Below are 144,179 nucleotides of genomic sequence, written 5' to 3' on the forward strand. Positions count from 1 at the left end.
AGGCATCCGCTTTATATCCATGGACCATTTTTGTGGATAGCTGCTTTGATGCAAATACAAATTTTGTATCTGTGCAGGGCTCTGATGGTAAGAGCTGGGCGGGCAGCTGTGAGGAACTGCAGCGTGGACCCTCCACCTGCCCAGGGCATGTGGCCTGAGAGGCAGGGACACGGGCCAGGGGCTGCTCAGGCCCCCCCGGCCCAGAGCAGGTGGAGGGTCCGCTGTGGCTCCTCACAGCTGCCTGCTAGGCTCTTATAATGGCCAGGCTGCAGCTCCAAGTCCCCTCCCTGCCCCCCAAGCCAGAGCCGGGTCAGGGATAGCCATGCTAGCAGCTGTGGGGAGCTGTGGGGGACCCTCCATTTTTGTATCCGCGCAGGGCTCTACATATATTAATATATGTCTGCCCAATGCCTCTCAGAATGGAAACACTGACTGAGGCCTAACAGTGCAACCACAAGATACATATGTAATAATATGTGTGCCATGTATGGCTTAACAAGGGTCGTTTGTTTTTTCAAAAATCCAGTACAAAACAGAGAATGGTCAAGAGGGTGACTGGAGGAGTACTGTAATTTTTCCTAGCACATTGACCTGCTGATGAGTTACCCACAGAACAATTGTGGCCTCATAGAAGTAATAGGCAGCTGAGGTAGTTGAATTTTTAAAATGGTGAGTTTCAGTTTCAATCACACTAACATAACTCTGTTAACACTGATGCAATCCCTTTGGATTTTCAGTGCTGTAACTGAGTTTAGAAGCAGAAGACTCAATGGTCTTAATTTTAAGCTGCTGTGTCCAATATTTTAAAAAAAAGTGAGGGAAGAAGAAGAAATACAACACAATATTTTGATTTACCAGCAGAATTGCGGTTAAATAAAATGTTTTTCATGTGATATCAGCAGGGCTTGAAAACCTCTATAATTGCACGTAAATATGGCACTTCAATAAATCTGAGTCTAACTAGCCAGATGATCTCCTCTGTCAGCGACATTCATTTGTTATTGTTTTCGAATATATACCTCTTCTTTTATTTTCCCCTCCCCTATGTATTCTCTGTGCCTTTATTTTGGATCACATATTCTCTTGCTTCCTGCTACTGCAGATAAAAAGTAAAAGCTAGAAAAACACCTTCCCTTTGACAAGATATCCTTTCTTAGCTGCATTTTGTTTCCCTTTATTAGCTCAAATCTCTGCAAGTACTTACAGGGAAGTTTTTTAACTTTACCAAATTAAAGATAAAAATCATGTTATTAGGTTTGCTACCAGAACAATGTTACATGTAGAAGATTGAATGCTATAGCACCTGTTTAGTTTGGCCAGGCTAAATCAGCCTCTAAGCCTAATAAAGGGCTAATTTAAAAAAACACTAGGCTGAAAGTTGTTTTGCAAAGTTATGCCTCCTACATTTTTAAGGCTGACATATTTTATGAGACTTGAGTATATGAAGCAATAAAAACCTCCACAAGTTACAGTACTAAATATCTAATTTTGCACTTGCAATCTTTAGAATATGTGTCTCCAAGATTTCAAGAGTTTCGTTCTTTTATTAAGCCTCTGCCATCATTTAAAAGGAATAGACCTGGACAGAACCATTTAAGCTAAGTCTCAGGAGAAAATACACTGAGATCAATACACATTAATTTAACGCCAGCCAAATATTAGTTACGATTTTCTTTCCATCCTCATTAATATATATATTTCAGAAGTATTTCAAATGTGCATTTTTGATTACTTTCCCTTTGAATTTCAGGTTTATTAACTCAATGTGAAATCTACTTTTCCAGAATAAAACTAGGGAGTAACTGGTTAATTCAGGTGAAATGAAGGAGAGGGAGAGATGTGAAATCAAACCCACAACTCAAAGAGAGGGCACACAGCTGCAGTACAGTTTCTTGCCTTACCCCACCATTCCATTCGATGCAGAAGCACTTGCAGCAGACCATGCAGCTTTTCCGGTGGCCTGACCTCCCCAAATCAAGGCCATGCACTCATATTATGAAGAGCTCTGCAATGATACACGGGTGATGGAAAGCACCACAGTTTGCCTCCACCTCCTCCTCATAGCCACATTTCTAAATAGGACCAGAATGGGGTTTGAGAGATACATTGAGCCTTGTATTGGGATGAATTTCAACCATACAGGTTCTCTATAGTGAAAAAGAAAAGAAAAGCATAAATAAATTTACAGTAGGAAAAATTGGCATGCACAACACATTACAACAATTAAGATTAAATGATCTCAAATTCTGGATCCAATTCTCATCTGTGTAAATCTCTAAAATCAAGAGGATTTACTATGGAGTTCTAGCAGTGTAACTGAGATAAGAATTGACCTCCGTACATTGTTATAAATCTGAACCATAGTCATCAGATTCTTCAAGGAAAAAAGAGAAGAAAGAAGTTTAGGAGAAAAAGGAAAGCTCATGCTCTTTGCTTGTCAAGCTATTGCAAATAAGGCTTTTGTATGTTTCTAACCTCAAATAATTACAGGCACTGACATTTAAAACAGACATAGAAGCTACTTTAAAATAAACATTACTTTAAAAGAAACCAATAAATTGAACATAATGAGGTAGCCTCTAATGTATTTTGTCTTTACTTTAGGTAACATTGCACTTGATTTTGAACTATGCTGTTTTAGGGGTCGTCAGTTTCACTAGAATTCCAGCAGTGATCCTGGAAGCAAGCAATGCTATCTGCCAGCTTTGCTCTCAGGTTCCGTATGGATTAGCAAGGACCAAGCTGAGCTGGTGTCACTTTTGCTTCTGCTTTGCTTACGCTGTGCAAGACTTGGATTCTCTTTAGTCATTTTATTTTCCTTATACATTGTGCATCTCATTCCATGTGGAGGAAAACGTCACTGCTGCAGGTGGATGGGCGTGATATCTAACATAGAAAGGTAAATGAAATATAATTTAAAATTTGGTCTCAATCACATTAATGTAACTCCATTAATGCTGATGCAATCCCTTTGGATTTTCAGTGCTGTAACTGAGTTTAGAAACAGACTCAATGCTCTTAATTGAGCTGATGTGCCTAATATTTTAAAAAGCGAGGCAAGAAGAAGAGATACTATACAGTTTTCATTTATGCTTGTCACTCCCAATGAATACAAGGGCAGACCCCCAGAGAACTAACAACAGCTCTGTCTCCTGCACTCATGGCAATAGCTGCATTGTATAAGAAAATAGCTCATAGAGGAAATGGCAAGAGGATTGCCATTATCCTCCTGCAGAGATTCCACTGTAGGAAAGCATCTTTAAAGTTTGTCTGAGCCCCAGCTGTGTGGATGAAGAGCACCTCCTGGCATCAAGCTCTCACAGGCTGTATTTTTTGGGGGTTATGGCAGCTCATGGTGCTGCTTCATTTCGGGCCTGCCATTCCCAGGGCATTACCTGACTTGTATGTTTAAATCGGAGTAAAAATAGAATGATCAGACACATAGATGAACATTATATGTTGGGGAAGAATCAATGCAATTGTTGTAAAGATAAATTATACCTCAGCAATCTTAGAATTCTACGAGTGAGGTCAACAAGCATGTGGACAAGGGGGACCCAGTGGATAACACAATTCCAGTGTTGGAATTTTAGAAGGTGGACCAGTGCAGGTCAACATATTCATAAGTGATCTGGAAAAAGGGGTAAACAATGAGGAGGCAAAGTTTGCAGAGGAAATAAGATTACTCAAGATAGTTAAGTACAAAGCTGCCTATGAAAATTTACAAAGGGATCTCACAAAACTGGGTGACTGCACAACAAAATGGCAGATGAAATTCAATGTTGATATGTCTAAAGCAATATACACTGGAAAACATACATACAAAATGATGGGGTCTAGATTAGCTGTTACCACTCAAGCAAGATCTTGGAATCTTTGTGGATAGTTCTCTGAAAACATCTGCTGAATGTGCAGTGGCAGTCAAAAATGGTAACAATGATAAGAACCATTAGGAAAGGGATAGATAATAAGACAGTGAGTATCATAATGCCACTATATAAATCCATGGTACTCCCACACCTTGAATACCTCACACAGTTCTGGTTGCCTTATCTCAAAAAAGATACACCTCTACCCTGATATAATGAGACTCAATATAACACAAATTCTGATATAATACAGTAAAGCAGTGCTCCGCGGGTTGGGACATAGGCCGGGCGGGGGGAGGGGGCTGCGCCCTCCGGCAGATCAAAGCAAGTTCAATATAACGCGGTTTCACCTATAACACGGTAAGATTTTTTGGCTCCCGAGGACAGCATTATATTGAGGTAGAGGTGTACTAGCATTGGAAAAAGTACAGAGAAGGGCAACAAAAATGATTAGGGGTGTGGAACAGCTTCCATAATAGGAGAGATTAAAAGGACTGGGACTGTTCATCTTGGAACAGACTGGGGGGAGAGGGGGAAAGAGGACAAGATCTACAAACCTATATTTAACACTGAGAAGGAGGAGGAGAGAGTCCCTGGTTTACAAGCAGGCAGCCTGAGCATACCCCCATGCAGCTACCAGTCATGGAGGCAGGCACCACAGCTGTAACCAATAGAGGAAACAAGGCCTGCTATAAAGGGGACAATACAGAGAAGGAAAAGGAGGCAGAAAGGCCTGGGATAGGGAAAGGCTGACAGCCCTATACCAGGTTGCTTCCAAGAAAACAATCAGGAGACTGCAAGCCCTAAAATTGAAGGGCTAATAGATATAATTGGAGATGAGAGTCCAGGAATTGACCCGACTGGGAATAAACGAAGGATGGTCAGTCAGGAGAAGCAGAGACCCCTAAAAAAACCCACACCAAAAGACAGTGAGAGGGGGATATGATACAGGCCTATAAAATCATGAATGGTGTGGAGAAAAAGTGTTATTTATTCCTTCACATAACACAATGCGGTAAAAGGGGTTACTCAGTGAAATTAATAGACAGCAGGTTTAAAACAAACTTATTTCTTCACACATTGCCCAGTCAACCTGTGGAACTTATTGTCAAGGGATGTTGTGATGGTCAAAAGTATAACTGGGTGAAAAAAAGAATCATATCAGTTCGTAGAGGATATGTTCATCAATGGCTATTAGGCAAGATGGTCAGAGATGCAACTCTACGTTCTAGGTGTCCCTAAACCTCTGATTGCCAGAAGCTGAGACTGGATGGCAGGGGATGGATCACTCAATTGCCCAATTTGTTCATTCTGAAACACATGGAACTGGCCACTATCAGAAAACAGATACTGGGCTAGATGACCCAGGTACATAAGAAAGACCAGACTGGGAGTGAATCTTACCCCCAGTGTATAATATATCGACAAATGTTTCCTCCTTCTGGATTGGGTTAGCACTGTAAATGAATTGAGGAAATTGAAGCAAACTGTAATAGTGTACATTCCAAGGCACTAGGTAAATAAGGAATGCACTCAAGCATGGTCAATAACAGCTTTTGTTTAATTTTGTTCTCCCCTTTATGATGGTAGAAAAGTAAAATATATGAGCAGCTTCAGCACAATCTTATATTACTGATCTTCTGGACACAGTCTCATATCTATTGACAGGCAGAATCTGGAAAATACCTCTAGCTTCTATTAAATGATTTTAAGTGTGTCCCAAATGGTCACTACCCACTACATACTGTAGATTGTAAAACAGCCTTCAGCTGCTGAAATTTGCAGTTACTCGGGCATCAGTCCTATACTGTTGGTATATTCTGTGCAAAAGACAGAAAATCTTTGAATTCTGGCTCAGTTCTTGGATTACTGCATAATATTTAGACAGCAAATTTAAATGTTTAGTACATTTCCTATAAGAAATACCCCTCTTTAGTTACTTAATTCATTACACTGATCAAACCATTATTTTATTTCTGTAGAAATATCACAGAGACACTGATGAAAAGTATTTGGTTAATAATAAAACAGAAGACAAAAGTCATGGGAATGATAACATGGTTGAAAAGTTCTGTGGAAAATGTAATGCTATTTAAAAGGAAGACAAATGTTTGATGTATATTAAAAAAAAACCTCTCGATTTCTGTCAATATTAATATCTAATTGATGAAATAAATGCTTCTGGTATTTCTCTTTGAAATGAATGGACACAAAAATGTTCAAAAGGAATCCTTTATAGACATCATATGTGGCCACATCAGAAAGCTTAAGAAGTTAAACTAAATCAGTAAGAGCATTAATACTGGCTTGACACAGAGACGTTGATTTGTAGAGATTAAAATGTTGGCAAAGGTACCAAACTAAAATGCCATTTTCCAAAACACTGACCAATCCCATCAAAAACACGTGATTGTTTAATAAAAATAGGATACAATTATATCTTGGGACACCCTTTGTAATTAACAACAATGTTTTAACACTTATAAAGATCATTTTACACAAATATCATGATGCCTGTTAAAAATATGTATGAAATAAGTCTCACCATACTACCTCTAGGAATTCTACTCTATATAGGTTTTTATACCACACTCATCACTGTAGTGCCTTCCAGTAGTGCAGTAGCTAACTTTACAGATAGAGAAAGTGAGGCACATAGAGGTTAAGTGACAACTGATTTGGGGTATCTAAACATTAGACCTTAAGTGAACTTGATTTTCATTAGTATTGAGCACCCATCCTCCAAAAATCAAGCCCTTTTAAGATATCTCCTATTGGACACCCAAAAATCACTAGTCATTTTTGAAAAAAAGTTAGGCTAAATGACTAGCTCTGTATCACACAATTAGTAGCAGAGCCAGTCAAAGAAGAATGGACTCCAAGGGCCCAGACTCTCATTCCCCGTTACTGTCAAGCAGGCCTCCCCAAACAGATGCTCCACAAAGCCATGCCATCAAGTTCTTTGAAGCATTGTAGCGCTCTTTGAGGCTAGGAAACAAAGGGTGCTTTGGAGAGTCACACTCAAAGCACATTTTAAGTCTCTCCAGTGATGGGCATATTCAGTAAAATAATCCCCTCAGAGAAGCAAAATTACAGGTAAGTAATTATGCCTGACTAACCTAAGTGACAAGGTACTGACTGATTAGTTGATGCTCACAAAATTGATTAGTTAGCTGATATCAAGACAACAAGCTGAAGATATAAAGTGTTACATGATAAGTTTAGACTGTTATTTTAATTGCACATTTACAATTATCCTCATGCTGTAATGACTGGGGCGTGGGCAGTCAGACCTATGGGTTAAAGTCAGGTGCCAAGCTAAGGGTTAGGGCTGGAGACAGTGTCAGGGTAAGGCATAGAAGATGGGACCTACAATAAGGCAGGAAAGTAGGAACCAAGAACAGGCAAGGGGTCTAGGATAAGGAGAACAGCAATGAGGCATCACGTAAGCGGGAAGGATTTACCATAGCAGTCAGCCAGAGATTCCTCTCATTGCTCAGACAACTTACTGTACCTCTTCCCAGTTTTAATAACCGGGGAGTGCTATTTTGAGGTGCTGGATGTTTCCCCCAATCAGGAGCTTTGGGACAGGACCCTTTGAAGGCTAGCACTTCACTGGTTCTCTTTTCAGGTTGCTCTGGTGAGCTGCTGGGTGGTGATCTTGGCCTTTGCCCTAGCACTGCTTGGGGACCCCCAAGGCCCCCAATCCCTCACATCTTCTTGACCAACATTTGTCCAGATCACCATTGATGTAATGTTTCTTGAACAGATAGTCACTATAGGATACAACACTTCTTCTTGAGTTCAATCTTTTAGCCTCATTATCTTTGCTCCAAATGTTTTAATTTAATTTCTCTCATGCAAAATCCTGCATGGCATGTTTACTATTGCTTTCAGGGCCACTGGCTGATTAAAGCAGGCCATGGTGCACTTAATAGAACACTCAGGGCAATTACGCTAGAAAGTCCTGCTACTTTGTCTAGCATCTTTACAACATTATAAAGAATTCAGGATGTAATTGCTTCTCTTGAATGGAATCTTTTTTACAAATAGATAAAAGAGGGTCCATTAAATAAAATTATTCAAATTTCATGGAAAAAACACTCAACTCCCCTTCCCATCCAGAGGTTTTATTTTGCCAGAGTGACAGCTGGAGAGATCAACAGGCAAGAATAAAAGCAAAGAAAAGGCAATGAGAGCTGGCTACCTCCACGGAGCATGAAATGACTTTGCGGATGTGAATTTCTCAAAACCCTTTCCTGATTGATGAGAATCTCTGTTCTCTTACACATGCCACTTGTATTTCTCAGCTCCCCAGCCACTCTGCTTCCCCCTTTGTAATTCTCCTGGTTGTTCAAATCACATCTTTCTGCTATTCCACTACCACTGTTTCAGCTCTTTCATTGACACCAGGCCTTATCTTCAATTCTCCTTTACCATTCTGAGCCTTTTGGCTTTCTTATCCTCTCAATCTCTTTTATACTTTTGGCTTTCATAGCTATTTTTGGTTGCACTATCAGCTTACCAGAATTTGTTCCCTTGGCTTTCAGTGTGTTTCCTAATATAGAAGCAGAAAAATAAGGAATTTGTGGTAAGACATTACAGTGACTCCAAGTGGGAGAGAAATTATGAAAAGGTGGTTTTCAGTCTCCTCACAGTACCGGTCATGTTTCCTGTAACAGTGATATAAACTAAGGCATAGATCCACAAATGGATTTAGCTCCCTGAGCACCAGTTTTAGCCACCCAAGTCCTGGTTTTAGGCACCTCTGTGATAGACAAAATCCCTGCTTCACTGCTACCCAACTTTGCAGATGCTTACATTCACTTGGGACCTAAAGTTTCACTGTAAGAGTTCCCAAGATAACTAAGTTTCTGCCGCTGTGCTGCTGCCTCACTCTAGATATCTGGATGCCTATCTTCCGCCTAAAATACAGCACAGTCCATGAACCAGAAAAGGATGAATGGTGGAAAGCCTAACTCTTCTGGGAGGCCTGATCCAGTAGACATGCACAGAGCATGGATTGAGCCCCATTCAAAATCTGAGGGGATCGGAAGGAGGTGATGCCACCAGGGGGGAGGGATAGCTCAGTGGTTTGAGCATTGGCCCGCTAAACCCAGGGTTGTGAGCCCAGTCCTTGAAGGGGCCACTTAAGGAACTGGGGCAAAATCAGTACTTGGTCCTGCTAGTGAAGGCAGAGGGCTAGACTCAATAACCTTTCAAGGTCCTTTCCAGTTCTAGGAGATAGGATATCTTTATTTATTTATCCCTTTTAGCCCAGTGGTGAGAACACTCATCCAGGATGTGGGAGAACCACCTCTCTCAATCTCTCCTGCTGAAGCCATTCCCCTTTGAATTAATACTTAAACAGTGATTGGGCCAGAGAGAGAGAGAAAGTCTCTGCAGTCTGGTGATTAAGGCATCCACTGGGAAATAGGACACCCAGGGTCCAGTCCCTCTTCTCCTATGTCTCCTTAATTATTTATCAAAAAAGTGGAACAACTTCAGCAGGAGAGATTGAGAGCAAATCATTTCCATGGATACCTTTAAGATTACACTTAGAAATATTTTTCTCATGATACAAGGCTGAGAAGCTCTACTATTATAATTATTTTCAGTACCTTGAAGATCTGATACAGAAACTAAATAGAGAAGGCAGTACTCTGACAGTCGTGGTCTTTTAATTAAAGGTAAGTAAGCTGAAGTGTTAAAGAATTATGCTAAATTTGTAGTCTACATGTTTTTAATTTATCTGAAGATTGACTGGGAGGATTTGTGAAATCCTATCTCAGCAGTTTAAAGTTCTATTAGTGATTTCAGTCCTCCCCTTCAAATACTTTGTATCCTAACAGATTCCAAATAAAAACTTTTGGTAAAATCCATTTCACATACCATAACTGAATATTTTTTTCATAAGGTAATCATGAAAGAACATGAAGCCAGATCTGGGGGGATAAATTGTAGTATATTGCTCAAAAATCAAAATGTATTCATCCGCAGACACATTCAAATCTACACAGACTCAGAGAGAGAAGCTATTGTTTCTAACAACCAAATTCCTTAAGGCCTTCACACTTGAGAGGCTAGTGGTTTTAACAGTCATGTACACAAGGGTAGAACACGTTCTTCTCTTCATGTTAATTTTTCAGTTTTCCACAGAAAGTGAAAAAAATTATTAAGCAAAGCACATTTTAATCTCTTTTCAATATAGTTAATTTTAACATGTCTATATCCTTTTTATACAGATTGAGGGAAACTGCATACATTTCTCCACTTTTGCTGGCAAACACTGCTCTTCCACTAGACATAAATGTTTGCAAGTGTCCCATTTAAAGTGATTTTTGTGTCATTTTTTTATCGCACATACAAATCAGTGTTCTGCATACCACAATTGTAAGAAATGCACAATTTTTAAAAAGAGTAAAAATTACAATTACATGATGTGTTGTTTAAATGTATTACTTGCAGCAACAAATATTACTATTGAAAATGTTAAGATGCAGGTCCTAATCCTGCAAGGAGCTACAAAGGGGTGGACATCCAGTGACTCCAGTGCAGGCTTGCACGGTTCCAGAGGTCAGGACAATAGGATCAGGTGATAATCTACATAAACTTCTAACAAAAAGAAGCTTTGATTTCTTTTAAAGATAGTCACAGAAAATAACTGGCCTGATTTCCATAGACGGGGGGAAATGACTATTAAAAGCTCCCCTAGGACATGTCACTCAAATCAAAACATACAAATGTATAGCTTTAGAGGTTTACATCCAACCCTCTGTATTATTTTAATAATGTTTACTGTAATTATATTTAAAAGCTTCCTATTCTTCAGTTACTTCCATCTTGTGTTTAATAGCAAATCCAAACATTAGTTGATTTCAACTATTACTTTTTTGCTCATTTTGTATTGTCTTAATGCCTGAAATGTTAAACTTAAGCATTTTAATGCTTCTATCTACCGAAGTATATTTCCTAACTCTTCCTACTTTCATCTGCTTTCATCACTCATAAGACACTTCCAAACTTGTATCCTATTTACTGTATCTGGTTCAGCTCCTAGGCCTAAATTTGTGATTGCCTCTTTCCAGTGTCTTGTTTGTTGATTAACTAAGAAGACAGCATTGCAAGACTGTATCTCTTGAAACCTGTCATATTTCTTGATCATTTCTCCGTTCTTATTCCAGACAATGTCAAGATAAAATTCAACAGTGATCAAGTTTCTGCTCTTTCATTAGAACTCCCTTATCAGTACAAACATTTCCTGCTCTACCTCCTTACACTGCCCTAGAGGTTTATAATAGCTTTATGTTATTTTTTAAACCACGTCTATCTTTGATCTTGATCCAAGCTGGTTCTTTTGTAGTTAGCCAGTGGTGTTTTTTTAAAACTTCAAACAGAATATCCTCTTGCATCTAAAGTATGGAGTTGTTCCGAAATTAGGAGAGAGGGGCAGAGGAAAGTTGCTTTACTTTACAAAGTAAAACGGGGAAAAAACGTTGCCACATATGCATATTCTGACCAGGTTAAAGCAAAAAACTATGCACAAAACTGAGTGTAACTTAGCAATTTTAGTTTGCTCAGGAGTTTGATTTGCCTTAAGTATGTTCATACGGCTGGTGTGCCATGTGACACTGAACAAAAACAAACATACAAAAGCAGTCCCTGAAACCCAGTTCACTGAGAACTCAACCCAGGCTCACCTAGAAGGTACAGTGAAAGTTTTCCATAGCTGTGCTTGTTGACTTGAATCCCACGCAAGAGTCTGAATTGACTTCTTACAGAGAAATGGATTATGTGTGGGCAAAACTTCATTATCTGTGTGGAAGAGGTGTGGGGGGAAAGATTTATAAACACAGTTCAACATGTTCCTCCCCAAATTCAGCAATTATTTCAACACCATAAGACTACCATTCTTTTAGTATTCCAAAAATCAGTAATATATTTTTAGAGTAATGATGAACATTTAAAAATTAATTGGTTCCTCCTTAATTCAGAAGACAGCTAAATATTTCATCACCTATCATTCCCACAGCTGAACTATTTAATTGTTCTGTAGTCAAAACAGGTATGATTTTTATATTTGTTTCATTATTGTTCGCAAACTACCATAACCTTGGCAATACAGACTGTCTTTAGAGTAAGAGTTCACAATTTAGAAGTGTTTGCTGTGGGGAACATAGAGTCAAGAATATAAATGAGACTATTATTATTAAAGATGGTCACGAACTGGAATTTCTGTTCTGCAGGAAATTCTGACATTTTGGGAGCTTTTTGCTCCAAATCAGAACACCATAAGATCGCAAAATTTCCTGTGCCACGAATGCCAAAAAATTCTATTTGGGACCATCCAAAAGTTTTATTTTGATAGCAACATTTTGATCCACTTAGTTTAGCTTTTCTATTATATATTACATATAATATATACTGCCATAACATTACATGTAATTATACATAGTATAATCAATCTAAAAGAAACAAATTGAAACATTATTAAAATGAAATGTTTTGACATTTTCCTGCAAAAGGCTTTTGTCACTATCAACAAATTCCTGCAAAACTTACGGATTTTGATAAAACTATTTTTCAATGGAAAATTAATCAATTGAAAAGTTTTTAACCAGCTGCAGTGATTATGCCTGTCTTATGTTTCTCAGCGAGCCTTGTGTGAAACAAACAGAAGGGTTCAAAGGCAGATAGGGAAGTTATTTTACTTTCAGTGAAAGCTGGGCACCTAACTGCCCTCTATGCCTTTGCAAAATCTCTACAATGTTTCTAAAAACCTGAGCTGAGTGCCTATATGGTTAAGAAAAGCACTGTTTCATGACAAATCTGATTCCAGTGTACTTCACTAAGCACCACATGTGGAAGGATACCACTTTGGGAACTAAATGAGCCAAAAGACCGAAATAAAAATAGAAAGACAAACGAGGGGGAAAACCAGTACAAACTCAAAGTTACTATTATTTGTATTGTCTCCGACTCCTGAGGAAGCTGATTTCCAAGTTCAAATAAAGCACTGGACATCTTAGGCCAAATGTATCCTTTGTATCAAAGTCAGTAAAGTTGGATTTGCTAATGTCTCTCTGGGATCTTCATCCCAAATGGACACAACACAGTATTATACATGAGCTGTAACACTCAACTTTTTGGAACTCTATCAAAATGAAATGTCTCAAAATTAGAATTGTGCAAATTTATTGTAACAAAATCCCAAAGTAAGTAATATTTACCTTGTATGGACTTAAAGTTAAACACATCAAATACTTAAGCATTTTGATAAACCATAGCCTAGATAGGATTAATTTATCAGTAGAGGTGGTCAAAACTCAGATTTTCCATTCTGTGGGGAATTCTAACATTTCAAAATGTGTTTTAATTCCAATTCGGAATGAAAAATATTGAAATTTCCTACAAAATAAAACTGAAAGAAATGTTCCAGCACAATCAAAATATTCCATTTGGGAGCAAAAGTTGTCAAATCACAGACTGCTGCATTAGGGAGTGAGGGAAAAGGTGTCTAGCCACAGCTCCCCCCAGCACTCCAGAGACCCAGAACTAGGCAGAAGATACCCCACTGCTCTGGGGGAGGGGGGGGAAACACTAGTACCCAGGTGATATCTCCTTTCCCCACCATGTGGCCTTTAGGGAAAAAGTCAGCCAGAGATCTCTTCCATTGTTCGTGCTGCATCTACAGTGGGATTAGGTCAACTGAACTATGTCATAAAAGGACCTAATTTTTTTCACAGCACTGAGCTAAGTAGCTAAATTGACCTGAGTTTAATGTGTAGACCCGGCCTCAGAGACATTTCTACCGTTTCTGCCCTGTGCTGATTGTCTGGTTGGTCCAATCCTTTCCCTCCTCTCCCATCACAGTCTCTTCATCTCAGACTTAGGCCAGGTCTACACTACCCCCCTAATTCGAACTAAGGTACGCAACTTCAGCTACGTGAATAACGTAGCTGAAGTTCGAAGTACCTTAGTTCGAATTAGTTCGAACTTACCTTGGTCCACACGCGGCAGGCAGGCTCCCCCGTCGACTCCGCGGTACTCCTCTCGGCGAGCTGGAGTACCGCAGTCGACGGCGAGCACTTCCGGGTTCGACTTATCGCGTCCAGACTAGACGCGATAAGTCGAACCCAGAAGTTCGATTTCCAGCTGTCGAACTAGCGGGTAAGTGTAGCCAAGGCCTTATTCTACACCCTCTTACCCTTTTTCCCCCTGCTCTGTCCCTCTCACACCTTCCCTTTTCTTTCCATTTAGCTTATCCCTTCCTAAATTAATCCATCCCAAAGCCAAAAAATTGTGGCATTCCCCTAATGTTTGTTGCAATCACACTGTTCACTCTGGTTGTGTTACATACCTTCTCATGCCCTGTGTCTGCCTGGACTATTTACATTTTAAACTCTTTGGGGCAGGGACCATCTGCTACTCTGTTTGTACAGTGCCTAGCACAATGGGGCCCCATTCTTGGTTGGCCTTTGGGCACCATCCCAATGAACGTTGTTCATATTGATAGTTTTGTTCTCATTTAGACTTGTGTTACTTTATATTGGAATAGAAAATGAAATAAATTTCAAAGTGAAAGTAATTTCAAATCAATATGTGTGCAAAGCTCCAATAGATTCCTGTATTAAGGATAAAAGGAAATAAAATTCACTTTGGCTTTAACATTCTGTTTCCCAGGAACTCCACCTCCTATTCTCTGTTTTCCCATTCACTCCCTTGTTAAGGGTAATGTACAGAGAAATATATTTCCAAACTGGTAAAAAAAAAAAGTTGTGCTAAAAACATTAGTTGGGAGGCTGCATCTCAAATATAATACATCATATGCTGATTTATTTTGCTTTGTAATTACTGTAAACACATTGCTTTGCCCTTTACAAAAAGCTAAATTAACTACATCCACATTAAAGCAGACAGTTTCCCTGCCTGAGTTTTGATTTTTATTTCATCAGGGGGAAAAAAAGCTTCCTCTTATCTTCAAAGGTTATTAATTGAGAATTCTGTAACCTATGGTTTGAAGACCTTATTGTAATTTAGATATACAATTAGATATACAATACCTAAGACAAAGAAATAACTTGCAAGATGAGGTTTTTCTTCTGGAGCCCTAGGTGATTGGAATAGGTTTCTTCCTGAGCTTAAGTGATTAAATAGCACAATATCCTTCAAGCACAGCTTATAAGGCTATTTATAGGACAGTTGTAATTTTGAGTAATATCGCCATTTAAGCTATATATCTTGTTTATATGAGATTTATATAGTACTCTGCCTTTTATGGTAAGCTAAATGGTGTTTTTATAATTTGTTTTCTGTATTAAGCATTTTTATTACTGTATTTTGGAGATGAGCAGCTTCCAAATGTGAAAGAGTGGGTCAAATTCTCCTCTCAAGAATATATCGCTGGAGGAACAGATTTACACCAGCGTAATCAAGCATTTGACTCTATACCTACTACATTGTACCTACCCTCCTCTGGGACTCTATTGAAAATGAAATGTTTCACATTGTGAGGCTATCCTGTTAAATACACTTTCACTCAGCTGTCACTGTAACATACTAGAGCTATCTCCATCTCTTGTCATAATGTACAATAATGATTATGGTAGTTTAGATCTGAATGGGCCACTGGATTCCTGTTATTATGACCCACTTGTCATCCTGATCTTAAATCAAGCCCTTCTGGTTTTATTTTTTGTTTGTTTGTGGTTTACAGAGTAAGACTAGGAGAACCTGGGTTGTGGGTTTGTTTGTTTCATTTTGTCCAATACCGAGAGACAAAATATGGATGGCCCTACTTGATGGGAGCCAGGTGGGAGAAAAGGCATAAGAAAGCTAACTCTCCCCCTTGTGCCTGATCTGATTGACAGCCATGACCCATATACAACTGGAAGGAAGCATTAATGCCACCAGCAGTGCTAAACACCCCAACGGGTGTGTGATCTGGCCCCAGAGCCTTTCCACAATGGCTGGCCAACTGCAGTAGAATAAGGAGGAGGAATGTGTGAGTAAATGCTCTTCTATGGCTGTAACTAACATAAAAACAGGAACAGGAAAATTTATTCAACTTAATTTTGAACACACATTAGCACTGCACATGTAGCATTTTGACTGTCACTACTGGCATCATTAGTTTTCAGAAAATGGTGTACATAAATAAATACATAGGCAAGGAAAAGGAGCACAGAGGAGAAAATAGGACAAAAATGGAGTACAGTTTGGGCATAAATACAAAGATACCACAAAATATATTGAGTAACAGAGAGGAGAAGAAAGAAATGTGAATGAACTAGAGAAGCACTGGGTCAGATTAAGACGCAGGTATAAGCCTCTGTAGCTCCACTGACCTCAGAGCTATATTGTTTTATGCCAACTGAGGAAATGGCCCATTGTTTGCATACAGAGCACCCAGTAGGTTAGGCCAAGCTTTTTGTTGAAGAGATTATTCAGAATAAGAGACATACATCCCAACTCACTTTGCTCAGGATTTCCCCGTGCTAGGTAACCATCTTTTATGAAAAAAATGGAACCACTCTTACAAAACACAGTTTAAATTACAGAAAAAATGTTTGCAAACTAAGACTAATTTGTAAGTCATCAGAACAAGCTTATCCATTTCACTATTTTAAAGCTTTGGGCATGATGGGTAAACACTTCAAAAGCCAGCTTCTAAGTGTCTTAAAATTTTTACTCAGTATTCAAAATTAAAATTCACATAATATCAACACAGGACATATTGTCAGACCTTTCCTCAGTTTTTCTCTGGAAAGTGATGTATTGACATTAGATTTAAACTATGGATTTAACTATTTTTTATAATGAAACAGACATTTCAGACACAGTCTGCAACACTGACATCACTTAGCACCCAGAACCCAATCTGAGGCACACATGAATCAATGGGGTAAAAACCACCACCCAAATACTTGAGGCTTCGATATTCATTTAGTGCCACCCCACTCAGCACATGAAAAAGTATGTTGGAACTTGGGCCCATGAAAGTCATTAGAAAGACTCACATTGACTTCAGTGGTCTTTGGATGAGACCTGGAAAGAGTACACTTCTAGAACTAGGAGTGCCAACCCTTGGACCATTTTCTTACTCTAAGTCACTTGTTCCTTTTTTCTCTTCCTGCAATCCTGTTGTATTACGGCAATGTTCGGTTTGACAAATTATCTTATTCATAAGTTTGCATCATGTTTGTTTTCCTTCTTGAGGACATAGTGGCACTAGCCAAATAATATTTTCATAATCACTAGAAATCTACATAATTTCCTGTTGTAAAATGAGTCCTTCAGATCATAGTCTAGTCAGCTCAAGGCAACTCATTGTTCAACTTTGATAATTAGCTTTTGTTTAGTGATTTTGTTGTGTTCGTTTTGAGGGTATAAAAGAGCAAAGACTTGATGTGATGAGCGGGGATGACCCCTGTAGAATAATGTCCTTACTTAACCACAGCCCTAGAGTCAGGATGTTAATTGGATACAGCGAATAAAGTATACAGATTAATGGAAACAGTTTCCTGTGGTAAATGAAATATTTATGTAGTAATTAAGCTTAGTTTAAGAAAATAAACACAAACAGTTACAGTAAAACTATGTGTCTACAAGAGACTAAACTCATTTAGAAATATCTAGAGGCCAGTTTGTGTAAAATAATGCATTACTGTCTCACCAATTATTTGTGCCACCAAGAGAACATATGCCTGGAAAAGTCTCTGCAGCCCTTAAGGGTTTATTTTAGACTGCATACTTGCAAGATAGCCAGCAGACTTTCAGCAGACTTTTAGTAGATTATTTTAAAAATGTAACTTTAGAGAGATTTAAGAATCAGCAGTTGGAAAGGTAAAGATAGCTCTATGCTATACTGTACCTCCCTTTTCATTAAAAATAGTTAAGAAACAATGACAGTGGGAAAGAGGTGGAGGGAGGGAGGAGGGTAGTTAATTTGTGGTTATTCAGAAATGTAATAATCCTGAAAAAAAAAAATCAGACGTAGGTGTCTAAAGTTCAGCATGTAAATCCATACTTAAAAGTGGTCTAGTTTTTTCAGCGATACTGAGTACTCACAGCTCCTATTGACTTCAGTAGGAATTCCAGGTGTCCAGCACTTTAGAAAATGACACCACTTATTTAGTTCTGTTTAGGTGCCTAAATGTGGCTTTTGGTCCTTAATTTTAGACAGTTGTGTTTGAATATGTTGGCCCCTGATTTTTAGTGTAAAATTTTTCCTGCTGTTGCCTTAAGACTTTTGTATCATCCTAGAAATACACCTAATGGTGTCTTTGCCAGATTGATCCTGGCCATCCAAATTTCATGATTAGTACAGGATAGTCTATTTGACCTCAAGTCTTATCAACACAGTATCTATCAACCTCCATCTGAGAGGTCATACATCAGGACTCGGACGTTTGCAGCCAGGTTAGTGGCCAGGCATAATTCAAGAGTCCAGGGGCCAGAAGCCAATTACCAGGAGTTAGGTCAGGGTGGAATGCCAGGAGATCAGAGTTGAGAGACAAACTAGATAGCAGGGATTAAGAGTCAGTTATCAAGAATCAGCCCAAGTCAGGATACCAGTAGGTCAGGTTCAAGTAACAGAACCAGAAGGTAGGAACCAGGGAGGCAGTTTACCAAGAGCCAGGCCAAGTCAGGATACCAGGAGGTTGGGATCAGGTGATGGAAATGAGGACAGGAACCAGGAGGAGGTTATCAAGAATGAAGATAACAATAGATCAGATGACAGAAACAGGTAAACACCACACCAGCAGTCCACAGCAGGGTGAAGACCAATTGCACATATAACTTCCTGTTTCTTCCTCTGGCTTAAACAGGGGCTACGGCTCAATCAGGAGCCTTGGAGCACTCCCAATCAGAGCAAAGTGGCAGGGCTTGTGCTAGTTGGACTTCCTAGACCCCAGTGCCAGTTGTTGTCTGTGAGCTGCTGTGTGGAGGATTGAAAAGTGGTGACCCCCAAGATGGCCCCTGCCTCAGATCTGGGTTCAAGATGCAGGAGGCCTTACAACAGGAAAGTTGTGTAAATTGTTATCTAGAAACTTACATTATTGTTGTTTAGGCATTTGAATTTAAAATGTGGTTCCATTTGGGAATGTCTCAAGTATGATTTTTTGGTAGACAATCAACCTGACTGCTAGATGGATATGCTATACTGTCAGCCTGCTTCTCTGTCACAAACTCTTGATATCATCCTTTGCTGATTCTGTAAACTGTGAAAATATGTTGTAAAAATAACTAGAATTTATTTGTTTACAAATAGCAGGTGACACTGGAATATCCTTAAGATTTGTGTTTGATACTGAATGCCTGTGCTTAAATAATTATAATTATTTTATGCTATGACATAAGTTTTACTGGCACTTTAGTGATATAAAAACACAAGGGAAAAAAGTTTCATGTACCTGGTGTTGTCCACTGTTTATAGAGAAGTATTTTACATGTCTTGATCTTCAGCTTCAGACTCACTACTCAGTTTACCTTTCTCCTGGGGAGGCTTCCATCTGAATCCTCAAGTCATCTTATACTTTACTCAAAACAGAATTACTAAATGATGAGGCTTGCTTGAATCTGCCTTGCTCTTTGGTGGAGCTGAGTCAGGACAGACTATAATGCAGATGATAAAAACAAAGCCCAAAGATGTTGACTTCTCTATGCATTTTAATGTACTGCTGACAGTGGGAAACCAGACTAGATGGACAAGTGGTCTGAACCAACAGAGAAATAAGATAGCTCTAGGTAAGTTTCAGGTTGAGAAATAACACTAGGGAACTTTCAGGAAGTGACTGAAGTAACTTCATTTATTATCACTCACAGTCCCAGTTTCTAAAACCTCAGTCTATTTAAAATACTTATTTTGTATGGTGTTACCTACTTTAGGCTACCTAGGGAGCAGAATAGCATTGATGCTTAAGATCAAATTTGTGAGGTCATGTTTTTGTAGTCTTGTCCTGAGATAATCATATCAGAACATACTTTGAGAAGGAATTTGGCAACTTACACAGGGTCCTTTGTAAGACTTGAGCCAAGGTGTCCAATCTGAAAAGCTTTCCGTTCCTTTCACTATTACATTCAAAATCATGGGCAGCTGTTAAAGCCTCCTACAGACATCTTGCAGCCTAGATATATCTTGATCCCATCTCTATTGAGTTTCATTACTTCCCTGCCCACAATCTCATGATAGTAGATGTTATATTCCAAGATGCTCTGATATCATTCAGAGGATCTTTCATCATTTGACCATTTATTTCACCCAATATTTCCCTTGATAGGTTTCCAATATTGCCAACTGGTGTCATTTCAACATGAGTTTCCGTAACTGTGTGAAGGAATCCATTGAAAAGTCAATTTATTGCATTGCTTTCTGATCCTCTGAACCTTCTTATTAATTGCATTGTTGATAGCATTCTGGTTACTTCCAAAGAGACTGGGGATTGTTGCTTGCGAGTCAACAGACATCACAACATCCACTTCTATTTCTGCTTTGTTTACTTGTTGCAGTGCAGTGAAAATAGCTTTCAATTCAGCCATAGAGTTCGAACTGATATATCATGAACCAATCCTGTTTCTTGTACTTGCTCCATTAGGCCACAGGATGAAGACACCAAATCCACCATTCTTGAAGGATTTATCTGATGAATCATCCATTTATATATGAATCTGTTTGTCTTGTTACTGATACTGTTGGATAGTCTTTTCTGCAATTTTCCTTAGGGTGGCCAAATCCGTGTGTTCTTTCAAGCAAAGTTTCAAATGGGAGAGAAATTTACTAAAACAAATAGGTTCATGTGTAGGAATTACTAGGGAAACAAAACTTCTTCACTCACTCTGCCTTCCTAACATCATCAAGTACTTCCATTTCTTTCATAGCCTGTACATACCCTGCAAAACAAGACGATTGTTTCAGTCTTGATTTCTTTTCACAATTTCTGAATAGACCTGAGCAGTGATGCTCAGGGAAAAAAGACAATTCTCATACCAAATGAGCTGTTCTTCTCTATGATTCTCAAGATGTTGAATGTCAGATTCTTGTTCACAACTTGCTGTTGGAGTAGATCTTACAGCTCCAATTATTGTGTGAACTACAGATGACTGCACAAGATTACCGAGAGCAATATGTGACTAGACAGGTAAGGCATATTCAAGTACTGGATGAACTACTGAGCAGTATGTTGCTTTCAGTGTCCTACCACAGGAATCCCAATAATTACTGGCAACACATCACAGAATATTCAATCTCTGCTTTGGCTGTCATCTTTCTGACATGTGGTCCAAACCTTACTCCAAGTACACTGGGTTCTTCTCAACAGCAATACCATCATCATCCAGTGTAAGTATTGGACTTCAAATGAGCCTTCTATGATTTGTAGTAAAGAAGGCAGGCTATTTTTTCTAGTTTCAGCTGGAATTTATATTCCTTTGCCGATCTAGTTACAACAGCCAAGTTCTCATTCAATTCATTCTCCAGTACATCTGTTTCATGAACCAGGATACAAAGTACAATATTGTCTGCATAGGTGTATACAGATGATTTCAAGTGTCCTGAGATTCCAAAGGAAAAGATTACTTAAAACTGAGCCCTGGAGAGCTCCCACACTGAGCAGCCTTGTCTTTGAAAAAGTATCATTTAGTTTTACTGCTATTTTTATGAACTGTAGGAAATCCTTTATCCGAAAGTACATTTTACCACGGATTCCCATCTCACTGAGTTTCACTAAGTGCTTATTATGCCAAACGCTATCAAATGCTGCACTAAGATCCAAAAAGAATCCTGTTGATGATTGACATGAGGGCATCTGAGGCAGGAATAAAGAGAAAGATGGAATAGTGGAACCTTAAGGTAAGTGGTGTTTCAAAATGATATCCACACTGATAGCATTTGATTGGTTCGTGCTGTACTCTGCCTTTTGAATACCCTGTGTCCTCAGTCACAAGTAAATGGTTTTCATAAAAACTGTGCAAATGCAAACTTTATAATTTGATTCAGTAAAAAAGCTTATCTGAAATCCTGGAAACATTTATCTTGATGTCTAAATTAAACATATTAAATTGGCTTACACCACTTTGGCTTAGTGATTTATATGAACCAAGCTCCAGTAATGAGTATTAGAAGGACCATTTTTAACCCTCTCTTACAGCATAATTTATAATTGATTAACCTTATGTGCTATAATGGAGTGAGAGAAATAGGAGGTTATGCAAAGCAGATATCCATTAAATTGCTCAAAATGTTATCAAACTACAATCACAGAGGAAGAATATCTCAAATGCTTTGGCTGCTTTGCACAGAAATGGGGGAGTGGGAAAGAACCACACGGCAAAATCCCTAAATGCCAATATAAAAAATAGTGCAGTGTTATATGTTCTTTAAGGTACAATATTTTCCTCCTGATTAAAGGATAGTATTGGACACCTATGGATTGCTGAATTTGTAGGTTACAGTATAAATGGAGTTTTATCAATTCTGAAATAAAAAAAGAAAATCTTAACAGAGAAAAACTGATAAGAATATAAGCAGAAAAATCTAGTTACCTTGGATATGATTTCAGATGCCAAGGCAACCTCATGGCTAATTTCAAAATGTTCCACAAGAAGATCCTTGATCTCCTTTTTCTGCTTGACCTTTGAAATACAATAGCTACCCTTTTCTCCCCTTTCCCCATCTCCTACCAATCTTCATATTTTTGAGAGGGCTAATGGAACAGACAATACGTTCCCTGAGGACTGGAGATGAAGACTCAAAGCTCCTTGCATTTCATGTGAGTTGAATTCTGGAAGTGGATTATGGATCCGTTTGGTAGGGAAATGTAGGGGGGAAATATGAAGCCTGTTCGTATAGTACATTAAAAAGTTCTTTTACTGTACTTCACACTGCTAATCCTCTCAGTCATTGTTGCTTTTATGCATAATTCCCACACCCAGTGGTGCTGGAACTAGGGGTGCTTTGGTTGCTACTGTACCCCCTGGCTTAAAGTGGCAATAACAAACACCAAATGCATGGTTTCCATCGTCAGCACCCCCACTATAAAACTGCACCATGATTATACATTGAAATGCTAATCTGAGTTTGAGAAATTGAAACAAACTTAAAAAAAAACCACAGCTATCGTGGTAATCATAATTTTCCTACCAGAGTATAAGTAATTGACAGCATCTTAATTTTAAATGATGCACTCCTATATTTTAGATAAATGGGAGAAGCATATGCTCAGCTAACAACTGTGGTCCAAATTCTGAAGTCAATGGGAGTTAAATCTATGAAACTCAGTTCAGAATTTGACCCTGTATATTACTGTCTCTTCAAGAAATAAATCTTTAGAATAGTCTCTTTCATCTTTGTTTATTCCAGAAAACAGGAATTAAAACAGTTATAAATTCAATGATAAACTTGTATCTGCACATGCTTGTACCTTTCCAAAATATTCACCTTTCAGACTGAATTTTGGTATACTTTATATAGATATATAAAGTAAAAATTAACAACAGCAAGAGTAAAATACTGGTAAGCTGACAAAATACTGTCTAACAATAGGGGCATACAATTTGTTTCTGCAAAATCTTTCACTAAAAGCACAATATGGGAATTCTCTAGATAAATGTTCTAAAGTACTGGTCAATTACTTGTCCTTTTTTAAAAAGTTCTATGAAGTAAATATATAGTGACCAGAAAGGAGAAAATGATTTTACAAAGCATTAAGGTGAAAATTCAGTATTGCAGACAGAGAAGCCCTCATCCTTCATTCAGGAATGACTGAGTTGAAAGTCTACCATCAACTGACATTTCTTTTTTAAATATATTGTTGGGGCGGTGCCAAATTATTATTATGAATTACTGTGATTGATATGAATGAATGTGGTGAACATGAGTTTGGTGTGGCTTGGCACATCTGAATTGGCTAGAGGATTCTGAGAGCAGCGTTCTCTTAGCATCAGACCATTTGTATGGAAACTTACCAAGAGTGCTGAAATTGCACTTGAATGGTAATCAAAGGCTCTATCTGTGTGTGTGTGTGTGTGTGTGTATGTGTGTTTTAACCTGAAACTTTGGTCATGTCAGCCGATGGCCAGCTCACAAAAGTAAATATGCAGAAAACACGTGACTAGTGAGCTTGGTAATGAATGACCTGGGTCAAAATGACCCTTTAGGATGGTACCACACTAAGAGACAGGGCCGGCGCAACCCATTAGGTGACCTAGGCGGTCGCCTAGGGCACTAACATTTGGGGGGCAGTGACCGCGCGGCCGGATCTTCAGCTGCCCCGGTCATCGGCAGTATTTCAGGGGCGGGACCTTCCGCCGCCTCTGTCGGGGGCGGCATTTCAGGGGCGGGACCTTCCGCCGCCTAGGGCGGGAAAAAAGCTGGCAGCACTCCTGCTAAGAGATTAAGTGAATGATTGATGAGAGAGTAAATATCAAATGGCCTTTGGTCTGTCTCTTTCTGCAGCCTCTTCCAAAATATTGATCAGAAAAACAAGTAATGAAATGCCCACAGGGCATATTTCTGGAACATGTGATTCAAAAGTACTATGAATATCATACTTGCAGTGTTAGTTAGTTCCCCCATTAATATCTGCAGAAGTCCAGAGGGTCTCAGAGTAGCCAACACCCTGCTACAAGAGATTTTTGTAGGACTTTTGAACCACAGGGCCTTGAGTTAGCCAAAACCCTGCTTCAGGGGACATTTGACAGACCAAGTACTTGCGAAGAGAAAAGAAGAAAAGAAGTCTCCATCTATGCCTGGTAGCTATACCTGCTTTGTTTGCCAATCAGGATACTGTGTAGGGCCAACATACTTACTGAGGGTTTATGCTTGGGGAACTGAGGCTTATTAGGAAGATGTATTATATAACCTTTTGCTGCTTATGTGATTCTCTCTCAGATAAACTGCTTTGCATTGAGCACATTGTACTGTATCTGAATTTTCACTGGTACTGTAACAATCTGCCCAGCTGTAGGCCATTCAAGATCCGTTTCAACCAGGGCCGGCTCTAGGCACCAGCGAAGGAAGCAGGTGCCTGGGGCGGCCAATAGAAACGGGCGGCACTCCATCCGTTATTGGGGCGGCATGTCCAGGTCTGCGGCAGCAATTCGGCAACAGGTCTTTCAGTCCCTCTCTTCCTATTTGGCGGCACCTCAATCGGGTTTTTTTTTCTCTTTTTTTTCCCCCCCAGGCCCTAGTAGGCACCTCCCACAGGACTGAAGCCCCAGTACCCCCCTCTCCGGTGGGCAGAAGATCCTAGTCCCACCACCCTGCAGTAGGGCAGAAGCCCCGAGCTTCCCCACACCCCAGGTCTGGTAGTAAGAGAAATGGGGGGGGGGGGTATGGAGGGCGCCACAAGCTGCACTTTAACTGTAGAAGAGCCACATGCAGCTCGCGAGCTGCAGTTTGGCACCCTCTGCCTTAAACTCATTTAGGTCTCCTGCACTTGGTCTGTGAGTTCTGTCCTGCACCTCAGAAGTACAGCACAGAATCTCATTAACTTTAAAATCGGAAGTTTCTTGTGATGAATTTGAATTGCCCATATACAATGATGAAGATTCTTTATCCTGCTACTTTCCGTTTTTATTGCAAGCTTAGACATAACTCTCTTTATCTCTACTGGAAGTAAATGTAATAGCCCAACTGAGACAACAGAATTGTTGAAATCAGTGGTCCATATTTAAATGAAATTGTAAATGGTGTAAGGATATGCAACGGTGGGCAAATTTCTCTAACATACACACACGCGCACGTGCGTACGCACACACACTCTAAAGATAATGCAGTAGTTAAATCTAAACCTGCTGAGTTCTCAAGCAACCCCAGATCTCTCGTTTTAATATTATCTTCCAATATTCCAATTTTATGAAGTATAAAAGCATTACCCTTAATCAGAGAGAGGTTAAAAATGTGCAGTGGAGGATTGTTAATCTGTAACTTTCTCTACTAAACTAACAAAGGATTTTTTTTCAGAATGCATCTTCTCCAACTCAGAAATGTTGGGGCTAAACAAATTTAATTTAATTTCTAAGTGAGACTGGAGTGCTTGTACAGCTGTCAGACAATATTTATGATTATTTTCGATTGCAATCTTTGATGGAGTTTCTTGTGAAGGTACTTTTTCCCCTTCAGCTCTCACCACTTCTAAAACTGTTACTGTTGATTGAGATTGTGCTGGAGATAAGAGAATCACAGCTAGTTCTCCAGCCATTACATATTTCAGAAACATTTTGATTGATAAATATTTGGAGTGAATTTTAAATAGATTGACTCAAAGTAATTATCTTTGGAGGATGAGCAAAATATCTTTAAGACAGAACATCAATTTCCAAGTAGGAATTTTAAATTGCTGAGAGGATTAACAGTCGTCTTTTCTACCCTATTAGTATTTGGAGTCTGATTCTGTCACTGAGTCACACACAAAAGGAGTTCTACACCTGGACAGATGGCAGGATCTGGTTATTAATAAACAGCAGAGATGGATGAAAACATTCGCATTGCTGGAAACATATAGATGTAGATAGATACACACACACACACACACACCCTTCATTTCTGCAAAAAGTGAGACAAGCGGCACTTTGGGTTTCAGCTATTCTCTGCAAAAAGGGGTCATCTCAGGCAAAACCCATACAGATTTTTGATCCTCCAAATGGTAGCTTTCACACTGTTTCAGAATGTGAGCAAATGTAGGAATTGTTCTTTCATTTAATGGTAAATGAAAATATTTGCACACTTACTATTACTAATTATTTATATTGCAGTGGCACTCAAGACATACTCGTTGCTTTCCAAACACAGAGAAAAGCACAGTCCCTTCCTTGAAAGTCATACATCTAAAACAAAACTCACAGAAAGAAAACTCTGCTTGCTGAAGGAATAGGCAGAATTTTTATCATTTATCTGTATTTTCAAGCTCTTTAGATCTTGGAAGTATCATTTTTCACGTAAGAGTATTATGAAAGTAAAAAAGAAAAATGAAAGTTAGAATTGTCAGACACAGCTTTAGTTGTCATTATCTACTATAGGGAGTGACAACTTTGTAATACATATGGGCTCTCACTAAACTAATAACCTTCTTCCATTCTCATGATCACTTCTCTTTCTTGTTTTGAGGTGAGGACACATGAATGTTTTGTATAATACGATTTGGCAAACTTACATTTTCTTCAAAGTAATAGTATTGCCTGTGACAGCCAAACATAGAATAGGTAGTTTCCTCCAGAATGTCTTTCTGATTCATCTCTGTCTTTCCTGACCTTCAGTATTGTTGTTTTTCCAATCCTGGGCCAAAGCTCATGCTATCAGTGGTGGTGGAGTATTTGTTCTGTGGTTTCTTCTGATATAGAAAGCTATGACTAGCATTAGGAAATCATCGTGTTGGCCATCAAAATCAAGCACAGATAGAATGACCAATAAGGATCTTTCTACATATCAGTTGGGAGAACCATATCAAACCCAGCAAATCTCTCTCAACCCCAATGAAAAAGAAAGTTATTTAAGTGGTCTTAGGTCATAGGCTTCCTGCCTCCACACACACACACCCCTGCCCGTCCCAGCCAAACATACATAACTTCCCTGAAGTTCTGGTTTGAGAGAATGAGAGAACTCCACAACATATATATGTTCTCAATTTCTTTTATACTTCCAGTTGAATCTCTCTTTCCAATTTTAGGATGACTAATGCTCTGACCTGGGCCTGTCTAACTGGTGGCACACGAACACTTGATTACTTGGGCTGGGTATTCACACTCTACCATACCACAATAATACTGGTACAAAAAATGCTTTGTGAAGCGTCATATGAAATATTCATTGTAAAATGAATGTTGTGATGCTAGCAGGCCAGGTGCCAGCTCATGCCAAGGCCCCTAGGCCTCACAGAACATAGACAAATGCTTAGCTAGAAACTACTCTGGTTCTCCTGTGTGTTAGTATTGTTAAAATAGATATTAGATTTATAAGAATGTGTGTAGCCTTTCTGAACTACTTGTAGGATGCTTCATGTATTGATCTTACTCATGTTATAAGGTGGTATTAAAGGCTTGCATTGTAGTCCTCTGTAATTGTGTAAATCAAACAGGAAAGGAACATTAATTAATGTAGAAATACTGGCTTCCTACAGAAGGTGTTGGGTCCTGCCACTAAGAAGGCCCATTGAAAGCAAATAAGCCACTGTGAAATGTCAAAGAACAAAGACTTTGTTGGTTGCTCTCTCCCCCCGCAACACCCAAGAAAAGGAGATCTGCAGGTGGACTCATCCCATCAGCTTGAACTAAGGGTGGAAGGGAATAAAAATCCCTGACAAGAAAGAACTATATCTCTATCCTGCTTGAACTCTGAGGGGCAAAGATTTCAAAGCATAAGCAAGAGTTCCCCATTGCTTGGCCTAGGCTAGCCCTAAAGGACATATAGAACTTGTACATTATAGCTGTTTCTATTACCTTTTGGAACCTAAGACTAACTCATTTGTGTGTATGTTTACCTGCTTTAACCTTGTAATTAATTCTTTAATTTTTTTCCTAGTATGTCCCTGGGCCCGCGCCACTTCCAGCAGCTCCCAATGGCCTGGAGCAGCGAACTGCAGCCAGTGGGAGCCGCGATCGGCAGGACCTGTGGACGCGGCAGGTAAACAAAGCCAGGGGCTTTTCCTACACAAGTGGCGTCCCACATTCGGGAAACACTGTATTATAAGATTGGCTATAAGTGTTGTCGTTTGTGAGAGATCTAGGGTGTAACTGACCTCGGCTAAATGACTGGTCCTTTGAGACTGGGAATAACCTGAATATTATTGTGATTTTTGGTGTAAGGGACCATCTATCACAAAAGCAAGCTTGCTTGGTTGGCAAGATAGAGTGGAGTACTGTACTCAAGGGGACTGTCAGTGATTCCTTATGAAGGCAGTTATAGTGCTTGAGGAGTTCACACTTGATACTTCATTGATGAAATCCAAGTATACAACTCAACCAATTTGGGGTTTGTGCACAGCTTCTTAATGGGTCGTCCTGAAGCTGGTACTCATACTCCTGAGCCACTCTAGATCGTTTCACATGTGTGTTAACTTTATATATGAAGTTATAAATTCTCTCTGTATGATGTTACCAGAACGTGTTTAAGAGCAGAGAGTCTAGCCTAGGTAAAGGTGATAAACCCAGGTAAAGGTGTTTTAGAGAAAGGAATGTGCGTTTACCTCAGTTTACATATTACCTGCCAATAAAGCCAGTGAGCTAAACTGTCAGGTGTTATCATGCTCCTGAACTCTAGAGACTGAGACTCTGCACCTCAGAGAGACACCAAAGGCAGAATCACCAGTACACCTTCCTGACTTGTAAGACAAAACACTCAGGGGTGCTTATATAGTATTGTTGGAAACATAACTGATGTTGGCAAGGTATTTTGGTGTAAATCCTAACAATGTCAGCTGCATTTCTTGAGTTAAACTATGTTAAAATATGTGACAGCACATCAAATCCACAGAATATGAATAGAAATAATTTATCAGCAATTACAATACCATAATGAATGTTGTAACTAAAAACATTACCACTAGTTTAATCCATATACTGGTTACATCCTAGATTTTGCCTCTATCAGCAGCATTTCTAGTCAACTCTGCTGTGATATGTTTATGTTGGGTGGCTAGCGGTGAGGGGGACTGAGAAGTAATTGTTCACAGTTAAGGTACTTCATATTAAAAACATTGTAGTGGTAACTCACATTGCAGTTTGAATCTGAATAAGACAATTACTTAGACTATAGCGAATAAGTGTTAATTAGTGGGATGACTCCAAAATACAGAGACAAAGTCATGAGAAAAAGCTAAAAACCTGGGACAGTATACCAAAAATAGGACCTTTACTATTAGAGATACATTATAAGAGGATTCTTTCACAACACATGGGGAGTCAACAGAGGTACAACATATTAGACAGATAGGTTTGTGTCTATCAGCAGCAAAGTGAACTACGTGAATCATGGCAAAATATGGTTTACAGCCTATGTAGATAACATGGTTCAACTCCTTCTTTCATTAAAGTACTTGTCAATCTTCCACAACTTTCTTTCAATTTATTCCTCCTCAGTGGAGCTATTCACATATTTCTTTTAGCCTTTTAGTGAGTGCTAGGATTTCTTGATGTGCTGTGGTAATGCAAAATTATCTCAGCATTAAAGGGAAAACGTTCAGACCTTCTTTGGGTGACCAGGGCAAAATTATTAGAAAGGTTTCTTGTGCACAGTGGTGATATAAACACCTAGTGCTCTTGGTAATGGTTTTGTTTATGCTTGGTCTCTCAATGAGATATTAAGAATTAATATTATAATCACAAGCATGCTGCATAATGTACCAAGATGTATACATATCTTACAAATAGCTTACAATTTATTTACATGACAGAAAAATTGTAACTCCTCAGCACCCAGTGCAAATGGAGTTTCTATATCATAAAGGTCTCCATTTCATTCTAAATGCCTTAGGTATATTCAGTAAGCAATTTATAAGGAAATGGCCAATCCTTAAAAAGACAAATGCATTTTCAGTAGTTGATGACATGGCATAACCTTCAAATAAACCATTAAATATACCATAAATAAACCCCTCTAGCTGTAGGAAAAGCAAGAGCTAGAAAGAGAACACATACACCATCCATATACAAATGGAATTAAAGTGGAAGTTTAAGGATGGGAATTAGACATGTGAATTAGAAAAGAATGGAAAGCCAGAAGTGTATGGCCAAGAGGTGGGAGTTAAAAACCAAACAAATAAAATTAGCTTATTTCTCAGTGAGGTTTAAAGAGAACAACAAGTCATTCAATTAGAACCCAGATGGAGGCAGGGACACCTGTGAAATTTGAAAGCACACAATAGTTTACTCTATGTGCATTGTGTGTGTGTGTCTGTGTGTGTGTGTGTGTGTGTGAGGGACAAATATTTATTACCTAGAGTGAAGAATGTCGTGTATTTTGTCATGCAGCCAAGTAGTGTACAGCACTGTACAGCAAACTCAAGATTGGCAGCTACAGCTTCTGAAAGCCAGGATTTGCGAAAATTGTGAATGGAAAAGATGCAGAGTGATTGCTATATAGAGCAAATATGTAGATGATAGAGCAGAACCTACTTAATATGGCTCCCTCATCCTTCCAATGACGGAAGCCAGTGTTGTGGTAAAGAGAAATCAAAGAATTTCTCCCAGAAGGAACTCATCTATCTATATAGGCAGATTGAAATTACCATTCCTCATAGATTTAGGAAGCCCCTTTGGGAGAATGGACCCATCTGGCAAAAGCAAACAGGTTGCAATAGAAAAGGGAATAGAAATGGGGGTAAAATACTGACCCCATTGGGAATGCTGCCACTGATTTCAATGGGGCTATGATTTCATATGGGGAGTATCTGATGCTTCTGATAGCCACACAGGATGCAGAGCTTTCTGGTCTTAAAAGCCATACTGGAGTTACACCTGCATAAAACTGGTCTGTTTTTTTAAAGAAAAAATGCAAATATAATTGCTCGCTCTTAAGGGCTTTCATGTGCACATGTAACTTCCAACATTAGAAGGATGCACATCAGGGAAAGAATAAAAACATTAACATTAAATTCTTATGTTTATCTTTTGTGTTTTCCTTACACAGTTCCCTGGCCTGTACCTCCCTGTCAGCTCTTTCCATCCCCCCAGCCCCCAACCCACACAAATAGCCCAACCACTAATTCTGTTGAGGGAAAATAATCTGCTGTGCATATACTTCATCACTGAACAATCAAACGCTCTAAACCATGCTTTCAAAGTTGGCTAATGTTAGTTATTTGCTGTTGCTAATGAACAATTTTCTATAAGACAAAAAAGTTTCAGCTGTTCCTTTTGTGAATAATGAAGTAATTCAAGCTGGGCAAGAGACTAATCAGGAAATGTCAGGTTTCAGTGAGGTGGCATTTGCAATAAACAAACAGCATTAAACATGCCACTTTTATAATAATGGGAATAAGCCATAACAAAGGGATGATTTCTTAGTTATATATACACATAATTGTCATTAATAATAAGAATTACCTATCTTCATCAAGGGAAAGAGACTGTAGTAATCCCTTATTAGGGTATATTTACCTGATGTAAAGCACCATGAAAAGTTATGATGCTTTAGTAATAGCTAGCCTTTGGGTATAGTCCTTCCCCACAACAAATATGAGCCACACCAGTGCTGAGGCCTCTCTCCCCTATCTCTCTAATTCTGTACCTACTTTGTTTCCACTAGCATCTGATACCTTTTGTAAGCGCTAACTACACTTAAAAAATTGAGGGAAAAGAAACAAACTTAAACTTCCCTCTCTCAAAATTCAGGATTCAGACTAACACGGCTACCCCTCTGATACTTCCCTCTCTCAGTTTAATTAAAAGTGCTTATGTACACTATTGTTTATTCCTTAAAGTTATTTAGGAACATACAGTGCTGTGTAATCAGATGCTGTTTTAAATTGGAGACAATATGAATTTTAGATTGGTAACATCAAAGAGAGTAACGTAAATACTAAAATAACCTTTATCTGCTTCTCTCCTGCAGTTTGCGAAACAGATGTATTTTTAATGCAGATGTGTTAGGTACTGTCATCCCTCTAATGTCCTCGACAAAGACAATCCTGTGAGGGTGAATTGTTGGCCTCTCCTGTTTTCCCTGCAGTTAAAAAAGAACTATGTAAGTTGTAACTATTACATTTCTGAATTATGTCTACCTGAAACCAGCAGGTTGGTGTCTGAGACAGCATTAGCTTTTAATTTAAAAAGTTGTTTTTGGTTACAAAATGCATGCATTTAGAAACCTACTGTTGTATACCTAACTGGGCTAATGGGGGAATTGAATATTTATGAAGCTCTATAGAACTATTTCTTCAGAAGAACATTTTGCTTGTAGAAGGGGAATTGGTTTATTGATTAATAAAGGCATTCCCTTGCATTAATAGCAACATTCTGTAACCTGACACGGAATGAAGTTGCCTTTGGAGCACATTATGGCAGAAGTTAATAGGACAGTCTCAATAAACTCAAAATGGACTATCAATTAATCTTTTCTTCAGGCAATGGACCACAGTACTCCTTGGTACAAGCTCTTACTATGCATATGTACAGCAACCAGCAGAATGGGGCCCTGCTGTCTGTGGAAGGCTATAGGGGCCATCGTACAACAAATAATTACTAACTATGCTTCATTCTGACTAGAAACATCCACCACAAAACTCCCACTAGTAAGAAAAAAGGTCCTGCCAATCAAAACCTCTACAATAACATAGAATGATTTAGTGATGACTGTAGTACTAGTTACTAAGAAATATTAATTGCTGAAAGCAATCTAGGGGCTCCAACCAGGTTGGCTTCTAGATGCTACTGCAATAGAAATATTAATTTTTAATGAAGTCCTAAGGAGAAGATTTTCAAGAGGCACAAAAAGCCAGTTAATTGCCAAACTTTCACTGAAAGTCAAGGAAAGTAGGGTGCCTAACTTCCATTTTTGTTTTTCGGATCTCTCCCTTAGAACTTTTTTTGTTTGTTTGTTGCTTTTTACATTTAACATTTATATTGCACTGATGCCTAGAAGCAAAGCACATCAGGATCCCATTGTTCCATGCACCATGTAACCATACAGTCACCAACAGTCCTTGCCCTAAAGCTCATTGATGGAGCTCAAAGCTATAAAAAAAGCTCCCTAATCTCTTAGTTCTCAGACCCCTCTTGTACCTGCTAGAAAATGCAGTCCCTACTAGAGTGGTATAAAAATCTTTGCTCACTGCTGGTAAATCATATTCTCATAAACTGAGCAAAGCCTTAGGGTCAAATTTGCAAGTCTCAGTGCAAAGAGTTATATGCAGTTAATGCAACTGAAATATGGTTGAAACACTGACAATTTAAAACTTTTATCAAAACAATTGTATATCTTCTGGATATTATAAACACATTGAGGTATGCACATCTATCTCAGTAGATAGCATTGGGATCCTTAATTTTTCTCAATCTCTATCCAGATCTGATTTGTACAACTTTCTTTCTTATTCCTAGTGAGGAATACATTTAGAGGGGTGGCTCAAATCACCTTGACCCTAATGAAGTGTTTTACAGGTACATTTAAAGTTTAACTGCTATGTGCACTTCAAGGTATTGCCTTAAATACATCTTTATACAGAAAGGTACATAATGTGTGGAAAGCTCTGCATGCTAGCAAGGTTTGCTTTGTTACTGGGTTAACAAACTGAACCTTACTGTTTGGCTCTCATGGGCTGGGAATGAAATAACCCCTTCTGGTTGCACTGGAGGTTCAATGAAAAAATGGGTATCTCAAAGGGGAATCATCCTTCCTGCCCTAACTGCTGTCACTTCCAGAGGCCACTCATTACCCCCTAAATATGCCCCAACCTCAACAATCCCACAAAAACCTCTGAGATCCAAAGCAGCTGGTGTCGGGGCTTTTTCGAAAGGATATTGCTGTTTAGAGATGAGCAAGAGGAAGATTCACACCCACATTAGTTAAATATCTGTGGCCATGGCTCAAGGTTCAGAAATACATCAAAATGCAAACTCGAATCTCATTTCAAATGTCTTGAAGTTTGATACAAATATGCTGAATAGTGCTTGGGAAGGAGGCTGAGTATATATCCAATGGCAACATTATAGGTCTAAACTATCATACCCTTTGTAGTGCCCTCTTCAATTAGGGTAGGATTGGAAACCTTTTGTCATGCTACTGGAGCTCTATCATGCATGTCAGAATGACAACACAATACAGTTAAATGCAAACTATGGTTCAACAACCCTGTCATTCCTACAGATCACTCAGCCTAGTTCTTACAAATATTTTCAAAAATTTGAGATATTCTCAGATGTTTGGGATATATTGTACGTATACGTAGTGAGAAGATGAATGTGATAACGAGTGTCATTCTTGGAATTACGTGCCTTTTGTAGTAACAATTCATTGTTTGTTTGATTTACTCTAGGCATATGCCTTTAAGTATTAGTTTATATAAACACTGTTCCTTTCTAAGCGTAGTGCGCAAGGGATGCAGGCTCAGTGCTTTATTGAGCAACGGTATGCTTTCAGCCACTCCTGTGACAATTGATTTGTGACAAGGGGCTTCAACCCAATGTTCTCTCTGCCACAGTTATGTGAATAATGTATTTGCCAATTAAAATTAATTCAAATAAATCCTGTCATCCCAGGGAAAGGGCATAGCAAATCCAGGCAAAAAGGAATGGTAGACAGAGACTTCTTACAATCACACAAAGAAATCATCATAGAAGAGTAAATTATGCAACAAAAGGGAAATTATGGAGAAAATTCTCAAATTACAGAATACTAGAGGCCTTGGTCATAGCTAATTGGCCTATCACAAAGCTTAATTTCAGTTTCAGTTTAAATATAAAAAGAAGACATCATTAAAAATTGGTGGCCAGTGTTTCCTGTATATAAAGGACAAAGATACTTGGGCACTGGTTGTATGGCACAGAGAGAAGGAAACTCTCATTGATTAGACGGAGGACAAGATGGTTAAGCAGCACTGTCCCCTTCACCACATAGCTACCAATGGCCCCTCACTCTACATCAACAATACATACTTAAAGCTGTGCATTGGAGGGACACAGTTATCAGGCAGGTATAGCTGCTTTATGCAGCATGCTGCCATCAAAACATGTCCTAACTTACATGGTGAATTACTGCATACGTTTCTACTCCAGGGCCTCAACCTCTCTTGTCAGGGAACAGTGTGGAAAACTGTGATGCAGGAGTCAATGGGAGCATGGCAGAACAGCCAATTATGTGGCAAGATCTATGGGAAGAATGATTGAGATATGTAAGTAGAGGCAGCCCACTACACACAAATGACTAAAGTTCTGCAGTGCCAGGATCATCTGTTCTCATGGATCCTTTACTGCTCTACATTTAGTAGACATAGTCCTTGCCCCCAACATTACTGCTTTAAATCCAAGGCCACCTGCCAAAGATATGCAGTTCACTTTTTATGAAACTGAACCATGCAAAATATTTTTTGTGGATATTTTTAAAAATCTTCGGGGATTTTCCATGGAAAGAGAGACGACAAACCAATGTTTTTCAAATGGCTCTTCATTCACCTTCTGTGTGTGCTTGATCATGTGGGCCATTTTGTTTGCATTCTATTCTACTATTTGTGCAGTAGAACTTCATTTCTTGTGTCTATGTTTTATTGTTTTAAACTCTGATGGTACTAATTTGACAAATGTGATCTCTCACTGTTGACAAAGGTTTTAACATTTCTCTTCCTAAAGATTCTCAGATCACTTGGGATTTTTCTTATTCAGATTGAATTTGTTAATTACCTCAATCCGAAGAGAATTTATTAATCAACATCACCACATTGTGTGTGTGTGTGTGTGTGTGTGTGTGTGTGTGTACTATTTATTTCATTTGAACTCTTTCATCATCAACATCATGTCTTCTGGTAAATAGTTGATGCAGCCTTTCCTGTAATGCAGCTTTTCATACAATGAAGTTTAATCATAATAAAGGTAATTATAGTCATTTAGATTTATCTGCTATTCCTCTTAAATTAGGTTTTACAAAATTTCATTTGAGGAGCATTCTGGAGAAAGAAGCATTGAATCAAATTAAGTTATTGACAGGAATCAGTGATTAAATGGCAGGTCCTGTAGTGGTGAAACTTGAACACAATATGAACCAAAAAATGTAATTAGAAATCAACATTTATGGTTCAAGGTTTCTAGCATTTCAGCTAAACAGAAAACTATAAACTTGTAGTATTCTCAGCCTCCAGTGGCTGCAGTTCTGGGAAGAGCATATTCAACTATTTAATGGAGTTTCTCATTCAGCTTTAGTGGGCTGATGATTTTTACCTTTGTTCAAGTCAGGTTTCAGACTAGAACCAGTTGACTTTTTGATAATGCATCAGAATTATGCACTTTGATGCATTTCTTAGATGGGACAGTTGTTTTGACCCAATTACTGGAACTGGCACTTCCAAGTCCCATTGAATCAGGGATTTCAGGACTAGAACATCCCTCCTGAAAGTACCAGCTGCAGAGGCAGAGATTTAGGAAGTAATCATAGTAAAAAAACAAACCCACTACAGGCACACACCAGGGAAACATGCATACAGATGGGAAAAGGAGATGGTATCTTCTTACCCCCGAGTTCAGAAGTAGTCATGTTTTCACATTTTGTGTTCCTGAAGTATGTCTGATTTTAAAAGAAGAATTCTGTAAAGCTAGCTGAAGTATGCAAGGATAAGAAAAAATGGAAGATATGGGAATGGAATAAAAAGGTAGAAAAGGATTAAGTAAACAAAGTCTTGGATGCCACTGATGATCAATATCAGTGTCACCAATGGAAATTCTTTAAGAGAAAAAACAATAGAATTAGTTGGATATCAGGCAAAAGAAATCATAACTGATAAGTGGTTTATATTTGGTGGATAATGTTGGATGACAGGATGAGGAATGTATTAGGCTTTTATTTTTCCCCTTAGTGGCATAACACACTTAAACTCTGATGCTATTCTTTCTATAGAGGGTTATTTTTATTGAGCAAGGTATTAAAATTATGTACATCTTTTTGTTAAAAGCAACCCCAAAACTAAAACAAAACACAGAATTTGCATCAGAAAATGGTGTTCCTTCCATAATTCCCCCATGCCATGTGAGAGGTTACTAACTCAAAAATAGCTTGAGAAACGTAGTAATCGTGATTTTTTGAAGAAAAAAGCAAAGAGAAAGTCAAAAACTTTAAGGGAAAAATGGCCTGGAAATAACACCCCAAGGGTATGAGAGTATTCAGGATATATATATATCCATTTATATATATAAAACACCCAAAAGGACGCCTTAGAAAAGAGCATACCATTACTTCTCATGCTATCTTTTCATTGGGATTATTACCTGAGCAACAGCAACCACAGCTACATCCTCTCATGGTTATAAACCATCTCTGGTGTAAGTCCTTGGTGATTGTACCATGGATAGATCCAGCTTCATGATTGTGTCTTCCCCTGAACTACAGGGGAAGCTCCATGTCCCAAGAGAAAGGCAGCTGTCATGAATCTTAAAGCTGGTGCCCCCAGGGCTGCTGAGACATTGAAAGCCAATAGCATGGGAGCAGCTGAGCAGCTAAGCAGCTAACTTCACAGTTTATTTCCTTTTCCTATCACTGCTTATGCCCTGAGAAGGAAGAGCAGCAACTTGAATCCAGAAAGAAAAAACAAACAAAACAAATCATATTTGAGACCTGTACTTTGATCCAGCACTCAGGATTGGGGTAGGGTACTGCCTTCAGGAATGGGATAGGTGTCAGCATTGGGCAAATCATTCAGAAGATGCCAACTTTTCTGAGATAAAAAGTCTAACAACTGCCTCCAAATGCACAAATGCCTACTCTTCAGTAATAGAGAGTGCATTGACCCCTTTCTGTGCTTTTCCTAGTAAACTTTGCCTCTTATATAGGGTAGTGTTTTAAACGCTTTTCATGTGCTGGAGGGGGAAAAAACCTGCTGTTGCCTCCAACTAATTGGATTACAAGGTTCACCTTCCCCCTACACCCACAAGTTCTAAAGCACCTAAATTAAAATGTGGTTTTGAGAGAGGCATTGTTGCTCACAGCCATCTTCCTCAATGCACTATTGAAAGCTGTCAAGTATCAGAGGGGTAGCCGTGTTAGTCTGAATCTGTAAAAAGCAACAGAGGGTCCTGTGGCACCTTTGAGACTAACAGAAGTACTGGGAGCATAAGCTTTCGTGGGTAAGAACCTCACTTCTTTAGATGCANACAAAGAAATTATTATAATAGGCTTATGAGAAAAGTTTAATTGCAATATTTCTGAAAATATTTGTATTTATTCTATAGTTTTTATCACTTCCATGATAATTTTACACACTTTCCATGACATTTTGGGGTGTAGTTTCAAGTTAAAAAGAGGGAAAAGGAGGATACTGGTTGTCTCTAAGGCTCTTAAAGCTTCAGCTTTCAATAAAAAGCAACAGAGGGTCCTGTGGCACCTTTGAGACTAACAGAAGTACTGGGAGCATAAGCTTTCGTGGGTAAGAACCTCACTTCTTTAGATGCAAGAATGCATCTGAAGAAGTGAGGTTCTTACCCACGAAAGCTTATGCTCCCAGTACTTCTGTTAGTCTCAAAGGTGCCACAGGACCCTCTGTTGCTTTTTATTGAAAGCTGAAGCTTTAAGAGCCTTAGAGACAACCAGTATCCTCCTTTTCCCTCTTTTTAACTTGAAACTACACCCCAAAATGTCATGGAAAGTGTGTAAAATTATCATGGAAGTGATAAAAACTATAGAATAAATACAAATATTTTCAGAAATATTGCAATTAAACTTTTCTCATAAGCCTATTATAATAATTTCTTTGTAAACTTGTCACAGCAGGAAAATCAGAAGGCCTCCAAACTAACCTGCACTCCCTGGGTCAACTTAGGTTAACCAAGTTACATATGAGTATTTTAGTGGTATTCTTTTTAAATACGTGATGTCTCTGGTGATGAATCACACCAGCTGACAACAGTTTATTAAAATAGCACCTAAAGCCCTGAATGAGACTGGAGCACAATTATGCTGGCCATTATATACCTCCATAGTTACAGACAGTCCTTGCCCTGAAGACTTTATAATTAAGGCTCATGTTTGTCACGGAGGTCATGTATTCTGTGACTTTCTGTGACCTCTGTGACTTCTGCAGCAGTCCATGCGGCTGGCCCAGGAGCCGCCTAAGCAGCTTGGGCAGCCCCTGGGCCAGTTGCACCAGTTGCTGCTGGGGCAGTCTTGCCCTCCCCCACCTCCAGCAGCAGGAGTCTGGGTGGGGTGGGTGCTCAGGGCTGGGGGTGCAGAGCGGTGCTTACTTGGGGGGGCTCCCTGGAAGGGAGACAGGAACTCCCCTCCCTCAGCTCCTAGCTCCACATGCTGCTTCAGCCCACAGGCACCGCCCCTGCAGCTCCCATTGGCCACAGTTCCCAGCCAATGGGAGCTGCAGAACCAGGGCTTGGGGCAGAGCGGAGACAGCAACTGGAGCTAGGAGCTGGAGATTGCTGCTTCTGACGAACCTGCCCCACCAACCCCCCGCCCCCTGTGAGCAGCAGCAACGCCCCCCCAGAGCCACATCCCACAAGCACCAGTGCTGCACCCCCCGCCCCCGAACACTGCAGGGCTGCTCCCCCCAAGATTTAGTTAGGGGTATATAGTCAAAGTCATGAACAGTTCATAGGCCATGAATTTTTATTTACTGTCCGTGACCTGTCCGTGACTTTTACTAAAAATACCCATGACTAAAACGTAGCCTTACTTATAATCTAAATATAAAAGACAAAAGGGAAGGAGACAGGAGTATTGTTATCCTCGTTTTAAAAAATAGGATGAAGTGACTTGGCCAAGGTCATACTGGAAGCTTGTCATAGAGTTTCAGGCCAGAAGGAACCACTAGATCATCTAGTCTGACCATCTGTCTATCACAGGTCATCAACCCCACCCAGGAACCTGCAAACCAAACCCAACAACCAAAATGAATCCAAAATATTACAGCCCACAGGCCACTAGACTATGTGCCATAGGAGAATAGGAGGGACTGAGATGCACTAGTGCCTGAGGCCTCTGCAATGGTAGGGAAATGATCAAGTGAAATACCTAGATAATCCTGGGAAGTGACCTGCACCCACATGCTGCAGAGGATAGCAACCCCACCCCAAGTTCACTGCCATTCTAACTTGGGGAAAAGTCCTTTCCGACCGCATATATGGGCATCAGTTAAACCCTGAGCATGTGAGCAAGAACTAGCCAGCCAAGCACTTGAGAGAGAAAATGCTTGATGCCAACTCAGTGCTCTGACCCTCCCCATCTCCAGCCATGGCCATTCCTGACACATCAGAGGAAGGAGATTAAACACACAACAACCCATAATATAATGGATGGTGTGTATGTGTGTTTGTGTGGGGGGGAAATCTCTTCCTGGTCCTTTGTGATAGAGCCAGAAGTAGAATCCAAATCTCTCAAATCTCAGTCCAACGTTTAACTACAAGATTATCCTTCCTTCCCATCTCAAGCTTGTTGTAGTTGTTGTTTGTGGTGGTGGCTGAAGAGGACGTTAATGACAGTTTTATGTCTTGTGTTTGCGGCTAATAAGACCAAATTGCGAGTGGCAGTCCTTTCCTCATGAAGTGCATAGGTAGCTCAGTTGTGCCTGCTGCTGTTTACAATTTAGCCTCTGTGCCTCAAAAGCCATATGGCAATTAATCTTGAACCAGGTAATCCCATCACTGACTACTGACTGCCAGCATGATCTATCTGTCAGTGATGACTCCCAGTTCTCAATGTCAATGTTGCACTGTTTCAACTGCTTCAGTGTGTCCTTGAAGCTTTTATTCTGGCCTTTTCACATGTGGTTGCCCACTTTCAGTTCACCAGGCAGCAACTGCTTTGGCATTTTGGTGTCATCCATACTCAACACATGACCAGCCCATTGTAACTCTGATGCAATAAGCATGGCTTCAATACCTGTGCAGTGACTACATTCCAGAACTTCATGATTGGTAACTTTATCCTATCATTTGATGCAGGGGTATGGCACACAGATGTCATCAATGAATCTTATCTAGGATCTTAATGTAATGCCTGTAGCAGGTCCAGGCCTTACACCAATACAACAAGTGGGATAGCACAACCGCTTTATAATCTTAACTTGGTTTGACACTTAATACCATATTGATGCCAGACTCTGCCCGATAGTCTGCCAACTGATGAACTGTCTCTGTTGATATGACTTGTCTGCTCCTTGTGTATAGTAATGTCATTAGACAATATACTACCAAGATAGCAGAAGTCTGTAACAGCACTCAGCTGTGTGTTGCTGATGGTGACTATTAGTTTTGTGTAGGATTTCCCTGGCACAGGTTTATACAGGACCTCTTTTTGAGCTTGATTGTCAGGTGATAGGAAATGGGTCAGGCAGAACACTATCTATGCAGACTCTTCTGAGCATTCCATTATAAAATAGCCTCAGAATGTTGGTGAATATTTCTGAACAACCAAACTTAAGTAATAATTGCCAAGGCCTGGGTTTACTGATGGTGTCAAAAGCTTGTAGCCAGGTCAATAAAGACTGTAAAGTTCCTGTTTTCTGCATTTCTCCTGCGTCTGCTGGGCTACAAATACCATGCCATTCCTTGCGTTGGCCTAAAACTGCATTGCAACTCTGGTAGCACATGATTAACCATATTGTGTAGCAGATGTTCAAAAGGGAATTCTAGTCAGAACCTTTCCAATGTTAGAGAGTAACAAGATCCCATAATAATTACTATGGTTGACTTTTCACCATTCCTCTTGTATATGGTGACAGTGGTGGTGTCTGAAGTCTTGCAGTACATCTTCAGTACTCCATATATTAAGAAATAGTCCAGGCTGTCCCGTCAGCAGGCTCTCCCTCTGTACTTGAGTATTTCTGCAGGAATGCCTTTAGATCTGGGAGCTCTGCAGTGATTCCTGACATTGATAACTTCATCAAGGGATGGGTCTGTGTCCATGTTGTCATTACACGTTGGCTGATTCACTATTCTTATTAGTGCCTTGTCTATGCTGTTGGATGATGAATTCAAAGGAACACTGAAATGCTGTGGCCACCTCTGAAGGATTTCTCATTTGATAGTGTTAGGCCTCCCACTCTCTTCAAAAGGCATTGTAGTGGTATGTGTAGGAACATATATATCTTTCCAAGCAGCATAGAAGTCTTTGGTCTCATGACTTGATTTTGTCTGATTTAGCATACCAGCATTGATCCTGCATGTGTCTAAGCTGTCTCCACAGGGACAAGAATTTGATGATTTAAAGGTAAATTCTGGGAAGCATATCTTCACCCAGTGATTACTGTAGAGCTTTGCAGGGAAAACTGTGTCACTTTCACCCCTGAACAGATCTAAAGACATTGGGAAATTCAGACTCTCCACCAACACCCAATATGGTTAGTTTTCTTTTTTCTATTTTTACTGATCAGAAATGAACAAATTTGTTTTACACATTCAAAAATATAAGTCGTTAATATTTTTCTACTTATGGAGAAAGGTGCATGTTAAAAATATAGTGTTTGCTGGGAGAATAATATGCATGGTTATGCATTGATTTGTGTTTGGACTAAATTAGACCTCTGGAAAAGGAATGCTGTTTTCCTGCTTTGGTTTCCGTCTAATAAATACTTAATATATAGCTTGAAGGTTCATGGGCAGGAGCCTATCCAGTGCTTGGACTCCTGAAAATCATATTAAATAATAACTAACTAAACCAGAGGCCCTGAAGGAGAGTGAAAATATATGCAACTCTATCCACTGAAAGCTCTGCTCTTTAATAGGATGCAGGTCTCTTTTCACTACTGCTGGAATAAATGTGTAATGTTTCAGTGGTAGGAAAGAGATATTACACAGACAAACAGAGATGTGCCTTTGAGAAGCTTTGTTGTAGGAAGACAAAAGTCTGACAAAGCTCCAGTTTATTACAAGAAAACTAAATAAGGTTTAAATTGTTACACGTGAAAAGAAAAAAGATTTCTGAATTACACATATTTTCCACAGACATGGGTACAATTCCTTGTTTATCAATAGCCCAAGGCCACAACATATTGAATGACCAATTAAAATTTCATGATACAGCTTTATAACAGTAGAATCACTGTAGGAATCTATTGTTTTCCACTACAGGAAACATTGCTTCTGAAAAGTTAAATTGCCAGATTTAATTTTCAGGTTGAATTAGGCATAATGAGCTCCATGGAGACTTCATTCTTTAGCTCCAGACTGAGTTACAAACACAAGACTTATCAAAATAAATTAGAATGAGCAAAAAACCCCAAAACATTATTTTAAAAAATTCTGATGTTACTTAGAACATAAGAACATAAGAAAGGTCGTACCAGGTCAGATCAAAGGTCCATCTAGCCCAGTATCCTGTGTACCAACAGTGGCCAATGCCAGTTGCCCCAGAGGGAGTGGACCAACAGGCAATGATCAAGTGATCTCTCTCCTGCCATCCATCTCCATCCTCTGACAAACAGAGGCTAGGGACACCATTCCTTACCCATCCTGGCTAATAGCCATTAATGGACTTAACCACCATGAATTTATCCAGTTCTCTTTTAAACTCTGTTATAGTCCTAGCCTTCACAACCTTCTCAGGATAGGAGTTCCACAAGTTGACTGTGCGCTGCGTGAAGAAGAACTTCCTTGTATTTGTTTTAAACCTGCTGCCTATTAATTTCATTTGATGACCCCTAGTTCTTGTATTATGGGAATAAGTAAATAACTTTTCCTTATCCACTTTCTCCACATCACTCATGATTTTATATACCTCTATCATATCCCCCCCTTAGTCTCCTCTTTTCCAAGCTGAAGAGTCCTAGCCTCTTTAATCTCTTCTCATATGGGACCCGTTTCAAACCTCTAATCATTTTAGTTGCCCTTTTCTGAACCTTTTCTAGTGCCAGTATATCTTTTTTTTAAGATGAGGAGACCACATCTGTACGCAGTATTCGAGATGTGGGCGTACCATCGATTTATATAAGGGCAATAATATATTCTCAGTCTTATGCTCTATCCCCTTTTTAATGATCCCTAACATCCTGTTTGCTTTTTTGACGGCCTCTGCACACTGCGCGGACATCTTCAGAGAACTATCCACAATGACTCCAAAATCTTTTTCCTGCCTTGTTGCAGCTAAATTAGCCCCCATCATATTGTATGTATACTTGGGGTTATTTTTTCCAATGTGCATTACTTTACATTTATCCACATTAAATTTTATTTGCCATTTTGTTGCCCAATCACTTAGTTTTTTGAGATCTTTTGCATGGGGACTGATCCAAAAACCAAGTGAATTCAATGGGAGACTTCAGGCTGATTTTTTTTTATCTTGTTCTCTGTATTTCCAAAATAATAGTGGTTTATTTGCTTACAATACCTGTGATGGTATGAAGAAATGTAACTAAAAATACACAAATGTCCCTTAAAACTTTTTTTTTTTTTTAAAACAACAACAATAGCAAATGGGGCTTGATCTAAAATCCATTGAAGTGAATGGAAATGGAAAGATTGTCATCCACTGAAACAATGCTAAGAGAAAACTGCCTATCCATGCACTAGGCACAGAAAGAGCAACTGTAATACTCTCTTCATGCAATCTCTGCCTTGGAGGGAACATCACTAGAGGAGACATGCTACAAAACCAGAGGGTTCAGTCTTCGTATAATACTTACATTTAGTTCCAGTATGACGATAGCTGACTATAGAGATACATATACCCACACATCTGTGTTTATTTTACTTTATTGTGTATTTGTGTTCTTATCATAAACATTAAAGAATTGTGATTCTACAGGTAAGAAATGGTATGCTCATACAAATATGCCTTTAGAAGTACTGACACTGACTGAAGTGAAAATCCAGGGCCCAGTGACAGTGTAGGAAAATTCTTGTAAGGTTCAGTAGGTGAGTGGTGAAAAATGATTAGCTCAGATTCTTTTAGTAAAGTTTTAAGTCAGGCTGGATTTTGTGTGGTGATAGCTTGCTTTTCACACCAAAATTTCAGCTCTGTTTTTGTGTGAAACTCACCGGCTGGAAATTTATTGAGAGCTGATTATTTTCCTATTCCAGATTGAACTGAGCTACTTCTAAGGAGAGCCAGCAAAGTCAAGAAATCATGATTCTTTCTAGTGACGTACACAGTTGGGAGCTAGGAAGCCTAAGTCTGATCCCTAGCTCTGATCCAAACTTCCTGTGTGGCTCTGGACAACTCACTTAACATTTCCATGACTCCTCCTTTGAAAAGGGATTAATAAATACTTACTTCCGAGGGACGATGGAAATGAAAATTCAATGTCTAAAAGTCCTTTCAGATCCTCAGACCATGCAACCAGCATTATGGAACCAGGAGAGCTGGTTGAAATATTTTGCATGAACAGCTGTGTTTGTTCTTCTAATTATGGTGATGGGTCAATTTTTAGACTAGCTGATGAAAGATGTTGAGAAATCAAGCAGAAGTAAGAATTGCCCATGACTTTTCCTGTAGTTTGTCAGACTATGAAAGGACCTATGCCCTTGAGTGCTGGGTTTTTTTATCTGCATATCTCCTGGATTGTGAGGATGTTTTTGTAGGGGAATGGCAAGCACCACACAAAGCCATATTCCCACCATCTGCTTGGCACCGTGGATTTGCTTCACTTCTGCATTGCTAAAGTATATGACTACAGAGGTCACTTTTTCAATGAAGTTAAATATCCTTTGATTTACTCATAGGCGTCTCCCAAGGCTAGACAGTTTTAAGGGACTATGTGATTTTAAATGATATTTAAAAAAATAGTGAAACTGCTTTTAAAAAAAAAAAAACACAAGGATGCTAGATCCTAAGATGGAATAAATAAATGAAACACAATGAGCTAACACTGATTTACCCCAGCTAAGATTCAGGCAGAAGATACAAACAGTTTTGTTTTTAAAGGTTTGTTAATTATCCAAATATGGTCAATGTGTTTTTTCCACTGCTCATTGTTCTTTGTGTAAATGCGGTGTAGGTACATTATACCAGCAGGTAGTTTTTGTATGACATCTTTAGAGAAGCTTATGTCTCCTGAAGGCATTTTTATCAATTTCTAAATAGAAAATTGAAATAATTTTGTTACTGGTATGAAGAAACATACCATCTCAGGTAAGGCAAGGATAGTCTTAGACACAGAAAAATGATGGTGTATTTTCCTATAAAAATCAAAATCAATGCCTATAGCTAAAATAGGAAATTTAATCTCCTTGTCCCATTTCATTTTCATCTTACTTCCTTCTCACTACTTTTTTTTAAACAAGTCCTTTACTTTGACTTTTGTTTTTTGCCACTCAGTTTACTTTCACATTCTTCACCTCTGTCTGAGGTAGTTGGAAACAGCTACTAATTTCTATGTAGATTTGTGTCCTAGCTCAGGGGTACGAATATAGGTGGACAGTCTATCAATACAGATGAATGCTAATCTGAATCAGACCTTTCATATGTAATTATACAAGTCAATGAGGGTGTTTCCTTTACTTGAATAGGAGTTGACTTGAACCCTTGCAGCATGCATAGTTCTTCCAGTGGCAAGTGATGCATTTAGACTTCTCCATCAACCAGTGAGTAGATCTCATAACACAGCTGAATTGATTCAGAATTATTTATTTCCCTCCTTCCTGAAGGTAGACTGTGAGAAAGGCTAGAATGAAGGAGATAAACCCAAACAGAGAATGAACATTCTGTATGTGTAGATCAGTAGCGTGAGGGTGATGGGTTACTAAGGAAAAGCAAAAGAAGAGTTGAGAGAAAAGAACATTATGAAATTAATTATTCTTCCACAAATTATAGAAGCACATGTGTGTAAGACTGATGGATGAGAGTCATGTGTCTTTAACAAAGGATACAGTTAAATAGAATTGGAATGAGAGATAGGGTTTAATCAGAAAAAATGACTGGGTATTTAAAATATCAGAATATATATACTAAAAAGATAGATAAAATAAGGGGTCTGAACTGCTTTACTGATGCGGAATGAAATAACTTTGTTTCTTTCTGCAAAAGTTAATGTGATGGATATTTCTTTGACTATTTATTTGACTAAGTTTCAAAACAATGAAAGAAGGTTTTTAGTCACTGCCCTAAACTCTGGTAGCATAAGAAACTAGATCAGGAAACATCAGCAAATGGAAGCTATTAAAAGCCATTGCGAAGTGCAAAAGAGTATTGTAACTATTTGGATATTGACCAAGAAATTATATGTAAAAAAACCCCAACAGTTTCAAGACTATATTCTATAGAATTTGTCGAAGAGTCAGCATTCATATAGTCTATTCTACATCTAGCTCAGTGGAAATGATGCAGTTTGCTTCATGGGGGCCGAGGTGAGGGGTGTGGGAGAGAATCAGCAGGGTGCTGCAGGACACATTTCCATTGTCAACCTCTGTAACAGGAATTGGAAAAGAGAAGGGAGCAACTGGATATTTTGCCCACAAATGAAGATATGACTCGTGGATCATTCACCTATCTAATACCCTGCCTGGGGTACCAGTAGATTACAACCAATTCCACCACCTAGCAATACTGACTGTTTCCTTAGGCTTTGCTCAGGGTCTTGGAATCAGGCCTGTAAGGAGTAATTTATGTTGGGGGGAGCGCACAGGGTGTATGAATTTTAAATCACCATTTCACACCATGTGTACATACAAAGGGAAGCATGTACAAGCATATACATCAGTTTAGGAAAGCTGATTTGAGTTATAAAAATATATTTTGGAATATGGACAGAAATGATATGTTAAAATGCCTACATAAAAATAGAACATATTTAAATGTCAGAATTAAGATGTCAGTTGAAATTCATCCTAGTCAAATCTAAACAAATAAAAAAAGGCTAGAAAGAGCAATGTGATAAAATTAGGATGTGAAAAGGATCAACAAATAGTAAAAACTCTGAATGGGACAGCATTTTATAAGACAGGAGGAAAAAAGGTATCAAATGACAGATGGTAAATTAACGATAACATTTTTTTCCACCTGGAATAAAGGAAAGAATTATCCTCATAAGTAGTGATGGAAACTAAGAGCAGGAAATATGAAAGTGATAGATTTGTTTAAAAAAAATAAACTTTGAATCCATCTTTCTGGTAGAAAATGGCCGACAACTCCTCAGATCGGTGGTTACATTTTTAGGGGTAGCAAAGAAAGTTCTATTTTGCATACAGAAATTCAAACATTTTTAGGCACATGAAATCCAAGATTAACATAATATGCATCCCTCCAATTTTTAAGGAAAGCAATGACAGAAATGGGTAAAAGCTTTATTGATACACAGTGCCAGATCCTGGTCAGTAATATAGTTGCTAGACTAGTGCAACTGTGAATTTTCTGGTTTAAGAGGATCTCCAGCTAGTACAGTGCTGGCTTCATTGACTCTATACTACCCTTTCACTTCTCCCTTTGGCACAGGGTGCATGCTGGATATGTGGCCTATGCTCTCTTGCAATTCCCAGACTGGGTAAGAGCCTCAGTGACAAGATACAACACAGTGTAGGTCAGAGCAGTTAGAACGAATAATTTTGTTTATCATTAACCTATCTCTAGTCAGTGGCTAAATACCATGGTGATTTGTAACATATAATTTCCTAAATTGATTAAATAGTTGGGAATAATCCTACACCACATGGCTGGGGTGATTTTATGACTTTGATATTGGAAACCACATGATAGAGAACTCATAATATTGGATTAAACCTTCAGGAAGGCAGCGATTGCTGAAATGCTGTCTGATAGCCATTTTACCCCCAAATAGAAATTGCCTGAAAATACATTAAAGGACATATGAACAATTCTGTTGAGGTGTGCAGTGTGATGTCTATTTATTAATGCGTAACTTGCACAAGGGAATTTTGTAACTAGCTGTGAAATATAACTGCACATTGAAATGTTACGTTTTCTTTACACAGTCAGCATCTTTGCAGCTATTTATAGAGAACATAATTCTGATCATCTCATTTGCTTTTAACTCATTATGGTGTGTCCTAATGTTTCTTATCCAGGAGAACATCATTTAGATTCATGTATTTTTAATGAACCTATACCTTTTCTCCTTTCTGGGCTAGTGGGAGCTATACCTCCTTACAGCTCCACAGGGCTCCAAGTGTAGCTACTGCTTGCTGTGTTCATTAGGATTCAATAAAATGAAGTACTAAAATTTTATAGCTAGAAAGATTGGGTCACCTTGTTATAGTTAGAGTGGTAGAATATGTATGTTACATATGTGGCATGAAATGAAAATTCACATGGTACATTTACTTTCCGACAGAAATGAATACACTTAATTTAGGCACTGTTACACTGAATTTCAGCCCGATCAAGCAAATTAACAATCACCATTTCTTTACTACTTTTCTACTTGCTGCATAGCAGGAAAAAGATGAATTACCATATCATATCAAAAAGCGGTCCATCTAGTCCAGTATCCTGCCTTCGATAGTAGTACCATCTATTCCAGATGCTACAGGGAAATTTTAATAACCCCACAGTAGACAGTTGTGGAATATCCTGCTCATAACCACATTTCTGTTCTAACTACACCATAGCATCTGGCTAATCCCTCATGTTTATTCTTTCTACTGCAACTGTGGATATTCTCCTCAATATATAATGGGTAATTATTTTTCTTAAAACCTACTAACCCCACCAGATTAGTGTGTGCACTGTGCAAAAAAGTATCTCCTCTTCTCTGTTCATGTCTGCTATTAGTCACAACCTTTACAGTCTCTCCCCATGTGGAAATCTTTCCATGCCTCTAATCATTTCTGTTCTCGATTTCTGAATCCCTCTTATTACACAACCTGTATTTAAAACCTCCCACTTCATGCAATATGGGTCACCAAGTAGGTACAGTCAAAGTGCAGAAGTTACAATATTTTTATTTTACCCAATTTCTCTCCTTTCTTGTAGAAGACACCATCTTTTTGTTAAGCCTGATTTGGAATGGTCACCACCAAAAACAGTACCTCAAGTGCTGGGCAATTCTGGTAGCAGCGGTATTAGAAAGTATTAGTGTGACAATCACCTCTTGACTGACACAAAGGGGATTGAAATTGAGACCTTCAGAGCTAAAAGCATAGCTGCTACAGCCTGACCTAATGCTCTCTAGCTGAGATGTCACAGCCTCCTGTCCTCTGCAGATTAGGATAGAGTGGGATCTGCAACACACAGTCACCTGTGGTTTAAAGTAGCAGTCAGCCCGGACACTGCCCTGGATTCCTTCCTACTCTTCATTGGTTCAGTGCACAATGACAAACATTTCTCAGTAGAAAATGTTTTATTAATAAATACTGCACTGTGACTAGTGAGCCATCTCTGAGCAATGGTAAGAGTTTAGAGAAGCTGTGAATACATGCCATTTCCCACCCCCCTCAAAAAATAAAAGACACTTGGGGGAAAAAATTAACATTGACTTATTTTTTTCCCTCAATAAATTCTCAAGCGAAGTTTTTCTTACACCCCTTTTAAAGCATAGCAATTGGCGAAAGAATAAGTTATTTTATTCAAAAGTTACAGGGAACTACAGACAAGTTCATTGACAAATGGGCAGACTTCATAAAAATGTCAGACTAAATTGGTGGTTTGGGTTAGGCTCCAGAAAGAATACCTTGTTCTGGTACCCTCTCCCCTCCCTTTCCCTATGTCTATGTCTTCTGTATTTTAATAGCTTTTTATGTAATTGGTATTTCATTTTATGTATATAACGTAATGATTTATACCAGGGATCGGCAACCTTTGGCACGCGGTTCGCCAGGGAAAGCACCCTGGCGGGCTGGGCCAGTTTGTTTTCCTGCCGCGTCTGCAGGTTCAGCCGATCGCGCTCCCACTGGCCACGGATTGCCCTCCCAGGCCAATGGGGGCTGCGGGAAGCGGCACGGGCCAAGGGATGTGCTGGCCATGACTTCTTGCCGCCCCCATTGGCCTGGGACGGCGAACCCTGGGCAGTGGGAGCCGCGATCGGCCGAACCAGCGGACGAAGCAGGTAAACAAGCCGTCTCTGCCCACCAGGGTGCTTACCCTGGTGAGCCGCGTGCCAAAGGTTGCCGATCCCTGATTTATACTTTTATCTTCTGTATATTAATTTCCACTCTTGTGTTTGGGGGGAGCAGGGTGTTATTGTTTTTATTATTATTATTGTTATATAAATATCAATAAAAATTAGATAAAAACCTTTAGAAGGTGCTAAAAAATCAGGCTTAGAATGAAAAGGCCAAACCTTTGGCCCTACTCACGTCCCCTTAGCACTGCTCAAGAAGTTCAAAAGGGGATTTAAATAGACAGATCCAGCTTTATGCCACCTTCTCCTTCCTCAGGCACAGAAGAGGTGAGTTAGGAACACGCAGTTCTCCAGGCGATGTTTGGACAGCAGATTAATCCCTATGGAACCATCTTAGCCAGAATAACTAGGAGCAGCCCTTAGGCTTATGATCAGTGCATCTGAGGAGCGAGTCCAAAATCTACACTCTAATGATGGAGTTGCTACTGACACCTCCATACCAGTATTTCATGTTTATCTATACTGAAACAGCTTAGAAGCTTACTGGCTGTCTTGGGATTTGAACAATGGCTCCAAGCTACACTTATAAATCCTGTTATACCTGCAATGAAAAGCTGGAATGACAAACATTTGAAGTTCAAATCCACAAAGAAGGTATCTGGATTCTTCTGTTCATTTCTGGCTTCCTAAACAAGCCTGCACCTGTTGTGCTAAGCCTGGGTAAATGTGAACTGAAAATAAACTATTTTTTTTTTTTTAATCTGATGATCTAGTAAGAACTTGACCAAAAAAACCCCAATAACTCTGGTGTTGTTTAAACTCAAGAGTGATGATCTTCTGTATCAAAAGCAGCCATATCACACCTAAAAGTTACCCTACCCTGAGAGCAGTCCTGGCAAATCTTATATATTTTATCATCATGTTAGCTGTAATTTGGAGTTACCCAAGTGACTTATTTAATGAAAATTCTAGTGGGATCTGACAAGTCAGCAGCCAAATTATACTCTGACCTATCATTAAAAAAGTAACCTTGATGCCTTATTGAACATCTGGGGCAGAGATTGGAAAATTAAATTAGGTCTGGGTCCCTGGAAGAGGATAAAGATTCACATTCAAAACCCCATTGACACCATTCAAACTGAAATTCAGCCATCAGAAAAGTTACTATTTTACTGGATCCCAGTGAAAGTGTAAAGATGGGGATGAGGAAGGCTTCTAACTCACCAGCAGTCACACCAACATGCCCTACTGCACACGTTCTTGGCACACACTGCTAACATGGGACTTGGATAAGGAAGTTAGTCGCAAGGTTAATAGAAAAGTTATTCTGAAGGTGGATTTTATAAATGCTTTTATCCTGTGCAGGGCAAATGAACGTAAGCTATTACTTAACCAAGTGAAGCACAAAAGAAAGTTATTTACAAACTAGAGCTGTGGTCAAAGATCTTACGATGCTTTTTCCAAGTGTAGGGGTATGCATGATGGTCTAGTGTCATTTTTAATGTCAAAAATGGAAAGAGAATAGAAGGAGAAATAATATGTATCTTTCAGGGACGACTTTATGCACTTTTTCTTACAGTAAAATAGGCGTCAGTGAAATCCTTTTACTAGTGAGCCTAGCATTCAAAGCATTAATGAGGTATATACTGGGGAGAAGTAGGACATATCTAAGTTCTCCTTAGAGGCTCAGTTCTTAACATTGTCATATCAGTGTAAATCAACAGTAGCTCCATTAAGTCACTGGTGCACCTTCTTTTGAAAGACAGTATGATATCAGATTCATGCTCTCGCTCACAAGATCTCAGTGAAAGATAAACAATTTATTTTGGTGCATTTGAGTCAAGGAAATGTGGGGCGCTGCAGGATATGCCAAAGCACAGCACCAGTATCAGATTGGTAACTCTTCAACTAGAAAATAAACAAATGTTATTTTCTTTCCAAATATGCTATCTACTCCCAACCAGGCAGCGGGCACAGCTGCGAGCAGCGGCACAGGAGCCGGCAAACAGGGCTGCTAACAGGGGAGTTTGAGTGGGCGTTCCATTGGAGGAGAAGGTACCTGTATTTGCGTCTGTCTTTGTAGTGCTTGTATGTGTAGGTCATACTAGCAGTACGGTGTCCATACCAAATGGGATAATGAATGTGAGAGAGGCCAAACGGCATAAATTAAGATGTTTATACACCAATGCGAGAAGCCTAGGTAATAAAATGGAGGAATTGGAGCTCCTGGTCCGAGAAATGAAACCAGATATCGTAGGAATAACTGAAACATGGTGGAATGGTAGTCATGACTGGAGTACAGGTATGGAAGGGTATGTGCAGTTTAGGAAAGACCAGATCAAAGGTAAAGGTTGGGGAGTAGCATTGTATGTCAATAATAAGGTAAACTGTAAAGAAATAATAAGTGATGGAATGGATAAGACGGAGTCTGTCTGGGCAATACTCACATTGGGTAGAAGAACTACTAGAGCCTCCCCTGGGATAGTGCTTGGGGTGTGCTATAGACCACCGGGATCTAGCCTGGAAATGGACAGAGAACTCTTTAACGTTTTTAGGGAAGTAAATACTAATAGGAACTGTGTAATCATGGGAGACTTTAACTTCCCGGATATAGATTGGGGAACAAATGCTAGTAACAATAATAGGGCTCAGATTTTCCTAGACATGATAGCTGATGAATTTCTTCATCAAGTAGTTGCTGAACTGATGAGGGGGGATGCCATTTTAGATTTGAGATTTAGATTTAGATTTTGGTGAGTAGCGAGGACCTCGTTGAGGAAATGGTTGCAGGGGACAACTTTGGCTCGAGTGATCATGAGCTAATTCGGTTTAAACTAAATGGAAAGATTAACAGAATTAAATCGGAGACTAAGGTTTACGATTTCAAAAGGGCTAACTTTAATAAATTAAGGGGACTAGTTAGGGAAGTGGATTGGACTAACATATTTAGGGATCTAAAGGCAGAAAGCGCCTGGGATTATTTCAAATTGAAGTTGCAGGAGCTGTCGGAGGCCTGTATCCCAAGAAAGGGAAAACGGTTCATAGGCAGGAAATTTAGACTGAGCTGGATGAGCAAGCATCTCAGAGGGGTCATTAAGAAAAAACAGAAAGTGTACAGTGAGTGGAAGATGGGAGGGATCAGCAAAGAAACCTATCTTATTGAGGTCAGAGCATGTAGAGATGGAGTGAGAAAAGCCAAAAGCCGTGTAGAGTTGGACCTTGCAAGAGGAATTAAAACCAATAGTAAGAGCTTTTATAGCCATATAAATAGGAAGAAAACAAAGAAAGAAGAAGTGGGACCGCTTAAGACTGTAGATGGCGTGGAGATTAAGGATAATCTAGGCATGGCACAATATTTAAATGAATATTTTGTATCGATATTTAATGAGGCTAATGAAGGGCTGAGGAATAGTGGAAGCGAGACGGATGGGAATAAAGGAGTGGGGGTTGACATTACCGTATCTGAGGTAGAAGCCAAACTCGAACAGCTTAACGGGACTAAGTTGGGCGGACCGGATGATCTTCATCCGAGAATATTAAAGGAACTGGCGCGAGAAATTGCAAGCCCGTTAGCGATAATTTTTAATGAATCTGTAAACTCGGGGGTGGTACCATTTGACTGGAGAATAGCTAATGTGGTTCCTATTTCCAAGAAGGGGAAAAAAAGTGACCCAGGTAACTACAGGCCTGTTAGTTTAACATCTGTAATATGCAAGGTCTTGGAAAAAATTTTGAAGGAGAAAGTAGTTAAGGACCTTGAGGTCAATGCCAATTGGGACAAATTACAACACGGTTTTACGAAAGGTAGATCATGCCAAACCAACATGATCTCCTTCTTTGAGAAAGTAACAGATTTTTTAGATAAAGGAAATGCGGTGGATCTAATATACCTCGATTTCAGTAAAGTGTTTGATATGGTACTGCACAAGGAATTATTGGTTAAATTGGAAAAGATGGGGATCAATATGAAAATCCAGAGGTGGATAAAGAACTGGTTAAATGGGAGACTGCAGCGGGTCGTACTGAATGGTGAACTGTCAGGTTGGAGGGAGGTTACCAGTGGAGTTCCTCAAGGTTCGGTTTTGGGTCCGATTTTATTTAATCTATTCATTACTGACCTCGGAACCAAATGTAGGAGTGGGCTGATAAAGTTTGCGGATGACACAAAGTTGGGAGGTATTGCCAATTCAGAGAAGGATCGGGATATCTTGCAGGGAGATTTGGATGACCTTGTAAACTGGAGTAATAGTAATAGAATGAAATTTAATAGTAAGAAGTGTAAGGTTATGCATTTAGGGATGACTAACAAGAATTTTAGTTATAAGCTGGGGACGCATCAGTTGGAATTAACGGAAGAGGAGAAGGACCTCGGAATCCTGGTTGATCGCAGGATGACTATGAGTCGGCAATGTGACGTGGCCGTGAAAAAAGCTAATGCGGTCTTGGGATGCATTAGGCGAGGTATTTCTAGTAGGGATAAGGAGGTGCTGGTTCCGTTATACAAGGCACTGGTGAGACCTCATTTGGAGTACTGTGTGCAGTTCTGGTCTCCCATGTTTAAAAAGGATGAAATCAAACTGGAACGGGTACAAAGAAGGGCCACTAGGATGATCCGAGGAATGGAAAATCTGTCGTATGAAAGGAGACTCGAGGAGCTCAGTTTGTTTACCTTAACCAAAAGAAGGCTGGGGGGGGGGATATGATTGCTCTCTTTAAATATATCAGAGGGATAAATACCAGGGAGGGAGAGGAATTATTTCAGCTCAGTACTAATGTGGACATGAGAACAAATGGATATAAACTGGCCGTCGGGAAGTTTAGACTTGAAATTAGACGAAGGTTTCTAACCATCAGAGGGGTGAAGTTTTGGAACAGCCTTCCGAGGGAAACAATGGAGGCAAAAGACCTCTCTGGCTTTAAGATTAAGCTTGATAAGTTTATGGAGGGGATGGTTTGATGGGATAAAGTGATTTTAGTCAATAGGTCAATAACGTGCCATCGCTGGTAATTAGTAACAATGGTCAATGATGGGATATTAAAAGTTACTACAGAGAACTTTTTCCAGAGGGTCTGGCTAGAGAATCTTGCCCGCATGCTCGGGGTTCAGCTGATCGCCATATTTGGGGTCAGGAAGGAATTTTCCTCCAGGGTAGATTGGCAGAGGCCCTGGAGGTTTTTCGCCTTCCTCCGCAGCATGGGGCAGGGGTCGCTTGCTGGAAGATTCTCAGCGATTTGAGGTCTTTAAATCATGATTTGGGGACTTCAACAGCTGAGTCAAGGGAGAGAATTGTTCCAGGAGTGGGTGGGTCAGCTTTTATGGCCCGCATCATGCGGGAGGTCAGACTAGATGATCATAATGGTCCCTTCTGACTTTAGAGTCTATGAGTTATTACCCATGTCCTAATACGAGAGTTTGGGCTCAGAAGTGGATGTGACAGATGCACCATTGTAAAGCACCAGATACGAAAGGCGCACAAGTGTGAGGTCAGAATTCAATGGCTCCTGGATGAACTCTCTTTCAAAAATCACACAGGAGTGAGTGAAATTCAGGTAGCTCAGGGTGTGAGTGACTACAATGAAACACCGATGGCTGGCCCATGTCAGTTGACCTGGGCTTGTGGGGCTCAGGCTGCAGGGCTATACAACTGCAGTGTAGATGTCCAGGTTTGGACTGGAGCCCAGGCTCTGGGATTCCGTGAGAGGTTATGTCTACACTGCACACTAAGCCTGGGCTTTGACTCAGGTTTGAGCCTAAACCGCCTTCCATCTACATGCAAATTGGTCTGACTTGGGTCAGCAAGCACAGGACCTGGGCTTCTGATCCTGCTAGGGGGGTGGATCAGACCATGACTCCTTCTGAGATATGGGTCCAACCCCTGTGAATTTGCAGTATGGATGCAGGTCAAGCTGCAGACCTGTCAGAAGGGTTGAATAGTGTAGTTGCAAGAGTTAAGGTTCTGTTTGTAATGTAGCAATTACTAGGTCCATTCTGAGGGGGCAGAAGAGTACCTCTGTGAATGTTCAGCTGTATTTTAAAATCAGCTTTCTTAGACCACATTCACATCCATTCAGTATGTTTGATTTTCATGAACATTTTGTGACTAACTGACTTAGTGGCATACGTGTTTATGCAAAATGAATTTCAAAGTTAGCTGCACCAGTATTTGCAGAAAGAATTTTAAATCATCACATGCAAGTATTTGTGCTGGAAGGGTTTGTTGCCACGGGATTTATCTGATTAGTCACAAAAAGCCCCACAGTTCCAGTAGTGAATATCCACAGAATTGTTCATATGCAATCTAGATAGTGTAACATTATTTCAAACCATTTGATTTTTTTAAGCTATTAACATTTGAGGAAAAGAATCTGCTCAGAGAGAGAAGGTAGGTGAGGTAATACTTTTTATTTGATCAACTACTGGTGGTGGAAGGTGCAAGCTTTTTAGCTTCACAGAGTTCCTCTTCAGGTTTGGGGAAGGAAACCAGAGTGTCTGAGCTAAGTACAATTTGGGACAGACAGTTAAACATAAGTGGTTAACACATGTTGTGGGAAACCACTTAAAATGAAGTGGAAAATTGTTCTAGACACTAAAAACCATGGATTCAGAGATACTCGTATGGCTTATCACAACAATTTGTAAAACAAGGTACTGCCTGCTAACCTTTAATTGCTCACTTTATTTTAAGTGGTCTCCTACAACATGGGTAAGCCATTTGTGTTCAACAATGTAATACCCAATTGCCCACTTCATTAAAGTGGTCTTCCACAATATACATTAACACCTTATGCTTGACAATCTGTCCCAACTTGTTTTTAGCTCAGACACACTGGTTTCCTTCCCCAGACCTGAAGGAGAGCTTTGTGAAGCTCGAAAGCTTGTACCTTTCACCAACAGAAGTTGGTCCAATAAAAGATCTTACCTCACTTACCTTATCTGTCTCATATCCTGGGACCAACACTGCGAACACTCTGCTCATAGACAGTCCATGAATACCAACAAGGGAACTGAGCAAATAATCTGCAATGAATAATTTGACTAATTTAGCTCAACCTGCTTCAGCAATTAGAATATTTTGGGAGATATTGTGTATGAGGGGAGGATGAAATCTGTAAATTAACTGGACAGATATTTATTTATTTTTAGAGGAAAAGGAAAACAAAACAAAACCCCATGTTTTGAGGCCAGCTTTGAAAGTATTTTCCTTACCACATCACCCAACTTGATAAAAGCTCCATTTTTCTTCCAGCAGAGTGAATCAATGTGTTAGGTGCTTGGCACACATAGCTTCTTTCCAAATGTTGAGTGGCGCACCAGGCCACCGATCCATCAAAAATCCAAGCAGACAAGAGAACCAGGATCTAATTTTCACATCAAAGTGAATAAAGGGTCTTGTTCTGTGCTATATTTCAGTAAGGGCACCAGAGTTTCAAGGAGTCACCCAGTCTTCATTACACAACCCAACAGCCACAGGAGGGGACTGAGGAACACTTTGGTGCCCATAGTTAATGAGAACATTCAGCTAAGGAGGGATACAATATCCTAAAGAAAACCTTGCCGTAGATCTCTGGGATGCCGGGACTAACAGCCAATTGAAACAGAAGAGGGAGAATTTACTTCACCTGCAAAATCAGAGCACTGCTCTCCCAATTCAGAACAAAGCTCTTTGTTCCCACTTCCCTTTACTTTAACCCCAAGCAGATCTGTACTAAGGGTTGCCAGGTGTCTGTTTTTCGACTGGGAAAACCCAGTCGAAAAGGGATCCTGGCGGCTCCAGTCACCCGTGCAGTGGGGGCCTGGGACTAAGGCAGGCTCCCTGCCTGCCCTAGCTCCGTGCAGCTCCTGGAAGCAGCTGACAGGTCCTTGCAGCCCCTAGGCGCATGGGTGGCCAGGGAGGCTCTGCACGCTGCCCCCACCCCTAGTGCCGGCTCTACAGCTCCTATTGACCAGGAACCAGGGCCAATGGGAGCTGAGGAGGTGGCACCTGCAGGCGTGAGGGCAGCATGCAGAGCCTCCCTGGATACCCATGAGCCATGGGGCTGCAGAGACCTGGTGGCTACTTCCTGGGAGCCACAGTAAGCGCCGCTGGGACCCTGCACACCCTTCTGCACCCCAACCCCCTGCCCCACCTGGAACCCTCACCCCTGCCCGACACGCCAAACTCCTTGGCCCTGGGCCAGAGCTCCCTCCTTCACCCCAAACCCCTCATCCCTGGCCCCACCCCAGAGCCTGCACCCCCAGCTGGAGTCCTCACCCCCTCTACACCCCAACCCATTGCCCCAGCCCACAGCCATCTCCTGCACCCTGAACCCCTCATCCCCAGCCTCACCTGGAGCCCACACCCCTAGCCCAGAGCCCATTCCCTCCCCCTGCACCCCAACCTCCTGCCCAAGCCCCACCTCAGACCCCTCACTCCCCTCCCACACCTCAACCCTCTGCCCCACCCAGGTGAAAGTGAGTGAGAGTGCGAGAGAGTGAGCGGTGGAGGGAGGGGGGATGGAGCGAGTCGGGTGGGGCAGAGGTGTTTGTTTTTTTGCCATTAAAAGTTGGGAATTCTATCTGTATTCATCAATAGTACAGAATAGCTGCATATTGTATGCATGTCCCACACACAGTATTTCCTTTTATGTCAATCAGAGCTGAGCCTAAGTGCAGAGCAATTCGGATTTCAATGAACTCTGACAAGTTTGGATGTGGATATAAGTTTGCAAAAAAACCCACACAAATATCCATCTCAATGTGAAATCCACAATTCAATCCTCTGAAGACAGCCTGGACACGTGAATTCAGGCATATCTATTCCATTTAGGTTCTGATACCACACTCATCAGCACAGAACCTCCACTTGGAGAGTAAAGAAGTGGTTAAGAAAAAAAAATATTTGTCTGTGACACTGCATCTAAAATTAACGTCTGACCCCATGCTCTTCAGGGGCATAATTTGCTATGAGGAAAGGGTGGCAGCTGCTCCCTCACTCCTAGCTTTAGAAACAGTCATTAGGAAATCAATAACTGCCTACTTTTTCCTCATTCATTATGCTATTTGGGACAGAACACGTTCTATATACTGACTCAACTTCCACCCCCTTGCATTTTTCAAAAATGACACTCCTGCCAACATCAATGGAAATTCTGAGTGCAGCATATACAACAATCACCTAGTCCACATTGCAGAAGAGAATTTTATTCTAAACCTTTTTTAAAAAAATAATCATACAGACAGAAAAAACACAAGCTCAGTCCTGCAAACCATTATTCACTGAAGCAGTGATTACGCACGTGAGAGGTTACATTGTGGTCAAGCCTAAAGTCCTTTGATTCCTACATTGAAAATCTACAAATGAGCTAGGCTTTTATCTCTTGACCCAGCATTTCCGGAATACCTTCCACTTAAAGAAAACTGGATATATCATACCTACATCTATATGGAAAGGGAAGAAAAGAGATCCCATTCCTAAGCTCCCTCTGTATCAAGGAGGCACCTGAAAGTTTCTAAAGGAAACATGGACAGCTCATTAGAAAACTCCCTCAAGCAGTCTTGTGCTGCTTTGCTTCTCTAAAAGCCTGCAGTAATGCACAGCTAGTGCCTCAGAAAGCAACATGTTACTGGGATTACTAATGTAGGCAGAGACCTCACCTAGGGAGAACGATACCCTTTATTTCTTTTAAAATGCAATATTCAAGCCCTAAGGAAAATAGACCTGAAGAGAGGAGAGATGGCAACCTGTAGGAATTTGAAAGAAACTAAAAAGGTACTCTGGGAGCCAACAGAAACATAGAAGAATTTAAAGATTTCTCATTCAGACAAGTGAAGCTAGCTACATACTATTGTGTTTTCTTGTACTCTTAGTCACTGGCAGATAGTCTCTAAGGACTCCTTCACCTCCCTCAAGTAGCTCTTAAGGGACCTAATAAGTTTTCCTAACTTTACACTTCCCCACCTTTAAGGTCTTACATCACAGTTACTATATTTTCAGCCAAGGTCTGGAAGCTGCCAGTCAGAACTACAGAAAACTACTCTCCCCAGAGGGATGAATGTAAAGCAATGTGGGGCACTTCTTCACTGCAGGCCTAACACAGCAGCAAGGCTAGTTTAAGAGATAGTCTCCCATATGGCATAGCAAAGAACTACCATTGGGTCTCCCTGGCTCAATTTTTATGCCTAGGGTTGTTTTTTTTAAACACAGCTTTTTATTGAAAGTGTATCGATATGGCGTGGTTTATTAGCTCAAAATGCAGACTAGATACTTTCAGACCAAAATAAAATTACAAGTAAATATATTTGCCATGTATCGTTCATATATTCCCACATACATATTGCCACAAAGGGATCTCACAAAACTGGGTGACTGAACAACAAAATGGAAGATGAAATTCAAAGTTAATAAATCCAAAGTAATGCACATTGGAAAACAATCTCAGTTATGCATACAAAATGATGGTGGGGGTCCTAAGTTTGCTGTTACCACTCAAGTAAGAGACCTTGAAGTCATTATGAATAGTTCTCTGAAAACATCTGCTTAATGTGCAGCGGCAGTCAAAAAAGCTAACACAATGTTAGAAACCATTAGGAAAGAGATAGATAATAAGACAGTCCATATCATAATGCCATTATATAAATCCATGGTACATCCACACCTTGAACAGTGTGTGCAGTTCTGATTGCCACATCTCAAAAAAAAGACATTAGAAATTGAAAAGGTACAGAGAAGGGCAGCAAAATGATTAACGGTGTGGAACAGTTTCCATATGAGGAGAGATTAAAAAGACTGGGATTGTTCAGCTTGGAAAAAAGACAATCAAGGGGGGATATGATGGGGTTTATAAAATCATGGATGGATGTGGAGAAAGTGTTATTTATCCCTTCACATAACACAAGAATCAGGGGTTAAGCTATAATTGCTCTGTTCTGTCATTCCCTTTGAAGCAATTAGCACTGGCCACTGTCTGAAGCAGGACCGGCTCCAGGCACCAGGATAGGAAGCAGGTGCTTGGGGTGACCAATTCAAAGGGGCGGCATTCCATCCAGGTCTTTGCCGGCAATTCGGCGGCAAGTCCCTCATTCTCTCTCTGCCTCTTTGAGTTGCCGCCGAATTGCCGCCGAAGAGGAAAAGAGGGAGGACCCGCCGCTGAAGTGTCGCTGAAGAAGCGGCGCGATTGAGCTGCCACCGAAGTGCTGCCGCTTGTCTTTTTTTTTTTTTTTTTTGGTCGCTTGGGGCGGCAGAAAAGCTGGAGCCGGCCCTGGTCTGAAGACAGGATACTGGGCTGGATGGACCATTGGTATGACCCGTTATGGCCATTCTTATGTGTGTATGGACATACTTTTAATTTTGGTGTCTGCACAGCACAGTGTGTAGCCACTGTGATTATTGAAATCTGACTTCTTACATATAAAAAAATCCATAAGACCAGGTGTATTATTTATGAAAACTTTCACTAGTAATGAATGCTGAAGTAAAGATCAAACTGATGTCCATTATTAGCTAACTTTCAGCAGATAATAAACATGTTCCATTAAAAAAATAAATGGAGCCATACTTTTTAAAGATACATGCAACCATAGAGAAAATGGTTGGTGTTTGAAACTACACATTTTCTTTAGTTGCTAAGTGGTCCTTATCAAGCAGGGATCCCTGTGCTTGGATTAATTGTTTAAAGTTTTATAGATAACTGAAAAGTATTTTCTCAGCAGTCTCACTGGGAGTCTGCCTAGGATTTCTACCTAGGTTTATAAAACCCCACTCCAAAATAATAACACATTGCACAATGTTTTTTCATTCAGAAGGAGTAATCATTACATCCATTTTGGTGATGGAAAAATTGAAACAATTGTCTGAAACAGAAAAAAATCATACCTATTTTCTGACAAAGATGCAGCATAGCATAAAGAGGCTGAAGCATTTTTTTTAAACCATCTTGTCATGAAAATTTGCTTAGGTTTTCATAACATGCTCCTGAGGCTAGACCTTAGCACTTGGTTATAAATTTTTCTAGGGAAGAGGCACACAGACATTATAGTCTTATTTTTTTAGTGCCCACTAATTATATCTGCCTCAATTTGATATTTAAATGTCACATTATAGCAAGCAACAATTGGTGGACAGTTTTGGAAATTTAGGCTTAAGTTCCTTATCTAAGGCCACTCATTAAAATCAGTGGGAGAACTGGGAAGAGCAGTACCAGGTCTTTGACTCCTGGGTTTAGTTCCCGGCCCATGTAGCATTAAGGGAAAAAATTAAAAAAAGAGGATGGCATCTTAAACACAGAATTTTCCTGGCTTTTGTTGGATGGTGTCTACCTCTCAATACCATTAGAGCACACTTTCAATATGAAATATAAGTATGGCTGCCATTATTAAACGAAGGAAGACAAACAGTATTAACTGAGACAATAATAACCAGGATAAGAGAAATCACTACTGTATTCTTAGTACAAACTTTCCCAGATTACAAAACTGATGGACATTTCATAATTATCTTTCTTCCCTACGGTTTTATTGCTCTACACTTCTACCTGCACACTTCTGACAGACATCAAAATCCCTCTTTCCACTCCTTTGGGAGGCAATGTAAGTTTAGACAACTGCAAACAGTGATAAAATTAAACAACATCCTTCAGTGCCACAGTGTTCCATGAATAGAGTTCCAATTACCCAGCACCTTTCTTGTCAAAGCTCAGGGTGGAAATCCGGGGGGAGAAAAGAGAGAAAGTGATATCTGATGCCAAAGGGGAAGTAGTGGTTGTTGTCTAAAGCGGTGGCTGATATTTATTGACAGATCGGAGTTTGGAAGCTTTGCAACGATTAGGCCAATGCACGACCCCTTGAGCCCATGGTAACATCAATGGATGTTCAGCCAAGATTCCTGCCTTTAGCCTTGTCATCCTTTATCTTAGTAAACATCAAAATCTGAGCAGAAGAGAGAGAAAATGAGCTATTGATTTTCCAGTATTGTCTTAACCTGCAGTCTAATTGAAGGTCAGTGTATGTATTCCTGTCAAAGGCAGAGTTTTGCTATGCATTGTGAATGTCTGACAGAAACCACCCCAAGAGGGAGAGCGCAGATATTCCATAGGCACCACACAGAAGGATAATACTCTATCCAATACTCTCAAACATTCTCTAAGGAAAATCGAGGCCTGGAGAAGACAAACTGCAAAGTAATTGGAGTAGGTGTCAAAAGCCTGACAGAGAAAGGGAGAGAGAGAAGGCAGGGGAGACAGAAATGACTGTGTGTTTATCATTACAACACAACAGATTCAAAATAAATTGTCTATTTAGCGAAAGTGGATGATTGCATCCCTCCCTCTATGTTGTTCTTCCTCTCATCGAAGAATGAACAATTGCAAGTGCTCCTTTTTCTAACACAATAAAGGAGTAGCTTGTGTGTACAGTAATAGTTTGCTTTATTAGAGGTCAAATGTAGTATGGCAGTAAAACAGATGTTGTCAGATAATAAATAGGAAAGGAAAACCACATCCCTCCCTTATTTTTGTTGTTGTTCTTACTTTGTTTTCCTTCACTGTCCTCCTGTCACTGCCGAGGCACACCATGTTACCTCAGATCTTGAGCATGAGAAAGAAGTGTCAGCTGGCACTCAAAGTAAAGCTTGGGGATGGCTCCTTCCCCTTCTACCTCTTACACATACATCCTGATGCACACATGCACATACACCCCTTTTCTGAATCTTAAAATATAGCTGTCAACTCACCAACTAGTTTGGATCTCTTTCTCCTCCTCTCTTTATTTATTTATATAACTACCGCCCCCACGCTCCCATATCCACTCCTGCACAATGACTGAAGGCTTGAGGGGGAAATGGAAGAGGTTCAAGTTATATTTATTTGTCTCAATTCAAGTTATTTGGCATAATGCTTCAGTAATGCACTTCAGGCTGTAATAGATAACCCAAGGTATTTTAATGCAGACATACATCCTGGCAGTCATGCTGAAGAACACAGTTTGGGCAACTATTGGACTTTATCACAGTAACTGTTACTGTGGCTGAGAGGTGTTTAATTTGCTCAGTTCCCATCATGAGTCCATTTAGAGAGTACAATTAGATCACGGCATATTTTACTATGGACAGGATGAAAGGGGTGGGAGAAGGAGAATTAGGAGAAAGGGTCTTTACCGAGATTCTTATTTTACTTTGTAAAAAGCAACAGAGGGTCCTGTGGCACCTGTAAGACTTCAGAAGTATGACAGACTACTTCTGTTAGTCTTAAAGGTGCCACAGGACCCTCTGTTGCTTTTTACAGATTCAGACTAACACGGCTACCCCTCTGATACTTATTTTACTTCGATTACTTCACTGGCTGAGGTAAATTATCATCTCCATTTGATTATTTTTTGCTGGCTGGCGGAATGAATTTGTATATTAGTATTTAATACTGCTGGATAGTTACCATAGTGTAATTATTATTAGGGCGCTCAGACTTTCTGTATGGGCATTTTTTTTTAAAGTGGTTAAATCTAAAGAAATGAAATAATCCCATCTGTAACCACTGTGAAACAATTTAAATCAGTGGTCAGGAAATGTGTCCCAGAGAACAGTGACTACTTGAGGCACTCGGGGCTAGATTATTAAAAGATACTTTAAATACCTTTAAAAATCTGGTCCTCAGAATTAGTTTCTTTTATTTTCTCTGTTCCTTTTTTGTTTTTAAGTAAATGCCAGAATATAGAAGGACATTTTTCCTTAAGAAAGAACGCACTCATTTTATGTAATGTTTTTTATATTATTTTATTTTTTAAATGATTTGAGAGTCTTCATTTTAATCCCATCTACCTTTAATATAATTATTCTAATGCCTTTAACAGGCCCAAGTACACTGAACAGTTACAACAAGTCTTTTTAGGGTTTTTGTTGATTGTAGGATAAGCCCTATCTATCTGTCCTGGGTATTGATAAATGTCTGTCACTGGAGGCTATAAAGTGTCAAATCCCATACTGCAATTACATCATGATGATATTTTTATTTAGCACTTCTCTAGTGCTTCTAATCCTTTGTATACTTTGTTCATCTTAACTAATCCTCATAACACAACTGTGTTGTGTCACCTGTCTTATACACATGGGCAATCTGAGATGCAATCAGCTATTTACGTTAATCTTGCAGGGTTAGGCACTTTAAGTGGTTCTTAACCAAAGCCATAACAGTAAAGTCAAGCTACAGCTTGAATTAGAATCCAGGAGTTCCCTAACACATAATCTTGTGCCATATTATACATATGGGTACATGATGGTGCAGCATGGTATAAAAATTTTAGCACTATATGTTTAAGGTTGGCATCTAACTCCCAAGAGGTAAAGCCAGGAGTGAGCTCTACAGAACTTCCCAAATGACCACAGATAAGCCTTTGAATCACATCAGGCAGGCTGTGCATGCCTCATATTACAGAACAATGTATTTTAGGAACCTTTTGGAGCATTTTTAAAAATATGTTTTTAAATTAATTTTAAAAATATTCCCTGCACCTATTAAACCAAGTGTCTCATCACCCATGATTCAGTATAGGAGACATTTAAACCTCTAAAAATGAGGGATGGTCTTTGAGTCTCTGATGACCTGATTTTATAAAGTCTCTGGCCCTTGCAGAGTACAAGTAAGCTTTCCCATTGGAAAGCTGATAAATTAGCTCTTGCCAATTAAACAAACATAGGTCCCTATAGTGCTATCAGACCTTGAAGTAGCAATATATTTTCCTAAGAAGAAAAGTTAACTGAACCAAAGCTCAATCTCCACTACTCTAGACCTCAGGCAAGAGTGATTTGGGGGGAGAAATCCCGTATTTATGGATGCGAAGAAGAAATGTTTATCTGGAAGGCTGATTTAATTTTTGTGTTGTTCAGAGGGTTAGAATATGTCCTTGGAGATGGATTAATTTGCAGAGTGAAGGGGAGGTACATGATCAATTTATTGTGTGGTTCTGCAATTTACCATGATCATCACCTCTACAGGATAGTTAAATAAATATATATTGATCTATAGAGATTCTAAATACTTATGTATAAAATGTCTTTTGTACAATTTTTAGTATTAAAATAAGGATAGGTAAGAAAGTTTCACAGTCCTTTCTGAGAAACTGTGGGAGCATCTGGTTGGGCTCAAGAGAAAGAAGAATGAAAACTGAGTATGGCAAGGAGGGATAAGTTTCAGGTCATTCACATTTTTTGAAACATATCTAAAATGAGTCTCTAAACCTGTAGCTGTTCCACCCATCCGCAATGCATATTGAGGTTTCATTCTGCATTAACCACATTGATCTTCTATTCGTAGCTCTTTATATAATGTAGATGTTATGATTAAAAAAAGAACATGCTTTGAATGGGCTTTTCTGAATCAGTGCTGCCTTGTTATTAAACATGTTACACTGAAAAGCACAGGTTTTTTTGTATAATTAGTCATTGAATAGCTTAATTTCTAAGTGAGGTCTGCCAGGAATTTTAAGTTTTATATATTATGGATAAAACTCTGCTGTAAATTATACCACTGTAGATTTGACTCCAGTGGAATTACTCCAGATATATTTTGGTTTGACAAAACAGAATCTGTCTCTAAATGTTTTTGGTTTTTTTTTTCTAGACTTACTTTCTATTTTACCTATTATTCTCCAGTACTAAGTTAGTTGCTTTTTTGTAGCTTTTCTGCTCTTCATTGTCATGATAGGATAGTGACTAGCGAGCCTCAAGATGGATTCACTTTGGACTAAATGCTCCAAAATGTACATGCTGGCCCCGATATCTGCTCCCTCCCTGTGGTCCACAAGTGCATGAAGAGAGCTGCTAGCTATAGTGGACAGAATTCATTGTCTTAGTTTCACCTTAATCCATTTTCCACCCAGAACAGATATTATAGTAAGCTGTATGGTCTGAATATTTCAATCGCCATGAGGATTCTGAGCCTTGTGGCAAGGCCATCACAACCAGAATAATGTTGACACAATCATCTGATTTTGAAAGAACAGAGTAAATCCATCCTATGCACCTAACAGCTTCCATAGTGAAATGAAGCTGAGGTTCTATCTGGTGCTGTTAGTTGACAAGGAATCCTGCTGTCTTAAGGATTTCACATCCACCTCAGTACCCTATGGGCACTCTTTGATGCTGCTTTTATGGGGTCCCAATTGCTCTCTGGTCACCCTAGTAAGTTTGTGCTTGCTGCAAAGGGCAGTATAAATTTGTATTGCGGTTTAGGGACCTAGAAATTCCCCTTTCTGTCGCCTTCTCCATTAGCACAAATTTCTATACCATGGGGGGATTCTGTCTGCGTGAATTAAGTCACATACAAACTGCTAGCACTTGGTTATGAGGGTGGCTGTACACAGCCATGAAACTCTCTCTATATCAACTCTGTCATGGGTAGGATTAATCCTTAACAAGTATCTATGCTGAGTTATTAGAAATCCCACTCTTTTTGCTGCTGCCTAAAGAGTCTTCTCTTCTTTTCTACTTTATAAAGTGAATCCAGTGAGAAAGAGCCACACCTGCAAAGTGAAGGCCAGTTTAAAATGATCAAACACAACATTTCAGTGTGTAGAGATACCATGTCCTCTATTATGCACTATTACAATTTAATTTACACATTCTAAAGGAAGAGGATTAAAAGATAGAGAATGTACTGGGCAATTAAAAGGTAAAAATCAAGCACTTAAAGCATATTTATCATTTTACACAGCGTTTGTGTATTTACTAGCGATGCAGGAAGTAAGCTCTTCACTGAAGAGTTGGCCTTTGATAAATAAGCCCATTTATTCTCTCTAGAAAAAGTTCAAGAACCCATTACTTTTCACTTTAAGCCATAGCATGACAATCACACAGGAAAACTGAGAGTTGTTATGAACTGTATTTTTACTTACAGACCTACTGAAGAACTACAGACAACTTAGAAAAATATTCTATTTTGCACCAAAACTTGGAAAACCAATTCGTTCTCTAACATTCTACCTCTATGCTACATGTTCACAGGAGGTTTTTAGGTCCCCACCGCCCATTTTAATTACTAGGAAGTGGGGGTAGAGTTGATTTCTCAGGGGAAAAGAGACTTGAAAGTCAGCCAGCCAGGCATCTGAAAGTGAGCATGCAAACCTGACACAGAGGTGAATGTACACGTTCTATTCACAACAAGATGAAGAGTCTAGACTCTGGAGGCAGGCAACTATCAAAATACTAACACTGACAACCATCCAGAGAACAAACCTTCCATCTTTTTCTCTGAAATGAGAACAGAAAACACGGGAGACCTGAACTTGAAATTTCATAAGGCTTTTATACAAGATTTTCAGCATGTTTGGCTGGGACATGACATTAGCCATTAGCCATTCCATGACATTAGCCATTTTTGCAATATTTGGGTGAAATGAGGAAATACAGAGGAAGAAACAAATTATATTAAAGTTGACCAACCACGTCATTTTTTATCTCAAAAAAGATTCTGCTTCCAAATAATGAGAGAGATGGGCAAAGTTTTGGTTTATTATATGTACTTCAGTTCACTGGAACCTACTGCACAGATTGGTAATAACCGCTGCTATCACAGTTTTTAGAGTTTTACCTCCTATATGGTCATTTAGCTGTTCCTTAGGGAAATAAAAAAACAACAATAGAGTTTAATCAAAAAATAAAAACTAGATTAAACTGTTGGAGAGGATTGTGACCGAATTAAATCTACATTGGCCAATAGTCACTACTTCAGCTGATTATTGTTCACATTGGAAAAGGGACAGGATTCAGATGGCAAGAGAAGACACTTAATTAGCACCAATGAAAAGATTTCCAGAAGCAAATGCAAGATAAGGCCATTTTGTAAGAAGAGATAAAGAACACTGCATGAGGACAATTTGGGAAATTAACCACAGTAAAGAGACCAAGAAGATAACATGCACACTTCATATCCTCACCATTTCTTGTTGGGTTATTAGTTTGTAATTATATTCAAATCAAATCCACCATTTCTCAGGTCTCCTTGAAAAAACATCTAACAAACAGGAAGCTTTGAAATATAAATGCTAATAAAATTACTACTGATTGGTATTGGGGGCAATCTCAATTAAGTCATGATGGGAGATTTTCAAAAGCACTTAAGTGCTGAAATCAATTATGAAAATGGGAATTGGACCATGGGTAAAAATTTCAAAGGAAATTCTAAATGAAAGAGCGTCTCAGATTATGCTGTTTTATACACTACTGGCTTCAAGTACCACATCACAATTTTAGGAGCTATTTTTATCAGAGTAATATTTTACTGCTATTGCTTAACCTTACAGGGTACCAAGTGTCCTCAATTTCCCTGGCTAAAGTCAGTGGGAGTGTAGGGAACTCAGCTGATGCAGATGAACACCCTCAACTCCCATGGACTTTAGTGTCATGACTGGGGCATAGATGTTATGACCTAGTGGTCAAAGCAGGGGCGGAGTGAGGCCAAGTCAGATACTGGAAGGTAAGAGTCCAAGACAAGCCAGAGGGCAAACCAAGAGTTGAGTGTCAAGAGTCAGGTGGGGTCAGGTTATCAGGAGATCAGAAGCAGGAGATGAACTTGAGAGCAGAATCATGGATCAATGACTAGAGTCAGGCCAGGCCAGATCGGGACACCAGGAAGTCAAGCCAGGGGAGCTGGAGCAAGAAGTACACAGTGCAGAACAAGGTGGATCTCAGTTGCATGGACAACTTCCCATTCCTGTGCTCAGGGCTGGCTCCAGGGTTTTGGCCGCTCCAAGCAGCCAAAAATAAATAAATAAATAAAAGCCGTGATCGCAATCGCAATCTGCAGCGGCAATTCGGCGGACAGTCCTTCACTCTGAGTGGGAATGAGGGACCGTTCGCCAAATAGCTGGACCTGCCGCCCCTCTCTGGAGTGGCCGCCCCAAGCACCTGCTTGCCAAGCTGGTGCCTGGAGCCGACCCTGCCTGTGCTGGATTTAAATAGAGGCTGTGGACCAATCAGGGCCCCCAGGATTCTGCCAATCAGATCCCAGGACTGGGGTCCCTTAAGTTCAGCTTCTATTCTGACAACAGTCAGCAGGTCCCATGGTGACAGCTTGTGGACCAGGGTCTCTGACATTTAGTGACAGAAGGGGAGGGTGCTATTAAGATATCCTCAGCACCTTCCATGAACAGGATCTTTGACACTGCTGTGCACTTGATTAATATGCTGAAGAGTCAGAAAAGAAACTATGGTGGTAACAGCTACACATGTATAATAGTGTTGGATGAAGTATAGCTATTGACCCTCTGTGTCCAGTCTATTGTTCAACTGCAAATGGTTTGAGTGCAATGCAACATGCTATCCTCCATCAGGAGACCATATTGCATACAAATAAATTGTAAAGATCAAAAGTAAAATCTATAAAGTTTATGTTATATGCCTGCCTTATAATGGGAGTAGATTGTCTTGCCACTAAAGCTATATTATATATATTGAGTAGGCATCTTTCTCACAGTATATGAAATCCACAATAATTTCCTACCTGAGGTTTGGTTTATTAATAAAGAAAATAATATAATAAACAAGTTCAGCTCAAAATCTTCACTGCAGATTTTGCTGTTCATACAGTTTCTCCCAAAGGACTGCTAGTCCACCCCGGGATCATTTTTTTTTCCTAGAAAAAAATCTCTGCACTCATATATAGCTAGGGCACCTGATACCTGCCTCTTAAACATTTCCCATCAGCATCAATACCTAATAATAATCAGGCAAACAGTACCACTAGGTTACATATACATAAATTATACGTGTGTGTGTGTGTATATATGTACATTATTTTAAATTAATTTAGAGCTCTAAATAATAATAGTAAAACCTTGAATTATGCTTGCTGAACATCAGCAGTCAGTGCAAGTCACAAGGCCAGGAGTTTCCCGTTCTCACAGCCACCGGACTCCATCCTATCAAAGTCAATATATGTTTTTCCTCTGACTTATGTGGGAGTTGGATGAGACTCACAATGCCTTGAGCAATTACCATGCAATGTATGAAATATATATAATCTACAAAAAGAACAGGAGTACTTGTGGCACCTTAGAGACTAACAAATTTATTAGAGCATAAGCTTTCGTGGGCTACAGCCCACTTCTTCGGATGCATTATGCTCTAATAAATTTGTTAGTCTCTAAGGTGCCACAAGTACTCCTGTTCTTTTTGCGAATACAGACTAACATGGCTGCTACTCTGAAACATATAATCTACAGCTAGTTTCAAAGGGAAATGTAAAGTGATGACATATTATTGTAACTTAGAGACAGGGGTGCTGGAACAATTTGTATAAGGGGGGTTCTGAGAGTCATTGAACCAAACTGTAAACCATGTATATAATGGAATCCATTTCCAGCCAAAGGGTCCTGCAGCACCCCCCTGCACTCCTAGTTCCAGCACCTATGTTTAGGTATCATGAAGGTGAGAATTATCACGGCAAAAATCTATCTACAGGGTTTGGGGTAGGGGGAGGTGATGAGAAGACTTCAAAATATATCTGATATAAAAAAAGCACTCCTGACACCTGCAAAATACTGGTTTTCACTCGTCCTACTTGTGGTCAAAAATGATCTCTGAAATGTGCATCTTCTTAACTTGCTGGATGCATAACTGGGTCAACAGATGGGGCAGTCACTGAAAAAGTGAAATTCTCTGTGAATTTTCCTTTTCCACAAATAATGGTCCCAAACCTACAGCTCCTCCAAGCCTGGCACTATTACCAATGCCCTCAGAGAAAAGTCTTGAATGGTGTGGCTGAAGAACAGAAGCTGTATCTGTATATTATGCAAGTGGACCTTCAATCAGCTGTCTTGCTTCTGTAATCCTGAACTGGTTAGACAGCAGGATGGGACCAAGTTAGGAAAACTGTTATTGGACTATTTTTAGTTGTTAGGGCTTGTCTACATGGTGGGGTAATGCGCTGCATGGGGATGCGATTCCTAAGGGTCACTAATGTGTTACACATTAATGGTCTGTGTAGACCTTGCTGGTGCATACCTTAAATGTAGTACTGTTTCAAATAACACTGTGATAAGCACAACAGCGGTGTCTACATGGACCAATTAGAACATAACAACGGCCATACTGGGTCAAACCAATGGTTCACTAGTCCAGTATCCTGTCTTCTGACAGTGGCCAATGCCAGGTGCTTCACAGAGAATGAACAGAACAGGTAAAATTCAAGTGATTCATCCCCCATCATCCATTCCCTGTTTCTAGCAAACAGAGGCTAGGGACACTTTAAAGCATGGTTTTGCATCCCTTTGCATCCTGGCTAATAGCCGTTGAGGGACCATGACATTATCTAATTCTTTTTTGAACTCTGTTATAGTCTTGGCCTTCACAGCATCCTCTGGCAAAGAGTTCCATGACTTGACCATGCCTTGTGTGAAGAAATACAGAACATGTTAGTGTGCTTTAGAAATCATATCCCAGTAAAGTACATTACCTCTCCTTCTCTCCCGCCTCCCCATCATGTAGACCAGCCCTTATTTTGCAATAGCCAAAATATAAAAGTTTTGTGGTGGAAGTCACTAGATAGCATTGTTACATATAGATGCTTTTCTCAGTAAGAAAGTGGTCTCAAGAAAAGCTGTATAGTTTTTGTGATGCAGTTTCTTTCTGGGGAAGCTATTGCAAACACCAACAATTTGCTCCAGGCCTTAATCTCTCTAACCACAAATTCTTGAGGCACAGTTGCTTCCTGGGAACTAGTCATTGATGTATGGGTTGGTATTTCTATCACAGGGGGTTACGTTTGTGTTGTTTGCGACTACCTCCAGTCAGGGTCTGGTTTATATTGTGTAATCAACAAATTACAGCAAGAAAATACCCAGACTTCATGTGGGAATGACAGTATAATCAGAGTTTATATATTACTGCTGCCCATGCTACCCTAACATTTCTATGAGTGGCTTCACATAACATTAAACTACAACACCAATACACCAACTGTGTGACTAACAGCATCCATCTACTGCACACAATTTACTGAAATGTACCCCAGCGTCAAAAGCTCTCTTATCAAACTTTCATTGCCTTTGCACTAACCCTTAATTGTATCATAGTTGAGGGTATCAAAAATAGATAGATCCAATATTAATAGTATAGACAGTTGTCTCACATCCACCACTCAAACAAATTGCATTTCACACATGAATGCTATCTAAAGACCTGGAAAAAAAAAACCTGAAACATAAAAATAGAAAAAACTTCTTCTTCTTATCCCATCATCTGAGGTTGGGTTGTAGTGCAAGCATCTGCCAGCCTGGTCTGTCCAAAGAGGCACTAAAGTCCACCTGCTTACCATCTTCTTTGATGAAATCCATCCAAAGCTTCCTCGGCTTTCCTTGGTGTCTCTTTCCTACCACTCTCTCCTGCCATGCTATCATCACCAGATCCTTTTCATTCATCTTCTGTACGTGTCCGAACTAAAATGCTTCATACATTGTCAGCAATGTCATGAACTTTCACTTCCATCCTAATGCTTTCATTTTGAAATCTGTCTTTTATGAAGTTCTTTTTATTGCATGAAGACATCATCCTGAACACTTGTAGGCGTTGTCCCTGCCTCTATCCACCCCGATGTCGCTCCACCATTGTTCTATACCAGAGGTGGGCATACTACGTTCCGCAGGACCCTCCTGCCCAGCCTCTGAACTCCTGGCCCAGGAGGCTAAACCCCTGTCCCTCTTCTGCTGTTTCCCCTGGCCAGCAGCATCAGCTCACTACACCACCGGCACAATGCTTTGTGCAGTGGTCTGCGAGCTCCTGTGGCAGCGCAGCTGCAGAGCTGCGGCCTGACCTGGTGCTCTGTGCTGTGCGGTGGCAACTGCGGGGCTGGCTCCAGGCTGCAGCGTGGCTGTAGCACCGCCAGCCACCGGTGCTCCAGGCAGCGCGGTAAGGGGACAGGGAGGTTGGATAGAGGGCAGAGGAGTTCAGGGTGGTGGTCAGGGGCTGGAGGTGTGGATAGGGGTCGGGGCGGTCAGAGGGCAGGGAACAGGAGGGTTGAATGGGGGAAGGGGTTCCCGGGGGGGGGCAGTCAGGAATGAGAGGAGGGGTTGGTTGGGGTGGCAGGGGGCAGTCAGGGGCAGAGGCTCCGGGGGCAGTCAGGGGATAGGGAGAAGGGGTGGTTGGATGGGGTAGGGGTCCTGGGGGACAGTCAGGGGACAGGGAGCAGAGTGGATAGGGCAGAGGTCCCAGGGGGCCATCAGAAAATAGGGGGTTTGGATGGGGCAGGAGTCCCGGGGGAGAGGGGGGGGGGCACAGATAGGGGTGGGGGCTGGGCCATGACCCCCTCCCCTAACCGGCCCTCCATACAATTTCCAAAACCCAATGCGGCTCTCTGGGCTTTCAGTCTCAGAGGCATGTGCTTGTCACACACAACACGTCAGATGTTATTCCACACACTTTTCTAGGCCTCCCCAGTCTGGAATGTCTCTCACATTCAAGCTCACTCTCTTCTGTATCCCAGCTGCCAACATACTTGAACTGGTCAATGTAGTGTAGTCATGCTCCAAAAATAGAAACAGCATCACATTTAAGTATTCCCATTCAATACTGTATCTATACTACATACACAGGGTACCCAGATGTACTGTACATGGTCCCAAATATGCATAGGCATATTTGCATGACTCATGCCAAGAAAAAGGGACTAAAAAGTTCATTTAGTATCTCCATATTTAATGTTTTCTATCTAACAAAAATGGGAATAGTAATGGCTACCTCACAAAGTAGTGTGAGGTTTAATTAATTAAATGTCTTGAGAATGTCAAATGAAAGGCACTAAGTAAATGAATCATTATTTTCTTGTGATATCACCAGCCCCACATTCTCCCCCTCCCCCATCAAGATGATAATATAGGCTTAAAAAAATGAGAGAGTTTTCCAGTTGAAAACTTTGCTGTTCATTGTGAGAAAAAGCTCAGGAATGAAAAATGTTTTGCTTTTTGGGAAAACATGCTAGTTTCCATAATCTGTATTTATAAGGCATTTACCTATCACACTAACCTCTGGGAGTGTTTATAATTTAAAAACACACAGCACACTAATAACAAATTGCCAAGAGTTGGCAGTAAGCAGACAATCCCTAGGTTATTCACAACCATGACCGTAATTTAAAGGAATCCAAACTCCATCCTCGACCAGCCGTTTAAAGTGGTATTTTCAAAAGTGCCTAAGTGAGTTAGGAGCACCAACCCCATTGAATGTCAATGCGTCCCTGCCCATGATTCTCCACAACTAATTCAGAACAAGAGGGGAATAGTCTAAACTGCTGGAGGACATTATTGTGCGCTAGTCCAACTGCTCTGACAGCTCTCTGCCCTGGCTCCTTCCTTCCCCTAGAAGGTATGTCAACACTCTGCTGAAGGTGTAACTTCCATCTTGACTAGACATACCTCTGATCCAGCTAGCATACTAAAAATTAAAGTGTAGCCCTGGCAGTACAAGTGGCTGGATGAGCTAGCTGCTCCAAGTAAGAGCCTATCTGAAACCCTAGGTATGCATTTGGATGGCTGGCCCATCCCGCCACTTGCACCACCACAGCTACACTGCTATTTTGGGCACATTACTCTGATCAAGCTAATGTAAGTATATCTACCCAAGCCGGAAATTACAGCTCCACTTTAGACCTACCCTAACCAAGAGAGAGAAGCCCACATGCTTAGATACTGGGAGGTGTTTTACCTCCCGGAAGGGAAGGGTGGCATGGTCACTCCTGTGTTCCCTTCTTCAGAGTCTCTCTGCTCCTTAAGCAGTGGAAGTGTGAGAGGCCCACAGCAGATGAGGAAAGGCTCCTTCACATGTTGCTATCTCCATCAGCCAGCTGCTATTCCCTGTACTGCAGAACACTACCTGAGCACATGGTGCTAAAAGGAGAGGCAGCAGAATTCATTCTAGTGTGGAATGGAACACATGATGTGGTCCAGTAGAATGGTCCGTTGCTCATTGTGGCGCCTTAACTCATCCCAACCATAGGGAGGGAATCCAAGGAATGATGCTTCTCAAAGTAGACAGGATTTATGCCATTTCTATAGATTAAAAGTGCACTCAGAAGCAAACAGAGGGTGATGCATCGTATGGAGTGTAGGTGTAAAGAGTGCAACACGTATAGCACTAAACAAACAGACTATTTTCTACATTATCCAAACCCTCTGTCTGGCCTCCAAACACAGTGCTCGGTGCATTATTTGCCTCGAGTATTGCAAGTTGTGAGTTATCTGACTACACAACTAACTCTACTTGCAACTACTCTCATATCTGGGATCAAAATACCTATGCTCATCTATAGCTTCATATAAATCCTACCATAAAAAGGGTCTCATCCTGATGTGACAGAACTTCCACCATAGCTTTTCAGGATCAGTGATTTAGTCATTGCTGAAGCATCCTTTTTCTTTTTTAAGCAAGGAAACAGACTAATCTATTTGGAGTAAAAGGAACAAAAACTGAAGACATTAACAAACATGATGACATCACTGAGACTACTAACTTTTGTCTGAACGAAGTGCTTTAAAAAAAAAAAAAAAAAACCACACACACACACTACACCAAATTGAATCTTTTAAATAAAGGTTTATTTTAAAGCAAGTCCTATTTTGTTCAGTGTGAATAAAACTCTTAGGGTAACAGCCTGTCTTTCACTGTTAATTGCTGGTTGTCTCCTTGGATATCATCATTTGCATAACTGTGATTCTTTTCAATAAAAAAGGGATTATATAATCTTGGAGAAGCAAACATCATAAAATTTAAATTTACATGAAATTAAAGGAATAAATGTGCCATGGTAACAATACTATTAACTTCTACCAAAAGAATAAAGTCTTTTAATATTACCGTCTGTATTTACAGAAAATCACTTTAGACTACACTATTCCTCAAATGTCACGCAAAATTAAAACATCAGAACTTACTTTGAAGCTACAGTATTGAAATGGATATCAATGCCCACTTAATGTTTTTAATAAGGGACATAAGATTTTCTTGAGGTTGGTTTTATTCTTTTGATTTAGACAAACTGCCACCTGGATGAGGAAAATGTCTGTTTAGATAGGCAGCATTTATTTTATTAATGAGAGTGAGTTTCTTATACATTTATATGCCTTGCACAGGACACTACCCTTGGTTCTGCAAATGTATAGGTGCATCTTTAAAAGGTATTAATTATATCAGTTACCTAAAGATGTTCTGGTGAAAGGGTTTTCACAGTCAAATATCATTAGACTAGTGATACATAGTGGTGTCAATAAGAGTTGGTCGGAAATTTTGTCAAAATGGAATTTGAAGAAAATGCCATTTTCATCTAAATTGATGTTTAGACAAATGTGCCAGTTTTGAAGAAATTTTGTTGTGAAAAAACTAAACATGGCGTTTTGATAATGCTGAATCAGGATATTTCAATGTTTTTGAAATGGAACTTTTATAGTTCAAAAAGGATGTTTCAAAACAAAATTACTTTTTAATATATAGTTATAAAGTTAAAGAAGGTCAAAATCAAAACAAAATGTTTCAACTGACTTGAAATAATTCTGGAATTTCACTTCTTGGGAAATCTCAACATTTATTGTTTTCATTCTGTTTCAGAACAGAAAACTTTCAAAATTGTAAAATGGAAAATGCGGTTTCTGTCCACCTCTAGTGTCAATGTACCCTTAAAACTTTTGTATAAATTGTAGGTTTCAATTAATTATTACTTGATGGCAGCTTCCTGTCAAGTCACCTATATTACTTCTACCTTCAGTAAGCATACGTGTTCTTACTCAGTCATGTGCAGTGACTGACTGTAGTTTGTAAGCGCACCCTGAAAGGAATGGTTCTCCTTTAGGTATGGTGTTTGACATGGCTGCCTCTGTTTAAAAGAAATGTGCACCCTCAATGTTGAGGTAGGGTGGATGGAGGCACTGTTGAAGATAATATTAAAGAAAGAGGAAGGAGAGAGGATCAGTTCCAGTTACAGCAGATGAAAAATTCACAAACAAGCTTCTTCCTGTTCCAGACTGATACAAAGGTCTGCTCCCCTTTACAGGGTAACTAGATGGCCCAGAGTTTTACAACCCATCAGGATCTGGGCAGCAATGGAATGGGCCAGTCCTATCCTGCCCCTTTTGAAAATGTTGCCTGAACCAAAAAGTTGTGGTTTTTTTAAGCTCTTTTAAAAGAAGAATGTTTTTTTGGCCCAGCATACTAAGATGGAATCTCTCCCAAAATCAGTCTCCTCAGTAGAGGAAAATGTGGATTTGAAGTAAAGAGTTGAGAGAAATTAGCAGAGAAATAGTTGCATAGAATTTAACTGTAAAGTAAAAACCAAAAACTCTGAAAAAGCAATGTCCAAATTTTAAGTTACTGATTTATAACATTTCTTCATTGTAAAGAAAATTGAAATCACTTAAGAATCAAGTCAGGTTAAAAAAAAAAAAAGCAGCATATTTAAGGTTGCAAATGACTGATTGTGAACTCCAGGCGATGGGGGTGGGTGGGGGAACCAGCAAATTATTATGGGACTCCTGAAAGTGGACACCAAAAGTGAATTAATACATGTGGAAAGGGGTTATGTGTTCCATATATACAAAAACAAGGATGATGCTAGAAGTAGCACTACTTTTGCTACCCTTTTTAGATACCCGAGAGGAAAGAAATCTTCCAGTCAGCTCTAGTCATAGGGGCAATGTCATTCTTTTTTTGTTCTAAGCGCTATCACTCTAGCATGTGAGAAAGGATTTATACCCCTCAACTGGGCATAAGAAGTGGCAGGAGCGGGGGAAAAAAAAAAAAAAAAAACATCATTATTTACTACAAGCTATTGAAGAAGTCTATATCTTTTGGAACATGATTCAGCTAAAGACAACTGGAAAAAATCCTCAAATCCAGCCAATCTGGCTCCCACAAGTTCTCAGAAAAGGAGGACAACTAAGGTGTCTATATTTTAACAGTTTCTCCACTTAATAGTCTTTATTCTCCTATTTGACAGGTTCCTTTATTTTAACAGCACTGTGGACAGACTTATTGTCAACCCTGCACTGGAGAGCCTCTTAGAATTGTTTAAAAAGTTAAAGAGATTCAATGATCTTTACTAAAGCAACACTTAAAGTTTCATGGAATTTAGTTTAATATCTAATGGACTTTAAAAATGAGCATGTCCTTTTTGGACATCAATCTTGGCTAAATGAACTAACTAGGTATGTACATGACTTTGCAATTTGACCTGCACTTAACTTGTATTTGCAATCCCATTATTCATCTCAGCATGATATTAAGCATTTTTGCCTATAAAGAAAGAGAAAGCAAAAAATTGGGCTATGTCAAGGAAAAATCTTCCATACAGTGTGACAAAGTTCCCCCTCTATCTTGGTGAGTCCTGCACTTACTGGCAGATTTTCTTGCCGCAGAGATTCACCATGTGGGTTGGGGAACAGCCCAGAGACCTTCCCCTCTGGAAAAACCCACAGTCCAGGTCAATTGGGAGGTTTGGGGGGAACCCAGGCCCACCCTCTACTCTGGGTTCCAGCCCAGGGCCCTGTGGACTTCAGCTGTCTATAGTGCCTCCTGTAACAGCTGCATGACAGCTACAACTCCCTGGGCTACTTCCCCATGGCCTCCTCCAAACACCTTACTTATTCTCACCACAGGACCTTCCTCCTGGTGTCTGATAACACTTCTACTCCTCAGTCCTCCAGCAGCACACTCTCTCACTCTCAGCTCCTTGCACCTCTTGCTCCCAGCTCCTCACACTCAGACCACAAACTGAAGTGAGCTCCTTTAAAACCCCAGGTGCCTTGATTAGCCTGCCTTAATTGATTCTAGCAGCTTCTTCTTAATTGGCTCCAGGTGTCCTAATTAGCCTGCTTGCCTTAACTGGTTCTAGCAGGTCCCTGATTACTCTAGTGCAGCCCCTTCTCTGGTCACTCAGGGAACAGAAAACTACTCATCCAGTGACCAGTATATTTGCCCTCTACCAGACTCCTGTACCCCACTGGTCTGGGTTTGTCACAACAGATTAAAAAAAAATAACAAGTTATGTATGGGAAAAACTGATTCATTCTGAGATTGCAAAAGAAAATGGGGGATTCACTTAAGAAATACTTGGTAAAGTTTATAGATTTGAGAAGAAAATAAACAAGAAGTAGAAATCCTCCAAATATCCTCAGCTAAGCCTATAATGTGATAGTGAATATCTCTTTATTTATTAAAATAATGAAATGAAAAAAAAAAAAGGTGGAGGAGAAGGGAACACCAGTTGGAATTGCTATGAATCTTCTTAAAATTTCATTTCTAATTCCCGTAACACTAATATGGGAAAAGTTTTAGATATGGACAACTACTCTGTATCCTAATTTTCCTCCCAAAAACTAACACAGTGAACTTTTAAACACAGTGCACCAGTGGGCTGAACACTAGTCAACAAGTCTTTTCTCCATTGTGTTGCAGCTTCTTCCCTAGAGTAGATTAGCTGACAACATTTGTGCAAACTTTGGAAGAGGGGTACATATGATGGAATTCAAGATAGGCAGTCAGCCTGAGGACACAGAAATCAGCAACCCAGCAGCTAACTCCAGCAGAAGAATTGAAAAAACAGGCAATGTGCAGATGAGAAAATACATGCACTGATAACATTCAGTATGTCATCTTTAGTGGCATAGCCTGTCTTTTCCTGAGAAAGACCCCACACAGTAAATCTAATTCTTTGGGTTACACTACAACAGGCTACAACACGAGTAACAGGTATGATGTCGACCCATAAACTATATCATGAAAACTCAAGGAGCAGTAAAGATTTAATCCAAGTACATCCCTTCCTCTAGGTTTACCATTTCTTACCATCTTCTTTGTCTATTAATTGTGGGCTTCTAGGCAAACGCTGTCTGACTTTTGTGTAGAGTGTGTCAAAATTATTTTTATCTAAAATTAACTATCAGTGACAATTCATGAACATTTTCACAAGATTTTTTTTTCCATTTTCCAAGCCCCTCTGATTTGGGCCTTTTACCAATGACAAGCACGTTTTGTTAAGTGCAAACAGACAGATGAAATTGATGGTCTAATATCTTATTGGTTCCCCTTCCATGGTTATAAAGATATTGCCAATGCATCATTGAGCTTTGAAGTCACAGACACATGTGCACACTGGCTGAGATACACAACACAAAACAGAGTCACTTTTTCCTGAAAAGATTGAAATGATTTCAACTGACCATCCTGAGCACATGGGGTAGACACAGCCAATCAGGAAAATGAATAAAAAGCTACATAACTTCAACAATTTCAGCTCAAAATACATATGCAAAGTGTTCTCAGGAAGTGTTATCATACATTTCAAAATAACCTCTTAAAATCTGAATGTGGTAAGTCAGCAAGAGAAAGCGACTGCAGATGTGTTACTACTATAAATTCTGCTGAGCCACCTGGGGAAGCTGAGCATTCCTCAATGATGAGACCCACAAAAGTTGCACAGAGAGCAAGAGACTTCCAACTACATTCTGTAAGGGAGAGCTGAGAGTAGAATGATGGCATGTTGTCAGCTCACTGCCAATCTCATTATTCTGTAAGTTTAACTTCCATGCCAAGCAATATGCCTTTGTCCTGACTCACATGCTGATACACAATTTCTCTAAATTATTAACTAGAGACTAGACCCACTTTATAATTTTAAATGCATAACTAGAAATCTCTGTTACATGCAGTTGCCTACAGTTTGCTTGTGGGCTGCATATTTTCCAGACTTTTCACAAGAAATTAAATATAAGTTATTGCTGCCACCAACAGGCTATTCTATTCCTCTGTATGTTTTATCTTCATGCTTTACAAAAGTTTAAATGTCAGGTGAAAAAATACACTTCAATATGCCAACACTGACAGATTTTTAACATACCAATAGCACAGTATTGTTGAGATGTTAGAATCCGCTCAACATCAAAGGATTCTGCAAACCTAATATCCTTTCCTGATCGCTGAAGCCAAAAAGGAAAGTAATTTTCTTTACAAAATAGTTTTACACCAGCTATCTCAACATTGATGGGGCTTATCTAACATTCTCATGGCCTTTGGAATTGCTTCTACATTATGAAGCACACGTTACTTCGCAAATAAAAATACGTAAATAAAACTAATTCTGTTGAAGAACATTCCCTATATTAAATAAATAAATAAATAAATAAATGACTTTGCATGAAATTATGGCCCAATGGCCAACTACTGGAGCATGTATCAGAACATCCAACTATTTTTTAACCTATATCAGATTTCTCTAGCTTTTTGCTCTTTTCTATACTCTTTAAAAAAAAAAAAAAAAAAAAAAAAAAGCATTTTTTTTCCTGGAAAAGTCTACGTTACAACAAATTTTCCATTTTGAAAAGAATATGAAAGAGTTTTGAAATAGCCAAAAACATCCTAAACATTCTGGGTTTTTGGTTTGTAATGATTTTTTATTTAGAAATTTGAGTTAATATATAGTGAAAACATTGAAAAAAAACGTTTTCAATGACCTGATCCAACTTTTTTGGGGGGGGGGATTTTCAGTACATGAAAATTGTTGAAATTGCCTAGGTAATTTTGGACAGGAAATTTTTCTGAAATCTCAAAAATTCTCATGGGACAGCAAAACTCATCCAGCACTCTACTTTCACCTGCTAGGGCTCTCGAATTACTTTCTCAAAATTGCATAAACATTAGCGAGTGACATTTTCTAGAGCTCAGATTAACACGATGGGAAAAAAGTAGTTATTTTGCTTTTAGGTTTCCCTGTAAACTAAACATGACAAAGAGAAAATAAAGAGAATTTTGTAAAATAGATAATAAAGAACTGCCTTTATGGTAAGTGCTGTGTAGGGCTACTGTGTTTTGCTGCATGTAATTTTCCCCAATATGCCAAGAGTATTTTTGTAATTTTTTTTTAATTAGTTTTCCAAACCAAAAATTACTTTTTGCATTGGCATAACACCACTGTCTTTACAGAGTCCAAGCTTGTAAAATCATCTAATGTTTTCAGCTTGTGAAGTGGGGCAGGTTATAGTTTAAAAATATAAAAACAGAGACAGCAGTTATCTGTTATCTATCCTAGCAGAGGTAAGGGTTATTTTTACAGCAGATGTCCAACAACTCATTATGTGCCTTTACCCAAAGAAGGGCCTGATTCTGCCACTTCTGCCTTGCCATGCAAAGAAATCCAATTAATCTCTAAACAGTCCCACTGGTAGTAAAAGTGAAAAAGGGGGAGAGGGCCCATGCTACCCTTGACCAGTGGTGATATTCCTATATGGATCAATTATGCCTTAATTTTACAAGGGAAAGATTCGTAGGCATAAAAATTAATAGATTCGTAAATACATCTGTTCCAGTGTGTTGAAAGGTCACACGTCCAATAAGATTAGCCAAAGACCAAGCGGTGTGGTTCATACAGAAACTTGTACTGGGCACAGATCACAGGATGGGTTCTGAGTTGAACTGTGCAAAACTTTCAGAGTGAAAGCCCAGGCCAGATGTCACTAGATTTTAGCTTTTGTTATGGAATGCTAACATAGACCAGATTTGCCACTTTCATCTGGGTTCAGTTTTAAGTGAACCTGAACTGTTGTATGGCTAAAAAGAAACTGAGTGAAACTGTTTGATCAGAAAGGAAAAATAAAGACAAAGACAAAATATCATATTGCCTAATATCACACTGTTTTTAGCCAATAAAAAAAATGTTATTGATTTCTTCTGAAGTAGGGCCAGTTTCTGTGGCTTATAACAGAGATTTTGCTTTATTGTGGACATTTTTGTTTTTTTCTCTCTGTGAGCAGGGCGCAGGGCCGTCCTTAGGCATGTGTGGCTGTGCAGGGCACCCGGAAATTTGGGGCACCATTCCCCTCCCTGGCAATGGCTGGAATCCTCTTTTCTCCAGCTCCTGCCCCATGCTGGGCTTCTCCCTGCCCCTGCCCCCGCTCCCGCCCTCGCTCCTCAGACAGCCGGCGGAGGGCTCCAGCCTCCGGCTCTGCTGCCCCAGCCCCAGGGATACCAGAGCAGCACAGGGGCCGGGCTGGGGCCAGGACCGGAAGAGTGAAACTTCCATGTGAATGTGTGTGTGTGTGTAATCTGGGCTGAGAGGGGGAGGGATGGAGGGAGTGGGGGACTTCAAGTGACAGTGCACTCAATGTCTCACACACTTCCCTAACACACACAGAGACTGGCTCTCACATTCACATACACTGCCTCTCATGAGTCACAATCCCCCAATACAGATTGACACACACACACACACACACACACAGACACACAGTCTCACACTCCCCAACACATGCTCTGTCACACAGTCCCCCAACACACAGTCAGTCACACACACACACTGGCTCCCTCTCTCTCTCACAGGCACTGGCTCTCTCATACACACACATGCACACACACACACACACACACACACACTTGTATTATTGTTGTTATTACTGCTTGTTACTTCCTGTCAAAATGCTCGTGGTGAGCCAGGAGTGGCTAGGGGCTCTGGCAAGATGCAGCCCGCATGTGACAGCGCGAAGCCTGTATTGAGCCACTGCCACAGAGTCTGCTGTGTACAAAGCTCGGTGTGTGTCAGCAATTGGGGGGGGGGAGAGTTCTGGGGGTTTGTGGGCAGGGGTGGTGGCGTGCCCCATTGACACACTGGGGTTGTGGTGCCAGCTGGGGACTGCCTTCAGTGGAGCATGGGGTCACCAGTTTAATAATACTGTGTAAGGCCCCATAATTCCTAAAGACAGCCCTCACTGGACGCTTTGCTTTTAAGAGATATTTCATAAATCTGACATTTAACATCCTTGTGAAATATTTCTCTGAAATGGATTGAAATGTACCAGGTAAAGTAGGTTGGCTGCAATGTAGACCAACTGGGAAAGGAGGCACCAAAAACTTCACCACCACTACCACAAATGGTGGGAAGATAGAATACAGAATTCTCAGCAAACCTACCTGATGCCCCACATTACTAAGACTGTCCTACCTAAAAGAGTGGGCTGTGATGAGACAAAATGAATACCTGCATCACCTAGTCTGTTCTTTGACACGGAGGTCCGACTTAAATCTATGTTTTTGTTTACTTCATGGTGGAACTGTGGAAGATGCCAGAGACCCTTATGCTGCAAAAAAAAAACACATGCAGAGGCTGATGGAGTACATTGCTGAAATCAAGCATTCAAAATGGGAAGTCTCTTTGAAGACAATTAAAAACATGTAGTAAGTGACTAATGGGGGAGAGGGGCGATTCTTCTCCTATTTCTTCCTTTGAATTTCTGATAAAATAATATTCCTTTCTAGCTCTAAAGAAAAGACTGGAGAAGTAGAAACTAATAACATTTGAATTAAATATACGCCTTTTATGATTTTTATTCTGTTTTTCTATGATGTACTTCAGTTTGTCATTGGATCCCTTATCTCAATTATCTAATACTGGCACCTATTGGTAGTTCATAATCACTGCATGTTCATCTGCATTTGTTCTTAAATCAGGAACTTAAAGGTTTTATATGTTAATTACTTCTCCCCCACCCCTCTTCATTAGGAAAGTACCTTCTGTTAACTATTTACATTGTTTAAATGGACGTTGTTTGAGAGAATACGATGAGTGTAAAAGTGTTTTTGAGCAGTCCTAAAAAGCACTTGAAACCATGTCAACGTTAATTTATTTCCTCTCAAAGGAAACTACAGTTAAAAAGTTGTTTAGCTGATTTATGCTTGTAGTCAGAATATCTGCATAGTACACTAATCAGCTCAGTGTGATGGGCCAGAAATCAAATGATGAAAACCACAATTTTTCAAAGGAAACACAGACATACTCTCATCTAAATCTTAGCAAGCTTGTCAGCTATAAATAGATACTGTACCAAAAGATAACAGATGATTATCCTTTAAATGATAATTAACTAGAAAAGAAATGTTAAGAAATAGAAACTAACGAAAGTGCAGCATGTGTTTATGGGTTACCTTTATATTTTTGGATGCAATTCACACTGGAAAAATTTGCAACCATATTCTAATCAAATAGTTAGAACAGCAAGAACTCAATTACACTGGCAATTTGTTTTGGCAGTTGGGTCTGCAAGCAAGGCCATCCAGTACCTTTGAAAGTCTGCCCTGAATGTATAGTCACTCTGAACCAACTGAGTACCTAACTCAGGGGCACTCTCAGATTAAAATCCTAATTCCCTCTAATGACTTTTCTAATTAGTAGTTCAGAGCATTAAGATTTAGAGAAATTTAATCTCCTGTTTACTTTTCATTCTTTTGCACTTCTTGTTTCTCTTTTGTTTCAGAGCAGAATTCCCTGTTTTCCCTCTATTTTTATCCACTCTCAAGAGGACCGTTGTTGCAGCAACCTTCATACCCACAAAAACAGTCTGCACAGTGCAGATCCTGTCAAGCCCACTTCTGTAAAGTATTCTCCTCCCAAGGGGCAGGATCTGCCGCCTCTGTAATAGTCTCAGCACCCACATTAGTTGGCTTGGGATGAAACTTGGTCCTGAACTCCGTTGCTTCCAGCAGGCAATCTCTCTGTGGACCTAATCCAGTGAAGTCAATGGGAGTCTTTCTATCATTGTCAATGGGCTTTCGATCAGGCTGCATGGTGTGATACAAGTAGGGTGACCAGATGGCAAGTGTGAAAAATTGGGATCGGGGTGAGGGGTAATAGGCACTTATACAAGACATAGCCCCAAATATCGGGACTGTCCCTATAAAACTGGGACATCTGGTCACCCCAAATACAACAGCCTGTTGTCTAGATTTAATAAGATTTGTGCCCTTTGGATAGGTATGGAGCTAACCACAGCAGGTAGATAATATTTAGAACAGACTCACAAATGCTTTTGCATCTTTTTCTGGCCTCATACTTCTAGTTATTTATGCATATTTGGATGACTGCCAGGTATGCAAGAGATTGCTGAATATCCTGAAAGTTTCATGAATGTGTGCTATAGCTGCACTAGTTGTTTGTCATTTCCCATTAGTTATTCTCCTTTTTTTAAAAAAAAGAATCAGTTACGCAGAAACAAAACCATGGGAATGAGTAGCTAATCTCCCAGATCAAGCATCATCACATAGTTAGAACAGTCCACAACAGTCATTATCACTATTTTTATAATGAACATCATTAATAATTTCAGATAGTGTGTGTATCATTGAGACACAAGACTAGTTTGAGAATGATTCACAAAGCAATTGCCACCTCTCTCCCCAAATGTGGCATCTGAATATTATTTGACCAGCTCTGGCAATAACTGAGTGCAAGTAGTGGGCATTTTAACTGTATCTTCCTTCACTCAGAGCTCAGCAAGGATGCCTCAAGCACACCTCCTTATAATATTGTGGTCATGATTTCATTTCACATCATAAACTGCCATCAACACAGCCTTGTCATTGCAATTTGTCACATACACTAGCGTGAGCACTCTGTATCTTACTGAAAATTTTATCTCACCAGTCACAATCACAGACTACTAGTTTAAAGCAAAGCTCTCAGATATTATGGGAAGATGAAATCACAAAAGATAAACATTAATAGACACAGCCACCACCGTGGACCCACACACTCCTAGCCTTTGCAGGTTCTGTAAAAAGTCAAATTTAGATAGGCTAATAGCCAGGTTTCCCTAAACACACCTGGAAAAACTCATTTACAATACATTTCTGAACCCTTCACACATTTTGGCCCAACACAAAATTCTGTTTATTCGGTCTCCTCCCATCACCTCCCTCCCTCCCCACCCCGACACTTGCGCAGTTAGGGAAGAATCTTTGGCTACGTCTACACTACGGGGGGGATCGATTTCAGATACGCAAATTCAGCTACGAGAATAGCCTAGCTGAATTCGACGTATCTGATCTGACTTACCGTGCTGTGAGAACGGCAGCAAATCGACCGTGGCTCCCGCGTCGACGGCGTTTACTCCTACCTTGGCTGGTGGAGTATTTTTTTTTTCCAATTTTCCCTCATAGGCAATATTTTTTAAACCTTTAATCATTTTTGTTGCTCTTCTCTGGACTTTCTCCAATTAGTTCAAATCTTTCCTGAAATGTGGCACCCGAACTGGACACAATATTCCAGTTGAGGCCTAATAAGCACGGAGTAGAGCAGAAGAATTACTTCTCATGTCTTGCTTACAACACTCCAGCTAATACAACCTAGAATGTGTTCACTTTTTCTGCAGTGTTACACTGACTCATATTTAGATTGTGGTCCACTATGACTCCCAGATTCTTATCCGCAGTACTCCTTCCTAGGCAGTCATTTCCCATTTTGTATGTGTGAAACTGATTGTTACTTCCTAAGTGGAGTAATTTGCATTTGTCTTTATTGAATTTCATCCTATTTACTTCAGACTGTTTCTCCAGTTTGTCCAGATCATTTTGAATTATAATGCTCCAAAGCACATGCAACCCCTCCCAGCTTTTTATCATATGCAAACTTTGTGTATCCTCTCTATGCCATTATCTAAATCATTGATGAAGATATTGAACTGACCTGGACCCAGAACTGATCCCTGTGGGACCCCACTTGTTATGCCCTTACAGCATGACTGAACCACTGATAACTATTATCTGGGAATGGTTTTTCAGCCATTTATGCATTTCCCTAGTTTGTTTATGAGAAGGTCATGTGAGACGGTATCAAAAGCTTTATTAAAGTCAAGATATACCACGTCTACAGCTTCCCCCCCACATTCACAAGGCTTGTTACCCTGTCAAAGAAAGCTATCAAATTGGTACGACATGATTTGTTCTTGACATATCTATGCTGTTACTTATCTTATTATCTTCTAGAATTTCCAAATTGATTGCTTAATTATTTGCTCCATTACCTTTCCAGGTCCAGAAGTTAAGCTGACTGGTCTGTAATTCCCTGGGTTGTCCTTATTTCCCTTCAGGCACTTTATTTTCCCTTTCCAGTCTCTGGAAAATCTCCCATCTTCCACAACTTTTCAAAGATAATAGATAATGGCTCAGATATCTCCTCAGTCAGCTCTTTGAGTATTCTATGATGCATTTCATCAGGCCCTGGTGATTTGAAGACATCTAACTTGTCTAAGTAATTTGTAACTTGTTCATTTCCTATTTTAGCCTTTGATCCTACCTCATTTTGACTGGCATTTATGATGTTAGACCAATCACCTCCAACCTTCTTAATGAAAACCAAAACAAAGGAAGTCATTAGGTACTTCTGCCATTTCCACATTTTTAGTTATTGTTTCCACCCCTCAATGAGTAACAGTCCTACCCTGTCCTTGGTCTTCCTCTTGCTCCTAATGTATTTGTAGAATGTTTTCTTGTTACCCTTCATGTCTCTAGCTATTTTGATCTCCTTTTGTGCCTTGGCCTTTCTAATTTTGTCCCTACATGCTTGTGTTATTTGTTTATAGTCATCCTTTGTAATTTGACAAAAAGTGGAAGCTAGGTAGGACTCTTTTTTGATTTTGAGATCATTGAAGATCTCCTGGTTAAGCCAGGGTGGTTTCTTGCCATACTTCCTATTGTTCCTACACAGTGGGATAGTTTGCTCTTGTGCCCTTAATGTCTCTTTCAAAAACTGCCAACTGTCTTCAATTGATTTTCCCCTTAGACTTGCTTCCCATGGGATCTTACTTACCAACTCCCTGAGTTTGCTAAAGTCTGCCTTCTTGAAATCCATTGCCTTTACTTTGCTGTTCTCCTTATTTCCATTCCTTAGAATCATGAACACTAGAATTTCATGATCATTTTCACCTAAGCTGACTTCCACTTTCAAATTCTCAACCAGTTCCTCTCTATTTATCAACATCATAGAATATCAGGGTTGGAAGGGACCTCAGGAGTTCATCTAGTCCAACCCCCTGCTCAAAGCAGGACCAATTCCCAACTAAATCATCCCAGCCAGGGCTTTTCCAAGCCTGACCGTAAAAACCTCTAAGGAAGGAGATTCCACCACCTCCCTAGGTAACCCATTCCAGTGCTTCACCACCCTCCTAGTGAAAAAGTTTTTCCTAATATCCAACCTAAACCTCCCCCACTGCAACTTGAGACCATTACTCATTGTTCTATCATCAGGTACCACTGAGAACAGTCTAGATCTATCCTCTTTGGAACCCCCTTTCAGGTAGTTGAAAGCAGCTATCAAGTCCCCCCTCATTCTTCTCTTCTGCAGACTAAACAATCCCCGTTCTCTCAGCCTCTCCTCATAAGTCATGTGCTCCAGACCCTTAATCATTTTAGTTGCCCCAAAACTGGACCCAGTACTCCAGACGAGGCCTCACCAATGTCGAATAGAGGGGAATGATCACGTCCCTCGATCTGCTGGCAATGCCCCTACTTATACAGCCCAAAATGCCATTAGCTTTCTTGGCAACAAGGGCACACTGTTGACTCATATCCAGCTTCTCGTCCACTGTAACCCCTAGGTCCTTTTCTACAGAACTGCTTCCTAGCCATTCAGTCCCTAGTCTGTAACAGTGAATGGGATTCTTCCGTCCTAAGTGCAGGACTCTGCACTTGTCCTTGTCGAACCTCATCAGGTTTCTTTTGGCCCAATCCTCTAATTTGTCTAGGTCCCTCTGTATCCTGTCCCTACCCTCCAGCATATCTACCACTCCTCCCAGTTTAGTGTCATCTGCAAACTTGCTGAGAGTGCAGTCCACACCTTCCTCCAGATCATTAATGAAGATATTGAACAAAACCAGCCCCAGGACCGACCCCTGGGGCACTCCACTTGAAACCGGCTGCCAACTAGACATGGAGCCGTTGATCACTACCCATTGAGCCCGACGATCTAGCCAGCTTTCTATCCACCTTATAGTCCATTCATCCAGCCTATACTTCTTTAACTTGCTGGCAAGAACACTGTGGGAGACCATATCAAAAGCTTTGCTAAAGTCAAAGAATAACACATCCACTGCTTTCCCCTCATCCACAGAGTCAGTTATCTCCTCATAGAAGGCAATTAGGTTAGTCAGGCATGACTTGCCCTTGGTAAATCCATGCTGACTGTTCCTGATCACTTTCCTCTCCTCTAAGTGCTTCAGAATTGATTCCTTGAGGACCTGCTCCATGATTTTTCCAGGGACTGAGGTGAGGCTGACTGGCCTGTAGTTTCCTGGATCCTCCTTCTTCCCTTTTTTTGGAGGTGGGCACTACATTAGCCTTTTTCCAGTCATCCGGGACCTCCCCTGATCGCCATGAGTTTTCAAAGATAATGGCCAATGGCTCTGCAATCACATCCACCAACTCCTTTAGCACCCTCGGATGCAGCACATCTGGTCCCATGGACTTGTGCTCGTCCAGTTTTTCTAAATAGTCCCGAACCACTTCTTTCTCCTCAGAGGGCTGGTCACGTTCTCCCCATACTGTGCTGCCCAATGCAGCAGTCTGGGAGCTGACCTTGTTCGTGAAGACATGGGCAAAAAAATCATTGATTACATTAGCTTTTTCCACATCCTCTGTTACTAGGTTGCCTCCCTCATTCAGTAAGGGGCCCACACTTTCTTTGACTTTCTTCTTGTTGCTAACATACCTGAAGAAACCCTTCTTGCTACTCTTAACATCTCTTGCTAGCTGCAACTCCAAGTGTGATTTGGCCTTCCCGATTTCACTCCTGCATGCCTGAGCAATATTTTTATTCTCCTCCCTGGTCATTTGTCCAATCTTCCACTTCTTGTAAGCTTCTTTTTTGCATTTAAGGTCAGCAAGGATTTCATTGTTAAGCCAAGCTGGTCATCTGCCATATTTACTGTTCTTTCTACACATTGGGATGTTTTTTTCCTGCAACCTCAATAAGGATTCTTTAAAATACAGCCAGCTCTCCTGGACCCCTTTGCCCTTCATGTTATTCTCTCAGGGGATCCTCCCCATCAGTTCCCTGAGGGAGTCAAAGTCTGCTTTTCTGAAGTCCAAGGTCCATATTCCGCTGCTCTCCTTTCTTCCTTGTGTCAGGATACTGAACTCGACCATCTCATGGTCACTGCCTCCCAGGTTCCCATCCATTTTTGCTTCCCCTACTAATTCTTCCCGTTTGTGAGCAGCAGGTATAGAAGAGCTCAAATCTAGAACAGTATTTCCCCAATAGCTTTCTCCACCTTCTGAAATAATAATAATTAAAAAAAGTCTCCAATACATTCCAAGAATTTGTTGGATAATCTGTGCCCTGCTGTGTTATTTTTTCCAATAGATGTCTGAGTAGCTGAAGTCCCCCATCACCACCAAGTCCTGTGTTTTGCATGATTTTGTTAGTTGTTTAAAAAAAAAAGCCTTGTCTACCTCTTTTTCCTGGTTAGGTGGTCTGTAGTAGACCCCTACCATGACATCATCCTTGTTTTTTACCCCTTTTATCCTTACCCAGAGACTTTCAACACCTCTTTCTCCTATTTCCATCTCAACCTCAGTCCAAGTGATATATAATATATTTTTATTATATAAGGCAACACCTTCTCCCCTTTTCCCCACCTGTCCTTCCTGAGTAAGCTGTACCCTTCTATACCAATATTCCTGTCATGTGCATTTTCCCAACAACTCTCTGTAACACTAACTATGTCATAGTTGTGTTTTTTTACTAACATTTCGAGTTCTTCCTGCTTATTCCTCATTCTTCTTGCATTAGTATAGACATCTAATATCCTGATTTGATTCCCCCCCAGCTCTGTCTTCTCTCTCCGTTATCCCTGCTGTAACAGTCCATGCTTCCCACAAATTCCGACCCTTCTCCCAGGTCTCCATGTTTTTGACTTACCTGTGGGCTTTGGTCACCTGCCCCCTTCCAACCTAGTTTAAAGCCACCCTCACTAGGTTAGCCAGTCTGAATCCAAATATGCTCTCTCGATAGGTGGCCCCCCATCTCTGCTTAGCAGTCTTTCTTCCTGGAACAGCATCCCATGGTTAAGCTCTCCTGGAGACACCATCCTTGCAACCACACATTTACCTCCAGGATGCATCTGTCTCTGCCTGGCCCCCTACCCTTGACCAGAAGGATCAAAGAGACCACTACCTGTGCACCCAACTCCTTCATCTTACTACCAGAGCCCTGTAGTCACTTCTGTTCTGCCGAGGGTCATACCTCACAGTATAATTAGCGCCCACATGGATGAGGTAGTAGTCAGAGGGTTGGATGATCCTCAACAATCCCTCTGTAATGTCTCACCTAGGGGCCCCTGGCAGGCAGCATACCTTCCGGGATGCCATGTCAGGGCGACAGATGGGTGCCTCTGTCCCCCTCAGAAGAGGGTCACCAACCACCACTACCCTACGTTTCCTCCTAGGAGTGGTGGCTGCAATCCTCTCAGCCTTGGGGGTACATGGCTTCTCCTCCTCAACCTCTGGGGGTGATTCCTCATCGCTTGTTGCGAGGGCAGCATAACGATTTTCCATCACCATGGTGGGTGGGTTGGGAGTGGGGGTGGAGCACTACCTGCTGCCAGAAGTAACCAGCAGCAAGTGTCCTCCCTATGACAAATCCTCCTCCCCCAGTGGTGTGACAGCAATCCTCTGCAGCTGGATAGCTTCCTCAGCCTTGGATGTCGCCATATGAATACTCTCGAGGAATTCCTCATTGGCACAGATGCTCCCCAGCCTAGCCACCTCCTCCTGTAGCCCTCCCACCAGCTTCTTGAGAGATTCCACCAATGGGCACCTTTCACACTTGATGGTCCCCCCAGGCTGGCTTTCTGTGAGTGGAAAATGCAGGCCATAGTCTCTGCAAATCCACACCAGGGTTAGAGGCATCCATGGTTAGGTTCTCTGTCTGGACACAGGCACAGATGGAGGAGACAGGAGCAGCGCTGGCACTGGCAATGTGGCCCTTTCTAACCATAGCGATTATATTACATCTTCTTACCACAACCCCCTTCTCAAATTCCCTGTTTGCAGTCCCCTGTTCCCTAGCTCACCTTGGTTGCTTAGCCTCTGGCTTTTAAGGCCTTCTCTCCTAGGTCAGCTCCACCCCCTCATTAATCACACAGAGAGAGAGCAATCACAAGGCTGATCGAGGCTGATCAACATGATGCAGGGAACAAAGGCTCAAACAGTTCCCAGAGACACAATCCCAACTGACCTGAAAGAGAGAGAAAAATATAAACTGCCAAACAAACTCACTCACCCCAAGATTAGTACTTGCACCTTGTTCGTTCAGCAGGGGGATCTCCTCCTCCTCTTCTCAAACTCCCCTGTTTGCAGTTCCCCTTTCGCTATCTACAATAAACTATAGAAAAATAAGGGAAATTAGAGTAAGTGATAAGCTTATTAGAAATCAAACATTGAATGAGAAATTGGCAAAAGGAATAGTGGTACGTAGTCTGAGCAAAAAGGAATAGGAGTCTAAATCAATGAGTGGCAAATGACAGAAACAGTATGCTACAAAATAAAGAATTGATTAAAAAGTAAAGATAAAGTTCTAAGGATCATACAGACATATGCTCCACTGGGGCTACTAAGGGACATAAATGGGAAGCTAATGATAGATGAAGCTGATATTACCAAGGGCCTGAATTCTTTACCCTGGTATTTTTAAAAGAACCTGAAGGTCACCTCCTATAGAATAGGAAGGCTTTAACCTGGAGATGGATGTTGAGGTTTTATCCTTATACTTGAACAGATATAACAGTATCACAACTTAACCTATTAAAAGTTGTCATTGTATGAGACCCACATGAATCACCCCTCAGTATTCTTTAAGGAACAGTGAGGAGAAAATCCTTCAGCTTTGAAAAGCTTACCAAGAACCTGGAATGCATCAGAGGACTGGAGTAAGGTTAATGGATAGGGACAGTGCTTTCCATGGAAAATATAACATTCAAACCAGCTGCAGACCTGAAAGAGATCTCAGCAGAAAGTATTATTTTGGACAGAGATCTGAAGTTAAAACTTGAAGAAATTTGCTCAAAATTGCTAAGATACTGTATCCAGATGAATAAAAGAAAAATTTGACTAATAGAATTGATTCAGAATAGTGTGTAGTTATTACTTGTATTACAATCGCATAAAGAGGCTTATCCATGAGCAAGGACACATTCCATTAGGTGTTTCACAAACAAGCAGTAAGAGAATCTTTGCCTCAAAACAGCTTGTAGACCCAAAGTGACAAAATATCAAAAGCATGTGTTTATAGAAAGATGCGAAATAAGGGTCAGCAATAAATTGCTCCCCTAGGAATAAATTATCTCATTTAATTTTTTTTTAAAAAACACACATGTGCATGCCACAAACATACTTGTCACCTCTTTAGGGCAAGGACGGTCTTACTACATGTTGGTATAGTGCCTAGCACAACAGTGTCCTCTTTTCAATATAGAGACCAACAACTCAGACAAGTAATACCATACTTTATCCGCTAATATAGAAGTATTATAAACTTTTCATTAAATACAGGGTGTTTAAATTAAATACTTGGCCGCACCTAATGGCATATATAGGTAGAGGAAATATCAGTGGTAAATGCTGAATATTATGGAGGACATCATTAATACATCTGGAAAGATAATTATGGATAGTTTATTTGACCATGCATACTTTTTATTGATGCTCTGTGGATGATTTTCATGTGAAATTCCTAAATGAGAATTTTTGTTTCTATTAGAAATTTTCATTTCAAGTGATTAATTTTGTTCTGATTTTCTAAAGGAAAACTGTTCGGTTTCTCCTTTTTCTTTCCCCTTAGCCCTCTGTTTTTTTGTTTTGTTTTTGTTTTTCTTTTCTTTTCTTTTTTTTTAAAGTAGCTTCCTCCTGGTTTTGGTTTCACTGGGAAAAGGTAAAAAACAGAAGATGGCAGAAAACAGAAACCTACTTTTGCAGATTTTACAGGCATTTATTCTCCATATTTTACAAGCAAGAAAACAACCTTACTTTTTTCAACTGGAAAAGTGAAAAAAAAAACAATTAAAGTGTAAAAGAAGGGGAAATCCCCAACTCAACCCCAAAATTCCAAGAAAACAAAACCAAACCTTGTGTAGAACTACAATGAAATGTAAAATTAGAATTGAATTGGAAATCTGTTTTGTTTTTAATTGAAAAAAATAAACGCATTAAGGTTGGTCAAAATAACATTTTCCCCACCGAAAAAATAAACACTTTCTGACCAACCACAATTTTGGGGCAGAATTATTTTTTTCTATGGCAAACTCTCTCTATTAACCATCTGAAAGAACAATACAGCATATCTAATCTTTTGATTAGTTTGTACATTGATCAAACATGATGTTAAAGAGAACATACACTGTTGAGACTTCTATTCTGTTTCATTGTAATAAAAAACATAACTGTTTCTTTCATTTTGTGCTATAAATGGCAGCTTAAAAACACCGTACATCTGCCTGATAGGCCTCAAGTTGTACTTCATAATGAAGTTCAAAACATTAGTTTGCCATATCCAAGGTTTAGTATGAGCACTTTTTAGAATGATACCCGGACAAAGTTTCTACATGTTAATTTTACATATTTTGCATAAATGTTACTGATGTGGTTGGTGTAATGTTTACACTACCATGGCATTTCGTAAAACATGCAACTATATTTTAAACTACGTTTGCTTTACATGCATTATCAGTTTAATGGCCTTTGTAAATATGGCAATTTAAATACATATTGCACTAGACTGTCTTCAGGAGGAGGAAGTTTCTAACTGTACTGAAAAATCATTGGGATGACTCCAGAAAAGAAATCTGTTCGGTGCTAAAACAATTTGATTTTTCTTCAGAGTGAACATTATCTAATGACTTTATAATGCGTGCATTGACTTAACACATCTCTTCAGTTGCTACATATGATGTAACCTTGCTCTTAATTATTACGGTGGCTGAAGCACGTGCTATGCTATGATAAGCTGATAATGTCATCTTCATTAGAAAGTTTAAAAAAAAAATCACATCAAAAAAGATCAAAGCATCCCATTGAAGGAGAAATTTAACCCTACTTTCTTCTCCCCTCTCAAAAAAATCCAAAAAACCCACAGGACTTACAAAGTTGGTCACACTTCAGAACCCTGGATTTTGGTTTGACAGAGAGAGGATTCTGCTATAAAATTTGGATTCAGAGATTTCTCAAAGAACAGGAACGTTTGGATCTACATTTTAGTTCAGGCATGACCAATTATTAAGCATATAACTTATAGAGCAAGGGGAAAGGGAAAGACAGACTAACTTATTTGGAAAAAAAAATGAAAAAGTCCATTATCCTCTGCTCTCTACCCAGTTCCTAGTAGGAGGCTCTACCAGCTTCATGGTCACCTCAACAGATTTGACAAAATCTACTAGGACAACAGCAGCAGTTTCAAAGCTTAGGAGTTTGGAGGATGAGAGGTGTTAGTGCATTCCAGACCATCTACTCTCTGCAAGCTCTGTAATGAATGAGCTTTGAATAATCAGTCTGCAAAGAATGTGCCAGACAGGAGACAGTTTCAGCCCATAAATATATCACATCATGGACAAGTGGCCTAATGAAGAGGGAGGGATTTCAGAGCGTAAGTTGTAATTCAGGTATTGTAGTAAAACTTTTTCACTGCTTTGGTGAAAATGTGGTGGGTTTTCATAAGATGGTGAAGAAGCAAATACATTTTTATTGACTCTTGGAAAATGAAAGGAAGTTTCTGCAGACAGAAACTGATTTGAAAGCAAAGAGATGAAAATGCTTACAAATTTAGAAGTAAATGGAGAAAAAAAATGTCCTGGATTAAATTAAGAAATACTCATGAAAATATTAGGTTTGCACCTAACTATGTGGCAATGTGAAAGGATGAGGAAGAAATAAATTTAGTTGTTCTGAAGTTTTCAGTCCCAACCTTAATTAAATGTTAGTTGCATCTCACTCTTTTTGAGGGTATCTTATTTCTTTGTCTTAATAGAAGTGCTAATATTTAAGTTCATTTATTTTCAGATATCCTAAAGAAGCATCCATGGCTATTTTTATCAAAACCCAAATATTAGGAATATTTTTTTATAGACTCTCAATATACCAATTTATTTTAAAAAGAAAATGAGTTAATATATTTACCACACAGACTCCCTTCTAATACTATCCGACATATTGTACTGTGATATATTTCATCACACCACGTCATGTAATATGAATATAAAAATGATGTGACAATCTGTATCCCTATGTTCACCCTTTTGACAAAACTAATGGATTTTGTACAAAGTATGCCTTGTGAAGTATCATTTGAAAACTCATTTTGCTGATTATTATTGTCCTGGTAAAATATGTACGTAAAGTTATAAGATTCTACTGTATAACATTACTGAGAAATATTCCACGCTTAGAAAAGTAGGCATAGACTAATTCCTCAAAGACAAAAGACACAGTAATGCCTCAGCCAAGTGTCACCAAAATTAAATGGTTAAATGGTCAATGGCCATTCTTTGGCAAGAAAAAGGGTGTGAGCAAGAAAATTTACATCTTGGCAACAAACAACTGGAGGTTCCCATCTCCTCAGACTGGCTGTCTCCTGAGCTTCAGCTGGAGATGATTTTCAAAGAAAAAAAGAGAGCTATAAGAAAGGAGAGCAGAGGACCCCAAATCTCTCCCCCTTCATCTCTACTCACGGCAAAAACACTTGAAGGACAAAGAAATTAATAATGAATACGGGAGAGCTCCTGACTGAAAGGATTCCAGCCAGTAAGACTGTTAAAGCAAGTGGTGAGAGAAACATTTGCTTTGAATTCACTTAGCTTAAGTTAGGTGTTAGTTTACATTTTATGTTTTATTTCTTTGTAACCAATGCTGACTTTTATGCCTCATTACAAGTAATCTCTTAAAATCTATCTTCCTGTAGTTAATAAACTTGTGTTTTTGTTTTATCTAAACCCATGTGTTTGTATTCAAGTGTTTTGGAAATTCCATTTGAGATAACAAGGTTTGTATATGTCATCTTCTATTAGTGAAATGACAAACTTTATATGAGCTTATATTGTTCAGGAGAGTGCTGGGCAGTACAAGACGCACATTTCTGGGGGAAAGTGTGGGACTTCAGTTTGCTGGTGTCACCCGCAGTGCAAGTCATGGCTGACTGGCTATAACACTCAGACTGTATAGCTGGGAGCGATTTATGTGCTAGAGGCTGTGTGTGAGCAGACCACGAGTGGTTGCTCTCACAGTCAGGCAGTGTAAAAGGCACTCCAGGTTGGAGAATTGAGGGAACGCAGATGTCCATGTGTCCAGATTATACTCTGGGGAATGTCACAACCAGATGTAATCTTTATTTCCAAAAAAGAGTAGAACCTCAGAGTTACAATCACTAGAGTTACAAACTAACCAGTCAACCACACACACCTCATTTGGAACCAGAAGCACACAATGAGGCAGCAGCAGAGACAATATGGAAAAAAAGCAAATACTGTACAGTACTATGTTAACATAAACTACTAAAACACAAAGAGAAAGCAACATTTGTCTTCTTCATAGTAAAGATTTAAAGCTATATTAAGTCAATGTTCAGTTGTAAACTTTTGAAAAAACAATCATAACCTTTTGTTCAGAGTTATGAACAACCTCCATTCCCGAGGTGTTCATAACTCTGAGGCTCTCCTGTACTACATTGTGTGGAATTTTAATTAATGCATTTAAAGCATACTTCAAAGTAGATTTCATACACACATCTAAAGTGCACTCAAAATGAAAACAAAAAACAATGATAGAAGGAATGCTTTTTGAGTGAAAGGAGTACAGCTAACTGAAATTTTTTTTTTTTAATTCATGGGCTTCTACTGAGTTATGTACACAGATATCCATCTCAGCTAGCAGACTGCTAAATTTCAGACACTTTAACCTTCATTTACCAATACTCTACCTATTTGTCTATGATAGTGCCCATAATATTGCCAATAAGGGGGAAGAAAGATCCATTCCTCAAGGAATGTATAGTCCACAGGCAGGCAAACAGTTAGAGACTTAGGAACAAAAAGAAAACTTAAAGGAGTCATGGTGATGATTAGCGATGGCATAGTAATGTAAAGTTAACAGGGTTAGTTCTAACGCATATGTTATTCCTAATAGCTCCATATACTTACCAGTGTAAATCTGCTAGTTTTCCCACTGTTATCACAGGAGAAGTGGATCCTTTGTGGGACTTGAATGAGGAGCGTATAAGGCCATGATGAATGAAATTAGGAAGGTTGTCCTATGTATAAAGGACAGCATGGAAGAAGGTATGTAGACATTTCTGAGAGATTACCACTATGCCGAGCTCCACACATATACCCCATATCCACCTGTTCTGCTTTTTATAGTTAGTCTGTGCCCTGAAGAGTTTACAGTATCATTTTTGTTGTATGTTTTTATAGTGTCTAGCACAATGGGGCCTGATCCCATATGGGGGACGTCTGGGACAGCCATAATACAAATGATAGAGACCTAAATATGCTGCTAGATGGGTGGAAAGGGTTAGCATTGTTACCATAGTGGAAGAGGTGAGGTGAAGTGAAATGAGACAAGGGCGGATAAGTTCGGTGGGGTGATATTATGTAAGACTTTGAAGCTGGGAGTAAGCAGCTTGAAATCAATATAGTGGAAGATGTCAAAGATCAGGGTGATATTGTTAGAACAGGCAAGAATATTTTGAGGGAAGCTTTTTGAATGGATAGGAGGGAAATGCTGTAATAAGCAAGACTGGAAATATTGAGGGTTTGATTGAAAGTTTCAGTTGTAATGGAAGAAATAAAAGTATAAATCAGAGGCAATGGGGAGGAAAAAGCAGCAAGGTATGGACACAGCCTACATGTGTACAGAAAAAGGAAGAAAAGTAAAAAGTAACTGTCTTAAGACACTGGTTTTTAGTGTAGTCAGAGACAATAAACAGAACTCCTGGAAAGGAACTGGGACAGGAACATGAGAATTTCAGTTTTGGACATAAAGTTTGTAAAGTGAGACACCCAAGACAGATTAACTGCAGGAGTAGTTTGAAAAAAAACACAAGACTGGAGAGGACTGGCAGATTTGTGAGTGACCAGTAGAGAGATGATAGCAGAAGCCACATGAGTAGGTGAGACTGCCCAAAGACAAGGTGAAGAGGAAAACAGGAGGGGAAAATGTCAGACCTTTGGGAGATCTCTACAGAGAGCAGGAGAGAAGAGGAGGCATATCTACTGACATAGAAACCAAACCAATGTTCAGAGAGGGGTGTGTGTGTTAAATATATTTCACATGTCAACTGAGGATAAGATGTCAAGGAGAGCATGGCAGAGGGTATCAAAAGTGTCACAGAGGTCAAGGAAGATGGAGAAGAGCCCATGAGGTCACTGCAGATATTAATTAGAACTATTTCAATAGAGTAGAGAGCAGAAGTCAGTTTGAAGTGATCCAGAGAACTCAAGGCAATGATTGCAAATGGAAAGTTCAATTAGTTTAGTAATGAAGAGACAAAAAGGCAGTAGTTGGAGAAAGTAGGGTTGAGACCTGGCACTTAGAGGATGGGGAGAACAAAGCATGCTTGTACAAGGGTAATACCTAGAGGGTATTGTGAAGTGAAGTTTTCTGGACAGTCCGTGAATCCCAGGGACATTTTTTGCCAGGAACAAGACAGCTATGTGGAGAATAGGGCTTAGGCACTTACTCATTTCTAGTAGATCCTCACAGATTTGCTTCTCTCAACATCACTATAATGTGTTTTATGTCATATTAATACACAACTACACTAGCAACAACAGTAATTCACATTAATATTCCCATGTTCATCCTGGTATGCCACAAACTCTCATGACCAATGTAAATGCAGATCATGGAGTTATTTTTTTTTTTTAATATCTCTATGTTTAGTGTCCTGATTTTGGAGCTTTCTTGCTAATTTTAGCATTACTTGAGAATTGCTTACATTTTTGTTAAGGGTTTTTGATCATTTCCTATATTAATGAAGCTATTTCCACCTACTTAAAACTATGGTACCTAAAAACATTGACAGGGCATTTTTAATGGGCATAAGTCACAACTTGGAAAATGTAAATGCCCTTTTTTTATCAGCCTACTTTTTAATCCCATAAAAAAAGTGTTCTTATTGCTAGGGACACTACCATTTAACAGATCTCCTTATGCCCTAAGATATATGGCATAAAGACATAAAAAGTAATTTGGAAATCAATTTCACTTTATAACAACTCAACTCCATGTTGAAGATGTGCTAAAGACCATCAAATTTAACTCACTGCTTAACGTTCTTTCAGCAAATCTTCTTTTACACTGAAGGGGAATGTAAATTCTAGCAGCACTAGTGCAATCTATTGAATCCAGTTTCCTTTCAACAGAAAGAACATTAATGATAATAAGGATCTGATCTCACATAGTGCTGAGCAAGAACAAACTGTGTACACTTAAATCCCACCAACTGGTAGATGCTTGAGTTGAGGGCACTTAGCACCTCACAGGAACAGGCCCTAACTGATTAAATATACCATTCAATCTATTGAATGTTGCCCTTTTATAGTTTGTAATCTGCTCAGTGAAAACATAAGCATAACTGCAGGCTATGAAAAAAATCTTGCAAGTAAACTAAAGCAGTTCAAAATGCCAGTTTTGTGGAAATGCTTTGCTGATTAAATCCCTCAATTTTATTTTCAGTTAAAAAATAAAAACCATGTGCATACAGTTGGGGTTTAAAGCAGAAATGCAATGAAATAGGCAGTGGGGAAGAAGCAGGGCCGGCACAACTCATTAGGCAACCTAGGAGGTCACCTAGGGTGCTACAATTTGGGGGGCGGCGAGAGCGGCGGGATTTCGGCGGCGGGACCTTCCGCCACCTCTGTTGGGGGTGGCATTTCGGGGCAGGACCTTCCACCGCCTAGGGTGGCAAAAAAGCTGGCAGCGCTCCTGGGAAGAAGTTTTACTTTAAAGAAAATAGTTTTAATAATGTTCTGCATTTACCAAGATTAAGGGATAACACTGCTCTACAGCCAAAATGCTTCTGAAATAAATGTAGTCAAACTTTACTAATTCTAGGTCACTGAGAACGAAAATGATGCTTAAAATTGTTGATTGGCTCTAGTTTTCAAGATATGCTATTGGGTCAGTATATACGACCCTTGACTTGGGAATGGCAGAGGATAAGTGAGTTATAAAGGGAAGGGATCTCAATTTAAATCAGAAATCACTAAAATACATCTTTGACTGGATCTATGAATAAATCTGTGACTGGGTTTGGACAGTACTTGCTTTTTAGGCAAAACAATGAATGCTGCAATCTGAAGCTGGTATTGCGTCATACAGGATGTGAATTGCATCATGTTATTCCTAGAAGTCATAGATGATGCAATCATAATGAAGCTTACATCACTCTGCTGAACAAATTGCCCTATATCAGCTCTAGAAATCATACAGTGTCATGCTCTATTTGTCAGTGTTTGATTTTGCAAAGGGACACATTTCTGTTTAGCCAAAGTGAGCAGAGATGCCTCGTACTTGTGTGAACAGTGCAGATAACTTCTGCTATGTTTGTGGTGAAGTGACTTTTGCATCACAAAAACGCAGTATAACCACTATGGTTAAGAAAGCCTATCACCTTTATTTTGGCTGCAAAATTGGAGATCAGGACAAGAGATGGGCCCCACACATATGCTGCAATACTTGTGCAACAAATCTTCGCCAGTGGTTGAACAGGAAAAGGAAATCTATGCCTTTTGCAGTGCCAATGATTTGGAGAGAGCCAACAGATCATACCAGCAATTGTTACTTCTGCATGGTGCCTCCAGTTGGGAAAGGTGTGTCAAAGAAGAAAAAAAGTGGACTGTGCATTATCCAAACATTCCATCAGCTATACGCCCAGTACCCCACGGAGAAGGCCTGCTGGTTCCTGATGCACCAGAATCATTCTCACTTGAGTCAGATGAGGAAGAGGAAGAGGATGAAACTTCTGGTCCTGAACCATCAATGTCACAGGACCCACATTTTCTCCCATCCTCCTCCTCTGAACCACACCTCATAACACAAGGTGAACTGAATGACCTTGTCAGGGATTTGGAACTACCCAAGAGTAAGGCAGAGCTATTGGGTTCCAGACTACAGCAGTGGAATCTGCTGGCAGGTGATGTTAGGGTTTCCATGTTCCGTGACTGTCAAAAGGATCTTGTCCCATTCTTCTTCATGGAAGGTGATCTTGTAGCCTGCAACAACATCGATGATGTGATGGCAGCCCTCAACATCGTTCACGATCCAGATGAGTGGAGACTGTTCATTGATTCATTATGTTTTACTGCATAATGGCAATATTTTGCCATCAATTCCAGTTGGTCATGCAGTCCATATGAAAGAAACCTATGACAACGTGAAACAACTTTTGAGGTGCATAAACTATGACCAACATCAGTGGCAGCTTTGTGGTGATTTGAAGGTTGTTGCTCTCTTGCTTGGTCTGCAGACTGGATACACAAAGTACTGCTGTTTTCTCTGCGAATAGGATAGTCGTGCAAGAGATTCCCACGACATCAAGAAAGATTGGCCACTCCAACAGTCATTGGAGCCTGGGAGGAAAAGTGTTCAGCATCCACCACTTGTTGAATCAAGGAAGATTTTGTTACCACCCTTACACATCAAGCTGGCTCTGATGAAGAACTCTGTCAAGGCCATTGACAAAACACAAGCAGCTTTCAAGTACCTCCATGGAAAAATTCCAAGTTTAAGTGAAGCTCAGATAAAGGAAGGTGTCTTTGTTGGTCCTCAGATTCGTGAACTTCTTCGAGATGATGCATTTGACCATGCACTGCGTGGCAAGGAAAAGACGGCATGGAAAGCCTTCCAGTTAGTGGCAATAAATTTTCTCGGCAACAACAAGGCAGATAACTATAGGTTGTAGGTGGAAAACCTCTTCAAGACATACAAAAGCCTTGGTTGCAACATGTCACTAAAGATACATTTTTTGCACTCTCATCTAGATTTTTTTCCACCGAACTGCGGAGCGGTGAGCGACGAGCACGGCGAGCGATTTCACCAGGACATTGCAACAATGGAGAAACGCTATCAGGGCAAATGGAGCCCATCAATGCTTGCAGACTATTGCTGGACAGTGACAAGAGATGCTCCATTTAATGAATACAAGAGACAAGCCAAGAAGCGCCGAGTAGACACTGAATAGGACTAAACTACGTACAGAATAGTTTTTTGCCTTTTGTTTCATAATACATTTTATTTATATAATCCTTCTGCTGATTTTTAAAGTGTTACATAAACAGGACAGGTGAAATATTATCATGTAAAGCAACCTTAAACACATGAAAAGACCTAGGTTTACAATTTATGATTAAAACTCTACTATCTACACAATATACATAGACATAAAATGTAAAAACTTAAATATTTTAGAAACCGTAGCCAATCAGTTGTTTGAATTATCATATTTGAATTCAGCACATCAAAATACATAATAAATAGCACATTTTACCTCTGAAGCAGACGACTTCTCAAAAATTGTAGATCAGTGTAATAAGTACTCCAGAGCCAGGAAAAGCCGGGTTCTTAGAGGCATGAAAATTTTCCAAGCAGTTTTCCCCTTTTGCCCTTCCCCCCCAATCTAAACTGTTTTCTGTTGAAAATGGCCTTTCAATTATATTGAATTTTATGTTCTGATTTGGATGAAAAACAAATGTAAAAAATGGTGAAATTTCTCATGAATAGAAATTCAGAATTTTGAACAGCTCTAGTAAAAACAGTTATTTTGTGTGGTTCAGAATTTTGAGCTTTGCTTTGGCATCAGGTTTGAAGAAAGTCTTGAACAAAACCTTTACATTTCACCTGGGTTTGTGCTGGGGCTGTCTTCCCCTCTCGCTACCATCCCCGTTTGTACAGCACCTAGCACAATGGGCCATGACTGGAGCTTGCAGATGCTACAGTAAATCCACTAAAGTCATAAAAAACTCGGGGTATGTTTGGTCAAAAGGTTTGTGAGCCTTTCAGGGTAAGTTTAGATAGTGCAGCAAATCCTGAACTAAGAAATTCTAACTGTTTTCTGGATTTGCTGTGAATATTTTCTCATGTTTTGTGATATGGAGATGTCCTTTCCCCCCCCTCCTCGAAACAGTCTGATTCCTTCTATGAAGGATTAATTGCGTTCACTTATCGGGAGCAACTTATATCAAGGTAACAAATAGGAGATCTATTGATCATGTCTGCACTGCATGGGTGCTGACACAGTATTGACTCAACAACCAAAGGCCTTATCTCCAGCATGCACTGTGTTCACCATAGAAACTAGATAGATTCTCTGGTATTGACCAGAGTCTTCTTCAGTTGGTCTGCAGTTCTGCTCAGGAATCGTGAGGGGAGATCCTAAATCATTACACCACTCTTGCTTCAGGAGTTAGTATACTCCTTGGGGCAGGGGCAGTCATTTTCTACATCTGTACAGTGTCTAGTGCAACATGCTTTTAGGTGTTACTGCAATATAAATGTTCAACAGTTTATCCTATCAAAGATGATTACTACCTTGTAAAACAAAGCAACTGCTCCCATTATCCTTGAGTTAAGACAGCCACCAGAAATTGCAAAGCATCTATCATTCATGAAACTTGATCCTTCCTAGATTTCTCTTCACACATATGAATGTAGAAAAAGAAGCAGATAATTATGAAGGCATCTCTCCAGGGCTGAACAACATCCAGATTACAATTAGGAAAATACACATTTACTTTAGAAAACAAGTCTCAGGACTCCAGGAATAACCCATTGCAAAAATACATTTCTGGCAACACAAAATATCAGATTTCTGATTGGATGGGTGACTGGGATTGCCATGTGTACTTGATAAATGCATTTTTCCCCTCTGTACATCCCAAGTAGCATAATAATAAAATCTGTGCCAATTGTTCCCTTCTGTAACTTAATAAAATCAAGGACAGTTGCCTTAGAAACAGGTTGGTTAAACTATATCATTACGATATACATTTAGAAAAAGATCTCTTACTGAAAGACTGCAATAAAATGTCAGAGCTGCCCAGATATTGAATGATTTTAAGGTAGTTGGAATGCAGAAATGCTTCATCTCTCCATGGGCCCCCAAAACACTTTTGTTTGCAACAAACTTGCTAGGCCTGTTACTGTTATTTACAATATGTATCATTAGAGTTCTGACTGGTGCTTTAGAAAAACAGAGAATGAGGTTCCTGCCCTGTCTAAAATAAACAGATACAAATTAGAAAGTATTGGGCTCAAGAGCAAGGGGAGATGGCACTGCATAAATGTGATTGGGGTGTGAGTATACCAATGCGACCAGTAAAGTACTTAAGTTGGTGCTTAACTTTAAGCCGGTGAATAGTCTCTCTGGAATGGTTAAAGTTAAGCACATGTTCAGCATTTTGCTCCTACGGGACCTGATCTTGCAATAACTAAAGCCAGCCAGTGTTACCTCCAAAAGCAGATCCAGGGTACTTTCAGAATAGTTCACCTATTTCCCCTTCCTGGGTTTACCAGAGGCTATCTTCAGTAGACTCATGTATGCATTTTTGCAAGGTGAAAGGGGTCCCACCCTAAAGAAATTGCCAGGGTTTTGCAGAAAACACTCTCAGGAAAAACGTTTCAGTAGACACAGATACAGCTTCCCAATATAATTGATAGGAAACCAGGCAGTGTTCTTCCTAAACAAAAGTATTTTCTTTATTTAATGTAACCAATATTCACTGATTCAAGAAGTCTAAACATAAATCCCTTAGCACAATCGTTGGATACAGGCTAAAAGTATCTGAACTACTAAACCTTCTGCTTTCAGTGATCAGTCGCCTGCTGTCTCTGACAACATTCTGAAACTTCATACATATGTAATAATGTAACATTACCACCACCAACACACACATTTTTATTAACCCAAACATACAGACACACATTCATTAATCCTATTTATATCTATATTTTACACTATAGCTAGCATGCTTAGTCTCCATAGTCTTCCCTCCCTCTGTTCTGTCAGGATCCTTTTCTGCTCTGTCCCAGCAGCACTGCTGCTATCCTGTGGTTGCTTCTTCTCACTTCTCCTGACTCATCCTGCTCTTAAGAATCTAGGAGCAGGAGATAAGTTAACTCCTGCCTGCTGCCTCTCTGTCTTTTATATGGTTTTTGACCAGTTCCGATCAACTATTCTTTCAATCTTTCCTTATGCTCCAATCAAATTTAGACCCTTTCTGGATTAGTCTAATCCAGAGGTTCCCAAACTTGGTTCACAGCTTTTTCAGGGTAAGCCCCTGGTGGGCCGTGAGATGCTTTGTTTACCTGAGCGTCCGCAGGTACGGCCGCTCCCAGCTCCCAGTGGCCGCGGTTCGCCATTCCCCGCCAATGGGAGCTGCGAGCAACCGTACCTGCGGATGCTCAGGTAAACAAAGCATCTCACGGCTTGCCAGGGGCTTACCCTGAAAAAGCTGTGAACCAAGTTTGGGAACCTCTGGTCCAGTCTAGTAGTCCAATCACAACTGCTCAATCCAGCTGTCTATCAAAGTGGTTACATCACAAGTCTTCGTATTATGGTCTATTTGCTATTATGGTCTGATGACCCTCACCTAGTTTAAGACTGAGTATGCCTGATTGACCCCTTCCCGCAGTGTTGGACTGACCTTTACATCACCCTAGATTACATTTGTCTGCCTGCCAGCAAACCAGCTACGTGCTGAACTGAAAACTGCTACATACCCTTCTTAGCTGTGTGCCAAAATTTCATATATCAAATTACCAAACTATAAATAATGATCTCATCCTTACTATAAACACACAATTGTCATTTTAATGTTATACTCTGCTGTTGTCACCCTATTTCTTACCAATTTAGTTAATCTTATTTTAAATCTTCCCCTATTTTCAGTTAATGGTGGAAAAGCAATGCTTTCAGTGCTGTGCTTTGGCAACACAATAAAGCAACTCAAAAATCTCTAGTATCACCATGTACCTGCCAAAAAGCAACTGAATCTAGAAATCTGTCACACTGCAAAGAAGTGCACTTTCAACAGGCAGTGTGTGCATACCACAAACCAAAAGAGGAAAAATGGGGTTATGGAGGATGCCACAAGAGTGCCACATAATTCATACATGCATTCCTATGTGTAAGGGTTTGGTATCGGATTTAGTGGCCAAATCTGCACCAACTTTTCTACAGCATCATGGTGTGCAGAAACTCCTTATTGGGGCTATTGTTCATTCAGCATCAACCTGATCAATCCCCAAAGGAGATCAAAATAGGCATCATAAAAGAACGGAATCTTTGTACCTGCTCTGTGCCCAAGTCTTGGCAAGGAAAGGGCAAATAGTTCATTTAAATGAGCTCTCTGCACCCTACAATGGCTCTCTATAGAACCTAGTCCTCTTCTCTCCCCTCATTGCCTCAATATGGGTTTTGTAATCTGGGCTCAGGGTAGTTTTTAATAAAAAAATCCATATGAACCGGAATAAATTATGAAATAATTTCTGGTAAAGTTTGCTGGTGACAAAAATTGGTATAATAGCAAATAATGTTGAGGACAGATGAGATTATCCAGACCTATCTGGATCACACAGTAAGCTGGACTCATTTGAACAATGTACTTTTCGATACAGTCCAGCTACATGCAAATTCATACAGAGAGGAACAAAGAATGTAGGTCACTCTTACAAGATGGGGGATGGATTTTTGAAAGCAGTGACTCAAAAGGACTTTGGCATCATGGTGGGTAACCAATTGAGCATTATCACCCAGTGTGATATGTTGGCTAAGAGGTACGCTTCCATCCTTGAATGTATAAACAGGAAAATAGCATGTAGAAATAGGAAGGTGGTTTTACCTTTACTAAGATTGTTACTGGAATACTGTGTCCAATTCTGGTGTCCACACTTTAAGAAGAACATTGACAAACCAGAACGGGTTCAGAAAAGAGCTAGAAGAATAATTCAAAGTCTAGAAAACCTTCCCTACAGTGAGAGGCTAATGAAGGTCAATCTATTGAGTTTATCCTAAAAGAAGTTTGAGAGGTGACTTGATCATGGTCTACTAGTACTTATATGAGGAAAGATTTCTGATAGTGGCCAGCTCTTTAACCTGGGAAACAGAGGCATGGCTGGAAGTAAAACTAGACAAATTCAGACTAGAAATAGATAGTCACAGATTTTTAATACTGAGGGTAGTTAATTATTGGAACAATTTACTTAAGAGTGTGCTTGAGTCACCATTACTTGAAAGCTTAAACCATTTTATCTTTGTAAAAAATATGTTGTAGTTCAACCAGAAGCTATGGGCATTGCTTTATGTGATTCTATGGCCTATGTTATGCAGAAAGTCAGACTAGATGATCACAGTAGTCCCTTCTGTCTTTAAATTCTCTGAGTATGTACAGAACATGGAAATACATTTTAAAATCACAGGATGAAAGAAGAACTGCTAGGTACCAACACCTCAACTCTACTGAATGTTTCAAAATGTGCCACTACAAACTTCAAAGTGCACTACATATATTGAAAGCTACTGATAAATGGTAATGAACTGTACCACAAATAGCAGAGTTTATTTTTATTGCTTGCAGAATGAAATCTACCAATAATGAAAATGAATTAAACATCTAAATCTGTCTCTGGGCCTTGCGGCACTTTCAGGGAACAAAAAGAACAGTTGTGTGTACAGGGAAAATACATCTAATATAGAAGGTTTGAAAAATGGCTATTTTTCAAACTTCACCTGTGGATCTCTCTTCATTGGCTGGGAGAAAACCAGACTTTCCACTTCTCTAATTAATGGAATTTCATGACATTGCTTTCATAGAATGATTACATCTTTCTACACAAACACAGACACACACACAAATTGTTTATAAATAAAAAAAAAAAAATCACACACACACTCTTAAGGCTTGTCTACACAAACATTTAGTTTGCAGCAAACTAGGGTCTGAATAATATACCCTGCACTATCCTGCCACAGACCAACTGTCCATATGGACCCTGCGGATGCGCATTAACAATTCATGAATATACTTTGATCTAGTCCCATTTCAAAAAGGACTAGGTCAAAGCACCCTCCACCCCCCGTACAAAACCATACTCCAAGAATTGAGTTATATAAGGGGAAAAGTGGCCTTGTCCTTTCCATATGGCTTTTGGGGATGATATCAGAGATTCTGTACTTTATGAACTACCGTCTTAACTGAACAGCTAAATTCTGTGATGCAAGCATTTGATCATTTGCCCAGAAGAGGCAGGACAGTCTGACTGAAAGATGTAGAGACATGGGTTCCAAAAGACGACTGGAGTGAGGACAGAGAAGCACTTGACACAGATATCCACAACCACATGGATGCTTCATCCACAGACTATGCAAAGGAAGCACTCATAAATAAGATATAATGGTTTCAATAAGAGGGAAAAACAATCAAAGGGCTCCAGTAAGACAAGAGTCTATTCAAGATGGAATGGACCCCCAAATAGTTTGCCTGAGTTCAGGTGAGGATTCTCCATATGTTGGAGAGCAATAGTGAGAGGAAGAAAAAGAGAAAGGCAGAGAAAAAAAAAAGAAAACTTGAAAAAGACAAATTGCTTCTATGGTCTCAGCCCCCCACAACACATGCCCAAGAGCAGACATTGGCAACTTATCTTGAATAAAGGAACCAACTTCAACTGTCAATCAAAATGTTAACTACAAGTTTCAAAACTACTTGAAAAATTCACAACCAGCCCACAGTCCCAAATTATTTTCTTCATTTTTGCTTCTGTGCTTGCAGGCTGTGTGTGGGAGTGGCAGTGTCAATGGAAAGATTCTCACAGTATCTCTGGTTCTGCTGGAAATGTGAGAAATCATGGGAGAAGTCATGCTTCTATAAGAATTATAGACCCCTTCCCCACTAAGGACTGGATAAGCATCCTAACTTCTGAATCAACTTCTGAACTAATTAACATTAAAGACATACATCATATGTCTATATCCAGACACAATTTGCTGTGCCATGTCCCCAACCAATCAGAACCTAGCGTGTGTACGGAATAACAACATATTTACTGTCCAAGCTATAAATTGGTCATTTATTGCATATATAGGCCCCAGTTCTCCAAACACATGTGAACATAGTTAACTGTACACACATACTGAAGTGAAAGGAATTATTCCCAAGCATAATGTTAAACACGTGTGCTTGCAAAATCATAGCCACTGTAGGTCATATAAAGGATCATTGATTAAACCAGGGCTTTGATCCCAGATCTTTTCATACAAAGATCCATGACCATTCCTCCACACATATATGTTATCCAGTAATCTTTAAATGTTTACATCACAAAAATCAGTTTACTGACCAGATAGAATTTTTGCATTTTAAATTTTACATGCTAGAATATTCTCATTCAGAAATTAGTTTATATTTCTCTGATTTAACTATATGCAACTATTTAGTGCACATTTTTCTGAATTTTTACTATCACTGACCATAGTGTAATAAATGTATTGATTTTCGCACAAATTCAGCTGCCATATCCCTAAGGGTTGCAGTTTTTTTAATCCCCAAAACACTTCTTAAATTTAATCATCCTTTTGATCACTTATCAGTAACTAATTTAACAGTGAGAGGTAAATTGTTCATGGATTTAAGAATCTATGGATGATAAAAATAATTATTAAGCTTAGCATGAGAAACAAAGGCTTATTAGGGGGAGTTGGTGATTCTTTTAAGTTGACTAACTGGTATCCAGGTCTGGGCTCACAGTCCTTATTGAAAGAAATGTGACTTGGTATCTTTTTATAGCAGTCACACAACCAACAAATATTTTTTTTAAAAAGGTCACTAGCATTAAACTAAACTAAGAATAAAGCAGTACAACTATGAAATCAAGGTTAAATCTACACGTTACACTTGGTACTAAATTGGAATTAAGTAATGAAATGAGTTAAATCAAATTAATACTAAAAATAAACTAAGGTGTCTGATTAGAAATCCCAACTCAAGTATTTTAATCAAATTCAATCCAGTCTATAACTTGGAGCTGGGTAATACTGAAACCAAGCTACCCAGTGTTTGAACCTTAACCTTAGAGATAATTATAAAACTTCCTTTGTAGGATGCTATTCCTGGATGGTGGCTAATACTTTCCTTTGCCTCCCACAACCACAGATAATATAATTGACTTTAACACAACACATTTGATAAGCAGGCTTTTGACAACTCTTGTTTACCAGAGTTTATGGTTTGGAAATTTCACTTACTCTTCCTTCCAGTGCCTCTTTCTCTAAGACCTTGGGACAAATCAGGTGTGATGCCTAGTTTAAAGCCATTCAGCTTGGTCCAATCAGGTTCAAATTAGGTCATTCTTAGTTAGCATCAGTTTTGTAAAAGTTCCATTTAAATCAGCAATATTTAAAATATTCTGTGTTTTATATACAATAGAGATTAAGTCTATGATCCCTAAAAAGATTGTACTGTGCTGCCATTGTCTTATCTGTGTGAAAAGGTCTTGATATGACATTATGTCATCAGTTTACAGAAAGTTCTACAGAAATAACTTATAAAAATAGCTAATTGCTAGGATTCATTTTTAACCACCAGTCACTCAACATTCACCCATCAGAACATTAAAAATAAGTTTAACAATTTATGATCAATATCATCATTCTTCTTGCGTAGGAGACAATTTGCAGTGAACATGTTTATTTTGGAACTAGACTATAAGCAAAACAGCTCATCTTCGGGAATATCCATCTTGATAGAGAAAAGTTACTGTAAAACCCATCAAGGTGAAACCTGGATACAACAATTTTTTTTAACTCTTACATAAGGTCTGTATCCCCATATAAGCTATTTCTTTCACAACGGGACAATCAAATTCTCAATTTATAAAAGAATGCAGCTGCATTATGTTAGTCTTTCTACTGTCCCGCTTCCAAGCAGACCTTCCAGAGGTGAAATAATACACTTCAGCACTGTGTACAGCACCAGCTTACCAAGTAGCAATCAGCTTTACATTAATCTTAGTACACAACCATTTTTTGAGACTTGAAGGGCAGAAAGGTTAAAGAGCAGGGAGAAAGGTCAAGTCAGATAAGTAAAAGTCCATATTTCATGGAATTACTGATTTACTTATCACTTTCCTTGAGGTTTGACAGGCATAATAGTGATTAGGTTAACACCTTGAAACAGGCTCCGGAGAATTTTTATTCAACTTACCCTTGGGGATGTCTTGATACAATGTCTTTATTACTGGCAGTTGTGATTTTTAAAGGTCTCAAGGAATAATGAAGAACTGAAGTAAGTATCATATATATTAAATATTCTGGTAGCAAATAATGCAAACAAAAACTTCCCCATCTGCAAGTACTTGTTGCTTTTTGACCTTAAAATACTACAAGCTTCAAAGCCTGGTTAAGAACTTGCATGAATTCAGCACCTCTTTACATAGCTCCTCCACTTCATCTTGCTTTAATTGGCACTTCATTTTCCCCCTGTGGCCTTGTTCAATTCAGGGGTCAGCTAGCTGAGAAGGGATTCTTCAAAAAGAATAAAATTCAGTTGGGCCCCAAGCTCAATACAATGATGGAAGCCAAAACAGTTGGTGAAACTGTGGCAGAAGCAAAATGTGGCAAATAGGGAAATCTCCTGGATAAACCTTACTGAATTAAGTTAAACGTCATTGAATTAAATTTAATACCTTTCGGATCGATCATATTAACAATGCAATTGTGTGTGTTGTTGTGAAATTAAATGTAACCTAAAAGTCATGGCTGATGTAATCTTTGGGAAATGAGGGGAATGTCAAAGGACTTTTTGAGACAATGTGAACTTTTAAAATTAAGTGGATTTCTAAAGAAATCTCTAGAAGGAGGGAGCATGCCAATGCCTCTAATTAGGTAAGAACTCAGCAGTTTGAAGCTTCTTCCTGGGGAGGGGACCATTATCTGGCTGATTACCTATAAATGATTTCTTCAGAGACTTAAAACTGGATAAAGGACTCACTCACAGATTCAAGGGGGTTCTTGCTTTGAGCAAAGGGTGGATGCCCTTGCTGGACTACGGAAGAGAAATGGAAGTGCAGTTGCCTTGAACTGTATCACGGACAATGTTTGCTCCTCAGTTTATCTCACTAAGCCTAAATTATACTCACAATAACAAATTCTTCCAACAGTTATACGCTTTCATCAAGTTCAGAGTTGTCATGGAAGGCTCAAATATGAAGAGTGTGCTATTAAAATCTTGACATGAAGTCCTGCCTTCACTGATGTCAAAGGGAGTTATCATTGAATTCAATGGACCCATGAATCACCCTAGATTTTTACTGATTGCATTAATCACAAAGACCATATTATCCTATTACCCTACTCCAAGTATATGAAACATCTCAAATACCTTCAAGTAAACCTCTAAGTAAAAGGAGCAGCAAAATGTGTGTTACAGGTTAATGTTAATAACAGATTTTAATAGAGCAGTGACGGTTATCCATATCTGGCTTTCTGAACTGCCAAGCTTTTGTAAAATGCTTTCATACAACGTTAGAACCAAATTTGGCAAAAACTATGCCTAGCTTCTGCACAGGAGAAATCCACTGAAGCCCTGAAGAAATGATTTCTCCAGACTTATTCAGTCCATTATACTTTGTCTTCCAAGCTTCAGCAATAGGATCTAATAAAAAATCAAATAAAAATGAAACACTGATGCCAGGCTTGCCACAAAGAGGAGGCTCAGAGTCCAGCTGAGAAAAATGGCACAGATGCTGCATTCTGTGCCCCTGAATGTAAGATATAGATAAAGGAATCGTTCTTGCAGAAAGGAATAGGCAAAGTTGCTCTTCAGACCAGGGAGTGCTCCCTATTCCACGGAACCATAAGGAGACCTCAGTCCCTTTGGTGCATCTGTGGACTCTTATTTCATTACAGGAACCAGACACTGGTTTATACCATAAAGTAGGAAACAATTCACACCCTTATAAAAATGGCTTAAGTAGTTCCTGGCGAACTACAAGCATTTTCTATTGGCAGGTTTCTCTATCCAGAGGCATCAATCTCAGAAAACAAAAAATGAGACACAGAGCCCACTTCTCCATAATTTAAATAATGCATGAATGTCACCAGGAAATACCATTCAGGATGGTACTTACCCAACTGCAATTTCAGGTACTAAATAAATTTAGTGTCTTTAAATAAATTTACCATGTGTAACAGAACTTAATATAGCATATATACTCAAATGAAAGAGCTACTGCTGCAGTACATGAGTGGATGGGAACACCCTCCCACCCCTCCAATTTCTTAGCAACCCACCTACTTTAAAAAGACATGAAGCTACTCAACTACGTTAACCTAATTTATACCACTATCAGTTACCAATCACATAGAATCATAGAAGATTAGGATTGGAAGACACCTCAGGAGGTCATCTAGTCCAACCCCCTGCTCATGACAAGACACAAAGTCTTGGTTTAAAAATAGAGCTTGAACATGTTCAGCTATGTAACCTCCCCTCCATCAGGTAGCGTTGGATATTCAGACTCATTTCCCCCCACAGTTTCATGTGATTAATCCTAGTTATATCCCTATGTGCAGTATGGAATGTTCCCCTCTCCTTAGTTGCTGCTAATACCCTTTAAACTTTTGCAGACTAGGCTAAGTATGTGGTTACAGCTCAACTAAAGCAACTCAGTATTATGAGTGTGGCATTAATAGATAAAGTGGGTGAAGGGACACCAACATTTCTTACAGACAAAACCTTGGTTAAGTTTTTGTTCTTCAGCTTCTGAAGGCAGAGACTCCTACCTGACTGGGGAAAATAGTCATTCCTCTATCCAGTTTGATCCAAAGAGACTGACTGTTAAGCTACTTTCTGACAGCATCATCTTCCTGTTATTGCCCAAGATCCAATGAGCCCCAGCTGTGCCAAATTTGAGTCAGGGCAACAAAAATAATCAGTCAGCAGGAACTGAAGGAGTTATGAGTAATTCTGCAATTGAAAAGTTCTGCATCAGAAAGCCAGGGTTAATTTTAGGTTGGAGCTCTGAGCTGGTCGGATGGTGAAGTGGAATTATTTTTTTATGTGCTCTGACATTTTGGAAGCCATAACCCATATTTTATAAGTCACAAAGGCTACATCTACACTACACATCACTGGCAGTGATACACAAGATAAGGGTAGCTACACACCAAAGTGAAAGGCAGGTTGCATGCATATTGTGGTGTGTGGCTACATGTGTTAGTGAAAGGCTCTGGCGGGGGGAGGCAGAGCCTTTCCACACTGCCTCCCCTGACAGAGCCTTTCCCTGCCACCAGTGTCTCTCCCTGCAGGGAGGAAAGGCTCCAGCAGCAGGTAGACAGTGGGATACTAAAAATAGCAGGATAGACAGAGAGTCATGGCTTAGGCAAATAGAGTGTGTGTATTTTTCATAGATTCATAGATTATAGGACTGGAAGGGACCTCGAGAGGTCATCGAGTCCAGTCCCCTGCCCGCATGGCAGGACCAAATACTGTCTAGACCATCCCTGATAGACATTTATCTAACCTACTCTTAAATGTCTCCAGAGACGGAGATTCCACAACCTCCCTAGGCAATTTGTTCCAGTGTTTAACCACCCTGACAGTTAGGAACTTTTTCCTAATGTCCAACCTAGACCTCCCTTGCTGCAGTTTAAACCCATTGTTTCTGGTTCTATCCTTAGAGGCTAAGGTGAACAAGTTCTCTCCCTCCTCCTTATGACACCCTTTTAGATACCTGAAAACTGCTATCATGTCCTCTCTCAGTCTTCTCTTTTCCAAACTAAACAAACCCAATTCTTTCAGCCTTCCTTCATAGGTCATGTTCTCAAGACCTTTAATCATTCTTGTTGCTCTTCTTTGGACCCTTTCCAATTTCTCCACATCTTTTTTAAAATGCGGCGCCCAGAACTGGACACAATACTCCAGCTGAGGCCTAACCAGAGCAGAGTAGAGCGGAAGAATGACTTCTCGTGTATTGCTCACAACACACCTGTTAATACATCCCAGAATCATGTTTGCTTTTTTTGCAACAGCATCACACTGTTGACTCATAATTAGCTTGTGGTCCACTATAACCCCTAGATCCCTTTCTGCTGTACTCCTTCCTAGACAGTCTTTTCCCATTCTGTATGTGTGAAATTGATTTTTCCTTCCTAAGTGGAGCACTTTGCATTTGTCTTTGTTAAACTTCATCCTGTTTAACTCAGACCATTTCTCCAATTTGTCCAGATCATTTTGAATTATGACCCTGTCCTCCAAAGTAGTCGCAATCCCTCCCAGTTTGGTATCAGCCGCAAACTTAATAAGCGTACTTTCTATGCCAATATCTAAGTCGTTGATGAAGATATTGAACAAAGCCGGTCCCAAAACAGACCCCTGCGGTACCCCACTCGTTACGCCTTTCCAGCAGGATTGGGAACCATTAATAACAACTCTCTGAGTACGGTTATCCAGCCAGTTATGCACCCACCTTATAGTAGCCCCATCTAAATTGTATTTGCCTAGTTTATCGATAAGAATATCATGCGAGACCGTATCAAATGCCTTACTAAAGTCTAGGTATACCACATCCACCGCTTCACCCTTATCCACAAGGCTCGTTATCCTATCAAAGAAAGCTATCAGATTGGTTTGACATGATTTGTTCTTCACAAATCCATGCTGGCTGTTCCCTATCACCTTACCACCTTCCAAGTGTTTGCAGATGATTTCCTTAATTACTTGCTCCATTATCTTCCCTGGCACAGAAGTTAAACTAACTGGTCTGTAGTTTCCTGGGTTGTTTTTATTTCCCTTTTTATAGATGGGCACTATATTTGCCCTTTTCCAGTCTTCTGGAATCTCTCCCGTCTCCCATGACTTTCCAAAGATAATAGCTAGAGGCTCAGATACCTCCTCTATTAGCTCCTTGAGTATTCTAGGATGCATTTCATCAGGCCCGGGTGACTTGCAAGCATCTAACTTTTCTAAGTGATTTTTAACTTGTTCTTTTTTTATTTTATCCGCTAAACCTACCCCCTTCCCATTAGTATTCACTATGTTAGGCATTCCTTCAGACTTCTCGGTGAAGACCGAAACAAAGAAGTCATTAAGCATCTCTGCCATTTACTGTTTCTCCCTCTTCACTAAGCAGTGGACCTACCCTGTCTTTGGTCTTCCTTTTGCTTCTAATGTATTGATAAAAAGTCTTCTTGTTTCCTTTTATTCCCGTAGCTAGTTTGAGCTCATTTTGTACCTTTGCCTTTCTAATCTTGCCCCTGCATTCCTGTGTTGTTTGCCTATATTCATCCTTTGATATCTGTCCTAGTTTCCATTTTTTATATGACTCCTTTTTATTTTTTAGATCATGCAAGATCTCGTGGTTAAGCCAAGGTGGTCTTCTGCCACATTTTCTATCTTTCCTAACCAGCGGAATAGCTTGCTTTTGGGCCCTTAATAGTGTCCCTTTGAAAAACTGCCAACTCTCCTCAGTTGTTTTTCCCCTCAGTCTTGATTCCCATGGGACCTTACCTATCAGCTCTCTGAGCTTCCCAAAATCTGCCTTCCTGAAATCCATTGTCTCTATTTTGCTGTTCTCCCTTCTACTCTTCCTTAGAATTGCAAACTCTATGATTTCATGATCACTTTCACCCAGGCTGCCTTTTACTTTCACATTCTCAACGAGTTCCTCCCTATTTGTGAAAATCAAATCTAGAACAGCTTCCCCCCAGTAGCTTTTTCAACCTTCTGAAATAAAAAGTTGTCTCCAATGCAGTCCAAGAATTTGTTGGATAGTCTGTGCCCCGCTGTGTTATTTTCCCAACATATATCTGGATAGTTGAAGTCCCCCATCACCACCAAATCTTGGGCTTTGGATGATTTTATTAGTTGCTTGAAAAAAGCCTCATCCACCTCTTCCACCTGGTTAGGTGGCCTGTAGTAGACTCCTAGCATGACATCTCCCTTGTTTTTTGCCCCTTTTAGCCTAACCCAGAGACTCTCAACACTTCCGTCTCCTATGTCCATCTCTACCTCAGTCCAAGTGTGTACATTTTTAATATATAAGGCAACACCTCCTCCCTTTTTCCCCTGTCTATCCTTCCTGAGCAAGCTGTACCCATCCACACCAACATTCCAATCATGTGTATTATCCCACCAAGTTTCAGCGATGCCAACAATGTCATAGTTGTATTTATTTATTATCAGCTGTGTCTTTACCAGGGGCAGCTCTAGGCATCAGCAAAACAAGCAGGTGCTTGGGGCGGCAAATTATCAGGGGCAGCATAATGCTGGAGCCCCAGCTCCGACCTGAGGCAGTGTCCTGGGCTGGATCCTAACCGCCTTGTTGTTCTCTGACTGGGTGCCGCCCGGGCTGTGCGGTGGGGTAAGGGGAGCCAGCTCAGTGGGGAGTGTGTCCCTGCCACTCTCCCACGGGCAATGGCCAGCCCCCCTCAGGCAGGAGCTGGTAGCGTGGCCCTGCCCCGGTCGCGGAGCGCAGGAACATGGCGGCCAGGCGGGCCGTTCCTCCAGCGCCAGCTGCGGGCTCCTCCTAGGCTTGTCCCCGCCTCCACCTCTTCCTCCTCCCCCCTGCACCGCCTCCTGCCCGGGGAGGGGAGCAGCAGCCCGGGCTAAGATGAACTTGTGCCGCTGCGCAGGCCGAGCCCACGGCCGGCTCGCGGGTGTCCTGGGGAGCGGGAGGCCTGGGCACACTGCCCTGCAATCACCAGCCACCGGCTGCTCTGCCCCGGACCCCGGCAGCCGAACCCCGCAGCCGTCCCAGCTCGCTACACATGAGAACCCCGCAGCCACCCCAGCCTGCTGGCTCTGTCCCCGGCCACACCGCAGGGTGACCGCCTGGCACTCTGGGGTGTTGTTGAGGTTGCCCCAAGCCAGGCTCCCCGGGATTCGCTGCCCCTCCATCCACAGGGGCCCTAGGCCAGTGTGGGAGCCGGGATGCAGCTCTGCTCTCAGAACCTCCTCCCCTCCTCGCGCTGCATAGCAAGACATGGGACCGTGGGCAGGGCTGCTACAGCCATTTCAGACTGGGATTGGCGCCAGGGGAGTGGAGGTGATTGTGCCCTGGCTGGAAAGACCAAGCAGCCCCCCCAGTGCCCACTGCTTCCTCCTGCTGGCAAGGGACTGCAACGCCCAGCTTCGGAGTGCAGTGCCAAGCCCCTGGGCATGCTCGCAGGGAAGGAGAGACAGGAGGCAGAGCTGTTTGGTGTCTCCCACGCAGCTCCAGTCCTCTCTGGCTACTCCGCAGCGATAGCCAGGCTGGATAGCCGCCAGCAGCATGACTTGGTCCGACCCACACAGAACACATGAGCCCTGGGGTCGGCGCTGACATCCTGCCTATGCCAAAGCCTCCGGTGCAGAGGCAGTCCTAGCTCTGCCCAGACAGACACAGCCCAGGTCACTCCATGGTTGGGCCAGTGAGTAAATGAGTACACTAGTAGGAAATTGTTTTATTTCACTAACAAAAAAAATGAAAATAGAGAATTTGTAATTTTAAACAGTCAAAAACAAAAACACCATTGCAAAGTGCAAACGTGTAAAAGCCAAAAAAAAGGGGGGGAGCGCGAGGGACAGCCAATTTTTTTTTTTTTTTTTTTGGTTGGGGCGGCAAAAAACCTAGAGCCAGCCCTGGTCTTTACTCACTTAAGCCATGGCTATTTATACCTCTGCTTGAGTGGGAGGAGGGGGGATGCAACATGTATATGACAACATGCCTCCGAAAGAAGTATGCAGTGTAGATGTACCCTTAGAGACATATTTTTAAAGCTATTTAGGTGCCTAAAGATGCACATAGGCACCTAAGGAAATTTTCAAAAGCACATAGGTACCTAAAAGTGTATGTAGGCATCAAAGTACCTCTAAAAATGCAGCCCTTTGGCACTTTTCAAGTTTTCACCTGCTGTCAACTTGCAACATAGGCCAAGATACTCAAAAGGTATGTATGCGACTGGTCTTAAAAAAATTATTAGAAGCTTCACTATGTACAGCAGCTCCAGAGTCCTTCTCCCAGATTGCAAAATCACACACTCACATTTTCTTATGTTTTTTAAATACTCTCCTCTATTGCTGTGTGAAACAGGGGGAACTGAATACATACAGAGTTGTGTTAAAATGCTGAAGGCAAACAAACTGAAAAAAATAATAGGGAAATCCTTTTCCTAATCATTCAATTGTTGGTGTTACTTGTACCATTAGTACGAAAAAATAAATCAAGCAGAACTGACATTTTTAAATTGCTTGTGGCCCTTTACATTCTATAACTGGTGAGAGATGGGAAATTGAGATACTACAAATTCATACTGTGATCTGAGGCAAGATGTAGTTTTGTAAATTTGGAGACAGTGGCAGCATTTGTTGCTTCATTTAAAAGTTTTCCCAACAAACCATAGAAATTAAGGAAGCCATAATGACAAGAAGCCTAGAAAGTAATTTGAATTCAGTATTTAGAGTACTGACAACATTAGCAGTGTTGACTAAAACTACAGAAAAGCAGCTATAAGTTTGGTTCTAATGACAATTCTTTACACTCAGAACACAGAATTTTTGGATGCTGCTAATGTGTCTATGAAATATCCAAAGCTGTAAATTAAAGACTTCATATTACCCAAAGTACACATTTTAGAATTGCTACAGCTTCACTGATGTTGAACACTCCAGAGTAAATTATTAGCCACACTTGAAAATATCAGGTTTACAATATTGCTTCCTTAAGTCAGCATCATCTGTTTCTACTGAAACAATGCAGACGCTCCCTACCTCTAACAAGGTATAATTTAGGACATCAAGCCTCTATTCAATCTAATAACCAGAACTCTGTCCCCTCAATTATTACTCCTCTGGCAGACAATTTCATTAACCCCCTCCTGTGCAATAATTTGTTCTACCATGTTAGAAAAATGATTTTCCATCTGCTCAATAATGTGGCCATAATAAATGGAAAGTGTTTTCTGGTAGACAGCTGAAACACAAGAAGGTGGAGAATGACACTTGCTGCATACAGGATAACTTAATAGTAAGTGCTAGGCAAATAATGAAGGTAGGAACACTGATCTGTTTATGCGCCTCCAGTGACCAGAGAGACGTGAACATAAGAATTATGAATTGTCCACTCAGGAGGAATACCAAATTGTTTCCTTTCCCATGCACAAGGGAGCTGTAGGACATTATAGACAATGAGGTAAGGAGCCTCAAACACACCTATTAGGATAATAGCCTTTGCCTCAAGATTTTATTTGCTAGAAGGGTGTATAAGTTGGGAGATCAGACAGTTAGGGGAGTCATTTTGCACAACATTTTGTCAGTACAGGAAATGGTATCTCCTCAGCAGGTACAAGCATCTGAATGGGTATCCAGCATTAAATCGTTCTAGATGTACGTTACAGTACAGAGTAACAAAGGAGTAAGGTCTCCTAGGTTTCTTTGTTTGAAAATTCTATATAGGCTTAAAATGAGGTGGGTGGAGCTGATGTAGGTAAAAACCTCTATCGCTCATTGAATAATAAGCGACCAATAATGGGGTTTCCAGGACATTGTAAGTGACTGAAGTGTTCAGGCACTGAAAAGTCACAGTAAGTCAAGAAGGGCCTGTGCCGGGGTCCTTCCACTGGCCACTAGCTCTTGAGGTTTACACCCCCCTTCTCCAGTTTGTACACCATCGCTCTGTCTCTCCCTGAGGTCTGCAACAGCTCTCTCATTCCAGGAACCACAGCATCCTCTTCGTGACTCAGCCCTCCAGCCGGGTCACTCAGTGTTCCCTTTTCCTGCATAGCAAAGTCCCTTTTCCTTAGCAGTCCTAGACAATCTTCCCTCTAATTGCCCCATGATACCACTCCCTCAATGGCTGGTAAGGGAACCCAGGTCTGCCCTTTATTCCAGGTTCCAGTCCAGTGACCTTCAGCTCAGCAGTTCTGGGCAGTCCTCTCTCAGCCCTTCTGCTCCTTCCCTGAACTGCTTCCTAGCACATCTTCATTATCACTCACCTCCCTCTGCCTGGGGAGCACTCACTTGCTGGCTGCCTCCCTGCAGCCTTTCCCCACAACCCCCTGTCTATTGCAAGCTGCCTGGCTTTATATGGGCCCCTCCTGTTCCTGCACAGCTGCACCTGCTTCTGATTAGTTCCCTGCTCCCTGGCTTCTCCTCCAAGTGCAGCCTGTGGAGTTAATTGACCTATCTGGCCACCCCATCACAGAGCCCTTGGAGATACAATTGGGATGCACAACAGATGCCAAGGGAATGAGAGTAATGAACCATGGAAGCTGATCAATGAATGCTATATTTACATCAAGTATCAGTTGACTCCTTTTCTGGATAAAAAGTTACAGGACCTTGAACAGCATTGACTGGGAGAAACACAGGTGGCACAAATCATATGAAGTACACAGGAAAGACTGGGCTGGGTATGGAGGAGCAAGACAATAGATAGAAGACTATAGTAACATGGAAGATTAATAAGGAGACAAACCAATCTCTGGAGCCTTTTATCCTTGTCACCAAACAATAAGTATTGAGTCCTTCAGGAAGTGGAAAAACAAAAATAGGGTAAGGACTTATACCTACCCACCCAATTGCCAAGTAGAAAGGAGTAAAAGAGATCCAGCAGCAAAAATGCAGAGAAAAGCAATCCTGCTCAGTGACTCCACAATGAAGTGCTGACCAGTGACACATGTGACCCAAGTACAGAAAATTCCCAGATAGAAGAGGTAATGACTATGAAATTGGTAGGGCTGGGCAAATTGGATATGTTCCCCCTAATTTCACTCTTTTTTGGTTTGTTTGTTTTGTGCGAGTTTTGTCCATTTTTGGGGGGGAGGGGTGTTAATAGAAAGAAGGTTATTTTTACAGTGAGGCATGTGGAAATTAGACAGACACTTTTCATGCATACTTTTGACCAGGAGAGGAATTGTGAATTTACAAGTAGGAATGCAGAAATCCAGCCAGGACCAGAGACAAGGTGCTGTAGTGGAGCCCTACAAAAGCTTCATAACATAACAGACTACATATAGGACAGGGGCAGCCATAACATCCTGAGTTCTATTTCTCTTCCAATGCCTGGCCTAAATAATACTTTGCACTTTACAAACAAAAGGGGAAACTGAGGCGGAGAGGTTAGGTGACTTATCAAAGATCACACAATAAATCATTAATGAAATCCAGTAATTCTGCTCTTTGTCCTAAACCTAATCCACTTGACCACAGCGCATCCAAAGCAAGCCACTTGATGTCACTGGGAACTATGGGTGTTTGACATCTTTCAAAAACCAGTCTATTAGCCTTTCTAAGCAGAGGAAGGAGAGAACAATAGCATACACAAGCAATCCTTGCAGTTCACTGGCTCCCCATTTAGTAGCAGGTTCAACTCAGCTTCCTGGTCCTCATTTTCAAAGCTCTAAATGGGTTGACACTTGACTCCTGAGGAGCTGTCTTTCCCCGCGTCTCCCTGCCTTGCCTTATGTTTACCACATCTTATCATAACTTAGGGCCTGATGCAAAGGCCACAGAAGTTAATGGAGAGACTTCCATTGACTTCAAGTGGCTTTGGATCAGGCTCATAGACATGTAAATCATGGCAATTACAATTTAAGATATCATCCACACTTTCAACAATATAAAAAGAAATATTAAAAGAAAGATTTTGCAGCATTTGCCTTCTTCTAGACCTAACAGATGTTCTTCATCTCGAACTTTTGATATTGTAAGCTATGCTGGATGAATATATAATTACAAAGCATAGCAGTGATACCTTAGATCCTCACTCCCATGGCATTGTGGGGATTCTCTTTTCAGTGGAGAGAATTATTATAGCAAGTTATTACCAGAAAACAGAAAAGCTTTCTAAACAGATTGTGGATTTTTAGCAAAGGCTCTCTGATGCAAAGGTAAAGGGACATCCACCCCCATGCTTCCTGACACTAAGGGCAAGCTTCAGGCAAAAATAGCTGCATACAAATGAAAACACTGCCCTAAAATAAATGAATTTTAACCTATGTCTTGGTTCTGTTGTATATGGGAAGAGAATGACCATATGGCCAGGGATTGCTCAGTCCTAGAGAATTCTATACTCAAAGTTGTGAACGAAAAGTATAAGCAGTTAAGAGAAAAGTGAGTCATGGAGGATGCCACATAGGCATTAGTACCCCAAGCCTTAAAACCTGTTAGGACTCATGGTGTGGAAAGAAATAGGAGCCTCTGAGACAAGCATTCAAGTGAATGATTCCATAGAAAAGATGAGGAGAGACACTTACTAGTTGGAGGAAAACCAACATTCCCTGCAGGGGGGAAAATGCCAAGAGTCTGCTTAATTTGTATGAAAAACTAAGAAATAAATTGTTGTAACAACCTAAAGCCAAGGCAAATGGTCTAAAGAGGTGTTTGGGCTTCAGTGTGCTGCAGAGCTCTCTGCTCAACTGTACTGTGTAAATATATTTTAGAAACTATGTTGAATTAGCTTTTATAAGGCCCATTTATTTATTTATCCTACCTCCAGACTGTCCCCCAAATTAATAGGGGTTTTTAGAAATATTAGGGGGACATTTTATGCCCTATCTGGCTTATGCTTATTCAAAATTATGAAACTATGGCTGAAGATATGTTCATCTTCATTACAACAAACACTACTGATAGGTAATTTAAACAAAGAAATTCCATTCCTCATGACTGAAAAGAATAATGTGTGGGACTGGTCAATGGGCCTGGAATGAAATGTGCCTGAGCACACTGGAAAATAATTTTATTTACTAATGGGAAGGGAAGAACAATCCAGGAAAACAGATCTTCCAATGCTTTACAGTTACTAATGGAAAACTGCATATTATATATTATATATATAGAATAAAGTTTAAGAGCCACAACAATATTTAGAGAGAGAGAGAGAGAGAGAGAGAGAGAGAGAGAGAGAGAGAGAGAGAGCGCTCCAGATTTTTATTTATATTTAGAAACAAATTTTAAAGGTATTTAACCATCTGAAAAATGTGGGCAGATGCTTAAAGGGATTTTCGAAAGTTTCTAGGGTTAACTCACACTTGACTCAAATGTGTTAGGAGCTCTAGTAACCTGCATGAAACTTAAAGGGAGAAAAGGCTGAACTTGCTGAAGGGAAGAGGCACCAGGAAGTTAGTCTGTGTGCACATGGCTGGAATGCTGGCTGTAATTACAGCACCAGTGTAAACGGTTCTCTTAACCAAGAAGCCAGTATTGCTTTAGAAAGATGGAATCCCCTCATGTCACTGCCCAGCACGTAGTAGATGAGACAGGGTCCTTGGTGCTTTGAAAATCCCTCTACAGGTTTATCTGCATTGTTAAAGTGCCTAAATACATTTAAATATCTGTTTTCAGTTGATAGGATGTGTCTATTTTATACTCTAGGCATACACACAACATAAGAACCCAGAAAATATTAAAGAGCAATTATAATACTTCCTCACACAACCAAACTGGACTAACAAAACAACACACTCCCTTCTTGAAAGATCAGGAGGGCTGGGTGCCTGACTTGAGACCCTGGGGTCTGATTTACAGAAGCGTTGAACTCTCACAGCCTTAACTGAAGTCAATGGGAGCCATACTTTGAACATATAATGTGTTAGATAATGCTAAGTACTCTGAAAAATCAGGTCCTTGACATCTCAAATTGGGCACACAAAGTTAGTGAACACTTTTGATCTTATTCTCTCTGTGGCTCAGTTCCCGATCAGTAAAATTGGCATTATATCTTATCATCTAACAGGGGTGTCATGAAAATACATTCAATAATATCTTTGAATCCCACAAATTCTACAGTGAGCAACACCCTCAAAAAGCCCCTGAGGACATTAATAATTCTGTTTTCAGAACAGGGTTTGAACAGTGTGCAGTAAATAAGGCCCAGGGCCATACAGTGAACACTGATGAAAAAACAAAATATTGAATAGCTGCTCCTTAAGTGAGCATGGTCCATTCTGTGCACTGAATAAGGCGGGGTCCTCCGGAAAAACGAGTATGTGATCATGTTATTAAAGAGTGCATCATAATGCATATGCACAAAGGGGCCAAATTAAGATTGCATGAGCAACCTTAATTCTGGCATTTCCAAGCTTTTGGCGGCTTGACTTTGAAACCTTAATAATGTTCTTTTTATGGAGTTTATTTGTGTATAATATTGCACAGCTTTTTCTACACAGATGCAGGGCAATATTCACAGCTGGTGCCTGTGTTAGGAAAAAGAAGCAAAACAACAAATCTCTCCAAAGGATATAATACCAAGTACTATGGATAATACAAGCTCCAGTTCATGAAGTGAATACCAATGGAAAGTTGAAGACATTAGAGCTTTGCAAAGCTAAGAGAACACAAAATTAAGAGACAGATAATTGGAGGAGTATGGTAGTATATTGAACCAGCTTCAGATCTTCTGGGAATGTCTCAAATTGAGAGACTTCATTTTTGATTTCAGATTCTGTTTTCTCAAACAGAAATTTCTCTTTGCTTCAACACCTTCTTATATGTCTGCTTTAGTATAGTGTCTTGTAGCCATGTTTTTTAGTCTAATACTAAGGAGTTCCTTGTAAACAAGAGGCACATCAAAGAAAGTTTATGCCATATCTTGAAATCATTAGTCAAACATAGTCCCCGGAGCCAGTGGTCAAAAATGAATTACTCTTTCAAAGCTCACGGTCCCAACTATAGGAAATAGACCTCCTACATAGGTAATTACAGTGGGAAAATATGTTATTAAATTGGGGGGAGGGGGAGATTTGTTTGTGCTCATGCTTGATAACATAAGAAATAGCTTGCTCATAATTCTCTTTTGTTCAATATTGGTGGTTACATTTTAAAGAACTAAGAAGTATTCCTAACATTGCTCAGTCAGGCTATGTATGGATGTTAATTCTTATATACATTAATCTTTTACAAATATCTTAACTGATTCACTAAAAACACTGCACTCATGAGACAGACCTGGTGATGGGTTAAGTCAGTCCTGAATAAAAATTTATTGTGACCACTTTAAAATGAGTTGATTAATGCTTTAGCTAGTGTGTTCTTTTTAGTCTCACTTCTGCTTGTGAGGCACCACAGACAAAGCCCAACAAAGGACCAGCAGAGCTATTTCTGCAAGGATAACTACTGAAGCCAGAATTGTCAGCTTTTTCCCAAGGAAGATCATAACTGTGCCCTGGCCAAGTAATGAATTCTCAACAAATGCATGATAAACTGGAGACATCCAGAAGCAAGATATGGGTCAGAGAATAATGAATTTGTTGTGCAGAAAGTAAATATAGTCAGCAGCATTATACAAATACTCAATCAGAAGCAGAGAGTAGGAAACATGATAATATGAGATTAAAAAAAACACTGGGAAGTCTAACTTTTTGTCATAATAAAACCCACTACTTTGAAAGAGAATTCTATTTAACCCACTTAGATGATTCATTCAGTGATAAAAAAGGACTTATGAAAAGGCCTCTTTGCCATTAATTGTATGGTAGGAAATGTACTACATCAGAAGAAAAACTTCTCCTTTGCTGAGGACTGAAATGCTAGGAAAACATTGACTATGCATGTGGCACTGCACATACATTCATATAAATTACTTTTATCTTAATTTTATTGATATAATTGTGAAATATGTTTCTCAAGAATATGAGTGTTGAACAGATGTTTCAGGCTTCATTTTTAGTATTATTGTATTCCATTAAAATCTATTCTCTTTGGCAATTTTGTATTATAACCTGAGTCAGGTTCGGTGAGAAATGTTTTATTCACCACTCAGCTGCATTATAGACTTAGAATTTTTTGGAGAGAAATTCAAGATACAAGGAATTCTTTTATGCAGGTTTCCTTTAGTGAATGCATATTTTTCAAACTCTGATATTTGCCTCTTTTAAAAAAGGCTGCATATACTTTGCTATTCCCTCTGCTTCTATTTGCTTATTCTATTTTTAATTGGACACTCGTATACATAGATTAGACCTGAACTTGTTTTTAATTTCCTGTGTGCTTTGTCATATTAAATTGGGTTACCTTGCATCATGCTACAATCTGGCACGATACAAATGAACACAAAATGGCATAACATGTTATAAATTTAGAGAGCATAAAAATACTTTGACCACGAAAAATAATTCTGTTTTATTGAATGTGAATAAGGTGGTGGGAAATGTCTTCCACCTGGATAGTTCTAATATATATTTTGGGTTGTTAGCCAATGCTAGACTTGAAAGTTTCTCATTTTGTTTAATCTCTGCAAGCTGGGACTTCTCAAAAGTGCTAAGGAAGCAGATACACATTTTCAAAGCTTTAAATAAATAAAAAAAGAGACACAACTGAGAAAGTGGACCTTGAAAGTCAGAGGTCCTAATTCCAGAGGATATGGCATACAATACTGGCAATGGATTAAAGACCACGTGCAGTCAGAAGACTGATGTTGTAATCATGACACTGTGCTGTTCTTTATTTATTCTCTCAAAACATTATTATGTCAAGTTTGGAGTACACTTTGGAAAAAAGATCTCCATGCTTCTAACATTTGGTTTAATGAGTTCCTCTATACCAGGCCACTATATGTTGTGTACATTCTCCTGACAAAGGATGTTTTCAAACTGAAAATCATGTACCAGTTTCATCTCAGCCAGCTCAAGGGCATGGCCATTATGACTGAATATTTTACTTGTACACCCAAGCCATGGGACATGAGAAATGTGCACACAGGTGTTAATGCATACAAAACCAAGCACACATTAAAGGTTGCTGATTTCAAGTTCATTTGAAAATCTGACCTTACAAGTAGACCTCAGTTCTCCATTCTTTGTCTTTAGTGACTTGGATTAGAGAATCTGCCTTTAATACTAATAGGTGGAGTCAGTTGTTCTTCTCATAGAAGAAATGACAATCTGAAAAGCAGTGCAACTGGTCAAATGAAATAATGATGCCTGATAGTACTTCCAGTAAGGATCATAAAGAGTGCATTAAGTTTCTGTGGAGGAATGATTCTTCTGCCCTTTAGCATCAAAGGATGGATTGCCTGGAAATTTGTTTTAATGTTCAGCCCTGGCTCTATATATAGTTAAACTCTCTCTCCAAGCTGCTACGTGTATCTGTCCACAAACCTTCATTAAAGGTATCTTTCAAGAAGTTATGAATACTGTATGTGGAAATTGTATTTCTTATCATTTGTCTTTAGATAACTTCCAAAATAAGAACGTTATTCATTTGGCTTAGCCCTCACGTACTGACCACTACTTACTGAATATTAGAAGGGCATTGATTTTCTGAATAATAGGCTTTTCTATTCAGTATTTCAGTCTCCAAAGCTATGATGATGTGGATGATACTGAGCATTTAGGTCCTGATCCTACCACTGATGTGAAAAAAAGTTTTTTCACTGGATTCAATGACAGCAAGATTGAGCCCTTAGATGGACAACAGACCATAGTGAAGTGGATCCAAGTTTGCACATAAACATACATCAATTAGTCCTTAATTCAGCAAAAAATATATCTTGAAAACAAACTCCGTGACAGAATAGGAATCTTTCCTCCTCTCCTCCTTGATTAATGGTCATGAATAAAAAACTATACTAACCTGAAGGCCAGGTCTACATAAACCATAGATGGACACACCATTCTTTTACCTACTGAATGGACTGACTGTCTTCCAATTCAAACAGGAAGCTAAAAGATTTAATTTCACAGTCCCCCTTCTTTTGCAAAGCAGATTAAATAATTGCTTTTGGTGTCTGCATTTTCCCAGATGCATTTAATTTCAGTTCAACCCATTGATTATATACTTTAAATAAATGGCAATGGGAATTGCTGAGAATTCTGCTCAATTACATTTCCAATCACTATCTACCTAGATATTTATGCCATGCTTATTATAATGGCATATGAATGTCTTGGATTGAAGTATCTCTGAAGCCCATTTCTTGCATTAAGTGACATACCAATTTCCAATATAGATGACCATTGCATGTAGTTAAACCAAACTCTGGCAAGTCTCTTTGAGACTTGTATCAAAGCCACCATTGATGCATCCTTGCACAATTAAATTGTGACCCTTTGCTGTACTCCTTGCATGATCACTTTTCCAAGATATGCTCTATTTCAGTGACCTTGCATATCTAACTCTCCAGACAAGATGGAATTCCTGCCCAGTGATTTCAGTAGCTGTGTATCAATGTACAAATATCAAGTGAAAGTGAACTTAAAATGCACGTGTTAATCAAAGGATGGGTGGCAGGGTAGGAATGTTTCTGGAACAATGATTGGTAATTGTGCCAAGTTCTTCCCAATCCCTCTCAGTTTTGCTCCTAGTTATTTTAAGTGAACCCCATTTACTTCCAGAGTAAAACCTATTTGGAAGGTTTATTTCTAGGTGAACAAAGTATTTAATCTGAGGATCATTCTGGTGCTTTTTATAAAGTCCCAAGTCAGCAGATGTAATGTTAATGAAACATGAAGAGTCAACATTAATTAGAGGTAATGAAAAATTTGAATTGCTATGTATCTATGACACCCTGCCTTCACGAATTAATGAGTGCACTGTTGCACTTTTCTTTACACCACGTGCCAAAAAGTAGTGGAAAGAGATAATAGGTATTGCTTTTACAGTTATAGCCGCAAATGTTCTATAGATAAAAGTGTTCCCTTGCGGATTTTCCTCATTCGAGTTGGTATGCAAATACTTACTCTGACTAATGCTGGAAAATTTTAAGCAGGCATATACAATTTTAGAAATGTGATTACTCATTGTAAATTACAGCTGTATTAAATTCTATGCATTTGTCTATGAATTCACAATGTTCTAGTTATATTGATCCCAGTTCAATTGGACACACTCATTTTCCCCTTTTTGTTTATTTTTACTTCCTGCTTTTTTGGCACTATACATTTCACATTTCATTTTCTCTTCTCTAGGTGTATGCTGGACACACACATAAATGCACCCATTCACTTGTCCTACCTGGTTGCTTTTTCCACAGGTTTTCTTTAGTTGAGTTGTGATGATACCTTACAATACAAAACAAGACAAAAATAATTCAATTTTTGAACAGATTTTCTTCTACATAACCATTAATCTAACCGTGGGAGATGCAGACTTGCAACTCCCATTAGAGGAGTAGTAGCTGTTCAGAAACTCTCATAAATTAGGCCATGGTTTATATTAGAATCAATTTACAATTCAAGACAGGACTGGATAACTGTGGTTCTATGAAAACACAGTGCCAATTTTAATATTTACTTAAAAAAAGAAATACCTTGTTACACCCATATTTTGTCTTCAGAATAATTATGTAAAAAATTGGATCAAAACCTTTCTAGCTAAGGTTTAATAAGAGCACTACTGACAACACACACAAAAGTGGAGGAAAAAACTGAGAAAAGCAAATTGAAATTCCATCAGACTTCCAGGAATATTAATATCACCACCAGACGCAAATAAAACTCCATATACAAGCATTTCTTTCTCTCACAAGAGCACATAATAGAAAAGAGAGGACAAGATTTCATTATAATCTTCAGTTCTAAGCCAGAGTGGCACATACTGTTACTAGACTTTCGCATGAAGCATTTTCTGCCATTTGTTAGAACCATTTTTGAAATGTGGGTGACGAAGCAATTTGCTAGCACCTGCTTTTTGCATAAAGTAGGGTTGCTGCAAGCAATTTCCATTCACAATTCGAATGAGATGGCAACAGAAGAATCCCTTCTACTCCCAAAGTCACATGGCCTATTAGATTTAAACCAGAATTGGGAGCTAGAAGATATGTGGATTCTATACCCACCTTAGTCATTTTCTATGCAGCTACCTAGCATTTTTATTATTTAGCTGGTAAATATCATTAGCCATATTTTATACAGATAAAAATGAGATGTAACTTGCCAAAGCTCACATAATTAGTCTGGGCCAGAACTATTGATAAGCACTCAGGTTTTGAAAACTTTGCACTTATGGTCTAAGGCTAGGCACCTAAATGAAAAGGTGTCTATTTTTCAGTACTTGCAAGTCCCACTAAAATCAATGGGAGTTGTGAATTCTCTTTTATGTGCTTAGATGTAGCTACTTCAAGTTTGAAATGTTTGCCTATATCAGCTCTTTGACTGAGCTCTTGTCTTATTCTAATCCACTAGACTGCAGGCCCCTAAGACAAGTCACAACTTCTGTTTTTTACTTTCCCCATCTATAAAACATACCTAAGGACCCTGTGACATTGCACCACATAATGTTTTATGAAAATATGCTTATGAGTGTGAATATAATGTAACTGGAATATGCTTCATGCAAAAGGTATCTTTACAAAGTTTATGCTCTGAGTGTGTTCATCCTATTTGTTTGCATTTCTATGGCCTTGGCTCCACTTGAGAATTCACAGCGCTGCCGCGGCAGCACTGTGAAGCATGAGTGTAGTCACACCACCAGGGCTGCGAGAGCTCTCTCGCAGCGCTGCAAGTACTCCACCTCTCCAAAGGGAATAGCTTGCAGCGCTGCAGGCAAGCGTGCAGTGCTGCAGGTGCTGATTACACTGGCGCTTTACAGCGCTGCACTCGCTGCGCTCGGGGGGGGGGGGGCATTTTCACACCCCTGAGCGCAGCAAGTTGCAGCGCTGTACAGCACCAGTGTAGCCAAGGCCTATGTCTGAAGTTAGGGAAATAAGATATAAACATGCATTACTGATGTAAACCCATTAAGTGGAAGCTATTAAGGGTGCTTCAGAATCAATGACCTGTAAATGGCTATGTTTACTTGCAAACCTTCCTGGGTACCTGTGGGCCAGCACTGGAAGAATGGAGGCTGGGTCTCACAGGATATGTGAACATGTCATCTGATACTGGAATCCATCTTAAACCTGGTGCTTTTCCATTTAGAAGGAGCGGTGGGGATCCAGAGAGACAAAAGATTCCCACCTTGTGCCAAAGCTATAAAAAGGGGTGGAATAGAACAAAGGGGGCTGCCAATCATGAGAACACCCCTAGATTTCATCTAAGATGTCTGCTGGAAATACCAAGGACTATACCAGGGGAAAGGATTGGGCCCTGACTAGGAAGGATCTAGTCTGGCAAAGAAGCTTATTGGAACATCTCTGAGGGTGAGATGTTACCTGTAATCAGTTTCTTAATGTATTAGGCTTAGACTTGTGTGTTTTTGCTTTATTTTGCTTGGTGACTTACTTTGTTCTGTTTGTTATTACTTGAAACCACTTAAATCCTACTTTTTATACTTAATAAAATCACTTTTGTTTATTGGTAAACCCAGAGTAAGTGATTAATACCTGGGGGAGCAAAAAGTTGTGCATATCTCTCTATCAGTGATATACAGAGCAGACAATTTATGAGTTTACCCTGTATAAGCTTTATACACCAGTAAAATTGATGTATTTGGAGTTTGGATCCCATTGGGAACTGGGTGTCTGGATGCTGGAGATAGGTGACTTGCTGAGCAGTTTTTGGTTAAAGGTTGCAGCTTTGGGGGCTTGGACCAAACCTGGGTCTGTGTTGCAGCAGACTAGCGTGTCTGGATCAACAAGGCAGGGTTCTGAAATCCCAAGCTGGAAGGGAAAATGGGCTCAGAAGTAATCTCAGCACGTCAGGTGACAGTCCCAAGGGGATCTCTGTGACCGAACCCGTCACAGATCCAATGTCCACATAATTTAAATGCTGTGTTTCCCATAAGGAAAATCCAAACATAACACTTCCCCTATTTTAGAGACTAGGAAACTGAGGACTTGTCTACACTTGCACTGTACAAGCAACTTTCTTGCTCAGGGATGTGAAAAAACAACCCACTGAGCACAGGAAGTCTCAGAGCTGTAAAGCGCCAGTGTAGACAGTGCACCCGTGCTGGGAGGGCCATGCCAGTGGAGGGGCCAGGGGGCTCCATGAGCTGTCCGCGCCCACAGACTCCGCCCCCACAGTTCCTATTGGCTGTGATTCCTGGCCAATGGAAGCTGCGCAGTCTGCGCTTGTGGTGGGGGCAGCACGTGGACCCCTCGGCTGCCTGGGAGCTGCAGGGACACATGGAGATGGTAGGAGCCCCTGCCAGCCCTGCCAACCTTCCCCAGCACCCACAGTGCCCCCAGACTGCACCCCCACAAGCACCTGCAGCCCCCCACCCAATTTTTATTTAGGGGTATATAGTAAAAATCATGGACAGGTCAGGGGCCATGAATTTTTGTTTACTGCCGTGACCTGTCCATGACTTTTACAAAAATACCGTGACTAAAACATAGCTTTAGTCATGCTTCATGGGCTTCTGAGATGAGTTTTAGATCAGAGGCAGAGGGACCTGCAGAGCCAGAGGAGAACACAGTGACAGAGGGGCTAAAAAGACCCCAGGCCAGAGCACACAGCAAAGCAACTGGGGGAGATCCTCAGGCCAGAGTCAGACCTGCTCTGGGATGGATCCAGGGAATGGATTGGAGAGGAAGCAGCACTACAGCTGGAACCATAGTCATGCAAGATGCCACTTCCAACTTTAAGAATGAGGAGTACTTGTGGCACCTTAGAGACTAAAATGTATTTGAGCATAAGCTTTTGTTGGCTAAAACCCACTTCATTGGATGCATGCAGTGGAAAATACAGTGGGAAGATGTATATACACAGAGGACATGAAAAAATGGGTGTTGCAATACTAACTATAACGAGAGTAATCAGTTAAGGTGGGCTACTATCAGCAGGAGAAAAAAAAGCTTTTGTAGTGATAATCAGGATGGCCCATTTCCAACAGTTGACAAGAAGGTGTGAGTAACAGTAGGGGGAAAAATTAGCATGGGGAAATAGGTTTTACTTTCTGTAATGACTCATCCACTCCCAGTCTTTATTCAAGCCTAATTTAATGGTGTCCAGTTTGCAAATTAATTCCAATTTTGCAGTTTCTCATTGGAGTCTGTTTTTGAAGTTTTTTTGTTGGAGTATTGCGACTTTGAGGTCTGTAATTGAGTGACTGTAAGGGGGGGGGAGGATAGCTCAGTGGTTTGAGCATTGGCCTGCTAAACCCAGGGTTGTGAGTTCAATCCTTGAGGGGGAATCTGGGGCAAAATCAGTACTTGGTCCTGCTAGTGAAGGCAGTGGGCTGGACTCAATGACCTTTCAAGGTCCCTTCCAGTTCTAGGAGATGGGATATCTCCATTTATTATTATTATTAAAAAGACCAGGGAGGTTGAAGTGTTTTCCAACTGTTTTTTGAATGTTATAATTCTTCACATCTGATTTGTGTCCATTTATTCTTTTGCATAGAGACTGTCTGGCCAATGTACATGGCAGAGGGCATTGCTGGCACATGATGGCATATATCACATTGGTAGATGTGCAGGTGAACGAGCTTCTGATAGTGTGGCTGATGGGATTACGTCCTATGATGGTGTCTCCTGAATAGATATGTGGACAGAGTTGGTAAAGGGCTTTGTTGCAGTGATAGGTTCCTGGGTTAGTGTTTTTGTTGTGTGGTGTGTGGTTGCTAGTATTTGCTTCAGGTTGTGGGGCAGTCTGTAAGCGAGGACTGGCCTGTCTCCCAAGTTCTGTGAGAGTGAGGGAGCATCCTTCAGGATAGGTTGTAGATCCTTGATGATGCGCTGGAGAGGTTTTAGTTGGGGGCTGAAGGTGATGGCTAGTGGCTTTCTGTTACTTTCTTTGTTGGGCCTGTCCTGTAGTAGGTGACTTCTGGGTACTCGTCTGGCTCTGTCAATCTGTTTCTTCACTTCAGCGGGTGGGTACTGTAGTTGTAAGAATGCTTGACAGAGATCGTGTAGGTGTTTGTCTCTGTCTTAGGGGTTAGAGTAAATGCAGTTGTATCTTAGAGCTTGGCTGTAGACAATGGATTGTGTGGTGTGGTCTCGATGAAAGCTGGAGGCATGTAAGTAAGTATAGCGGTCAGTAGGTTTCTGGTATAGGGTGTTTTCTATGTGATCATCGCTTATTAGCACTGTAGTGTCCAGGAAGAGGATCTCTTGTGTGGACTGGTCCAGGCTGAGGTTGATGGTGGGATGAAAATTGTTGAACAAAGGGGCAATACGATTTTAATCTCCCTCCCATGGCTTGGGCTCTAGTCCTGCTACTGGATCAGGGAGGTCAACTCATGCACACTTGCAGAACCCCATTTAAGACATAAACTGGCCTTACATCACGAATAGAAGTGCTGCCAACAGAGTCCCTCGCTTGGCTGGCCACACACATCCCTGTAAAAATGTTGTCTTTGCAACATGGCACATAATAGAATTGCAGGCACAAAATTAAAGCCACCATTTCAAAATTTGGCAGTGTATATTTCAGAGTTATGCGACCGAATCAAATGTACTCTACAGCAGCAGTTTCTTCAAGCAAAGCGAAGCACCTGGAACCAGCTTACAGTTGTCCCAGTTCCCATGTCTCCTGTTAGTAGTATCGATAAGATGGCACAGAATGTAGGTTAGGAGGATATCATTTTACTTTGTGAGAATTGAGCCCTGAACAATTAAAGCAGAGCTGTTGGAGTAAGCAGTGTGTACAACAGAAGTGATAGAGGTTAAATATTCGATGGAACAGTGTCAAAACATCACATTAGTATGTTGCCCCTGCTACACAGCTTTTCTGAGAAACGTATAGGCTCCGCAGCAGTATTTCAGTAGCACTAGCTGAATAGATATAAGAATGCTAGTCAAACTGGTGACCAGAAAAATCTGTATGGAATTGAGCATAGGAGATAAGTGAAGGAAAAGTGTAAACACTTACAATGGATGATTCTAAAAGGTTTCAGAGGGGTAGCCATGTTAGTCTGTATTAGTAAAAACAACGAGAAGTCCTTGTGGCACCTTAGAGACAAACACATTTATTTGCACATAAGCTTTTGTGGGATATAACCCACTTCATCAAATGCATGGAGTGGAAAATACAGTATGCAGGTATAAATATACAGCACATGAAAAGATGGGAATTGCCTTATCAAGTGGGGGATCAGTGCTAATGAGGCCAGTTCAATTATGGTGGATGTAGCCCATGCCCAACATTTTGAGATTTCCTTCTAAGGCAACAATGCAAATTTAAAGCCCACCTAACATGAGGACATCTTGTTACCTCCCACTCTCACCCCAGGATATTTCCTAAGCAGTCTTCCTATGGCCCTACTTGCTTTACCAGCATTTGAGTCTCTCACTTTTTGGCCAAGGGAACAAAGACCTCTGTCTTCTCCATTTATTTCCATTAATAGCTTAACTAGAAGTAGAAGTGGGTTGAGGGTAGATTTGTACAAAGCTTACTGGGCTTGTTAAGAACTTGGTCATGCTCTCATTGTAGTCAGTGGCAGTTTGGGAAGAGGATCAGACTTTAATGCTCCAATTCTGCAGTCAGATCTGCTTCTGCAGCATACATTGGCAGCAGACAGGGAGAACATTTTCAAACGGTGGTTTCCTGATTGTGTGTCTGCAGTTCAGTGTGGGTAACCATTTACTCTTGCAAATAACTTTAGCAAATATGAATCAGACCCACTGTAATAAAGAATTTTTTTACAGGGGGGGAGGCATGAAGAAGTCTCCTTTGGCAGCACTCATTTCTGGGTCAGAAAGTTGTCATTTCATATCCCGCCACAGACCTTTGGGGCCTATCCAAAGCTAACACTACAATCCACTGTGAGTTGTCCTTTGGATGAGACAGGTTAAACTCAGGTTCATTGCTGCAGTGGAAGCAGAAGCAGCGCCAGGGTTTTTGGCGCCCTAGCCGGGGGTCCTTCCGTGCTCCTGGTCGTCGTCGGCAATTCTGTGGCGGGAGGGTCCTTCTGCGCTCCCAGTCTTCGGGGCACTTTGGCGGCGGGTCCCAGAGTGAGTGAAGGACCCGCCGCCGAATTGCCGCCCCCCCAAATCCTGGTGCCCTAGGCTACCGCCTAGGTTGCCTAAATGGAAGCGCCGGCCCTGAGTGGAAGCAGAAGATCTCATGAAATATTGGGAAAACAGATAGGGATAACCAATGCTTCCTGGCCAGCATTCCCTCTGTCAGTGCAATATGACTCCAATATACCTTCTGTCAACGCAAAGAGGTCCTGATACTAAAATCTATTTTATCAGCTATTGCCCCATATCACAGACATCATCTGGCTGATCAGAGCTAGAAAGAACTCTTTCCATACCCCATCAATATTTTCCTACTTAAACCAGTCATTTCACTGTAACATCCTCACTCAGTACCTACTTCTACACAGAACTAAGGTGTGAGTACTGCCCCTTTCCCCTAGTCACTCCACTATGCACAATAGTGCCAAGCTGTTGGAAAGCCATAAAGAAGACACTGCGTATCACTTACCTGATCCCTCATTACACTTGTGTTTCCCTATAGCCACAGAGAGGAGTCATTCTTTGAATTGAGAACAATCACCATTCTTTTTGACCGCATGCTGACTCCTCTCCTTCATTTCTCTCCCTTTTCCACGTGATCCTTTTCTGGAAGGGTGGGGATAATCCCAAAACATGAGGAAACCCCCAATCATACATAATTAGACACAAAATTCACACATGGTGGGATTTTCAAGCTATTTTAAGTAATTTAGGCACACAAATCCATTCACTTCAATTGGACGTATGGTCCTAAGCGACTTAGTAAGCTGTGAAAAATAATTAAAGAATACTTACTAAACTCCCCTTTGCCTTTCTTCCAAAAAACACTCAGAATGAAAAAACTATCACTCAGTAGGTTTTTCGCTATTGAGAAGTACCCATTTGTCCTACCACCTTTCTCTAAACTTCTTCCCATATCCTCTTAAGTTTGCTTCCCCCTATCTGTGCCTAGAAGAGAATGTGTGAAGTCCAGAGTGCTCATCACACAATTGAGATTCAGTGTATAGTAATATACACTGTATAGTAAACTCCTTGCTCACTATACATTAATAGAATGGATACTGATTCAGAAGGACAGACAAACTTCTGTTCATTTTTGTAGGTTGCTGTTGGAAACCAAATAGGGTTCCTAGTTACTTTAGTACCATTTGGGGTACTTTTGGGCTTGATCCTGCAATCATTTGGAGCGGAGAGAGCTCCACACTTCAGAGTGATGTTCTGTCTTTACAGATTGGTGCTGTAAGTTAGAAGTATTACCAAGTGATGTTTCAGAAGAAGTGCATAATGCATATTCTAGGCATGTTTATTACTCTGCTTATATTACAACAATATTTGTGTAGGTTACACCTCAATAGAAGATGCACTTCCAGAAATGATGTATCAAATCTGAATAAAATAGCTTGCCAATTATTGATTTCTCTCAGGCAGAGCCAGGGGTGCTAGAACAATTTTTATAGTACGGGTGCTGACAGCCATTGAACCAAATCCTAAACACTATATATGATGGAAACCACTTCAAGCCAAGGGGTGCAGCAGCACCCCCAACATCTCTAGTTCCAGTACCTATGAGTTAAATCAGCTACTAAAGCTAAATCCACAAGAATAAATGTGTCACTCTACTTGCCAAAATTTCTTCCCTTGTCCCTGACTGGGCATGTGTATGGAAATGTGGCAGTGAGAACTAAATATTGACACACACACACTCGCAATCGTATATTAAAACTCGCCGTACCATGCTTTATTTCAGGGGTAGGCAACCTTTCAGAAGCAGTGCGCTGAGTCTTCATTTATTTACTTTAATTTAAGGTTTCGCGTGCCGGTAATACATTTTAACATTTTTTAGAAGGTCTCTCTCTATAAGTCTATATGTTATATAACTAAACTATTGTTGTATGTAAAGTAAACAAGGTTTTAAAAATATTTAAAAAGCTCAATTTAAAATTAAATTAAAGTGCTGATCTTACGCCACCAGCCTGCTCAGCTCGCTGCCAGCCTAGCGTTCTGTTCACCTAGACTGGCAGTGGGCTGAGTGGGGCCTGACCTCTGAAGCTCCCCACGCCCCCAGAAGGCTGGATGTGTGGAGGGCTTCAGAGGTCAGGGCAGAGGGTTGGGGGTGTGTGGAGGTGCAGGGCAGAAGGCTGGGGGTGTGGGGGGCTTCAGAGGTCAGGGCAGAGGGCTGGAGGTGTAGGGGGGTGCAGGGAAGAAGGCTGGGGGTGGGGTGGGTCAGGGCAGAGGGCTGGGTGTTGGGGGGGAGGGCAGAGGGCTGGAGGTGTGTGGAGGTGCAGGGCAGCAGGCTGGAGGTGTGTGGAGGTGCAGGGCAGAGGGCTGGGGTGCTCAGCTTGTGGGGGTGCTCCAAGCCTCCTGCCCTCTGCCCTGAGCGGCTCATGTCAGGGGGCTGGAAGGGATATGTCCTGTTCCACCCCCTGCCCCAAGGCCCGGCCCTACCTCTTCTCTGCCTCCTTTACCCAGGGCTGGCTTTAGCAAGGGGCTGCCGCATGCTGGCTGGAGCTCTGGCCGGGAGAGCGGGCCACGGGGCTTTTGCAAAGCAGCGAGCACCCTGCCACTCCTCCCCGCTCCCTTTGCAAGGCTGGCACAGGGAAGGAGAGGAGGAGGGGCAGGAGATCAGGCTGCACCACAGCTGGGGGAAGAAGCGGGGGAGACAGTGAGCTTGGTTGCTGCAGGACGGAGTTTCTGCCTCCTGCCCCAGCAGGGGAGAGCGGTGGGCGGGGGGGCTGAGTGCAGCTGGGGGTCGGAACCGCAGCAGGCAGCCACATGCCATTCAACATCGGCTTGTGTGCCGTATTTGGCATGCGTGCCATAGGTTGCCGACCCCTGATCTATTTAATAAGAAATCAAGATCTGTCAATATCAAGAGGCAAAGTATGTAATGACGTTTCCTTTTTGCCCTACTGCAAAACTCGACAGAGTAAATTTTAGTGTAACAAACACTCACTCTTAATGTCTGCTGAGATCTGGTGCACCAGGTTCCAATTACGAGAAGGTAATTTATATTTGCTCATCCTAACCAGTGTCGATTTAAAACATTCAGACATCTCTCTAGCCTCAGTAGAGACTGTTATGCTTGAAGGATAGACAAGGCAAAGAGAACAAGCTTGCTGAACATGCCATTTGAAAGATTTATATTTTAATACCTCTGTATTTCCACAGTCTGT

At 40.3% G+C, this 144,179-nt stretch overlaps 1 long non-coding RNA gene across 1 annotated transcript; it reads left to right on the top strand.

Moving 5' to 3' along the window:
* Window positions 1-32,417: 32,417 nt before the first annotated feature.
* Window positions 32,418-89,313, top strand: LOC117883384. The gene is made up of 3 exons (XR_004647245.1): window positions 32,418-32,547; window positions 35,577-35,692; window positions 86,502-89,313. It is a non-coding gene; the product is annotated as an uncharacterized LOC117883384 (long non-coding RNA).
* The last annotated feature ends 54,866 nt before the right edge of the window (window positions 89,314-144,179 follow it).

The sequence above is a fragment of the Trachemys scripta genome, chromosome 9 (assembly GCF_013100865.1).
Source record: "Trachemys scripta elegans isolate TJP31775 chromosome 9, CAS_Tse_1.0, whole genome shotgun sequence".
Classification (NCBI taxonomy): Eukaryota; Metazoa; Chordata; order Testudines; family Emydidae; genus Trachemys; species Trachemys scripta.